Source organism: Prionailurus bengalensis, chromosome D1, assembly GCF_016509475.1.
Source record: "Prionailurus bengalensis isolate Pbe53 chromosome D1, Fcat_Pben_1.1_paternal_pri, whole genome shotgun sequence".
Classification (NCBI taxonomy): Eukaryota; Metazoa; Chordata; class Mammalia; order Carnivora; family Felidae; genus Prionailurus; species Prionailurus bengalensis.
Window position 1 is genome coordinate 75227425 of NC_057346.1, and position 119074 is coordinate 75346498.

The 119074-nt window shown below is 42.7% G+C and overlaps 2 protein-coding genes across 3 annotated transcripts; one reads left to right on the forward strand and one right to left on the reverse strand.

The window, feature by feature from the left end:
- Window positions 1-28303: 28303 nt before the first annotated feature.
- Window positions 28304-80174, forward strand: ZDHHC13 (zinc finger DHHC-type palmitoyltransferase 13). Of its 2 annotated transcripts, none has more exons than XM_043580784.1 (17): window positions 28304-28421; window positions 42591-42736; window positions 46000-46122; window positions 47566-47643; window positions 49541-49685; window positions 51109-51173; window positions 52574-52736; window positions 53006-53131; window positions 56690-56823; window positions 60216-60316; window positions 65307-65431; window positions 66277-66339; window positions 67039-67132; window positions 68722-68805; window positions 73087-73244; window positions 76371-76468; window positions 78903-80174. In XM_043580784.1, exons 1-17 carry the CDS (start codon window positions 28395-28397, stop codon window positions 79039-79041), a joined length of 1869 nt encoding a protein of 622 aa, XP_043436719.1. In that variant the 5' UTR covers window positions 28304-28394; the 3' UTR covers window positions 79042-80174. The 2 variants fall into 2 exon arrangements, with proteins under 2 accessions (XP_043436719.1, XP_043436720.1); XM_043580785.1 differs by having other exon boundaries at window positions 42596-42736.
- A 7984-nt stretch (window positions 80175-88158) lies between these two features.
- On the reverse strand, window positions 88159-107462 carry CSRP3 (cysteine and glycine rich protein 3). The gene is made up of 6 exons (XM_043580786.1): window positions 107362-107462; window positions 97736-97885; window positions 93389-93557; window positions 91320-91452; window positions 90063-90156; window positions 88159-88479 (listed from the first exon to the last, which is right to left on the reverse strand). The coding sequence occupies exons 2-6, from the start codon at window positions 97845-97847 to the stop codon at window positions 88403-88405; spliced, it is 585 nt and encodes a 194-aa protein (XP_043436721.1). The 5' UTR covers window positions 97848-97885; window positions 107362-107462; the 3' UTR covers window positions 88159-88402.
- Window positions 107463-119074: the final 11612 nt, after the last annotated feature.

Sequence of the window (119074 nt, forward strand, 5' to 3'; positions counted from 1 at the left end):
TCATATGCCCATTTGGCGAGTGATATTGTGAACCATATCCTAGGTTCACATCCATCCATTATCCCTTAATCTGTCACCCATCCATCCTCTACCCATCTATCCATCCATCATCATCCGCCAGTGCATCCATCCATCCATCCATCCATCAATTCGATACACATATATTTAATGAATAAGGCAGTTGCACAATGCATTTTTATGAATTAGCACATGGCTAATTTGTCACGATGTATTTGATGACAAAGACACATCCACCTCCCTTTAATCCTAGTGGAGATTGGTCAACAAAGTGCAAACCAAGTTCTGAATTGAGAACTTGGAATTCAGTCAGGGACTCAGTCCCCCAAGGCAATGCTGAGTTTCATCAGTGTCATCAGCACACCGCCAGACGTGACCCTCCTTCTGCTAAACGTGATTCAGTCATGCCGGTGCCACAGACCAAACAAGAAAGTCCAGAACGTCACTGACAAGCATGTGGGTTTTCCTGTTGGAGCTGATGGCAATATTTTGAGCTCTGTGATGTCAGTGTGAATTACCTGCTCTAGTCTCACTTTTGTTCCTTGTACCACAGAGGCCACGTTGAGTACAGAGCTGCCCAAGAACCACGAAGACAAGTGCCAGCTCTTTAAGGATGCCTCTGTAACACTCAAGAGTTGGGACACATAGAAGGAAATCAATTTCTATCTTGAACTCCTGTTTTCCAAGGAAAACTGCAACTCAGAGAAGAGGAAATGTGCTCAAAGAACAAGGGCACATAAGAAATTACAAGGAGAGAGACTAGGTCCAAACTCATGACTCCCAATCTGGTGCTTTTCCTCCTATGCCACTCTCCCTCCTTGGTCTACATTCCAAAGCAGGTGGAATTCGTCTCAAAAGGCTCACTTCCTCTTTGATCAGTTACCGGTATTAGTAGGTCAGGAAATACTGCAAACACTAGACCACATTTCAAAGCCTTTTTCACACCGTCTGCTATCACCTGCTTGTGGGCCATGTGGCACAAGAAGAATGGATGGAAATGGTGATCACAGAATTGGGAAAGGATCTTAAAAGACCAGTTGCCCAGCCCCCTTCAGATGTTTGGATTCCCTCTATAGTACCTGGTGATCCACCTGTCAGATTGGCAGGTGGCAGAGTTGGGGAGAAAGAGCTGTGCTCTCAGTCCCCTCTACCGACTCCTCCAGGACACCAATCCATCGATGGCCTCCTCTACCCCTCTCTAAAACCTTCAGTCTCTTTCTCTCCCACCCCTTCCCCTTGGTTAACAAATATTTTGGATCTCCTTCTCTTAAAGTAACAAAACTAATAAACAAGCAATTATTCATCTTTCAGTGTTGCCAGATGTCTTGAGATCTTCTTGTTTTTCTCTGTTCTTCCACCAAATTTCTTGACTCATTTATGTTTGCTGTCCGTACTTCATGATCCACCCACTTCTTTAAATTTTTGTTAAAGGTTTATTCATTTTTCAGAGACAGAGAGACACAGCATGAACAGGGGAGGGGCAGAGAGAGAGGGAGACACAGAATCCAAAACAGGCTCCGAGCTGTCGGCACAGAGCCCAAAGCGGGGCCCAAACTCATGGACGGTGAGATCAAGACCTGAGCCAAAGTCGCATGCTCAACTGACTGAGCCACCCAGGCACCCCCACTTCTTAACTTTTGGCAGTCTGACTTCTTTCAGAGGTTACCAATGATGTCTTAATTATGAAATCTGGTGTGTTTTTTTAACCTTAAATTTTTATTTTTATTTATTTATTTTTTTAATTTTTTTTTCAACGTTTATTTATTTTTGGGACAGAGAGAGACAGAGCATGAACGGGGGAGGGGCAGAGAGAGAGGGAGACACAGAATCGGAAACAGGCTCCAGGCTCTGAGCCATCAGCCCAGAGCCTGACGCGGGGCTCGAACTCCCGGACCGCGAGATCGTGACCTGGCTGAAGTCGGACGCTTAACCGACTGTGCCACCCAGGCGCCCCAACCTTAAATTTTTAAATATCCTTTGTATTATTGGAGATGTTGGTCACCCAGTATTCAATCTCCCTTGATACAATATTGCCCTGATTCTCTTTTTTCCCTTTGCACATTCTTCTGATTCTTCTGATTGTATCTCTGTTTTCACTTCCTTGGCTCATTTGTTTTATGTTTCTCCCCCAGCAACCTTGTCCATCCATTGGTAGCTCTGTCCTTTCAACAAATAATTGAGTGCAAGGTGCTGGAAATGGAGATTCAGAGATGGATCACAATCCTTCTTGATCTCAGTGAGCTTACTTTCTATTGATAGAGACAGGTACATTCATCTTCACACCAGGTGATGACAAATGCTGGACCAGTTACTTCACAGATTCAAGGAAATGGAGCACCCAGAGCAGAAAAGGACCTTGGAGATCACCTTGTCAATGCTTGCATTTTACAGAAGAGGAAACTGGTTTCAGAAGAGGAGACATTGGGAGAGGAAATCAGTTGCCTTAGGTTCTACAGAGAGCTGGCAGAATAGCTTAGACCTGAAGTCCTTTAAAATGTATCCTTGTCAGAGAATGGCCAAAGGTGACTTTTCTGGTGAGGTGGGAAGGTATTAGGATACAGAAAGGTATTTGGAGTTTGCTCTGAGATATGAATGCATTTCACCGAGATTTTTCTGCAACTGAAGACCCATCATTGGAACCTACATCTTCTTTCAAATACTCCAGCAAGAAGCCGTATAGTAGGGATCCCAGAATTGGAGTTTCTTTATGGAAAGGAAGAAAAATGATACTTACTGAACACTTAATATGAGCCACAAAACTAAGGTCCAGAACTGACTCAGATCAATTTTGAAGTAAAACCAGGACTGCAGCTCAGATTTCCTGTCCCTCGCCTATTGTTCTTTTCATGAAGCTAACAGCCATAAGCCGACTGCCACAGCTAGAATGTTAGGCTATCACCTGCCCAGGAAAGAGAGGGAAATGAATGGCTGTGGGCATTCTGAATGTGGGAACCCCTTGCAAGCCCACTGCATGCATTTGGGTAAGAACCTGCCCCCATCATTGTCTTCAGACAGAGATCGTGGGCATCCAACCTGTGCTTAGAAGGGCCCCATGTTTGATTTAATGTTGCCACTTGAATTTCTTAATAATCTGTAAGCAATGGAGTCCCACATGTGGGTCTCACTCATACAAATAGCTCACTGTTCTCTCTGTCCTTATCCCCCTAGGAGGGACCATTGGAAAGACTGCCTGAAGGTCAGCTAAAACTATGCCAGCTAGGTGTTTCTCTGCATTCCATGGACCACTCCTGGAAAGGGTTTTATCCTTCCAGACATCATGAAGCTCTGCCTTCCTGGGTCACAGCAGAGTGTGGATTCATCTGTCTAGCTTTGTCAGGTCAGAAAGCAAAGTAACAACCACTTCAATCATTTCCTTCTCTGGTTCGAGAGCCCTTGGCAGCTCCCAGCGTAGAGGAGACCCCAGTTCTCTATAGCTGGCATCCCAATATGGCTCCAACTTACCTTTGCAGCATTTTCTCTCAGTGCTCACATATATAGAGTCTCGGCTTAGCCCACAGTATCTACTTTTCTTCCCCCAGGTCCACCTTAGACCCTTTGGCCTCTACCTTGTTTCTCCTTTTCCATTCTAGGGCACTGCCTTATTCTCATCAGCTGATTTTTGTCTCCCATTCTTCAAGGCCCAGCTGTGGCCCCATCTCCTCTGTCAAAGGTCTTCTCTGGCTGCCCATTCTATATCCTCTCTCCTAACAAAGCTACATGGTTTCTGAAGACAGAGCCAGTGTCCCACATCTGTTTTCTTCACCAAGCCACACACCCAACAGTGGTCAGTGAATTGTCGCTGGTGCCTTGATTCTGAAGAGAGGAGAAAAGGAAGGAAATCCGTTTCCAGGTGAGGCTGGGTCATGTGCTCTCAGACTCAGTTTGCCTGCTATGGGAGGTGAGCCAGCCAAGCCCTCATTAAGCTGTTTCCCTGACTGGGGCTCTGGGCCCAGGCCTGACCCAGTGCCCAGGTTTACCACAGACCTCACTGGGTGATAGAGGCTCAAATGTTCAAGGAAGGGAGGCAACGTTCTCAACAAGGGCAGAAGTGTGTGGGGATGTCAGGGTAGAATGACCACGCTCCAGAAGGTGATGCTGACTGTCTTCTGGCTGACCAGACTCTGTATCCAGAGTTTGGGCACCTCATGATTAAATAAAAGGCGGGAGGTGGAAGGACTACCGGAAAGAAGAGGGGTCGAGAACCCTTGCCAAATGGGAAGTGGTTGTAGGAACTAGGCACGAGGAAGTGGGAGAAAAGAGAGTTTGAGAGGGGGCATCTGGATGGCTCCTTCCGTTAAGAGTCTCACTCTTGGGGCGCCTGGGTGGCGCAGTCGGTTAAGCGTCCGACTTCAGCCAGGTCACGATCTTGCGGTCCGTGAGTTCGAGCCCCGTGTCGGGCTCTGGGCTCATGGCTCAGAGCCTGGAGCCTGTTTCCGATTCTGTGTCTCCCTCTCTCTCTGCCCTTCCCCCGTTCATGCTCTGTCTCTCTCTGTCCCAAAAATAAATAAATGTTGAAAAAAAAATTAAAAAAAAAAAAAAGAAAAGAGTCTCACTCTTGATTTCGGGTCAGGTCATGACCTCATGGTTTGTGAGATGGGAGCCCCCTCATCAGGCTCCACACTGTGTGGGATTCTCTCTCTCTTTCCTCTCCTCCCCCCCCCCCCCCCCCCCCCCGCCAAATGGCATGCTTGCTCTCTCTCTCTCTCTCTCTCTCCCCCTCTCTGTCTCTCAGAAATAAACTTTAAAGCAAACAAACAAACAAAACAAAAGAAAGCTTGAGAGAATGTGACCCACGTCTTTAAAACGGTCAAAGAGGGGGTGCCTGGGTGGCTCAGTCAGTTAAGCATATGACTCTTCATTTCTCCTCAGGTTATGACCTCACAGACTGTGAGTTGGGCCCCAGTTGGGCTCTGCGCTGACAGGGTGGAGCCTGCTTGGGATTCTCTCTCTCTCTCTGCCCCTCCCCTGCACTCTAAATATATACATACATACATACATACATACATAAAATGGTCAAAGGGCTGCCATATAGACTCTCAGAGATGGACTCGTTCTGTGTGGCCCCTCAGGGCTGAAGTTGGACCAGGACAGAAAAGTTACAGGGAAGTAGAGGTCTGCTCAAGCAGGACTATCAAACATGGGAGGGTCTCAAGGGGGAGGGAATACTGAGTTGGCTTTCCTGGCTGGGAGTGTCCACACAAAGTTTCCTCCTCAACCCGTCCTCAACTCAGCCACTTACTTCTTGTGCTTCTCCGTACAACTCTTTTCCCTCAACTTTCGAAGTGATCTTTCAAACCTCATCTTCAGTCCTTAAGCCTCAGATCCCACTTTGATGTAAATGCACCGCCCCTATTCTGGTCTTAGCATCTCTTGCAACAGTTGCCTAAAAATTGCCCCAGCCAGCCGCCTGCTTCCATGTTGCCAACTGAGACTTCTAAAAGACAAACGTGCGTCCATTACACTCCTGTTATACTCTTTTCTGTGGATTTCTGGTATCCTCATGAAATGGGTGGATCCCTTACTGGGACTTTCAAGGCCCTGCATGGTCTGACCAGGGCAGCTTCTTCCCTTGTGCCTTACACACTGACAACACTGATGCATTAGATCCGTACCCTACCACACTCACTCCCACCCCTGGGCCTTTGCACATGCTGTCCCCCTTCGCCTGGAAGACTCTTCTTTCTTACTACCACGCCCATCCCACCAATTCCATTCTACCTGCTGCTCATTTCTTAGGTCTCAAATTCAGCATCACTTCTTCCAGGAAGCACTGTCGGTCTCCCCAAGTCTAGGTTAGATGTCCCTGTCACATATTACCTCTGCATCATTTCACTAGCTTTTAGCATACAGTATTGTGCGTGTATATATAATTACCTACACTCCACTCCCCTCCCCCCCCCAAAGGGCGGGGACCCATCTGTTTTGTTCACTCTGCATCTTTATTGCCTAGTTCCTAACACATAGTAGCTACTCCATCTACATTTGTTGAATGAATGATTGTCCTTTCCGAGAGGCCATAGGAGGAATTTCCTACTTTGGGCCCTTTCCACCTCTGGGACCATGCTTCTAGAAGACATACTTTTCCTGCTCTTACACATAATATGCTATCATGTACAACAGGAATTTCCAATGTTTATTTCCTCCTTCAAACAAAAGTATGTTCTAGGCTGTGATGCCAAGTGTAGCAGGACTCTCCTCAGGGATCCAGTATGAACGGTATTTGGTTGCACAACACAGTTTCAGAAGACTCAATGGTGGAATGTTTGGTTTCCATAGGATCAAGCTCCCTGGCCACACATGGGAGGTGATTAATTTCCTGTAAGGGATTGTGTTCCGACATCCCACCTCTATGGGTATCATCTTACTTTTGTGACTCCTGTCAAACCTGGTGCTATTTCACTTGGCAGAAACAAATAGAACATCAATAGCCAATAAAATGAACCTGGGCCTACACCTCACGTGTCATACAAAAATAAACTCAGAATGGATCATAGATCTAAATGTAAAATGTAAAACCATAACACTCTTAGAAGAGACCACAGGGAACAAACCTTCACCAGCTAATAGGAGAAGAGCTGAGATGTGGTACCAAAAACAAAATCCATAAAAGAAAAGAAACTAACTGGACTTGGTTAAAATGAAAAACTTATGCTCTGTGAAAGACTCAGTTGACAGATGAGATAATAAGCATGAACTCGGAGAAAATATTTGCAAATCACGCATCTGACAAAAGACTAGTTTTCCGCTTAAAGATCATTCTAAACAATTCATTTAGAAAATGAGCCAAAGGATTTGGACACTTCACTAAAGAAGACCTACAGATGGCTCATAAACACATGAAAAGATTTCAACATCACAGATTATTTGGGAAATGCATAAAGTTAAAACCACAGTGAGGGGCGCCTGGGTGGCTCAGTCTGTTAAGCATCCTACTCTTGGTCTCAGGGTCATTAGGCACCCATTGGGCTCCACGCAGAGTGTAAAGTCTAATTAAGAACTCCCCCCCCATACACAATGAGATACCACTAGATACTCATTAGAATGGCTAAAATAAAATTTAAAAAAAACTCATAAAACAAATAGTGACAAGGATGCATAGAAAGTGGATCTTGCAAATGTTCTTGGTGGGCACGGAAAATGGTACGGCCATTCGGGAAACCTGGCAATTTCATTGAAAGTTTAACATATACTTGCTATAGGCCCCACGAATCTCAATCCTGGACATTTGTTTCAGAGAAATTAAAAACTTATGTTCACACAAAACGTTCATAGTGCCCTTTTTCCCCACACAAACTCATTTCACATAGAATATTTGCAGAACACGTTCACACACAATGTCTTATCCACAAATGTTCGTAGCAGCTTTATCGTACAGCTTTATCTGTAGTAGCCCCAAACTGGAAATAATCCGGATGTCCTTTGATGGGTGAAGGCTGAACAATCTGTGGTATGTCCACACCATGGAACACTCCCAGGGCAGAAAAAGGGAACAATTCTCAACACATGCAGCCGCCTGGGTGTCTCTTAAGGGTATTATACCGAGTGAAAAAAGCTGATCTTAAAAGGTTAGATATTATATCATTTCATTTACAAAACATTTCTCCAATTGACAAAATTACAGGGATGAAGAAGAGATAAGTGATTGCAGGGGCTTGGGAGGGGGCAGGCGAGAAGCAGCTTGACTGTAAAGGGGAAAGCACCCCTGCTTTGTGGTGATGGGCAGTTCTGTGCCTTGCCTGTGGCAGCTGTTACAGATTGTTATACAAATTACACAATGCAAAGATGTACTAGAAAAAGGTGCACGCAGAAACTGGTGATGCTATTATGCCAATCAATTGATAATACATTACAGGCATGTAAAAAGTCGCCATGGCAGGTAGCTGGGTGATGGGCACAGGAGACCTCTCTATACTATTTTTGCAACGTCTTGCGAGTCTATACCTATTTCAAAACAAAAAGGATGAAAAACAGGCTGGGAAGGAAGAGGCAAAGGAACCTCATGCTTATTAAACATCTAGCTTGTGCTGAGTGGCTTCAGCTTGTTCATTTATTTGATGCATTCTGTACACCAATACAAAAGTAAACAAATGGTTATTGCCTTTTTGATATTTATAGTCTAGCTCAGGAAGATTAAGTGACTTGCCCAAGATCACATACTGGTAAGTGATGGAATTGGGGTTGAATCTATGGCCCTTGACCTCAAAGCCAGGGCTGCCTCCAAAATTTTTTAAGTACCATGTGGCCATCATGTGTTTACTGGTTTTGTCATTTACCAATGACAAAACAAAACAAAACAAAACAAAAACTGTCTGCAAAGCATTTATATTGGGAAGTGATTATTAATCAAAACTCTAGAGAGTGTTTTTACTCAGAGGGTTTGTTACAAAAGACATTTGAGTCATGGAGAAATTAATCTGTTTCATCTTTTTTTGTTGTTAAGGACTCAATAGCAAACACAGAGAAAGAAGGGGAGTTAAAAAAAGAAAAGAAAGGTAAATTTCCCTTTCTTCTCCCAGGGATTTCCCTCAGGTGTTCTGTTCTCAATTCTGGGCTCCTTAACTTGGATGGCTGTGGGGAGGCGATGGCTTTTCTATTTCAGCTCCAAGATGTAGGGGGAAGGTAGATGGGTCCATAAGAGAGGGGCTAGAGGCTTTGAGGGAGCAAAAGTAAGGAGTGTGGCCCAGCCTGGAGGAGCTGGACGACAGGATTGGGATAAGAAGGAGCACTAGAAGCCCCTGAACCCCTCTTCCCACCTCCCCGGGGGTAGCAGGATTTCTGAGAGGTGAGGAGGACTATGGGGCTGCCTGTGTACTAAACACAAAGCACTATGCCCTTGGAGCCACGTGATGGCCCGGTGGCCAAGTGTGCCTGAGATGGCATGGGTGCCACCAGCGGAGACACCACCTTGAAACGGATTGTTCACATGCTGGCTTGGCCATCAGCGTCCGCATGGCCCCGTGAGAATCTAGGTACTTCCTCTGCTTTCCTGGACTGTGCAAGGTCAAAATTCACGCACAGTCACAAGAGACAGGGCACAACCTTCCAAATGACCAAGGTCCTATCTCCTGACTCTGCCAACCAGGCAGGTGGGACCTGAGCAAGATTTGAGTTGACTTAGAAAAATTTAAAAGGTGATGCTTCTCCTGTTTGGGTCTTACGGGTTACACTGATGGTGTGTGTGTGTGATTAGGAGAGAAAGGGGGGCGTGTGTCACGCATTTAAGTCAGCACTTGCTCCGCTGGGATGTATCAATTACATAAAATGACGGATCGCCCGATGTGTTGACTGAATTTTAGCACAAGTGCCCTTTAAGTTGAATTGGTTTAAACATCCGTGTTCAAGAACCCTCATGTGGTGGAGCCAGGATGTGAATTCGGGTCTAGCCGATTTCAAAGCCCGTTCTTCCGCCTTAGATAAAGTTAACTCAGCAAATAGTGCCTGGAATGGGATTGTCATTGGGGCTCTAAACCCACATGGAGAGATGCCTGCCGCTTCTCCTGACAGTGGACCGGAAGCATAGGTGTTACCCAGCCTCACCTCTGCTCCTCTGCATGTCCCTGTGTCAGCCACAGCTGGACTGAATGAGATGACAACTCTGATTTGCTTTCGTCCATGACCCCGCCTTGACCGTCCATTCCAAAAGAGCCTGAATGTTTTCTCTTTGTGGCGCATCTAACTTCCATCTCCCCAGAATGTCCTCGCACAATTAAGAATCCTATTGCCAAGGGCAGGACAGCAAACCTGCCAGGTTTTCTTGTCTGTCCCCTGGTCCCAGCCTCTCCAGCACTGGAGTAGAGTGTATCACGCAAAGGTGTTGAAATGAGAACCAATTTTTGTTTCCATTTGGTCGTTGTTGTTTTTTACACACAAGACGTTGAACAACTTTACTCTAATTTTAAGATAAGTTATTGCTAAAAAACAGAATTCAGCCTAGTAAACTTAAAGAGTTAATTGGCTTTATTAAACAATTCATGAACTGGGAAGCCTCCCATCCAGCAAGTAGAGGGGAGCTCCAAAGGTCTGCAGAAAGGGAAAGGTTTTTAAAAGTAGGACAAGGAAGTCGTAAACAGAAAAAAGAGTATTTCAGGTGGGGTCACCTTCATCTGGGGACATAAGGGTCTTCGTAGGCCTTCCTTTCAGGGATAGAGAGGTCTCACATGACAACAAGATTACCTTGTTGGTACTGGACAGAAAATTCCTGACTGACCAGTTGAGACTACATTTCTGGGGAAGGTTACAAGTGCGATTAATTTAGGTATGAAGCCTCGGTTTGGTGACTTGGCCCAAGAAACACCGTTTTGGGCCTATGATTTTCTTTTTAACGTTATAGTCAGAAGTTGGTTTTCAACAATTATTTCTGTAAGTCAAGAATGAAGAATTATTTAAAAGTGTCTATGGAAAGAACATCATATTTATAAAACAATGAAGATTGTGGGTTTTTCTTTTTTACATAAGGAAGTCGAGCCCATCTTCGTGCAAGGCTGTATCTGTTAGTGGATGACCTTTAGCAACTTACAGTAACCTCTGTGAGTGACAGTAACGCGAGGTGCTCCGAACTGTTGCCCTCTGTTTTGCACCCTGATTCTGATCTGGCTTATTCAGGGCCCCTCAGCTTGTGTCATCTGGGAGTGTCCATCCCTCCTCCCCAGACCTGCTCTGCCTGAGTCCCTGTGCCCCCTTGCCATGTCAGTTAAGTGTATTGAGATGTCTGGGTGTTAATGTCGACCTGACCCTCAGGATAGGGTGAAACCAGGAAGTCAAACTCGTGATCACCATTATGCTTTGTAACAAAATAATTCTACCCGCTCCAGTCATTAGAAGAACAGACAAGGTCTCTCCAGGGCACCCTACAAGCATCAGCATTGTTCCCTCATCCTGAAGTTTCTCTTTCTGTTTTCCTTTCTCCAAAGAAGTGACGGCTTTATGGTATTTTCTGTTTTTAAAACAATAGACACTTTATCTCTAACAGCGTAGAAAGGCACAGGGAGTAAACATAACCTTAATCTCACTATAATCTTCCAGATATATCATTATATCCTTCCTTTTTCTAGACCTATGTAGCACAAGCCTATTTATCTGATATTATTGGGACTGTACTTAGTGGGTTAAGAAAAAAAGTTAGTTGAAATAATGAATGACAATGGCCATAAAATATACACACACTTCAACTCTTTTAACTTAAAATGTATCAATTGTTTTTGAAGAGAGAGAGAGAGAGAGAGAGAGAGAGAGAGAGAGAGAGAGAGAGAAGGGCTGGGGAGGAGAGGGGCGGAGGAAGAGAGGGAGAGAATCTTAAGCAGGCTCCAGGCTCAGCGTGGAGGTTGACTCGGACTTGATCCCATGACCCTGAGATCATGACCTGAGCCGAAATCAAGAGCCCAATGCTCAACCGGCTGAGCTACCCAGGTGCCCCAAAATGTATCAGTATTTTAATATAGTCTTTTCTGTTACTATCACTCTGCTGAAGGGAGTTTATCTTTGTCTTTCTTATATAGACACCATCATAGTTTGTCTCAAAGTTCTTGGTTTGGCTTCTTTGAGGAAGAAAGCATTCCAAGAGCAGAATCTTGAATTTTTACGAAACAAGCTCCCCCCACCCAACTATTGTAACTATGTTACTACTACGTTAGTATTTCAAAGCATTCAACTTCATTTTTAAAAGTAGCTTTTTTTCTGTTTTCACTCATTTTTTTCAATTTACATAATATTTAACTATGAAATTATAATAACAAAGACATTGGAATAAAGAGGCGAGAGAACTGTAAAATTGGTAACTGCTAACCACGTGAGCTATCTGGTGGGTGCAAAAGTAGGGACTAAAAAGGTACAGCTTTCCTCTTCCTTCCAGAACCTTCGGTGAATCGGAGTGTCAGCCCTAGGGGTTTTCAGGTGGAAGGGGAGGGTTGACTCAACTGAGGAGTCAGCCATGTGGTTGGATGCCAATCAGGAGAGATCACGCCATATACACGCACAACATATAATTTATTTACAAAAGATGAGATCATATTACACGTATGGCCTATGTTTTGGTTTATCATGTTGTTTATTTACATAACAATAAATACGGTCCAACATCATCCCTTTGAATGATTGCATAGTATTTCACTGTATGGATATACTACCTTTACCTTATCCCTTACTATGGCCTTCTGATTTTGTTTCATTTTTCTTTTTTTTTTTTGCACTTGTTTGATTTTTATATATTTATTTGATTATTTCCTCAGGATAAATTTCTACTAGCAGAATTGCTGCATCAAAGCATATTCATAGCATTAAGACTTTTGGTACACATTGCTACCAACTCTTTAGAAAACACAAACTAATTTAAACACCTCCAGCAATGTAACCCCCTAATTTTCCTATTGGCCCCATAACTGCTCCCCTCCTCATTCAGCCTCCTGGTGAGCAGTAAGGACTCTCAGGAGGAAAAGGTTTAAAGGGTGAGGTGAGGCTCCCCCACAGAAGTGTCACTGAACAGTGATACAAAAGCGGTAAGTTCACTAGAGACAGAAAATGTGTGGGGAAGGGAGAAAGTGGGGTGGGTCCCTTTCTTTCGTGGGACTTCAGGATAGCATCACGTGGCAGAGAGAGCCAATAATGGGACCCCCAAAGACCTGGATATGATGGCTAGCTCTGTTACTTAAAGGTTGTGTGACCTTTAGGCAGGTCATTTAACCTCTCCGAGTCTCCGTTTCTTCATCTGTAAAATAACATTATCTTCTGTGAGAGCATCTGTCTCTCGGAAACATACAGGTAGACATGTTGCAGGCTGACTTTCACCAGGGAATGGCTGCATTAGTGCAGGGAAGGGGTTGGCCTTGGACTTCTGTGTGTATAACCGGGGTCGTATTTAGCTCCCAAGAACAAGTCTTTGCTTACTACCCAATTAGGGTCTTCACCTTGTATTTGATAACCATGCTGCACATACTCCCCATTTCTATCAAGCTGGGTCCAGATACAGCTGGAGACCTGAGTGGAGGGTAAGGGGAACAGGAAAAGTTGTGAGTGTCTAGGACAATTCCATCAGGTGTGTCTTTGGTTACCATTAGGATTACTTCAACACAACCTACCTGACCTTGAACTTCAGACTGAAGATTCCCGTGCCAAGCATTATACATGTATTGTTCTCACTATGGTCCTAGAAGGTAGGCATTCCCATTTTATAGGTGAAAAAACTGGCTCGACGAGGTTTAGCAACTTTCCCAAGGTCACACAGCTAGAATGGAAATGAGCTGGGATGTGAACCAGTCTGTATGCAACAAAGCCTGGGCTCTTAGTCTTTGCCAACAACGCTGGGAAGCGGTGGGGCGGGGGTGGGGGGGGTGGGGGGGTGGGGAGCGTCCAACACCCTTCTCGTTTTACAGAGCAGCAGGCTGAGCCTCAGAGCTTGTCAAGAGCACACACAGCTGGTCTGTAGCAGAAAGAAGCCTAGAACCAGATCTCGGGGGAAGCAGGTCAGCTTGAGCTAGCTGGACCTAAAGGGGTCACCAAAATGTTTAGAGGTAGTTTTCTGACTCCAAATGTGGGAAGGAAGAAGAGACACTTTGATGTCTTGGATGGGGATTTGGCGGTCTTCACTTAAAGGCTTTTTGGGAAGAGCTGTGAAACACCTGTGCAGACAAGCCTGATTAGTCCCTTTCTTGATCTAAGGCAACCTTGAAATGCATACGCAGAGTGACAAACAATGTGTATGGAGTTGCCGGATAGGACCTTCTGTCATATCAGGGAAGACTTCCTGGAGGGGTGCATTTTCAATAGTCCCTGAAGGGTTGATACAATTCGAACAGAGCTGGTGACACCTGGATGGCTAGTAAGTATACATGGCTACTGTAAGCCAAGCAAACCCTAGTGTAACATTTACATGCTTGGTGATGTTATTTTAAAACCATCCTTACTGAATGCGTAGGCTGTGTTTGCTTGTGTTATTTTATTGAATGAAAAAGCAGAATGATCACCTATGTCGTAGGCCCATCCTCACTACCTCTGAACCTGACCTTCATAATCTCCTTGCACTGAGACCCCTCTACCTTTCTAGGCAAGGCTGTCCTCGACGGTCTCCCTACGAGTTCCTGTTGAGGACGTATCTTCTTTGGTCACCTACTTTAAGCACTTACAACTGCTTTCCCATCCATTACGTCATTTTATCCTGACACTGTCCTTAGAAAGTAGAGGTGCAGAGAGTATTCCCATTTTCCACATGAGAAAACCAAGGGTTCAAGGTAGGGGTAGCAGATACGTGTCAATTCACTTTGACTCTCTACAACATTGTATTGAGGGTTCTGAGGTCCAGTCCAGGTGGTTAGCAAAAACTAGTGCTGTGATCAATTAGCAATGTCTGCCCCGGGCACCAAAATGGAATCAAGTCACCTGTGCCGGTGAGTTAAAGAACTCAGGTTTCCCGATTCCTAGCCCCAGGACTTCCCCCTGTTGCGTGTTCCTTATAGAGGGCTTGTGGAAGGAGATGCAGGTATTCAGATACAGGTAGGGGATGGTACAGAGTAAATGGCCCTCCAAAAGATATCCATGTCCTTGTCCCTAGAACCTGTGAATGTGACCTCATATGACAAAACAACAGTGGGAGATGGTCTTTGTAGATGTGATTAAGTTAAGGATCTTGAGGTGAGGAAGATGATTCTGCATTATCCAAGCAGGCCCTGGATGCAATAATGTGTACACTTAAAAGAGGGAGGAAAGACAAGTTTTGCACACAGAGAAGAAGGTGATGTGAAATAGAGCTTAGACGGATTTGGAGATGGGTCCACTAGCCCAGGAATGCTGACAGCCACCAGGAGTTGGAGGCAACAAGAAATGGATTCTTCCCTAGAGGCTTGGGGGGTAGTGGGGCTGGGCACGGAGCTCTGCCAGCACCTTGGCTTGGGCTCAGCGATACTGATTTTGAATCTCTGGGCTCCAGAACTGTCAGAGAAAACACTCCTGTTGTTTTAAGCCACCAAGTTTGGGATAACTTGTTACGGCAGCCACAGGATACTAATATACTCAGTAAGTATTAATTTTACTTCTCTTCAAAGACTTCCTGAGCTCTGGAAAATACATTTGCACGTGTTATTTCATAATAAATAACATGGATTCCCATACAGATTCCATTGCCAGGAAGAAAGACCTCCATTATGAGTAAATATGTTCAAGGCAGAATCTAATGCCTATTAGGATCATGCTTAGATGTCTCCTGCCCAAGGATGTTTACTCTACATGGATACCACTTAAGAAGTAATCTTAATTTTGATCCATTTCCTGCCAGAACAGTTATTTGTCTGAGGTTTTTTTCCATCCATCTTCAAAGGCCCACGGATGGGAGAATAGCATTCTGAACAAACGTAAGCCTTGGCTCCAAGGGCAAGTTGTGCCTCTACCTTCTGGGGGTGTTTTCGTGTATTTGTTCTGAAGGTATTAGGGGATTCAGTTCTTACTCCTTTGGGAAGAAGCTGGTAAGGAAGCAGAAGTTCAGCCTGCCGTAAAATTAGTACACAGGCGGAATTAGTATCCAAGGCCAGCTAACTGGAAGCAATAAATCATGTCATCAATTAAATCTCATTCAGGGATGGATGTGTGTCGGGGAGGTTATGAAAGATGACTTGGGAGAGGTTTGGAATGTTAATATCTGAGGATTCAGAAGATGACTGCCATAGATAATTGCAATGCAAACATTAAAATGTGAATCACCATGATGCTTTTTTTTTTTTTTTTTTTTTTTTTTTTTTAATATTCTACACACGCCACACTCGGGAGAAAACACCTGCCTCCAGAAGACACAGAAGAGCCATCAGGAAAATCATCGTCAAAAGAGCCTCAGGGAAGATTTTTACCAGGCTGGACATCCTGATAGCTGGCTAATAGTTCTGGGTGCTCTCCGGGGCTGAATGTACTTAATCTAGCCCCTCCACCCCATTTCACCGATAAGAAGCCTGAGGCTTGGAGAACCTAAGTTCAGTGGTCTACAGTCAGCGAGTGTGTGGTAGAAACCTTACTCCTAGGCCTGTGCCCCTTCCTAGTGTCTGCACTGCCTCCCAAGGCTGCTTGGCTTGTCAATGTCAACGTGGGCCTCATCTCCAGCCTTCCGCATACACCTACATAATCAGGTTAATCTCTAACAGGAATTTGTTGGGTACGATGAAGAAACTGGCCACTTCTTATTTGACTGGGTAAGAAAAAAATACCACTTAGAGTGTGCTGATCTGGTTCATTAAGGGCCTCTACCGGTTACTCTTGGGAAACAAGGTTCAAATTGTGTTGAGGCACCAGCACAGCTGGGAATGAGCAGGACTTCAGTAGCCCTTTAGTTAAGCCAGATCTTCTCTGGCCTAACATAGCCTCAGATCAGTGCTGCCTTTGTATACAGAAACCCTAAAGGCACCTCATTTCAGCTGCCCTCCTGGGAAAATCAGGGAAGCTTCCAGAAGTGCTATTTACCTGGTAGTGGCCAAGAGTAGAGATGTGGACGGTGTAAGTAGGGAAACAGGGTTGAGCAGAACTTTTTACTGTCCTGGCTAGATCTCTGCTATATCCAGGAGGTAAAGTTCAAAGACAGCAAGCACTTTTTTGTTTTGTTTTGTTTTGTTTTTAAGATCACATGGTGAGTTAGCCAAGCTGGAACCTGAAATTAGACCATCTAAGTTCTTTTTTTTTTTTTTAACGTTTATTTATTTTTGAGACAGAGAGGAACAGAGCATGAATGGGGGAGGGGCAGAGAGAGAGGGAGACACAGAATCCGAAGCAGGCTCCAGGCTCTGAGCTGTCAGCACAGAGCCCGACGCGGGGCTTGAACTCACGGACTGTGAGATCATGACCCGAGCAGAAGCCGGACGCCCAACCAACTGAGCCACCCAGGCGCCCCCAGACCTTCTAAGTTCTTAAGTCAAGCCCTATGTCCCACATGTCCCACAGGGAGCTTTCTAATTAAAGAAATCCCTTTTAGTTTGCCAATGGATGGTGGAGGAATAGCACATCATTCCTCCCAGGAGTCTCTGTTACCCTCTGGAATTAAAATACCATGACCTTAACAAGTAGAGAAAAGAAATTCCCAAGAGTTGAAGTATGTGTGTGACTTGCAACCACAACCGTCTCTGAAGGGTCGCCTGGGGACTGACTGATGCAGATGCCCAAAGCCCAACTCCTTTGTCTTGAGGCAGGGCAACCTCTGTGTTGCGATTTATATTCTGGAGCTCCCCATGACATCAGGAGGAGACCGGACTTTGCCAAAATCATATCCTTGCTCTGCTCCTCTTCCTCTCCTGTGCTTAATTAATCAGAGTTCTTCAGAGAAACAAAACCCAGAAAGAGAGGAGCAGAGATTTTAAGAATTGGCTTGTATGTGATGGTCAGAGCTCTCACTCTGAAATCTGTAGGGCAAGTGAGCAGGATGGAGATTCAGGTAGGAGTCGAGGTTGCAGGCTTGTGTCTGAGGGCTAGAATTTCTCTGTTGCAGTCTAGAGGCAGAATATCCTCTTCAGGAAACTCAGTCTTTCCTCCTGAGACCTTCAACTGATTAGATGAGGCCCACCCATGCTATATAGAACGATCTGCTTCACTTAAACTCAATTGATGACAAACGTTAATCACATCTAAACATATATCTTTATAGCAACATCTAAGCTTCTGTTTGACCAAACAACTGGTCGCCAGTCTAGACAAGGTGACACATGAAATTAGGCATCATGTCCCCTCACCTTAACAGGCGTTACTGAGAGCACGCCCTTAATAAATCACTTTCACGTTAATCCTCATCTTATACTCAGCTTCCAGGGAACCTGCACTAAGAGCAACTGATGCTTTGTGTCCTGCTGCACTACCTGGTTTGTTTTAGGCTTGCTTTTGTATTGTCCACCCTTCCCCTCTAGAAGTAAGTTCCTAGAGAGCGGGTTTTTTTCTGTCTTGCTTACTGCTATAGCCCCGGTCCCTAGAACAAGACTTAGCACACAACTGATTGGCTGGTCTTTTGCCGGCTTGCTCTCAGCCTCCGTTTCTACTCTGCTTTGTTCTGCTCTGGACCTTAGGGAGGCTTGGACCCTGTAACTGCATTTTCCAGACTTTCCCGCCAAGAGGCTCTCAGATAGGCTCTATCAATTAGGCAATGGTGGGAGATTGGCAGACGGGAGGAGACAGGAGGCTCTTTTCCTGCTTTGGACTTGCATTAACATCTCCCCAGCAGGCATGGAGAGCAATAGGTAATTTTTGGCACTTCTGGAATTTGCATGTGAAGCTTCTTTCTCAGAGTCTGAGTAGCTCTCCAACATGGTCCTGGCACCGGCCTGCAGTGTATCCCCATTGGGGTCTTAGTTCAGGCCACCTTTGGGAAACCTCTAGGGCTCAAAGCACCAGCTCACCTCTCCCCTCCCACGTTCTGGACTCTGGTAGCACCACCTCTACCCTGCTCTTCTCCCATTCTTAGGGATGGCAGCTTCTTCCTGTATCACTAAGCTCTGGATTCACTCAAAGTTCGTCTTTTGCCTCCTCAGCCCTTCCAACGCTATATAGTCACTTTCCTATATTCAATTCCTTCTGTTTAAAATATCCAGAGGAAAAAAATAATAAAATACAATAAAATATCCAGACAGGTATGTGTCCCATGACTGGATCCTCTCAACCCTGACTGATATGTTGATCATCAATAAATACTTGTTGAGAGAATAAATTGTATTGCCATACTAATGTTCTGATGGCTTGTAATTCAAAAGAAAGAAACATCTTTTCCGGCATCCAAAATCAAATTGCATGGAAGGACTCTGGCTGGGCCACATGCTCCTCCGTGCCTTGGACCAATCTCTCTGGGAGAAGGGCTGGAGCGAGCTCCCTGATTGGTTAGGCCTGGCTCACGAACTTGGGCCTGTAGCTCACAGCAGGCATACTGACATTGACTGTCCCATCTGAACCACTTGCAGTGAGGGAGAGGCACTTCCCCAGTGAAACAGGGAACTGGACAGAAAACAACCCCAACATTTTACCACTATGGTAACTTTACAATCTTCAGGGGGGAAATAGACATGTTGGCAAATTATTATCATATGATGAAGTGAAGCACAAGTATTCTAGGAGCACAGAGGAGCATTTACTCTACAAAACATGTCCACATACACAACATAAGTCGTTCCTTAAGAGGCCAGCCACCGAGAAGAAGGTATTTTCATCTTCATGTTACAGAATCTTCTTTGGCCTCTGTGACTGGTCTGTTGTCTCCTTTTTTATCCAAAGCCTTGTCTGCCCAGCTCCCTTGGCCAGGCCACATCAGCCTTTGCTTTCTTTCTACTTCTAAACATCTCAGTTCCATTCTTTTTTTAAGTAAAATCGTCCTGAAGGAGAAGTGATTGCAAGCAAGTTTTCCCTGGTCCCATGACAGCCATGGCATGGACCATTGTACAAAACACCCACCACGGGACACACCACCCCAGATAGTCAACACACATTCCCTCATTTAGTCTTCTTCAAACCTTACCAACTACCAGTGGTGTCCCAGAAATATTGGGTGACTTGGCCCAGGTCTGTAGCAACTTTAAAATTTTTTTTTTCAACGTTTATTTATTTTTGGGACAGAGAGAGACAAAGCATGAATGGGGGAGGGGCAGAGAGAGAGGGAGACACAGAATCGGAAACAGGCTCCAGGCTCCAAGCCATCAGCCCAGAGCCCGACGCGGGGCTCGAACTCACGGACCGGGAGATCGTGACCTGGCTGAAGTCGGACGCTTAACCGACTGCGCCACCCAGGCGCCCCTGTAGCAACTTTAAAAGAGTCAGGACATAAAGCTACCTCAGTCTGGCCCCCCAAACAGCAGCATTTCTCCTACTTTGTCTTCACGTCAATGGAGGAACGGTCGAGAGAACTGGGGATGTTTAACCAAGAGGTCAACACACATGGGGGTGTCATTATTCATTCAAATATCCAATGGGCTACGAGGTAGAAGAGAGAACTCACTGATTTTTTGTGGCTCCGAGAGCCAGAAACAGTGCCAACTATGTAAGTTACAGTAAGGTTAAGTTCTGCTCAATATAATCAAAATGGTAGAAGGTAGAGTGGGTGTTCAAGGAGATGGTGATGGGGTGCGCCTTTTGAGGGATGTGGGAGAATGAGAAAATCCTGATTCAGAGCAGTTGAAGACCCTACAACTGTGAAACCACTCCTTGCTTTCTGCTCACCCCATTTCCTGAAGTTACAATTCTTGCAAGGGGTACCCAAGACTCTGGGTCAACTCCAGATGGTAAATCGATTTAAAAAACCAAATAAGTAAAGATAACACATTGGTTGTTAAAAAAAAAACCCAAAAACCCACAAAAATGAGACCGTGTATTGATAATATAGACACACCACAGGGACGTTTTGCACACTTTCATGCAACTCTGAGCATTTTAGGCTGCCTCAGACTTCTCTAGACTTTTAAATTTCATTTTATCATTTAAGAAGTACTCCATGCCTACCCAGTTAAGACTATACTGCTTGTTTGAAAAAAAAGTACTGATTTCAATATTCTGCCTCATACTCTACGTGAATTGCCAAAGAGAAGGACCCAGATGGGGCTGAGATGGGCAGAGGAGGTGGGGTGAAGCTGACAAGAGGGCAGGGTGGGAGTGTCTAGTTTGTGTCCTGTCTGGGAGGCATCTCGTGAGCTTCCTTCTGTCTCCCTCTGCCCTCTGCCCCTGGGTCCATGACCCCACATGTGCGCTGAAGTAGTGATGTGGTACTATTTCTCCTGTGGCAGGAGTCCATCTTGTCCTTCACCACGAGGAGACACCTGTAAGTGTCCATGCTCCCATGTTTGGGACTGGGATCAAACTAACTTGGCCTTGGAACTCAAGACCCCCTTCTTTCTTGTCTGCAACATATGGCAAACTATGCAGATATTTCCATGGCGGATACTTTTAAGTGCTATGCAGGTATGCTGTGGCCAAAGTTCCATTCGCAGGTGAGGAAACTAAGACCTATAGAGTTCAATGTCTCGCCAATAACTGGCCATGTGAGGACTTGAAAGCTGACCCTCTCGACTCCTAGCCTGGCTCCTTGCACTACCTCATACATCTCCTTCACAGGCTGCTTAGTGGCATGGTTGACGGAGGAGGAAGCTGAGCTAGGGAAAGGCAGGGCTCTTGCTTCAGGATTTCTGTGCCTCTGTGACCCAGCTCTGATCACAGCTGGAGGCCTGGCCTCTGGTGCCCTGTGTTCAAGTCACCAGGCTTGATTCTCCTTTCTGATCTGTCCACCCTCTCGCCTCCCGGAGTATATTCCAGCCTCGAGAGCTCTTCCTGGTCAGTGACAAGCAGGTAGCAGGTGCTGGGCCTGTAAGATCTTGTAGAGTCAGGGCTGGAGTCAATGTCACGTATAAGTAGAAGTTGTGGGAAAGCAGAAATTGTGAGTACCGAGAGGGCCCCACGCTACAGTGAGAGCAGGACAGATGTCCAGAGCCGCAGAGACAAGAGAGAGAAACTAGTGACCATGGCTACCTTGGTTCTTGAGGGCACCTTGGTGTTCAACTCCAGTTCCACAAAGGATTTTGCCTCAGGCAATAGGGAGCCACAGAAGTTTCAAGGGAATGGTAGAATTTCACGTAATCATTTTATTCAATGTTCTGCCTCTCCTACCATCTCACCCATTGCCCTTGCTGATAACCCATACCTCCAGTGGTCAGATTCATCAGGAAGTCAGTGGGTTTGGGAATGACCTCAGTGCCTTCCAGCTTGGGAAATCCAGATTTCGTCTGGACTCACCATCTATCCAAAGCACAGTGTGGAATTCTTTCATTCAGAAACTGAGATGACAGTTAACCAATTAGGCCTTCCCTGGTCCCTTCTATATCCTTGAACAACTTGCACCACAGCAGGCCAGCTTGGCCGGTTACCATGGACACCACCGTTGCTATAATTGGAGCCCGCTGGGCAGCAGCTAACAGCAGATTTTACCAGTTTCTTGTCTTCTAGTGAAGGCAGAGCCAATGGGAATGCAGCTCTCCTCATCAACGCAAAGAGTTTAGTGTGTAGGGTAGGGTGGTGGTGGAAAGAGAAGAACAATTACTCCTATAAAATGTCACAAACCAATGTCCTTGCTGAAACAAGGAATAAATTTTGACCAGTAGAACCGTGGCCATTATATTTCCGGTAGTCATGAAAATATTGGAGTGGGATCATAATCAATGTTAGGGCTGAGTTTTCCCTAAGATCTCAGCTTTTCTCTGTTGTCTTAGTATCTAATAACGGCCAACATTTACAGAGCACTTACTGTATGTACATTACATACATTCTTCCATTTAATCCAGACAACTAGTCTATGAAGAAAGTTCTCTCACTATTCCCATTTTATAGACGAGAGCATGTAGGCTCAAAGTGGTAAGGTCTCTTGCTAAGAGCACGCAAAAAGTGAGCCTCTAAAACTCATGTCCCAACTTGATTCTTCCAAGTAGGTGGGAAGTTTGAAAATACTTTTGAAAAAATACCTGTGGGAGGTTTTTAAAGGTCCTAGGCCCCAAACTTAATTCTTATCAGTGACTGTATTGGCAAGGCCACAGCCTTGTCCCACAGGAGACAGCCCTGCCCCTGTTACCTGAAGTTCTGGGCCTGGGCTCTTCTAAAGTCTCTAGCCTGACACCCTGGGGAAATTGCTTAAGCTTACTGAATTACAGTCTATAAAGTGGAGTGCTAATCCCCACTCTGCTTACATCACAGGGATGTTATGCCTCAATCTAAGTAAAAGCAAAAGTGTTTTGCAAACTGTATAAAACCATAGATGGGATTCTTCAACTCAAGCCAACATTTTTTGAGCACTTAGCCCGGGTTGGGAAATGTGCTAGGTGCCAGGGATATAAATAAAAATTAATAATTTTTATGCGCGGGGCGTTTGCGTGGCTCAGTCGGTTGGGCGTCCGACTTCGGCTCAGGTCATGATCTCACACTCCGTGAGTTCGAGCCCCGCGTCGGGCTCTGTGCTGACAGCTCAGAGCCTGGAGCCTGCTTCAGATTCCGTGTCTCCCCCTCTCTCTGCCCCTCCCCTCCTCATGCTCTCTCTCTGTCTCAAAAATCAATAAAAACATTAAAAACATTTAAAAAAATTAATAATATAGGATTGTTTGTTCACTCAACAACTGGGTATGGAGCTGAGTTCCCATGGACCAGGTACTGTGCTAAGCATCGGGAATGCATCTATGTCTGAATCAGGGCCGGGTTCTAGGCTCCCAGAACTGCTCATGATGTGCAGAGGAGATGTTCAAAAAGTTCAACAATGTTCCATGGGTGCTGTTAGAAGAACTCCGGGTGCTATGGGGGCATCTAGCAGGGAGTCCTAACCTGATCTAGGAGTCCAGGCCTTCCCGAGGAAGTGATATTTAAGTGTCCTCTGGGAGCACAGAGACTAAGCAGGGACTGGGTATATAAACCAATAAATACAGAGCTATGATACATGGACACAGAAGGTAGAGAGGCAAGTCTTGCCACACCTGTATTAATCATACACACACACACACACACACACACACACACTAATCTGGTTAATCTGGCAAATAAAATATAAGCTGTACACCATAGTCTCCTAATTCAGACCATATTAACTTTAGAGTATCTCATTGCCAGATCTTGACGACTTGTATATAAAATGAAGGGAAAGAGTCACTTTCACTTTTTAACCATGAAGCTTTTCATACATAGAACACAAGAGACCGAGAAAGACTTGTAAGCAATCCCTGTCCCATCCCGCAACCCCCAGCCCTGAGAGTCCGGGAGGTTGTTTTACAGTTAGAAACGGAGGCTACTTGACGGTTGGCGAGGTAGCCTTGGAGCGCGGCCAGAAGAGTTGTCCTAATCTTATCTTCTCCGCTAACTTGTCGAAATGGTCTTAGACAGGTCCCTCCCTCCTCAAGCCTCAGTTTTCCCAGCTGTACATAGAGGAAGTTGGGAAAGTCCTTTTGAGCTAGTTTTATGCGTTTTTGAAAAGGACTTTTTGCCCTATCTCCCCAGGCTAATGTGGGTCCCTTGGTAGACTTATCATTGTCTGTACTTCTTTTCTTAAAAAAAGAAAAAATCTGTTTATCTATTTCTACCGGTATTTGCCCTCTCCTGAAGACCTGACCTTCAGAAGAACAGAGACTCTGCTGTTTGCGACTGTACTCATATGTTTTAGCCTGTACCTGGCACATAGTAGGAGCTCAATAAATATTTGTGGCCCCAATGTTCCCGACAAGCACTCATCCCTACCCCAGCCCTGCTGGCTTGATACCAAAAAGCATTGGGCTGACAGATGTGCAGAGCTTTTTGACATTACAAAGGGTCATTCCAGGGCCTTTGACATCATTACAAACACAAAGCCCTGTTACAACAAACACTCCTTTCCTTTCCAAGGCTGTGGAAGAAATGAAGCCAGAATCACAAGTTCAGTCAGAATGAAGTCAGTTACCACCCATAGTGTGACAGTAGGGATTAGCAAACCCTATTATGGAATTTTTCTCCAAAGCCAAGAATTGTTAAACGTTGCGAAATCGGTGCTGCTTAGAGTGATTTATGGAGGTGAACCACATTTGATTTCCTTGTGTCAACCCTTACTTTGACTGTATTCATTCATTTGTTCATTTGTTCGGATAGCACTTCTTTTTAGGCTTTACTGTGTGCCGACTTTGAGCAGAACATGGTGAGATGTGTGCCAAGAGCCCATGGAGGGAAGTGCATCTACCCAAGAACTGCAAGGCTCATCTAAGATGTTAGTATCTGGGAACCCATTTGACTAAGGTCTGTCTCTTGCTGGGGTGCCTGGGTGGCTCAGTGGGTTAGGCATCCGATTTCAGCTCAGATCATGATCTCATAGTTTGTGAGTTCAAGCCCTGCGTTGGGCTCTGTGCTGACAGCTCAGAGCCTGGAGCCTGCTTTGGATTCTGTGTCTCCCCTCTCTGTCTGCCCCTCCCCTGCTCATGATCTGTCTCTGTCTCTTCTCTAAAAAAATAAATAAACATTAAAAAAAATTTTTTTTAAAAGTCTCTTTCTACTAAACAGTAAGCCTCAGGGAAACAGGGACTATTTTTTTTTTTTTTTTGTCTTGCTCAATAGTGAACAGTACTTGGTACACAGTAGGAACTCAATATATAGTTGCAGAATGAGGGAAACAGTATCATCTAAAAGAGATCCAAAAGTGCTATGGGGATTGGAAGGTAGAGCTTAGTCTCCGCTAGGGAAATTATATGATCAAAACTGAGTGCTTAGTGCTTAGTGCTTCCTGCAGCTGTTCTCAGCCCTATTTGACAATGGGGAAACTGCCACAGAGAGAGAAAATGATTTGTCTGGGGTCACACCGTGTTATGGGCTGAATTTTGTCCTCCTCCCATTCATATGTTGAAGTCTTATCACCTAGTACCTCAGAATGTGACAGTATCTGGAAGGAGGGTCTTTAAAGAGGCAAATAATTTAAAAATGCAGTCATAGGGGTGGGTCTTAATCTATATGACTAGTGCCCTTAAAGAAGAGGGGATTAGGACACAGACACCTATGAAGGGAAGAACCTTGCGAAGACACAGGGAGAAGATGGTTATCCATAGGCCAAGGAGAGAGGCCTCAGAAGAATCAACCCTGTTAGTATAACACCATGATCTGCTGTCCTCTAGAACTGTGAGAAAATAAACTTCTGTTGTTTAAGCCCCTCAGTGTGTGGTACTTGGGGAGGGCAGCCCTAAGCGAACTAATATGCTCAATAAGTGATGGCAGAGTTAGGATGAGAAGTCAGGTCTGCTGAATCTCTCTCTTAAGCTCTCTACACGGCCCCACCCGGCTGGTCCAGTCAATGCTCCCCAACACCTGCTCCTGGTGAGGGCGAGATCGATGATGCTAACAGCTAACCCATATATAGTGCTTATCATGTACCAGGCACCCTTCTACGTACTTTACATACATTGGTTCATCTAATTCTCTCAACATGCTTGGGAAGTAAGTACTATGATTGTTCCATTTTTACACATGAGGAAACCGAAGAACAAATTGAGCAAACAGATTGAGCAACTCGCCCAAAACGCCCCAAAGCAGCCAGCTACTCAGTGCTCCAGGGGCTGAGAGCCGCTCCAGGGCCTGCTCCTACCCTCCTACTGTTCTACCATGGTTTGTCTACATACCAAAGTAGTTTTTAAACACGCGAGGTAATGGTGGCACTTCGGGCCTCACTGGGTTTGCTTTTATATAGCCATCCGTTGTGGCCATACTTACCCCGATCTGAAGCGGTTCAAAGGAGGCATAAAACAAATGAGCGGAGGGGAGCTGGAGTCTTGCTAAAGAGTAGAGTGTTAGGATTTGTTTGTTCCAGAATCTTCCCATGTGTTAGGATATCAATCAGAAGCACTGAAGGAACGGATTTCAAGCATCCTGCAAGTTCAAAAACATCTTCTAATTCAGTTCTTGAAAGTGAAACAACCAAACGACTCCAGTCAAAGCCGCTTTGCAGTAAGAGACCTGGGTTTAAGTCCTCTCTTGACCACTAACCAGCTGTGTGACTTGGGTTTATATGCTTAGTTGGAGCTTCAGTTTTCTCTTTTGGGAGATGGGGGAACTAACACTCCTTTCGTGGATTAGACATAATATATACAAAAACACTGCCACGGTGCCAGTACATAGTAAGTGATGAATAAACACTGCTCTTATTAGCTAAGCAAAATGACCACACCCAAAGGCTTTCTCCTCCATGAAGCCTTTCCCGATGTCTCATCCTAGCCTGTCCAAATTAATTGCTCACAGCTCTGGCTCTCCCAGGAAGTTGCTTACACTTCTATTGTCCTTCATTGTATCATAGAAGTTGATGACACGCCAATCATTCTGTCCATCCACTCAGTAAAATTATACTAATCATTTTCCGCATCCCAGTGCTGTGCTGGGCACTGGGAGTTCAGAGATGGGTGCCTGGACACTCGCTTTTGCCCCTATCCAGCCCTGTTTTAGCTCTTGTTACCACATCCTTGCAGACTCCTTCAAAAAACTGAGGCTGTTAGTTTAGGCTGGGGAAAGGTGGATGGAAAGAGAGATATGTGCTAGCTATCTGCAAAATCCCAAAGGACATCACCCTGTGGAGGAGATATTACCAGAAGACAGATGTAGTTCCAGAGAACAGAATGGGCCGGTGGGGGACATTTCAGGAGATAACAGGAGGGCATTCCAAGAGAAAAAGATTTTTGTCAATTTTGCTTATAGCTCAAAGAGTTTGGGCTTTGGGGCAACTCAGGGCTATTGAGACCCTGTACTCAATAGGCAGGGTCGTAATAATAATAATGACAACAACAAAGATTAAAGGTTTTTTTTTTATACAATTACATTGTATTATAGTATTTATTATAGGAACCCCCATCACTTTGTTGGGTTTCTAGACACTTCTTTTATCATTAAAACTATTTTTACAGAATAACGTTTTCAGTTCCTTTCCAGTTTAATTTATAAAGGTCTCAATCTGGTTCAGTTTGGCAACAGATATATTAAAGAATAATTAGAAAGGCTGTGTTAAGTGCTGGGCTAGAAGACTCCAGTGTTTTCTGGGGTCTGAGGTAAGAGAACCCCAATGCCCCCGTGGAGCTACCAAAGGGTGGGAACCAAGCCTTATCCTAGCTTCATAACTGTCCTTCAAGCTGAACAGAGTTTAGATGACAGCTTCTTCAATGCAGTCCACAAAAGGGCATGGAGAACGCGGGGTGGGGGGTGGAGGGCTCTTGCCCAATCTTCCCCCAGTCTGGGCAGTGAAACTCACATATTTTCTGTTTTGTATTAAAAAAAAAAACAAAACAAAAGAGGCCCAGATGGTGGAAGTGACTTACTCAAGATCAAAAAGTGGAGAGTGGCAAATGTTTTAATAGTTAACACTTACTGATTCTTTATTATATGTCGAACATTGGCTAAGGGGCTTTGCAGTTTTCTCTCATTTAATCCTCTGACAAGCTGTCAAGTAGTTACCCTTATTTTTCCCCATTTCACAGATGAGGAAATGAGGTAAAATAAGACATTTTCACAAGGTTATCTAGCTATTAAGTAGCCAAGTCTGCATTTGCTCTCAATAGGTGGTGGGTTGACTTTGGAATAACAGCCTGACCCTGGACGTGTGTTGGGGGGGCAGGATGAGGCGCGAGGGACAGGTGGACGCCTACCTGGGCGTGCACTGCACAATCTTGGCCTGGGGCTGGAAGCACAAGGGGGGCGGGTTAGGGGTGGGGCCTCCGAATCGCGGTTCCCCACTAGCTTCCCCGGCAGAGGAAAAGTCCCGCCCCCCACTTAAGAAAGGGCAGGGATTGGCTCTTCCGAGGGAGATTGGCAGCACAAAGCACGAAGGGGGCCGCGGCGGAGGCGGGGCCGCAAGCAGGAAGTGGGAGTGAAGGTGGCTCGAGGGGGTGGCCCGCGAGCTGCTGCCACCACTTCGCCTGGTCGCGGCCGCCAGGGGCGAGATGGAGGGCCCGGGGCTGGGCTCGCAGGTGAGTGCGACCGGACGCTGGCGGTCTTGGGGCCGGGAGAGCGGCGGCGGCCATGGGGAGAGGGAAGGGCGTAGGTGTGAGGCGGCTCCTAACAGGGGCCTCCGGGGGCGGAGGGGCCTGGGCCGGGGAGGAGGAAGCATGGAGACGCCGAGAATGATGCCGGGAATTCTCTCGGAGGCGACCGGAAAGAAAAGGCGAGGACACATGGGTGAGTGCCCTCCCGGCCCTCCAGCCTGCACGGTGGGCCAGGATACCCCCGGGACCGGTACCCCCGTGCCCGGCAGGGACCTCAGGGGCCTGGGAGTGGAGTGTGGCCGTTCCTGGGAGAGGTGTCGGGTGACACACCTGAGTTGGACCAGCCTGTCTTGACCTTGGCCTGGAATCCGTGCGGTTCTCTTGATCTCTTTTTTCCGTGGAGTTGCCTGGGCACCTGCCTTCGCCCCACCCAGCCCTGTTCTAGCTTTTGTTCCCACATCCTTGCCGACTCTTTCAAAGAACTGAGGCTGTTGGCTTCTGCTGGGGGAAAGGTGGGTGGAAAGAGAGGTAGGTACCTGATAGCGATTTGCAGACCCCTCCCGTTCCCCCCCCCCCCCCAAAAAAAGAGGATGCTATTCTGTGGAGGAGAACCTACCAGAAGCCAGATGTAATTCCAGAGAACAGAACGGGCCAGTGGGGGACGTTACAGGAGATAACAGGAGGGCGTTCCGAGAGAACAAGATTTTTTGTCCTTTTTGCTTATGGCCCTTTCCCAGTGCCTAAAGTGCCGACTGACATGTTGTAGCTGTTCACTTAATGTTGGATAAATGAAGAATATCCAGATTCTGCCAACATTTAGTGAGTGCTTAGCATATACCAGAAGCTTTTATTTCAACGTTTATTTATTTTTGGGACAGAGAGAGACAGAGCATGAACGGGGGAGGGGCAGAGAGAGAGGGAGACACAGAATCGGAAGCAGGCTCCAGGCTCCGAGCCATCAGCCCAGAGCCCGACGCGGGGCTCGAACTCACGGACCGCGAGATCGTGACCTGGCTGAAGTCGGACGCTTAACCGACTGTGCCACCCAGGCGCCCCTATACCAGAAGCTTTGATATGCATTATTTTATTCTGGAATTGAAGCATCGTGAAGAACATGATATTGTCTCCTTTTTTACTGAGGAGAAAACTGAAGCTGCCTCCAGTTGGAGTGAGCTACATCGCAGATTTTCGGCCCTTAATGGGACCCAAGCAGTTTGAGATGACTGGATTAGTTGGCCTCTAAAAAAAGAAGTGTTTACAATCCTTACAGTGTTTCTCATGCTTCCTCATTCCTGTCCTTCTTTAAGCAGCCTGATGTGGGTTTAAGAGAAAGAATAAAACATGTTTAAGAGAAAGGATAAAACAAGAGAATTTGTTAAGTTGTTCTTATCGTATTAGGTGTTCTTGCATTTTGACAGTGGGGAAAAAAAGGTTCGCAAGCCTGCTGGATTTTACAAAAGGGGGCAAGAGGGGGTATAGTTTCACCTGGAAGCTATGTCTCATTTTATTTCTCAGAGAATCTCAAGGAAAAGTTGGGAGAATTACCTGTCTTATCTTAATTACTGCCACTCATTGACAAAAGCCTTCAAGTGCTTAAAGTCCACTCCCTCGTGCTAAGGGAAAGATAGCCCTGCCCCAGTTTCATGACAGGTGGAGGAAAAGAATGATTCAGAGGTCGAAATTAATGGGGCATGGTAGAGTGGTCATTGTTAATAATTGTTGTTGTTAATAATACCATAATAATAATAATAATAATTGTTTTTCAGTAATAAAGATTTCACCTGTATATGGTGCTCTACAGTTTGCAAAATATTTCCCCATGCTTGATCACTCTGACCCTATGAGGTGGGGAGGGATTGTTATTCTAGTTTTAAAGATTAGAACTGACACTGAGAATATCAGAGGCATTTGTTAAAAGTCAAATAGCTGCCAAGTGACAGAGTGAAGACTTCATTCTTTCTACTACGTGCCAGGCACTGGTATAGGTGCTGGAGATAAATCAGTGAACAAAACAGGCAGAAACATTCCTGTTCTTGTTGGATTTGGTTCTACTGATTCCAATTTCAGTGTTGTTGGTTTTTTGTTTTTGTTTTTGCCAGAATTTGCTTATGCCATTTGGCCCCCAGTTTCCTCTCTGACCTCTTTTTCTTTTTTACTACTTTCTTGCTTGCTTAATCAACCCTAGCCACACTGGCCTCAAGACCTTTGTACTTTCTCCTCACTCTGGCTGGTGTACTCTTTCCTCCTATGCCCACATGGCTTATTCCCCCACCACTTTAAGGTTTTTGTCTTTTTTTTTTTTTTTTTTAATAAAGAGTGTTGCATTTTTTGAAGGTTTATTTATTTATTTATATATTTTTTTTTTATTTATTTTTGGGACAGAGAGAGACAGAGCATGAACGGGGGAGGGGCAGAGAGAGAGGGAGACACAGAATCGGAAGCAGGCTCCAGGCTCCGAGCCATCAGCCCAGAGCCTGACGCGGGGCTCGAACTCATGGACCGTGAGATCGTGACCTGGCTGAAGTCGGCCGCTTAACCGACTGCGCCACCCAGGCGCCCCTATTTATTTATTTTGAGAGAGAGAGCACAGCGGAGCCCGATGCATACTTTGTCTTGTTTGTTGTCTCTTTCCTTCCATTGAATGTAAGTTCTATGAGGGCAGTGATTTTTATCTGTTATGTTCGCTGCTGTGTGCCTAGCATCTAGAACAGTGCCTAGGATTGATGGGTACTCTGTAAACAAATGTCCAATGAATGAACTTAGAAGCAACTCTGTACTTCTGTTTAATGTCATGGGAAGTTTTTTTTTTTTTTTTTTTTTTTTTTATAATTTTTTTTCAAAGTTAATTTATTTTTGGGACAGAGAGAGGCAGAGCATGAACGGGGGAGGGGCAGAGAGAGAGGGAGACACAGAATCGGAAACAGGCTCCAGGCTCCGAGCCATCAGCCCAGAGCCTGATGCGGGGCTCGAACTCACAGACCGCGAGATCGTGACCTGGCTGAAGTCGGACGCTCAACCGACTGCGCCACCCAGGCGCCCCTGTCATGGGAAGTTTTAATGGTTATCTATTAGGTTTCTCTTTGTTTTATTTGATAATCTGGCAGGAATAATCTCATCAGAGTTTGAATATGATTTTTTAGATCTTGGGTTTCTTTTCAATTAATGCCCAGAGTAACTTTAATAGTACTTATTTACTATTTAGAAAAAAAATAATATGATTCATGATATCTCCATGTGAAAAATATATGATCCCTTATATCTTATATCTTATATTGTTATATCTTAAAATTGTTCTAGTTTTCTATTGCTATGTAATAAACCACCCTAAAACATAGTGGTGTAAAACAACCCTTGTCATGCTCATGGACCGTGTGTCAGGAATTTGGACAGGGCATAGCAGAGATGGTTTGTTTCTGCTCTACTGCTAGAAAGCTTTTGCTAGAAAGACTCATAATCTGGAATACTTAGTAGCTGGGGTTGGTATCATCTGGTGGTGTCTTTACTCACATATCTGGCAGTTTATGTTGACTTTCAGCAGGAACACCTACATGTGGCCTGGGCTTCTGCACAGCATGGTGGCTGGGTTCTAAGAGTGAGCATCTCAAGAGACAGAGAGAGGAAGCTGACAGCTTCTAAGACCTGGGCCTGCAAACTGGTGAAGCATCACTTTTGTGGTATTTGATTAGTGAGGCAGTCACAGAGCTGAGATTTGAGAGGAAGGGACACAGACCCTCTCCTCTTGATGGAGAGGTATCAAAGAATTTAGGGACTTTGTTGTAAAAATCACCACAGGTGTATCCATATCTCTGTTACATAATTTTCATAATGGCTTGTTCTTCCCTGTGAGGGAGATTATTCAGCCAGCTACCTGTTTCTTGGTATCCTTTGTACTTTTTAAAAAAATTAAGTGTATTTACTTAATTTTAGAGAAACAGAGATAGCCCAAGTGGGAGAAAGGGGGGGGGGGGAGAGAGAGAGAGAGAGAGAGAGAGAGAGAGAGAGAGAGAATGAATCCCAGGTAGGCTCTTTGCTGCCAGTATAGAGCCCTATGTGGGGTTTGAACGCGTGAAACCATGTTGATCATGACCTGAGCCAAAATCAAGAGTGGGATGCTTAACTGACTGAGCCACCCAGGTGCCCCATCCTTTTTACTTTTTTTGAATCTTGCCTGTTGTGTTCACTGCCATATCCGTGTGTCTAGAAAAATGCCTGGCACATATAGGGCGTTCAGTAAACATCTGATGAGTAAATGAATGGATTGCAGCTGGAATTGTCTTATTCCCTAATTACCTAATACAGATCTTCCTCCAGTTACAAAGGGGTTACATCCAATAAACCCATCATAAGTTGAAAGCGCATTTATTACATCTAACCTACTGAACATCATAACTTCGCTTGACCCACCTAAATGTGTTCAGAACACTTCCATTAGCCTGCAGTCGGGCAAAATCATCTAACACAAAGCCTATTTTATAATAAAGTGTTGAATATGCATGTAATTTATTGAATGCAGTATTGAAAGTTAAAAACAGAATGGTTATATTGGGTACACTACGGTTGAAAGCGTATCGGTTATTCACACTTGTGATCGCATGGCTGAGTGGGAGCCATGCCCAGCATCACAAGCATCCTACCATGTATCACTAGCCCTGGGAAAGATCAAAATTCAAAGTACAGTTCCTGCTGAATGCATATTATTTTCACATCATCATGAAGCTGAAAAATCCTAAGTTGAACAGTTGTAGGTTGGGGACCATCTGTATTGGGATTGGTACCTAGCAGGTGTTCTTTACATTTCTCTGAATGAATGGTTAATGAGAACTCTTAGGAGTTTGCTGCCATCATGAGAATTTGCCTAGTCTCTTCTGTTACCTTAACATTGTAGGTAGCCAGATAGCAGTGGAGCTTTCACTGCTGTAAAGTGTGTTTGTTTATGTGAAAAGTCTTTGTCAGTGCACATTTCAGTAATGACTGTTGTAACAGCTCCACTTAGATCCATACGGCATGGATGTGGAAGAAACTTTATAGCTACGCTGATCAGTTCTTTGCCTTTTACAAATGTAAACACTGAAGCCAAAAATAACCAGCATTCGCCAACATTCACCAACATGAAATCTGAGACTTTGGCCTTGTTCTCAAGGGGTTTACATTTCAACAAGGTAAAAATGAAATCAGAGAATACTTACACATTTTTTTTTTTTTTTGATAACTAGGGGGTAATTTCTAAGAAGGATTTATTATCTTGCTTTAGTCTTGGTGATAGGAATGTATGGTTGCTTTCCGTAAACAGTTTTATGTGACTGCCCCCAAAGTTGACCTCCCCCAAAGCAGATCATTCCCTTTCTCAATGGAAGCTCTTGTAAAATTTTGGGGGTGTGTGATGTCCAAAGCAAAGGAGACCTTTAAGCTGCTTTGACCATGCATTCTTATCAGTAAAACAGTTTTGAGCTTGTACCCCCAGAGTAAAACCCTACCATAATGTGAAAAGCGGAATCCCACATTTTCATTTTTGTAAAACATCATGTGCTGTGAAATTAATGGAATGATAAATGAAGCCTGCACTGCACGCTGCACGGTCCACATCATCCAGGTACTGACTGCAGTTTGTTAGTCACTTGTTGGGAATTGATCACTCTAACTTACACATTGATGGCACAGTTCTGTGTTATGTGGTCGGTCAGCTGGGACTTAAAAAGTTCAGCTTCCCTCTGTTTGATGTACATGGGGGCTGGGGACAGGAACCCATTGCTGAATTCGTATCGTCACAGGGCATGCTATTGTAAGATCTGACAGTATGTTTCTAAATTATATTCGTTGACTGACAGACAGCTCTGTTATATACCTATGGTAAGGTTTTGAACTAAAAATAATAAATATAAACCTGTTTCAAAGTAGTCCTTTTGATTAATTTTTTTTTTTTTTTTTTGGTAGGGAGACTGGCTTTTTGTTAGATCAGATTAGATTGTCTTTGCTTTTACTTTAGGTTATACTGAAGGTACTATGAATAAAAGTATCAGCTCTGCTATTTTCTTGTTTGCTTGTACTTATGCTTATTATTACCCTACTTCATGGCTTCTTTGTAGGAATCAATTTAAGCCACTTGCTTATTTCCGGAGGAGTAAGTTAAAATGAGATAATGTAACTTGAAAATGAACTTAATCTGATAGATACTGCAGTATGCTGAAGGTCCCACTGTCAGCCCCTCCGGGTGGTGGAACTTCTACTCTGGCCCGCCCTGCCCCCCCCCCCCCCCTTTGTAAATAGGCTGTAAAAGAGTGACTAGCTTGACACTTGAATCAAAAGAGGCTGGCAGCGCTAAAATTAGTAAAGCTTAAAGAACCGGATTTGTAAATTTTTGTGGTTTTCCCTTTTTAAAAAAAAAAAAAGATAAAAATCATTATAATAGAAGCTTTAACATGTTCTCCCATTACCCAGTGGGTCACTGCATATGTGGCCTTGATTGGCCTTGCCTGACTTTGGAGATCACTGACTTTGAAAACAGGCTTTGAATTTATGTGATCATTTTTTAGGTTTACTCTGACCTCGATTTTGGCAAAAAATGATGATGTGAACAGAAGGTAGCTTCTGTTCTTTAGGCTTTACCACCCATTTTTGCCACTTAATCACATGTTGCCTTGCATTATCACTTTACTCTGTTTGTCTCTATTAGACTCTATTAGACTAAACTCCTGGAGGATAGATACCCGTGTCTTCTGTGCCCCTAGCATAATGCTTTGTATGCCATAAATACGCAGTAATTAATTGTTGAAAAAAATAAATGCTCTTAATTGTGGATATTCTTTACATTGAAATGTGTAATCCTCCTCAACTTTCTACATGAAAAATGAAGCTGATGTTAAGGCATTAAGAGAAGCAAAAAAATTTGTATCTGTGGAATGATGAGTACATTTCTGCGTTGAAAAATCTGTGTCTAAACAAAAGGTTAATCTTCCTAGCATACAAATGGGGAAAGATACACAATCTGCTAGAAAAACAGTAGACTATGAAAAGGGAGTCCACGAAAGAAAAAATAGGAAAGCCAGTAAACATAACACAGATTCATTAGCAACTAGGGGCATACAAATGAAAAACAAGAGGCTGTTTTTAGCTATCGGATTGGAAAGATAGTAAAATGATTGATAATGTTCAGTTATGGGGAGGTTTGTAGGGAAAAAAGAATACTCACATACTTGCTGCAGAGTGCGAAATGGGGAGAGTAGTTGCTCAGTATCTATTTATGTTTCAGCATATATTTTCTGGCCCAGCAGTCCTACTTTGGGAAATCAATGCTGTAAAATGTATAGGGTGTTCTTTGTAGGGTTCTTTATAGAAGCGAAGGCTGAAATTAGTCTGCATCTGTGAGTAGCACCGAGTTTAGGGGTGCCAACCCCCACACAGTAAAAAAAAAATCCACGTGTAACTTTTGACGCCCTAAAAACTCAAGTACTAATAGCTTGCTTTTGAAGCCTTACTGATAAGATGAATCGTTGATTAACACATATTTTGTATGTTATATGTATTATATGGTGTATTCTTACAATAAAGGAAGATAGAGAAAAAATGTTAATAAGAAAGTCATAAGGAAGAGAGAATACATTTCAGTAGTATACTGTGTTTATATAAAAAAAAAATCTGTGTGTAATTGGGCCTTTGTAGTTCAAACCCGAATTATTCAAGGGTCAGCTATATACATAATGAGGAAGGATACACCAAACTGCTAATAATATTTTTTGGGGGGCTGCAAGATTAGAGGGAAAATAGTCCAGATTGTTTACCCTTTGTTCACTTTTATATTGCTAGATTTTTTAGATGAATATGAATCATTTTGTAATTTAAAAAATTAATGTTGATGTAAAAAGTAGACTGACTACTCTGTCAACTTTAACTACATTTGCTATTTACTGACACACTAATAATTCTGAGCATAGTTCAACTCTTTCCTCAACAGCTTGTCTTCCAATTGGATATCATTACAATTGCTGTGATGTGATGAAAAGAATCCTAAAGTAATATTCTTATTTATGTTTTGATCTCACTACCTATATGTTTATTTTTAGCTGTGTATGAGTATGCTTGTGTGTAGAGTGTCAGGTAGTGAGGCTGAATCCCCAGCTAAAGCAGAACTTACCTATTGAAAGAGCATTCGTGGCTGTGGTTCTGGGTAAGGTGGGATACGTGCGCTCCGCCCTGCCAATCCCACTGAACGCACCGGGCACAATGTAAGTAGCAGCCGTTTAAGGATTCGGAGAAGTAAATTGTAACAGGTAGATTGCAGGGAAGGGTCAGAATTCAAAAAAATCACTGAACCAGGAGCGAATTTACATTTTTTTTTCCCATTGGGGGTTCTCTCCCCTGTTCCCCCCCCCCCCCCATGCTTGAACTTGAACCATGGAGATGAGCATCAGTGCAGACAGAATGCTCTGTGAGAAGCCTTCTAGTTCAGGTTCAAGGAGCAAGAAGAAGGTCTCTTGGCAGCACGAGCACCTGAAACTCTGTGGGAGGAAAACTTCCTCTTTGAACAGAGGAGTTGTGGTCCCAAGATAGCTCTTCTTAGAAGTGACACCAAAAGCATGGTACATGAAAGAAAAAAATTGATAAATGGGACTTCATCAAAATTAAAAGTTTTTGCTGTATAAAAGATTTTTAAGAAGTGGGAAAATAAACTACAGACTGGGAGAAAATATTTGCAAATCTCGTATCTAGCAAAGAACTTGTGTCTAGAATGTATAATGTGAAGAACTCTCAAAACTTAACAGTAAGAAGACAAACAGCCCAGTTAATAAATGAGTAAAAGACAATTCACCAAAGAAAGTAAACAGATGACAATAACCACATGAAAAGATACTCAACTTCAGCCATTAAGGGATATGCAAATTAAGACCATGACTACGTATTGCTACAGATCTATTACACTGACCATACCTGGCGCCCGTGGGCATGTAGAGCAGTGGGCACTCTCATACATTGTTAGTGGCCATGCAAAGTGGTATAGCCACTCTGGAAAATAATTTGATGATTTCTTATAAATTTAATGTATACTTACCAGATGGCCAAGCAGTCTCACTCTTAGAAGCAAAAACATATGTTCATACAAAAGCTTTGTTGGATGAATGGTTATAGCTGCTCTATTTATAATTGCCAAAAGCTGGAAACAGCTCACATGGGTTGTCTGAAAGGATAAACTGATATATTCATATAATGGAATACTATACAGCAAGGAAAGAACTGTTAATAACATAAAACCACTTGGATGAGTCTTAAAACTATTATGTTAACTGAAAGAAGCCAGTCTCAGAAGATTATGTACTATATAATTCCATATGACATTCTGGGAAATATGAAACTAGTGATGAAGAACATATCAGTAATTCCCAGGAGTTGAGATTGGAGGGGAGGGTATGACAACAAAGGAATATCCCAGTGGAGTTTTTTGAGGTGTTGGAACTGTGTTGTATCTTGATTTTGGTGGTGGGTTACACAACTCTATATACATAATGTGTTAAAATTCATAGAACTACATACCAAAAAAGTCAATTTTATTGTAAGTTAACTTAAAAAAAGACAAGGCTGTTTCCTCTTTTAGTAAACCCATTGAGGGGTTATAGACTTAGTAAAACTATCATTTCTTAAACCTTTTTTGGAACTGTTGGAGAATTGACTTAGGCATATTATTTTAAATGTCTTCAGTTTTTCTATTCCTAATGTGTATTTATCCCTTGAGAAGAGTGGGTTTTTTGTTTTTGTTTTTGTTTTTGGTGGGGGGCTGTTTGTAAACAGTGAAAAGTTCAGAGAGATAGGTCTGATGAATAAGGTGGGTGAAGGCTGGATAACCTTATGGTAAAGCACAAGAAGGAATGATGAAATAATTAGCCAGTTTCAATTTCTAGGAATGGTTTGCTAGATACTTGATGTGAACCTCCCCCTTGAATGTAATTAAAAATGCTGGATATGATAGAAAATGATCTTAAGTATTTTATATTTTTGATGCTATTTAAATTTTATAAAGATTGCTTAGATCTCCTACGTATATGATCCTGTTGTCTGCAGATAAAGATAGACTTGTTTCTTTTCTAATCTGTATGCATTTTATTTCTTTTCCTTACTCTATTATTCTGTCTAGGACTTCAGTACAATGTTGATTAAAATTGGGGTGCCTGGCTGGCTCCGTTGGTGGAGCAAGCGACTCTTGATCTTGGGGTTGTGAGTTCAAGCCCCATGTTGGGCGTAGAGCCTAGTTTAAAAAAAAAAAAAAGAAGAAGAAGAAGTGGTGATAGCAGACATCCTTGCTCTTTCAGTCTTCAGAGTTAAAGTATGCAGTCTTTTGCCACAAAGTGTGTGTTAGCTGTTGATTTCTCATCCTGTACCTCTTTATCGGGTTAAGGAAGTTCCGTTCTTCCCCTGCTGTGCCAGGAATTTTTATTCAAGAGTTTTTATCATGCATGGGTGTTGAATTTTGTCAACTGCTTTTTTTCTACTGGAATGAATGTATTTTTTTCCTTTATTCTGTTAATATGGTGAGTCACATCGATTCGTTTTAAAATGTTTAAGCTTGGCTATAATCTATATTATTCTTTTTACATATTACTGGGTACGCTTTGCTTAATGTCTTGTTTAAAGATCTTTGTATCTGTGCTTTTAAAGGATATTGGATCTGTAGTTATTTTTTGCTTTGTTTTTTATTTTATTTTGTTTTTTACTTGTAACATCTCTTGATTTTAGTATCAGGGTAATGTTGCTTCCTAAAATGAGCTGGGAAGCATTCCCTATCATTTCTGAAGGAGTTGGTATCATTTCTTCCTTAAGTATTTTGATAGAGTTCATCAGTTAAAAGTTATATAGACCTGGGGTTGGTAATTTTTTTTTTTTTAAATGGGAAGATTGATTGATTTTTTAGGGAGCGAGAGAGAGCATGTGTGTCTGTGCACACAAGTGAGTAAGAGAGGCAGAAGGAGAGAGAGAGAGAGGGAGAGAGAGAATCTTAAGCAGGGTCTATGCTCAGGGTTGAGTCTGATAGGGGACTCGATCCTGTGACTCCGGGTCATGACCTGAGTCGAAATCAAGAGTTGGATGCTCAACCAACTGAGCTACCCAGGCACCCCTAATGGGAAGTTTTAAAATTATGAATTCAATTTCTTTAATAGCTAGAGTGCTACTCATTTCTTTTTAAGCCCATTTTGATAACTTGTGTCTTTTGAGGTATTTGCATTCCATCTAAGTTGTTGAATTTATTGACATAAAGATGTTCTCAGTATTGCCTTACTCCCTTTTTAATTTTTTTTAATGTGTACTTATTTTTGAGAGAGAGAGAGAGAGAGAGAGAGACAGAATGTGAATGGGGGAAGGGGCAGAGAGAGGCACAGAATTCGAAGCAGGCTCCAAGCTCCATGTTGTCAGCACAGAGCTGGACACGGGGCTCGAACTCACAAACTGAGATCGTGACCTGAGCCGAAGTTGAGCGATTAACCAACTGAGCCCTGCCTTATTACCTTTTTAACGTTCATAGAATCTTGTATTGATGTCTCCTTTTTAAGCCTGTTTGTCATTGACATCTTCTTTTTTCTTGATCCATTTGACTAGAGGTTTATTAATTTTTATTAATTTATTCCTTCCAAAGAATGAGTTTTTTTTCAGTGATTTTCTGCATTGTTTTCCATATTGTATGGGTTTCTTCTGCCTGTTTTCTTCATTCTGTCTACTTTGAGTTTAATTTTCTGTCTCCTGATTCTTAAGGTGAAAACTTAGATGATTTATTTTAGACTCTTTTTGCCTGTTTGGCCTTTAAAGCTAGAAATTCACTCTGAACACTGCTTAGGCTGCATGCCACATATTTTGCTATGGTTTCTTTTCCATTCAGTTCAAAATATTTTCCACTTATTCTTTGTTTTCTTCTGTGACCTATAGGTTATTTAGAAATGTGTTGTTCAGTTTCCAAATATTTGAGAATTTTCCACATACCCTTTGGTTATTGATTTCTACTTTAATTCTGTTGTAGTGAGAGAACATACTCTGTATGCGTTCAGTCCTTTTGACTTTGTTGAGACATGTTTTATATTGTCTGTCTTGGTATTCTGTGTGCACTTGAAAAAAAAATCTGTTCTACTGTTGTTGGGTTGAGCTTTATGAAAATGTATTGGATCACGTCGGTGGATAGTGTTAAGTCTTCTCTATCCTTTTCTCTATCCAACAGGATTTTCTGTTTACTCCTTCATAGTTATCGAAAGAAGTGTTGAAATATCCAAATGTAATTGTGAAAATTTCTATTTTTTTCCAGTTCCATCAGTTTTTGCTTCGTGAACTTTAAAGTTTTTTATAGGTGGGCACACATTTAGGATTGTTATGTCTTCTTGATGAATTGACTTCTTTCTTTAATATTATGAAATGTCCTCCTTATCTCTGGTAATATTTCTTGTGCTAATGTCTACTTTGTCTTATATAAATGTAGCAACTACCTTCCTTACGCTTAATGTTTCTGCATAGCATGTCTTTTTCTGTTGTTTTGCTTTTAACCTGTGTATATTTTTATATTTAAAGTGGATTTCTTGTAGACAGCTTATAGTTGTAGTATTTTTGTTTGTCTTAAAATCCAATCTAACAATCTCTGTCATTTATTTATTTATTTATTTATGACCATTTGCACTTAACATGATTATCAATATGGTGGTTAGGTATAAAAATATCATCTTGTATGTTTTTCCTCTCTGGTTCTGTATTCATTTTTTTCTACTTTTCTTGCCTTTTTAAAAATATTAATTTGGTGTCTTTTATATATTTTATTTTATCTCTGCTCTTGGCTTATTACTTAGACCTCTTCATTTAAAGGTTGCTCTTGGGTTAGCATTATATGCTTGAAGTTATCACTACCTACCTGCAAATACTACTATAGTATCTCTTATAACCAGTATAACATCTTTTAGAAGTATACTTATAAGGATACTTTCGTTTCTCTACTATCATCAAGAAATTAAAAAATGAGAAAAAATCTGTTATGTTTACCCATAACATAACTTATACATATTTACCCATGTGGTCTGGCATTCTGTTCTTTTGTATTGATTCAGATTGCCATCTGGTATTATTTTCATTTAAGCCTGAAGAACTTCCTTTATCATTTCTTGGAATATAAGTTTGCTGGCAATTTTCTCTTCTTTTGTTTGTCTGAAAAAGTATGTATTTCACCCCCATTTTTGAAGAATATTTTTGCTGTTGCTTCAGGTTTGTAATTCTTTCATTCAGCTCTTGAAAACCGTTGTGTTTGTGTTCTGGCTTGCACTTACTGATAAGAGGTCTGAATTTATTCGTATCTTTGATTTTGTTAACACAGTGTATCTTTTATCCTTAGGCTGCCCTTGAGATTATCTCTTTAACATTGGTTTTTGGGGATTTGATTATGATATACCTTTGTGTACAGTTTTTTTTTTTTTTTAGTGGTTATTCATTTTTTGAGAGATAGAGCATGAGTGGGGGAGGGACAGAGATAGAGGGAGACACAGAATCCCATGCAGGCTCCAGGCTCTGCACTGATAGCACAGAGCCCGACGTGGGGCTCAAACTCACGGGCCATGAGATCTTGACCTGAGCTGAAGTCGGCCACTTAACCGACTGAGCCACCCAGGATCCCCGCTTTGTGTACAGTTTTGAGGTTTATCCTTCTTGGGTTTGTTGAGCTTTTAGAGTTGTGAGTTTATAATTTCACCAAATTTGGAAGGCTTTGGGGTATTTAGTCAAATATTTAAAAATATTTTCTCCTCCTCTCCTGAGACTCCAATTATACCTATTCAAGAACTTGTTTTATTGGGAGGTTCGGGTGTGTCCTTAGGGTGTTTGCTACAACTCCCCAAAGCAGAGAGCTGGTGACCTTCCTACTATGTCGGTAGCTGTAACCCTCCAGCTACTACAGGTCAGAAGGTCCATTGGTGCCTTTGTAGATGACTTTTGTTTAATGACAAAATCTATAATGGGGAATTTTCTGATGGTCATCTCACTCAGTGAATAGGATTAAGATGAAAATCTTCCCTAGGATATACCTGGAAGACTCAAAGTAATTCTAATTTGATAATATATATACACTGTTGATAGTAGCAGCTGGTTCGTTATGTAATTGAATGTGACATTAATTCTCCTCCTATGCTTTGTCACATTTCTCTTATGCTTCAGTGCAGGAATCACAGCCACGGCCCCCACCCTCCAGGATTTGGTCGACATGGAGTCTGTGCATATGAAAGCAAAGAACTTGCCAAGGCGAGAGAAGCTCTTCCTCTTATAGAGGACTCTAGTAACTGTGACATTGTAAAAGCTACTCAGTAAGTCTCCCCAGTGCTTCACCTGATCATTTCTGCGTTCTGTGGAATCGTAATAATGTTTGTGCAGTTTGTGGCACCTTCCTCACCTCATACTCTAGCGGCTAGTATTTGTCCTATGGGCATCAGAGCACTTAATACAGTGCACCTTAGCAGTTTACTACCGGTCTCTGCCATTAGATCATGAGCAGCTTAGGAGCGAAAGCAGGTCATTTTCATCCTTGTCACCCCAGTGCTTTTGCATACTTCTTATGTTTGCTGCCAAATAAATGTTCGTTGAGTGAATTAATGATTATAAATGACAGTAAAACTAGACTCTGAGTTTGAAACAAATTGGAGTTTTTAAAAATGTGCTACAACCTAAATAAGTCAATGGGATAGAAAAATATCAGCTCGGACACTTAATGGATATTTTAAACGATTATTTATCAAGTACTTTCTTTCTTTTTTTAAAAATGTTTATTTATGTTGAGAGAGAGAGAGAGAGCGCAGCAGGAGGAGCGGGGGAAAGAGAGTCCCAAGCAGTCTCCGCACTGTCAGCGCAGACCCTGATGTGGGACTTGATCTCACGAAGCTGGAGATCATGACCTGAGCCGAAATCGAGAGTTGGATGCTTAATCAACTGAACCGCCCAGGCGCCCCTCAAATACTTTCTATGTACCCATTGTACTGGGTGCCCTGGAAAAATGTCAGTAAAATAGAAATAGGTATTCTGGCCACTTGAAACATATAGTGGGTTATTTGCTTGCACTGTAAATGAAAGTGTGTTTTGAAAGTTTCCCCTTGAGATTTCCATATGTGGGTATTTGTATTAAATCATTTCTAACATTTTCCCCCTCAGGGATCTCACTGGTTATTAACATCCACCCCACCTCTTGCCATTGAACATGTTTCAAAATATTTTGTCTTTTAGATTACATTAATTAGGAATCATTTTCTTAGTGATCAAATGTAAATCTGCCCATCAGAGCTTCTAATCAGCATGTAAGGAACTAATGTTACCACACTAACTTGATATAATTTCTCTCAAAAGCAAAGATGTTTGGTGACTGATTAGTCTGTTAGGCCTTAACAAAAACTAATCTATTATTTATGTTAAAAAATAATCAACTTGTGGTGCCTGGGTAGCTCAGTTGGTTAAGCGTCTGACTTCAGCTCAGGTCATGATCTTGCAGTTCGTAAGTTTGCCCCACGTCGGGTTCTGTGCTGACAGCTCAGAGCCTGGAACCTGCTTCGGATTCTGTGTCTTCTCCCTCTCTCTGCCCCTCCCCTGCTTGTGCTCTGTCTCTCAAAAATAAATAAATGTTAAAAAAAGAAATCAATAATTATTTGAGTATTCTAATTACTAATGCATATGAACTGGAAAAGCCCTTGGAACTGCTACTTTAGGTGAGTCTTTTTTGATATTACTTGTATTATTATATTGATGTGAAGGTAAGAGTGTTCTTAAGGTAATTATTTGCTTTAATTAGCATAGAAGCATTTAAATGTTTCTCTGCTGCCAGTAGAGCTCTGTTATGATAAATAAAAGAAATTAGGCTATGTTCACAGAGAATTCCAGTAAAAACTCACGTTTTATATCTTTCTTAAAATTTACTTTAGGTCTTAGACCTCCTTAAGTGGTTGTGGGAATATCATTAGGTGGTGTTTGGAAAAGGCAAAGAGAGCTAGGATATGTATGTTCTCTAAATCACCAAAATCCTAATTAATGTGTACTCTTACTGTATTTCTCACATAAAGTGAGTATTTCTTTTTCAGTAAAATGTTAAAGCTGACATTTAAAACATGGAGAATATAAATAAACGTATCTTTATTAACAGTTCACTCTCTTATTACTATTTTCACTTAGCATTGTCAACAAGTATCTCTGCCTTTTAAAAAGTACCATAAAGACAGCCTGATCAGCACACACATTTTGGTGAGGTATATTTTATTTAATTTAACATTGTGATTTTCACCCTTGAGGGCCTGTTGAAACAGTTGGCTCCCTCTAAATAGAAATAAGTATCGGGGCACCTGGGTGGCTCAGTCAGTTAAGCATCCGACTTGATTTCGGCTCAAGTCGTGATCTCACACAGTTCGTAGGTTCGAGCCCCACGTCGGGCTCTGTGCTGACAATATGGAGCCTGCTTGGGATTCTCTCCTTCTCCCTCTCTTTCTGCTCCTTCCCAACTCGTGCGCACGCATGTGTGCTCTTTCTCTCAAATAAACTTAAAAAAAAAAAACACACATAAAAAATAAGTCTCAAAGAAAGTGCTAAATGGTCTGTTGGGGACTTAATAGTTTCTATTAGAAAGAAATAAAGCTAATGAATGATTTAAAAAATTTTTGTAGTATTCAAAAGATATTTTTTATTCTGATAGTCACTTAAATAACCATCTTAAATATCCCTCAAGTCCATTCCTCCTTTTCCATTCTTATTGCCTCTCTTAGTTCAGGTTCTCATTACCTCCCACCTATTTTTATGTACAAGAGTCACGCTCTTCTGATTAGCCTCCATACCACCACAAATGGGATCTTTCTTAGAACTCAGAGTGGGTATGATTTCCTTTTTAAAATCTTCAGCAGCTTCCCTTCAAACTGTCAAGTCTGAAGCTGCATAGCATGGCATAGAGGCCCATGCAGCCTTTGCCTGCCTCTTTTAGCCTGATCTCTTGCCACTCCCTTTTTTTATGCTTTTATGTTTCTGCTGTGCTAAATTGCTTATATTTCTCTGAACATCCATGCAGTTTCACGTCTCTGGTTTTTATACATGCTCTTTTCTCTGCCTGAAATGCCCTTCCTTCAGCCTATAAAACAGCTTATATATCATGCTTTATCTCCTTCAGGAAGGGCTAATCATCCCTTTCTTTGCTATAATTACACCACGCCCACATCGTATTGTCGAATTTATCCCATTCCAAGTTTGCTGTTAGTCTGTCTCTCTCATTCAGGGATAGGATTGTAGTTAGGGACGAGCATCATACATTCCTGGCATATAGGAAATGATAAAATGAAATTTATTGAGGGAGGGCAAATGTGAATGTTGAAGTTTAGTTAAGAAAATCAAGTTCAACTCCACGTGTATCTGTCTGATCAGTTAGTAAATAAAGTTTACTTTTATTGTTTGGCTTAAGAATACATCCTCTGTATTTTTATCCTTGTTAATTATTGTATCTGTGTTGGCTGAGAGATTAGATAAAGACATGGTACACGGAATAAATTTTGGTATTTGAAATTATTTTAATGGTATCATTCTACCTTTTTTTTTCCCCCTCTTATTTCAGGTACGGGATTTTTGAACGTTGTAAAGAGTTGGTAGAAGCAGGATATGATGTCAGGCAACCAGACAAAGAAAATGTGTCGCTTCTTCATTGGGCTGCTATTAACAACAGGCTGGATCTTGTAAAGTAAGATGGGCTGTGTGTGTGTTATTAAGTATGTATTTTTTATTCTAGACCTCTTTTCAGTTGTCTTTTTCTTTCAGTACAAGTATGAATGCTGTACCATCTATAATCTTTTATTGTGAATGAATACCTGAAATTTTGTGCTGCATGCATCAGTTATTATCGTGTTGAAAAGGGCTTTATTGACCATCTAGTTCAGGACTCTCACTGGCCCAAAAAGGAAAATTAAAGATAAAGCCATGGGACCCATTGTAAAGATAAAGTTCAGGCAATGAAATGGAATACTGTTGTTTTTGTTTTTTTCTTTTCTAAGTAGCCTCTAGGCCCCACGTGGGGCTTGAACTCACAACCCCAAGATCAAGAGTTGCATGCTTTACTGACTGAGCCAGCCAGGTGCCCTGAACATTTTTTGAAAAGGAAAAACATAACATAAACTGTCTCAGGATAGAACAGAAAGTTTCGTCTAGTTTAGAAAAAACGTGGAAATATTTTACTTTGTTAAAATCCCAGGAGGTATGGATGGGTAGGAGAATGATTTAACCATTTTTTAGATTAAATATGGAATACATTTTTAGGTAGACATGTTTGGATTATATGAAATATTTCCCCTTCATAGAGCACTACTTCCCCATTGTGTGGGTTTTGTTTGTTTCTTTATTTTATACCTTAGCATGTAAATTAAATGTGTGTATGTGAATGTGTATGTATTTTGTATTATATATATTTAAAATCCTTGGGATTTAAGAAAATAAAAATGTACTAAAGTTTAAAATACACTTAAAAAACCACACTTTATAGTCACAGGCAAACACCTTTTCTGTGGAAATAAACTAGTATATTATTTAGATAATATGATATATGAAGTACAACTTTAGCATAATGAGACCACTTCCTGTAAACCACAGAAGAAGATAAGTCTCTTCATCTTACAGGTTCACTTGATACAGTGTATCACCTCTGCGACCCCAAAATAGGAAGCCAAATACTCAGAATATCTAACTTTTCTGAAAGGATTTTGAATTAAGTTTTTACTACTTACTTTTAGAATTCAATTCCACATAGTAATTTTACAAGTGACATTATTCCACCTTTCTTCTTGTGGGTTAAGGAGAATATCTGTGTGATCCTAAGTGTTTTGAGTATAAACCATTTTAAGAGTGCTGGGTAATTAGAATATATGGTGAGAGTAGCTATCATGCGTTTGGTATGTAAGTTATGATGGAAAGCTTATGACAGCAGGAGTAATTACTGATATGCTAAGACTATTTCACCAGGGATCTGTTTGATGCCTTTGTGTGAATCTCTGTAGGTCTGAGTGTTCCGGGGGAGGGTTATTATTATAATTTCTGTTGTCGTATATTTATTACTAAGAAAAATTGATGTTTTCTTTCTCAGTATGTATTTTAAGTTTTAAATCTTATTTTCATTTATGTCTGCTTTTAATAGGTTTTATATTTCAAAAGGTGCTGTAGTAGATCAGTTGGGTGGAGATTTAAATTCGACACCTCTTCACTGGGCCATCAGGTAAAGATTTCTTGAAACACTGAAATTGCTGTTCAGAGTCACGGTGACTTAAGTTCATTTTCTGAATCTTGTAGACTAGCACTTTCTGGCAGAACTTTCTGTGACGATGGAAATGTTCTATTTTGTGCCATCGAGTATTGTGGCTACTAGCCACATAGGAAATGTGAAATGTGGCTAATGCAACTAAGGAAATGAATTTTTAATTTTATTTAATTTTAACTAATTTGAATTTAAATAGCCAATGTGCCTAGTAACTATCATATCGGGAAACTGCTGTTGTGGGCCATAAGAAAGGCTTTCTTTCCCTTTTTTCCCTTTCATTAAAAAAAGAAAATTATAGTTTTGGGACAGTATATTTTTTTTGTTTAATTTAGGGTCCCACTATGATGCTAAAACTGAAATATGTGTATTATACTTTCTTATAATCAAAATAAGTATCTTTTATAGCTGATCACATGGATAAAGTGATAAGTCAGTGAACTGTAAACTTACTTAGTGTTTTTCTCTGGAATATATTGGCCATTTGAAGCTGAAATTAATATGTGCCTGTCTTGATACTTAACAGTTTCTTCATCTGTCATTTCTTTTTAAAGTTTTATTTATTTTGTGAGAGAGAGATTGGGGGAGGGGCAGAGGGAGAGATGGAATTGGTGCTTACAGTTCCAAGCCCCATGCCGGGCCCGAACTCAAAAACCCCAAGATCATTACCTGAGCTGAAGTCGAGAGTCTAGTGCTTAACCAGCCGAGCCAACCAGATGCTCCTCTTCATCTGTCATTTTATTTCCAGTCTCTGGTTGGTGGGGTTGACGTGAACCTAGAACTAAAATGAGTACTTGTTTATTTAAGACAGGAGTGGAATCTTTTTCCCACTGCCCAGAATTTTGAAGAATCTAAGGTTAACCAACTCATCCCTTTTGAGCAAGTGGGGTGCAATGCTTTACATGGAAAATGAGCCATATTCAAATGTAGAAGTCTGTAGTTCCTAAGAATAATATTATCATAGTATATACCTGCAATCTGAATGTTATACCTCAATTCTCATGATTATTTCTTGGTTTTAAAATAACAACAGTGAAGTATACGTGGTTTTGAAGTTTTCATTTTCAGGGGCACCTGGGTGGTTCAGTCAGTTAAGTGTCTGACTTTGGCTCAGGTCCTGATCTCATGGTTTGTGAGTTGGAGCCCTGAGTTGGGCTCTGTGCTGACAGCTCGGAGCCTGCAGCCTGCTTCGGATTCTGTGTTTCCCTCTCTCTCTGTCCCTCCCCTGCTCGCACTCTGTCTCTCTCAAAAATAAATAAACGTTAAAAAATTTTTTTTAAGTTTTTATTTTTAGCATTAGTCATGTATAATAATTATTATTATACATGTATTATTTATACGTTATAGCAACACAAGGTTTGATAATAGATTGGAAGGTTATTAAGTGTATTACCTGCATTCAAGAAGGACTGTCCAGATAGCCCTAAGTTTGGAGTGTCAAAGTGAAATACATTTGGACAGTCTCCAGTGTTTTGAAAGTCTGTTCGGAAATACTCTTTGTATCGAACCAAAATCTCTCATGTTTTAAAGTTGTTGTTTTTTTTTTAATATTTATTTATTTTTGAAAGAGAGAGAGCGAGAGAGAGAATATGAATAAGCAGGGGAGGGGCAGACAGACAGGGAGACACAGAATCCGAAGCAGGCTCCAGGCTCCGAGCTGTCAGCACAGAGCCCGATGTGGGGCTCGAACCCACGAACCACGAGCTCATGACCTGAACTGAGGTCGGACACTTAACCGACTGAGCCACCCAGGTGCCCCCCGAATCTCTCATGTCTTAGGGATACCAGTTTCTTCCTGAAATTTTTTCTTTTACTGCATGCTGTAGAAAACGGTGTAATTTTTACTCTCTATTTGCAGACAAGGACATTTGCCTATGGTCATATTATTACTCCAGTATGGAGCCGACCCCACTCTCATTGATGGGGAGGGATTCAGCAGCATCCACCTGGCAGTATTATTTCAACACATGCCTATTATAGCATATCTCATCTCAAAAGGACAGGTATGTTTAGAAACATATCTTATACTCCAGCTGCTGTGAATCTGAAGAGATTGGGAGGATGATTAGTAGTAGGTCTGCCCTCAGTTTTAGAGTATATGTTATGGGTATCAAATATTCAAATATTAGTCCCAGTAAGTCTAGGTATTGAATGCTGCTTTTCCAGCTTCATTGGAGCAAAAAGGACAGGTCATTTAGCTCAGTAACATGTAATAGATGTTTTTGAAACTTGTAAGCCTATAATAGATTTTCTTATGATCCCAGTAATTTGCAGAGTTTTTCAAAAACATGACTTCAAAAGCCTGTATTTTTCTTCTGGTTGAATGTAGAAATGGTAGTCAGATCACTAAATGAACCCATCATTTGCTTTCATTATTTGAGTGCAAATAGGAGACCAATTTGAATGTGTGCTTCTTATTGTTCTCTAAAGTAATTCCATGAAAAATGACTTGCCTTAAGAGGCATCCATTTATGGCACAGGTTAAATTATAGGGTATTGGCAGTGGGAGTCTCCCTGTCAGCCATACTTGCCTGGGATATGCTTTCTGGTAGCAGAGTGGTTTCTGTATCAGCAGACTCGCCTATAGCAGGCGTGGAAACATGTTTGCACAAATGCTGTTGGAATGATTGTGTTCCTTTTAAATAAGCACTTTCTCTCAGACTTAGCCCACTGAAGTAGAATAATTATAACCTCCTGGGTCTCATTTTGGGAAGACGTTTGAGGAGGAGCCCTGTTTGCTTCTCCTTGGGCTCTTTCCCAAGTTGTATTCCTCCAAGGCCCAAGAGACACTTCGGTAACTGAAACTCTTTCCTTGACTTGGTTAGAACTATTATTGTGCACCTCAAACACGGGCCCATTTTATTAAAAGGAGCATATCCTTATGGAGATATGGTTTCCTTCCCCACCCCCACCCCCATATTATAAAAAATAGAAAAGAACTTTTCATGTTTTAGCCTTTGACACATAAGTCCAAAATTACAATGAGTTGCCTCAGAAAAGATAGAGGTTTCATTGTCACTGGAAGTGTTTACATGGAGACTGGGTGGCTTTGCGTAAGACATGATAATTTGAATTACTGTGTCAGGTAAGGTCTAAACTAGATGACTCCTAAGGTCTCTTATATCTGATGGTGATTGTCAGCATTTTCCTCTTTCCCTTCGCTTTCTTCCATTCACATCGTGCAACACTTAGAAGCGTATATTCAGATTTTTCCTTTATGAGTATTTTGTAGAAATCAATGGATTTTCACCCTTTAGGTGAGAAGCAGAACACTGTTTTGTTCAAATGATATCAGAACGCTTCTTGTAAAAGCAATGGTGATGTTGAATGTATTAAAGAGATACTTCTATTAAAGAGATAATTCTATTAAAGAGAGAATTTTGACTGTGTTTACAGTTAGGCTGATTGACTCTTCTTTTCGAACAGAGTGTGAATATGACAGATTTAAATGGGCAGACACCTCTCATGTTATCAGCTCACAAAGTCCTTGGGTAAGTAAGTCTAACTGACTTGCCTTTTTCTGATTCTTGGTTCTAACAATTTCTTTTCTGTGTGTATAATTTTAAGTAGCCTAGTCTATGTTGAGATGATACTACATTCTGAAGATTTTCTACCCTGTGACTGTGGTGTGAACGTTTAATATAGTTACAGCTAGAAAAGCACCACTGAAATGAAATTTCTCTTCTGATAGCTTTGGGGAACAATTTGAAAACTGCTAATAAGAAAAAAATTTCCTTATAGAGCAGGTAGAGATTTTATAGCATATGCTGTGAAACATGGCTTATATTTCTCAGTTTGCATTTTTTAAAAAAATGACTACAGGTTTAAATGTTCTCAAAGTTTGAAATCGAGATGATAAAATCTTTCCAGACAACAGTATGTTTTAAGGTTCTCTGACATTGTTGACTGCTCTGAAAATAGCAGATTTTGAATATCTATGAATATGAATATGGTCTGTTTATATGTTTCTATCAGGTACTTACATGTTTAAGTTTTTCTGTTTGTTTATAAACACATATGATTAATGACCACCATGTAGTCTAACTTCTGGTATTCTTCTGTTCAAATACTTGCTACAGTTTTGCCTTTATGAATTTGTGTTGTGCTTAATTTCTGATTCTACTTTTACTTAGGATTTCTCTCCTAGGATCCAAGGTAGTTGTGATGCCATTTCCTTTTGATCATGGAGTGCTGGGGCTGAGGGTTGAATTTTGTTAAAAAGCATTTTGTCTTTTTCGCTGACAACTCTGAGGTCAGATAATAGTGTTTAAAGATGTTGATAGAATACATAAAATAGAATACTGCTTTATTAAAAGAATCTCTTGAGTAGTCATGAAGGAAGCGAAGGTATTTATGGTAAAGTAAAAATATTTTCTTGAACTCTGCCTTTTAGTCCATAGGTTTCTAAGATAAATGAATGTTTTAGGACATTATTTATGCCTGCTTTATTTAATAATTGGTTAAAGGAAGCATGGAAGTCAGCTTTTGGTTTATCTCCTCAAATATAGTGCTGTGTACATTTAGTTTTTAATTAGATAAATAACGTAGCATTGGCCCAAGTTAAATTCAGAATAAAAAAAAAAAAAGGTAAGCACTACAATAACTACATGAAAGTAAAAGTTTGAAAAACAAAAGCAGTTATTCCAGCATATTGATGTTGAAATTATCGTATTTGTATTGCCGACTATCACATAATAGATGTCTTTTTTTGGAGGTGCATCTCTCCTATTAGCCCCTGGAATAGGACTCTGCACAAAGAAGTTTCTCGATCTTCAGAATACTTAACTGAGTGGTTAATTTATATGTTAGCTTAAAAGATTCATTATTTGCATTTACCTTTCAAATCATTCATCTCTCTAATACTCCTTGGTATTTTATTGTTTTGAGACAGGCCAGAACCAACTGGATTTCTTTTAAAGTTTAATCCTTCTCTCAGTGTGGTTGATAAAATACACCAAAACACTCCACTCCACTGGGCAGTTGCAGCGGGAAATGTTAATGCTGTAGATAAACTTTTGGAAGCCGGTTCTAGCCTGGACATCCGAAATGTTAAGGTATGACCAGGTATTTATCTCCTTTAGTTTATTATATATTCAGTTAGAAAATTAGTACATCAACATAAACATAAGCTATACACATATTTTTCAATTACCACAAGATAAATAACCAACGACAGTAACTGACTACTTCCAGAATGAATACACTGAGTCTATGATTCTGCTGATTTCTTGTACAATGTTTAACACCCATACTCTATCAAAAATATAATTGAACTTTCTCTCTCTCTCTCTCTCTTTCTCTCTCTCTCTCTTTTTTTTTTAAGGGCGAAACACCTCTTGATATGGCTCTACAAAACAAAAATAGGCTCATTATTCACATGCTAAAAACAGAAGCCAAAATGAGAGCTAACAAAAAGTTCAGACTCTGGAGGTGGCTGCAGAAATGCGAGGTATTTTCATATGGGTCCTGTTCTGTGGGCCGTAAGAACCGTTTTATTCATTTGTCTTTCTGTTTTTAAGGCAAATCAGGGGGGAAACCAGGATGAAACCAGGGAGTTGGCTTAGGGCTGCATTATATCCACTGGTCACATCTGCCCCATGTGTCCCATAGCCCAGAGTTGGAAGTGTGGCACTTTCATTGGCAATTTACTATTGGTCCTCAGCTAGATGGCTCTAAAGCTACATGTTATCTTGCGAATATCATAGCAGACTTCCACATTTACTTAATGAATGAATTGAAACAGATGATTTAAATTCTTAGAGTAGCAAGAGGAAAATTTGTTTTTACTGAAAATCTTTTTCAAGGGGCAAACAGTAGCATTCAATGTTTTGTTAGAATCATGAGGAGTTAGCAGACTCCACAAAATGAAAACATCTAGAATTTCAAGAGATGACCCCCAGTTTTATGCTTTGTTCAACTTGGCAGTTCTTCTGAGTGATGTCTTCCTGAACTTAACAGTTAAACTGATGGGGAAAGTTAAGAAGTTCAGCTTATTCTCATAAAAATCTAGCCCTAGTAGTGTCGTATTAGTCATAATTCAAATTGTTAAAATGGGGTGTTGAACTGATTCTGTTTTTAATGTTTTCAGATATGAAAGACGGCATCATCTTTTCTAATGATGATTAGTAATTATACTCTCAGAACGATTCTAAATTCACAGAGCCCAGATTTCTCTGCAGAGGTTCATTATGAATACTGCATCTATTTTGCATTCAGGCGTGTAGAGGGAGAGAGGAAGAAGTAACTGCTACTCCTCAGTATCCTTTGCCAGCTCCTCTGCTTCTCCCCTACCCTTATTGGTAGGGTGACCCAAGATTTTGTTCTTGGGCCTCTTTTTTTATCCATTCATTCCCTTGGTGATCTCATGCACCTCCATGGCGTTAAATGCCGTGTGTGTATTGACAGCTCCCAAAGTTATCTTCAGTCCAGATCTTTCCAGACTCCTATATCGAATTACCTACTTGATTTATCCAGTTCAATGTCTTATAGATATCTCCAATATACATATCCAAAACTGAACTCCGGATCTTTTTCCCACCCCGCCCCAACCACTCCACCTACAGCCTGTCCCTTCTCAGTAGGTGGCAACTCCAGTCTTCAGTCATTTTTGTCTTTTCTCTGTCATGCCATGTATCCAGTCCGTTAGGAAAACACATTGGCTAATTCTGCCCTCAGTATATATCCAGAATCTGACCTCTTCTCACTGTTCCACCAATGGCATTTTGGTCCAGCCGCCAGTGTCTTTCCTGCGGCTTACTGCAGTTGTCTGTCATCCCCCTGCTCCCACTCACCTCTAGTCCATTCCCAGCTGAGCAGCCAGGTGAATCTTTTTTTTTTTTAACTTATTTTTGAGGCAGGGGAAGGGGCAGAGAGAGAGGGAGAGAGAGGATCTGAAGTGGGCTCTGTGCTGACAGCAGAGGCCCCGATGCAGTGTAAACTGTGAGATCATGGCCTGAACTGAAGTTGGATGCTCAACTGACTGAGCCACCCAGGCGTCCACTGATGAATCTTTTAAAATGTAGGTCAGATCCTGTCATTCATCTGCTCAGAATCCTGTGATGTCTCCCCCTTTCTCCTAGAATAAAAGCCCAAGTCCTTTTCAGTGACTTACGAGGCCCTGTGTGATCCAGCTGTTTATATGGTATTAAACCACTTAATACATTTGGCTGTCATCTTCTGCTAGAATTTAAGCTCCATGAGAGAAAAACCTTAAATTCATGATGTGTCCCAAGTGCTTAGAACAGTGCTCCAGCATATAGCATACAATGGAATATTTATTGAGTGAGTAAATAGTGTGGCTCATTTATGAGTGTTATATCTGGGATTGAACTTTGAGATCCAGGGGCTCCTGGGTGGCTCAGTTGGTTGAGCGTCTGACACTTCATTTCAGCTTAGGTCATGATCCCAGGGTCATGGGATCAAGCCCTGTGTTGGGCTCTGCAGTGGGCATGGATCCTGCTTGGGATTCTCTCTCTCTCCCTTTGCCCTTCTTCCCCACTTGTGCTCGCTCTCTCTCTCTCTCTCTCTCTCTCTTTCTCAAATTAAAAAGAAAGAAAAAATTTGAAATCCATATTTAATTCTTATTTCTGTTCTGAGATTATGTTGCTCATAGATTCTAAGTTTACTACCTTTAAAAAAAATCTAAATTTGATTACCTCGCAAATTAGATTTAGGATTTTATTTTTTTTAATTTTTATATATTTTTTTAAAGTTTATTTATTTTGAGGGAGACAGAGACATCATGAGCCGGGGTGAGAGGGGTCATAGAGAGAGGGGTAGAGAGAATCCCAAACAGGCTCCGCACCATCCGCCCAGAGCCCGACACGGGGCTCAAACTCATGAACTGTGAGATCATGACCTGAGCTGAAACCAAGAGTCAGACATTTAACTGATATAGGACTTTAAAAGATTTGATAGCATTTGAAAGTATTCATCCTCAGAACACTTAGAGAAGTAAAAGTGGAAGAAAATAGGGCAGAATATATTTTTTCCCTTTGCCGTTGCAAAAGCCTTACTGACTTCCAAGGTCATGTATATCGCAGTTAAGGGACTGCATTGCAGAAATATGGTGCCTGGCTTCAGTACAGACAGTCACACTGTTGGTTCTTAGACATTTCATTCTTTTCACTTTGCCGGCATAAACCTAAATGATTAGCATCCCAAGGATATGTTTCAGTCTTTGGCCTCCGTGTGACATTTGACAACTGAGAATTACTCCTTTCTCGAAACTTGAATCTTCCTTGGCTTTGCTGGGACCTTTCTCCTGTGTTCGCATCCTGCCTTTCTGGTCACACCAGTCACTCTTCGTTACCTTTGACAACTTAGCTTTTTTCCCCTTCAGCATTTGTGTTGGCAAAGATTCTGCCCCTCTCTACCTTGCACACAGTCCTTGGGATGTTACTGGTTCATGGCTTTCCAGATTATATACTGACGAATACAAAGTTTTCTCCTGGGTGGTCGACCGCTTTTCTGACTGCCTCCTGGCTATCTCCCCATAGGCATCTGAAATTCCACATGCCTCCAACTGTCGTCTTTTCTGCGGACTTGTTCCCTCTGACCTTTATTAAGGGATGGCACCATCTGGTGTCCAGGCTGGAACTGTTGCACTCTCCACCTTGAGCCTTGGGTGTCCTGATTTTTGTGTGGTCCCTTTGTTTTGCTTTGTGCTTTCTGACCTACGATACTGTTTGAAAGAAATTATTTTTAAAAATGTCAGCTCTCATTAGCACTCCTCTGAAAGACCCCTGTTTCTTGGAGGGGAAGAAAGCATAAGAAAACATGTTTAGGCAATATTTTATAAAATCTAAGGTTTTTAAAGGATTGTTTCCAAGACTGGTAATTTTCTCAGACTTCACATTTACTAATCAGCAATTTTGAAGAACAACTGTGTTCTGCTGTTGTATTAATAGTTATATATTTCAGAAGAAGTTCTTCTGTGGTACTAATCATTATTAGATACTTAGGAGGTGAAATCCATAAGGTTCTAAAATTCTGAATCTCTTAATAGCTCTTCCTGCTGCTGATGCTTTCTGTGATTACCATGTGGGCTGTTGGATACATACTGGACTTCAATTCAGATTCTTGGCTTTTAAAAGGATGTCTTCTAATAACATTGTTTTTTCTGACATCTTTGCTTCCAAGGTGTGTATATTAGTCATTGCAAGGCTGGTTATTGCATTTCCGTGTGATTGTTTATTTCTGTTAATTAGCTGAAATCGCAGTTTTTACTGAGCTCTGAATGTTATTTACCACATAGAAACGTCTTCAGGGGTGGTGGGAGGGAAGGGCTTTGGTAGCATACGATTTGGCTAAAAGCAGATTGGTCAACCCAGTAGTTTGATTGAATTGGCAACTGGTAGGAAATAAAGACCCTAGCTCATTTTTTGAATGGTTGATTTTGGTAAATAATGAGATTTTTGTAAGTGTTTTGCATCTTGAAGCACTTTTGCCCACTTTTCAGAAATTGTGTTTTTTCCTTGATCTGAATTCATTTTAAGCTCGTAATTTTTGCTTTTAAGGTTTTTTAGTTGAAACGGCCTAACTGAAATGTAGGAAATTATAAAATGGTAACTGTGGGATGGCTCTATTTTTAGGAAAATATACACGATTGTATTTAGTCATGGTTAAGGGTCAAGTTGCCTGGATTCAAGTCAGGCTTTACCACACAGCAGTCTGACCTTTAGCAAGTTGCTTTACCTCTCTGTGCCTCACTTTTTTCATCTATAAAAATGAGGATAACAGTTGTGACAATGCCTGCTTTATCGTTAAGACATGTACAATGGCTGGAACCATGGCTGACACACAGTACCCAGCAGTCATACCACACCCCAGTCTCTTCCTTCTTTCAGTAAAATGGCATCCAGTTCCCCGTGTGAATAACGACTGTCATCCTTGGATTACTGTTGTGTTCCATTCTTCCCTTCCCACATCCAGCTCATCACCACGTCCTTCCTGTTCTTTCTCCAGTTGGTCGGCTCTTATCCCTGATTTATAGTTCATCCCCACTTAGCAATCAGGGTGGTCTTTTTAAAAGGCAAACAGTTTCCTTTTTTTCTCTCTGCTTAATGGCTTCCACTGACTTTTCTGCGTCTTCAAAATAAAATCCAAACTCCTTGCCTGTGAGGTGTCATGTGATTCGATCTCTCCCTTTGGACTTCATCTCTTTCCTCTCTTCCCTTCTCTGCTCTTCTGCCCCCTTTCTGTTTCTAAAGCACATTGAGCTCATGCCTCTCCTGGGCCTTGACTCTTGCTTAGGTCTTTGTCTGAAGTGTTCTGATACCATATCGTTTTAGAGCAGGAGACACAGCCATTCAGGCCTCAGGACCAGTGTCACCTCCTTAGGCCATCCCTGAATAACTCTGCATCACCCTGTTTGATTTTCTTCATGGCACTTACTCACCGTTTCCTGGAGTGTTAAGGCCCATGCAAGCAGGAAATGTTTCTCTTTTCAATTTTCAGTAAATGTAAACTTTCATTTACTGAATGAAAGAAAAATGTAAAGTATGATGATGATCCATAGAAAAGGATCTAAAAGGATCTCTCTTCAGGGTGTGATGTTGAGTATTCCTATGCCTTTTTTTGCTTGCCAGCATTTTCTGGAATAAGCATGAGCTGCTTGGGTAATAAGGAAAAACAAAATATTAGAGGAATCTTACCTCTTGGTCACTCAAGAGCAAGACGGTTGGAAATGAATTAGAATATAAGTGTAAAGTAAAAACTTATATTTCTGAAAAATAACAAAATGCCTAAAATTGTCTGCTGTACAGAAAACTTATAACTTAGAGATATTTATACATTTTCCACTAAGTAGATTGTGAGTTGGTTGCCAAAGAAATTTTAAGCCAAATCACCAGAAATCGCATTGATCACTTTCGGGTTTTTGTGTTTTCTCTTTCAGAGAGAAAGCAAGAGCTGACAGTATCTACTCACCTAGGATAGGAGCATTTGAGATTTTGTTTGTTTCAGTAGAAACCAACATTGTACAAAAGTTTATAGGAAACTTTTATTTTTGCTGACAGTGAGTGGAGGGCTTTGTATGCTAGACTTGGCATATGGACACGATTCACATGGGACACAAATGCATATGGCAGCTTTATCCATACTGCTTTTATTTCATACCCTTCTGTAGAGACCTCGTCTCATGGAGGTAGGCAGCTGCAAACTTCTACTCTTCTTTAAGCTCCAGGCGCAGTTGCCTATTGATCCAGGCTGCTACGTGATGCCTGTTCGAAGCACACAGGTCGTGGTAGCAGACGCTTACAAATTAGGTAGTTCACTGCACTGCTTAATTCATTCAGACACATCTGCGCTGCCTAATCTCAGGCAGGTCATGCTGTGGACGTTACGTGGGGTCTATTTGGCCTGTTCTGGTCACGTATTATGTGCCCGAGGCTTGGAACCTTCAGTTTTTCTCAAATATTTTATCATAATTACACTTCTGATCTTGATAGCTTTTAAAGAATCCTTTTCTTACCCATCATCAACCATTATTTTTTCCTGGTATAAATTTTAAAATAGATCCAGGTAAACCATATTCCTGCATGGATTTGCTCTATTGAGTATTTAACATGAAAGACAGATTTTTTTTTCTTTTGAAGCTACAGTATTAACATTTGAGTAAGTTCTGTGCGGACTTTCACGTTGCTCGTTACCCAAGCGAGAGGGTTAGTGTTTGATGACTAAGGCCACTTTCAGCCTTTATTTCTTCTTTTTATGTTCAGTGTCCGCTTCTCAAGCTGGTTGTGGGATAAAGCTGCTTAAGGTCGTGTGCATCTGTTATGGTTTAAAAGTATACTGCTAGCCTCCAGAAGAAAGCTTGTTAAATGTGAAGGTGAATCTCTGAAGTATTTAAAATTTTTGCATTTTGGAATATTTGAAAATATGATATGCCAAAAAGAGAACTACAAATGTGATATTTTTCAATAGAAATAAAGATTCACTGCAAATAGAAAGTTATTGGGAATGAAATAACGTAGAAGTTAGTTTTAAGGACTGGAACATGCATTTCTTGAGTGCTTTACTTTTCTCATGGGTACAGTGGGGTTGAGATGGTGGCGAACTCTTTTTTTTTTAATACTTTTTTTAATGTTTATTTATTTTGAGAGAGAAAGAGCTTGAGTGGGGGAGGGCAAGCGAGAGAGAGAGAGAGATTGAGAGAGAGAGAGAGAGAGAGAGAGAGAGAGAATCCCAAGTAGGCTCTGTGCTGCCAGTGCAAAGCCCAATGTGGGGCTCGATCTCACGAACTTTGACATCATGGCCTGAGCTGAAATCAAGAGTTGGTAGCAGGTCGTGGTAGCATTAACCATGCTTATCCATTTGAGCTTCACCATTTGAGCCACTCAGGTGTCCCACAAACTCTTAATTACTATGTGGAAAGTGGCACATTGGAAGCACTCGGTACTGAAAGCTGTTATTGTTGTTACTTAAGGGAATCGTTATTATTACTGTTATTATTTAAGGGGATTTAGAGTTAAAATTAATATGAACCATACCTGTTTTTACTAATACCATATGTTTATCCTTTTTTCTTTTAGGTTCTTGGTCGGGTATAAGAGTCTCATCTACTTACCAACAGTCTTCCTGCTAAGTTCCATTTTTTGGATATTTGTAACGTGGTTCATCTTATTCTTTCCTCATATCCTTCCAGCTGAAATTTAAATACACATCCCATTTTTCCTTTAAACAATAGTAATGCCATAGTTAGAAATGTAGATATGAGAAGAGATCCAGGGACTATAACTCATATTTGTATGCATTTTAATTATTTTGGTTGAAGACGTTGCATGTTGAAAATCTGCTAAATTCTGGAAATAATCTCCAAACACACCATGGAAGCAGTAGTGTCTAGTATTTATTACTCAGAGGATAGAAACAATAGAGTGAATTATTGTTTTACTTGGACCCGTGAAAATTTGTCGTATTGCCTTGAGATACTCTCCTCAAGGTCAGCAGGTTCTTTTAACTTGGTCGGCAGTTACAGTTGATTAATAAATCTTCTGGGTGCCAAGATGGTCTATAGGGGAGGGATGTTCAGAGAAATGTGTCCTCCTCAGCAGTGGCCAGTGCAGTGTTCCTGTCCAGAGCAATGGATTCTCAGTCTACAGTAAAAATACATTTACATTGCCACCCAGACCAAATGTGAAACAGAAAACGATACTCCTAACGTGTGCTTTACTGTAAAATTCTGTAATTTTATCCTATGCTATTTCGTTTTTTAAAAATGCTGATCACACACAGCCCACTTAATTCTTCTATGAACTGCTAATGGATGGCAACACATGGTTTCAAATAAAAAAAACTCATCCAAGAGATAGGTTTATCACTCGAAGAGCTGGGCTCAGGCCACGGCCAGCTTAAGCGTGTGTTGTGCTCTTCGAGGAGAGTTCTTGGTTTATAGCTAAAGCTGCCATTAGGAGGGAGGCATTTTCTCTAACTTTTTATCTTCCCACCTCTTTCCAAGTTCCCTTTTCCCCTTCCAGAGACTCTAGGAAGCCATTATAACCTTGTTTTCTTTACAGGGTAGGAGAAGAAAGAATGTGGTGGATAGAAATGTACCTGTAAACATATTCCTTTAACTTCTGTGTTAATGTGTCCTTCTGGTAATGGCATTTTTAAAAAGAAAGATGGTGTTTGTGGGAGAAATGCATACAATCAATTCAGGAATATTCTTTTCGTAGAAATCAATGTGAAGTGAAGAAGCATATGAGTTCTCAGAGGGCATATATCTCCTTTCATTATAGCATGTTTATACTTTAATGATATTTGTTTCTGAGCATTTTCTCTAATATTTTTCAAATTCCTTTAATGTAAATGAATGGGGTAGCATACCATGGAGTTCATTTGACTTTTATCAAAAGATGTTATTACACAAAGCCTTTGTCTCATGATTAATGATTTGGGGCAGCTTTTTAAGCACTAGTCTTACTGCCACTAGTTATTGAAGGCTTGCATGATATTATGTGTTATAAAAATACTTTATAAGTAACCACAAGTGTATAAAACAACAGGACAATATACACCCCAAATTATTTGCGGAAATCTCAAGCCTGATAAATTCTAGGATAAGTGACATGATTCTGAGAAGGGATGGCTAATATTTTTGTTGACCAACCCATGTGGCAGGGGAGTAAACACAGTTTTAGATTTGTGTTCCCTGATGATTTTTTTGCAGAATCTATATCAACAAAAAAGTAACTCCACTGTAGTTTTGCAAGCCTCGATCACAGAACCGCATATTCAGTTGAGTTTAATTGCAAGCGGCTTACCATTTGCGAAGATGCTATTACCTCAGAAGAACTGATTTCCAAAGCTAGACAGACTCTTATGTCGGAGTTGATGAGATGGGATCTTTTACTTGCGTGTACAGCAGAAAGCCCTTTGATCTAGGCAGCCATATGCACCTGCTACGGGTGAGTGCATGTCAGTCAGCAGGTGGCACACTTTGCCATCAGATCAGTGTCTTCCAAGCTGAACGGTAAATGTCGTGTGGACTGCCCCGGGTGTGACCGGAGGTGCTGCGCTCAGTTCTGAGTAGACGAATCTTGTCCCAGGTTTTGCCAAGTCTGGGCTTCCCCTCTCACGGTCCTTTATGGGAAAAGTGTCTGGGGCACTGTGGAAAGAGTACTATCTTTGGCATCAGAGTGAGTTTGACTTTGGCTCTCTTTCTTAGGTACCACTGGGCACATTATTGAATTTCACCGAGTCTCAGTTTTTCTGGTAAAAACAACAACAACAAGAAAAGAAAAAAAAAACCCGAGGGATAACAGTACCAAATTTGTGGGATGGCTGCAAGGAATGCTATGATGTCTGTAAAATGCTGACCACGGTCCTCATTGCATAATGGACATTTTGTAAATAATACCTATTCTGTTATTATTCACTCTCCTGAATAAACTCTGTGTAGAAGGCTGCATGTTGAAATTAATTTTAAGGGAGACTCTGGACTGGTTCCTCAGATGATCCCTTCCTTTTGGTGCTTTTTTATATGTTCAGCAAGTAATGTATCTGGCTTTTATGAGGCAGGATCAGGTGGAAGAGATAGGACCTTACCGATGAGTTTGGAGATGAGATGAAGACTCAGGAAAGAAATGGTGAAGCACGGAACGCTACATCTGTGATTCTGGCATGTTCCAGATCAGGTGCAAAAGAGCAAGAGCTTTAAAGCCTGGTGTGGGGAGTGACACAGGTGTCAAGGGGCCACTGTATTCCCCAGTAGTACAAGGATTTGAGTCCACACAAAGGACAACAGCCATCTCACTGTCCCCAGCACTGGTCAGTACAACCCCGCAGTGTGCTTGTTCTGTTTTGAATTCTGTTGTTTTAAGAGAAACATTGACAGACGGGAGCACAGGTGGAGGAGCATGACCAGGAAACTGTGCTGTACAAGGAACAATGTTGCTGCTTATCCTGGAGGTGTGAGCACTGCCTTCCAATGTCAAGTGTTTGGAAGTCCATCATTTGTAAGCCAACGTATTGTATGGAATGGACGTTCGATAAAAATTTATCGAACAAATGAGGAATAAGCTTCTATAGGGTAGATCTAAGGACAGCTATAGTGTAGATCTTTAGCATAGAGCTAAAGGATCTAAAGAAGGAAAACCGGTTAGTCCAAGTTCCAGGAAGGCAGATTTCACTTGAAGAGCTGGGCTCCATATTGAGAGACTTGAACTGCAAAGAGTCACAAGCTAACTGGAGAGGCTGAGCGGTCTATAAATAACTATAAGGTCTAAGTGCCACAGAACAGGCATTTTAGACTCAGGGAAAGGAAAGAATCCTTTCTCTGTAGGGAATCGGGAAAGACCTGCAAGGGGAGGGAGAATAAAGTTAGGCTTGGATGTCCTAAAAGTGTGTTTCTGGAAGTATATGGGGGCAGTGGGGAGCATTTGAGGTTAATGAACCACACAAAGCAAGGGCATGGAAGCAAGGAACATTTGGCTTTCCTATGAGGGGTTAGATGCATTCATTTTACTTAGAGAGGATCCAGTGATTCTCCTGGGATTTGTTTTGAAAGTTATTCAGAACAGGAGGCCAAAGTTCAGTCACTTCAATATGCAGAATCATCATGTGATTCAACTGAATGTATTTTTGAGAATGTGTTGTGTTTTGATCAAGATTTTGTGGAAAGAAAATGGGATGTGATTCTTTAAAGGCCTTGACCTATGTGCTCTTTATCAGTGTTCTTAATCCAATCTAAGTAAGCTTCATTTGTTAGAATTTCATTTCACACAACCGTTCTAGATCCTATGTATTTCTTAAAGCCAGGCCCTTCTGCAGACAAAGTGATAACCTAACTTTTTTTTTTTCCTCTAAATGTTTATTTATTTATTTTGAGAGACAGAGAAAGAACAAGCAGGGGAGGGGTAGAGAGAGAGGGGAGAGAGAATTTCAATCAGGCTCCTTGTTGTCAGTGCCACGCCTGATGTGGGGCTTGAACTCATGAACCGTGAAGTCATGGCCTGAGCCAAAATCAAGAGTTGGGCACTCAACTCACTGAGCCGCCCAGGTGCTCCCAAACTGATAAACTAATAAACCAACAAGATTTGTTCCTGCCTCCCTGAACCAGATGTGGTTGTGCTAGTTTTTGTGGGTCACAGCAGTGCTTCTTAAACTCTGTTGTGCATGTGGATCCCCTGAGGATCTTGTTAAAATCCAGAGTCTGGTTCTGCAGGTCTGGGGTGAAGTCTGAAGTGACGCCTTTCTCGCAAACTCCCAGGTAAAGCCATTGCTGTGAGTCTATGGACCACACTTTGAATAGCAAGGGTTTAGAGTCTATTTTATGGCTGCCTTTTCCACTCCAAAGTTTGGCACAAGACAGCCTGATAATACCTTGGAAGGCAGATGTGGTTACTGTGTTGGTAATGACTTAAACTGGGCAAGGAGAATTGGTTTACTACTGGTATACTGGCTTATTACTTACTGCACCTTCATTTGTCTTTCCCTGGAGCAAAGTTTTACTTTTTATACAAAGAATTTGTACTGCTTCAAAAACATTTCCAAGTGGGCAATATTTATCCTTGAAATACTTTTTATCTTAATGTGTCTATAGTACCTTCCTTTCCCAAAATAGTACTCGATTTGTAATTAATTTGCAAAGAGCAGTTTTTTAATTTCTAAATCGCTACAGCCTAATACAGTGACAGGCATTAATTAAACTTGCCATTACTAAATTTTTGCAAGCATTTATCTACTGTATAAGGAAATATTTTTAATTGGAATCTCTGAATCAAATGGTTTGTTTCTTTGAATGATTTTGTTAAAATGACTGATAATTATTCTTTTAGATGCTTACAGGAGAGCCATGGTAACACCATTAGAGATGAACTTATTTGGATCTTGAATGTTTTTCAGTTCTCAGGATGTTCCTTATATATTGCAACCATTCCTGTCAATAATTTTTGTATGAGTTTCAGCTAATTAGAAGGGATTAATTATTAGCCAATTATGAGCAAATCCCTGTGGGATTAGAACATAGGGTGGGGTCAGGTTTGGGGGCAGGGATGTGTATACATAATGGAACGTGAGGTTAGAATGCAGAGAGATTCTTAGGCACCGATGATGAAATTTGCTTATGTCATAATTATGCTATTCTTAGTGGAAGTTGATACATTCCTTAACGTGGTCTTCACATCTAGCAGGCACCCCTTTCTATTTTGCTTTCATTCTCAGCCTAATAGGCTTCCTCTACTTTTTCTACAAGACTTGGGCAACTGATCCAGGCTTCACTAAAGCTTCTGAAGAAGAAAGGAAAACGGTGAGCTTTCTTTGTAATGTTACTTTTTTTTTTTTTTTTTTTTTTTAATAGGAAGGTTGTAGCAATGTTCATGTTTCTCATGGCTGCATCTCCGGGGCCTTGGCACGTAATAGATGCAGCATAAATCAACAAAGTTGAGATTTCTCCACTGTCATTCCTTTTCATTTATTTATGGAAAAGTTTTAAAAAGTATTTTGTATTTCCTCTTAAAGTCAGACCCAAGACTTTTCAAATGTAATTTCTGTTAGCGAACATGATCTGGATTTCTTTATAGGAACACTTAGATAATGATCATTTAGCTTAAATTCCCCCATTTGATACATGGCGAGTAACCAGGCAGGGGCCAGGGGGAGCCCTCCTTATTGCCAAGAGATGCTCCTTCTCTTCCTAAGATGTGAAGGTGTCAGAGGACATGCGTGTCTTCTTTCACTTTGAATATTTAGAATTGTCGTTGTCGGTGTTACCTATAGGCAATTCCTGGAAGACTGAGCCTGTGGTGCTTATCACCATCAGTTACAACGTATACTGATGGGTTTTGTTTGCTTTTTATGAATGTATCCGTGTATGTTTAGTTTTCTCTAGCAGATTATAACTAGATGATTGCCATTCATGGAGAGAATGGGGAGGTGTAATATGTGTGCCTTCTAATTTATTGGCTGTGGTTGAAAATGCAGCCTTGAAAAGTCACATTATTTTCAGGCACAGAATGATGTGGTGGCAGGTATTCCAGATTGCTTTCCTGGCCACCTCAGTTTGGAGAGAGAGCTGTGACAATGGTGTATAACCGTGCATTTGTCCGTTCCCCAATAAAACATAATTGTAAGGTCAAATTTCGTGCCTTTCAGAATATCATCACCCTTGCAGAGACTGGCTGTCTGGACTTCAGAACATTTTGTACCTCATGCCTTGTGAGTCTTTTTTTTTTTTTTTTTCAAATAATTTTATCCCGTAGTGAGAAAGCATATTCTTGGTAACATTTCTCACGTAAACATTTGTTAAATCTCCCTGGTATATTTGCACACCTTCATTTTTACCAGTTTCTAATTTTGTATTACTATCAGAATAGTTTTCTGCCTTGAGCATATGAAGGAATGATGTTTACAGTTTCTCCAAGATGTCTGTGGTTAGATCTCTCTGTGAATGATCCATAGTGTGTTTTGATTGCTTTTTCCTGCCGTGAAGGATATATTAGAACTAACTTCAAGTCAGAGGCTCATGATGACCCTAGAAACCACTTAGTGAAACCTCTCATTGCAATTGAGGAATCAAAGCCTAGAGGGAAGAAGTAACTTCCCCCAAATTATTGGCAGAGCCAGAAATGTAACTCGGGTTTCCTTTTCCCTTTTTCTTAATGGTGCTGCCTTATTTCCCTTTCATCAGTGTGAATAGGTTCTGGAATTCAAAACCCCTTTAGTGTTGGCCTACTCAAAATATATATGTGGAAGTAAATATTAATAAGGCATTCCAGAGCCTCTCTGTCAATTGATGACCTATTTAGGATTATTTGTACCCATGCCTTTATGATTTAGGAGTAAGAGTTTGCTTGTGGTTTGTTACCACTTTAAGACACTGAGTTTTGCTTAGACATGTCTTCATTGCCCACTTAGATAAGGAAGCCATTAAGGTCACTTCATTGCCACGTGTGTAACTCCTGTGTCGCTCGATACGATCAGCATTGTCTGTGGACTGGACGGTGCATAGGTGAGAGATTGAATTTCTTAGTTAACACTATGAAGTTAAGTATATATTTGGCTATATGTGTGATTAATAGAAAAAATAGAAGGGCATCTCAGGGGTCCGTTTTGTAGTTCTTCTTTGTCAGAGAATCCTCTCTACGGTGTTCACACGTTTGGAAAACTTGATGTTGATAATAATTAATGTCGTTTGTATAGTATTTTAGAGTTTATAAAGCAGTTTTGAATATAGTTTCCTGTCTGATCATCAGGGCACACCAATGAGGTTGGCATTACTGTCTCCATTTTAGAGGTGAAAAAATATGAAAGGCAAATTATTTGCTTGAGGTTACTTTAGTAGTATTGGTCTTCTACACCAAATAACCAGGTTCTTACCACATTTTGTGGCTTCTCTCTCTCATGTACTTCTCCACTTGGCTCCTTCAAAGCTCAGGTAGGAGCTTGAACCAGAGATGGTATGGAGTATTCCTTGTCCTCGTCGGTAGCCCTGAGTTTCCTCTGAGTGGTCACTGTAAAAGCCAGGGGATTATTATGAGGAACTTCAGAGGAACTATGGTTATTTGTCCCCAGGAGAGGATATGCTTTTATAATCTTGAACAAAAGGCTGCCTCAGTGAGTCAGGTTTCTTTAGTGCATTTTGATGTTCTCTACTGTTCCTAGAGAACAGCGAAGAGACAATTCCTAGGGTCCCAAGCTTCATGGACCCCATCCCACCGTAAAGATGGGATGATTAGCATTAAGGCAGGCAGCTGTGAATGGAAGTGGGAAAGCAACAGTAGTGAGCCCCTGTATTTTTATTATGCTGCATTTAACGTAGTGGATCATCTTGTTTGGCTGCCAGGCCTATGAAGCAGACAGAAGAGAGATTATCTCCATATTAAAAGCAAGAACACCGGATCAGAGAGGTTAAATGACTTCCCTGTAGTCACACAACTAGTCACCCGTGGACCTAGGTCTCCTCATTGCACTGGGCATTGCTCCTGCTGCTGGGCTTTGCTGTCTTCGGAGAAAGTGGGGACATGGTGGTACTTTGGTGCCATTAGCATCAGAGTGCTCACAACTCCAGTGTCAAGAGAGCAGCAGAAACAAGCAGCATAGGCGAGAGAGGCTGCAGGCTGCCCCTCTTTTTCTGTGTGTGGGCGCCTGCAGCACATCTATTTAGTGCTGCTCTTCAGATTCATTTTCTCTGTTCCCCTGATCAAGTGAATCCCTGATGTTCAGAAATTGTACTTCGTAAACTTGTTACGTGCAAGGAGTATAGGGTATGATTTGCCTAAAGTCCTGCCTGTTCCCCTCCCTCCAGTGCAGTATAGGCCACCCTAGAGCTGCATATGCTTAGTAAATCTTGCTCTGTTCAAAAAAGGTATCTTCTCTTAGGTAAGCAGCAGATAAATATTAGTTCATTTAACATGGACAGTTGACCATGACATATCAGAGCTGTTTGGTTTTGGTTTAATGGTATTTAAATGCAAAGTACTAGCTTATTTACTTTTTTACTTTGGTGGAAGCTTTTGACAGGAAAGTGGTTAGTAAGGTCTTGATCTGGAAAATCATTGTAAGCAAAAGTATTACATGTGTTTTTTCTTTTTGCTGTAGGTTTCGGCAACCATCATTATTACATATTCTTCTTACTTTTCCTTTCCATTGTTTGTGATTGGATTATATATGAATCTTTCATCTGTAAGTATAAATTTTTCTTACAGCAAGCTCATGCACCCATACTCACACATACTTTTCTTGGTAAATTCTTGAATGGCACATTCTGGCTGGGTGACTATGAACCACACCCCTACTAAAAACGAAACGGCTGCCTCTAAGACTCTCAGCATTGGGAAAGCTGCAAGGAAGACTTGAAGAGGTTAGTTGTCAGCACCTGGGAAGAGATTGTATTCTAAAGCGACCTTGATAAATTTGAGAAGCGGTCAAAATATAAAGTCATGTAAGGCAGGTGCAGATTTATCACCCAGTGAAGTGAGGAAAAATCAGCGGCTCAGGCACAAAGCGAGGGAAGTGATAAGTAAATAAAATAGGAAAAAGAAAAGGTTGGTGCTGGACAGGTTGAAGGAAGGCGGAGGTGGTCACCATAGTGAAGGAACACAACTCTTGATAAATGTCAAGTCACAGCTTAGAGCTAATGGGAGAGCGAATAGTCATTGAAAGTTTGGGAATAATGACCTGGAAGGGAACATTAGGCCACTTATTCTGCATGCCTGAGACAGAAAAATAACTTCTCAGTAGCTGTGTGAACAGGCGTGTGGGGGACTTGAGGACGGAGTGACACCCAGCTGTTCCAAGCTGATGGACTAAGAAGAACGGGGTTTACATTGAAGCAGGAAGGATTTGGGTTAGCTCTTAACAGTTGCACGGCTGTGCTTCTCAAACCTGGGAGTGGTTTACCTAACCGGGAAAACGTATAGTGCTTGTAGTTTATTTATTTTGGCTTTCCTTGTTTCGCTGTTTATTGTTTATTTTGAAGACTTTGGGAGAATGTGGCTTCACTATAAATCCATTTCCTCCCACCTTCCTGTTACGTTCATGCTCAGGTCTTAGATTCCAACAGTGGAATACTAGTTTGTTGCTTGTGCTAAAATGCAGAATGATCCAGGAAGATGTTAGCAACATTTTTTTCCACTTTAGTTTCTTTTTCCCTTGGCATCCTAAGCACCCCCTCTCCCTGCCTTCCCTCGGCCTCTGCTCCAGCTTTTTTTAGTTTAAATTTTGCTTAGTTTTTGAAAAAGAATTCCTTCTACTCTGTCCCCTAGCCTCCCAGTTACCCTCCCCAGAAACATCAAGTTTTGGGTTGTTTGACATTTCATTTTTAATTATTTATTTATTAATTTTAATTTTTTTTTTTCAGCGTTTATTTATTTTTGGGACAGAGAGAGACAGAGCATGAACGGGGGAGGGGCAGAGAGAGAGGGAGACACAGAATCGGAAACAGGCTCCAGGCTCCGAGCCATCAGCCCAGAGCCTGACGCGGGGCTCGAACTCACGGACCGCGAGATCGTGACCTGGCTGAAGTCGGACGCTTAACCGACTGCGCCACCCAGGCGCCCCTGGCATTTCATTTTTAGAGATTATTAATTAATGTCTGTGTGACATGTTGTGTTTTGGGTTTTTTTGCCCTGCCCTAGGCATGGAGAGGGCTTCAGTTAGTTACCTTGTCAGCCCCTTTCTCGTCTGACACCTTGGGTGTCTGTGATCAGTAGGGAAAGCTTCTGTAGTTCAGTGTAAGTGCCACCCTCTCAAATGGACCTAATAGTCGGAAGGTTGTGATCCCTGGTACCATTTCTTGTCAAAGGCCATAAATAATCCTGAGCATTGAAATTTAAAAAACCTCTTAGGTTATGTCCTGTGGTGTAAGAAGTAAAAGATTTCTTGGCAGTGCATCTTTCTACTGAAAGAACTGCCCTTTTAATGCCTAACAATAAAGCATGTTCCTGGAAGACCTTTTTAGGCTGGCCCGTGGACCAACTTGTCCCTTGGACGTGATCCTATTGGGAGAGAAGCCAGGTTTTACACCACTCTGTCTCTCCTGCTTCTCTCTTCACTAAAAATAGTCCCCTTTGTTTGGTGTCTGTGTCCAGCATAAGACTGTATTGATAAGGACAGAAGTAATTTTCCATCACTTTCCTTCTCTCCACTTTGCTTTCGTATTCTGTGCATTGGCTCTTCCCTCTTTGTTTCTATTCTCTGGCTCTGAACCAATTTTTGTATTATGTTTTGTCTGTTAGAAATGGTCCACTTTATATTCACCTGCGACCATGTAGACTAGTCAACGTATTTTGCTAGTTTTATCCCATTTATATTCTGGCACCGAATGAGGACATCATGTCATTTATCATTACTTCACAGACAGGAAAAATGAACTTGTGCCTCATTTTTCTAACAAGGCCTCCCCGCCATCCCACCTTCTTTGTTTGGCATTAACACTCCTGATGCGACGGCCCTGATGCACACGAGCCTCGCGTGAGCCAGTTACAGCTACTTCTGGCTCTGTGTAGCCTCCATCCGTTCTGTCCTTTGTGAGGTCTGTTTTCAGGATGGACACTCAGAAAGGGTCAGCATCCTGCAAGTTACAGGGAGAAAGATTTTAGATCATGGTTAGAAAGAACACTGTAGCTGGCAGAGCTATCTAAAAATGAAAATAATCGGCTTGGTACAGTATGAGTCCCCTATCATTAGCCAGTGACCACCTGATAAGAATGTATTATTAGCACATATTAAAGTTGTATATCACAGAAGATAATGTATGTGGCCATTTGTGGCCATTATCTTTGACATTAAATCTGTAATCAGTCCTATGAAAATTCTAGTTGGGGGTCATGCCGTGTGATCAAAAAATTTCCCAGAAGAGAGCAGTAGAAATCTGTAACCTGGAAGAAAGTAGCTATTCTTTCCCACTCAGCATCTGTTTCCTGTACCTGCCGTTGGGAATTATAGTCTTTTTTGTCATATCAGGTGCACGAGAGGCATCTTTGTCTGCCGTCCTAATGAGAAGCTCTCAAGAGAGTGTAATTTGCCTTAACTTGTTGCCTTGATGGTTACTCTGTGGTGATTACTCTTAGATTGCTTCTGACGTATAGTCATGAAAGATGGTTGGGAATCAAATAAGGCTCAAAATGGGGGAAAAAAAGACTTTTTTCTTTTAAGACTAAAATGGACAGACAGGTGATAGTAAAGTCAGGGACTCATTTTCTTGCTGTCCCAGGAGCTCTTAAGTGCTGCTTTGGGAAACTGTCTGAAATTACTTATCAAATTGTCAGAGGCATTTATGAAACCTCAAGGTGAAAATTTACAGAATTCTTATTTCAAAAATAATTTGCCCTTTATAAACTGTCGTGAGGCCTACAGAAGCCATTGGCTTCGCAAGACCTTGAGGATTTGTTCCCTTGTTTCTGCTGCTTCCTACCTTCATTCTCCTTCGTGCTGCTCTTAGCTGCATAGCTTAGGGAGGTCACAAAGGCCATAGTGAAGTCCTCCCTTTTAATTGGCGTATAAATAGGTGTTCCTGGAGAGAAATTGAGCCGTGCCTTTATGAATCTTTTTCCCTCCTATATGAATCTTTTTCCCTTTACTCTTTTCCTAGGGGTGTCTGTCTCATGAATTCCCTTACCTGGACTTTCTCCCTCTCTACAGGATAAATTATGGTGCCGGTGCAGAAGTACACCCAATAACTGCATGCTGTTAGGTTGTGTTCCCATGGTTATCTGGGCGCTTACAGGATTTCTTGCGCCTACAACAGCCAAGTGATCTGAACCCTTAATAAGAGTTTATTCAGTGCTATAATAGACTCCTGTGTATCATGGACAAAATAAAGAATTTTCTAAGACAGACATTTATTAAATCCAGTCATTCTCTGTCATCAAGTCCTTAAACAATTAACTTTGGGCTGGTTCATTTTATGCCGAAAATGGTGGTTTTAGTGGTGGTCTTATGGACCTTTTTTGCTTTTATTCCTTTACTGCCAGCTACCAATGCAGTGTTATCATATAGCTTTAATGAGTAATGAGGTGCCAGTTTTTCACCTTGGCTAGTTAAGTTGGCACTTGGAAGAAAAATTCTTTTTTTCACCATGTTTTAGATTTTTAAATTATTTTTAATTTTTTTTTAAAGTTTATTTGTTTATTTTCAGAGAGAGCATGAGCAGGGGTGGGGCAGAGAGAGAGGGAGAGAGAATCCCAAGCAGGCTCTGCAGTGTCACCGTGGAGCTCGACGCAGGGCCCAACCCACGAACCATGAGATTATGGACTGAGCCAAAAGCAAGAGTCGGATGCTTAACCGACTGAGCCATCCAAGTGCCCCCGGAAGATAAATCCTTAAAGCTGGGTTCTATTCTGTGCTCTCATGTCTTACCGTCTCTTCTCCCTGAAAAGAAGTACAGCGATTTTATCTTCTTGTACAATAATCACTGGTTTGTTGCCTTTTTAAATAATGAGTTTCTTTTTTGTGAATCCACAGATTGGTCAAATCATTGTGCCACGACATTCAGAGAAGATGGACTGTGGACCTACCTCAATCAGATTGTGGCCTGTTCCCCTTGGGTTTTATATATCTTCATGCTAGCAACTTTCCACTTCTCGTGGTCAACATTTTTATTATTAAATCAGCTCTTTCAGGTATTAATTGCTCTTCTGTAAAGCCTTTGAGTAAAATTTCCAGTACACTGTAATAAGGTAGAAAGACTTGAATTTTAAATCAGAAGGCTTTTGGGTCCTGGTTCCACCTCTGTCGCTTACTCTCTGGGTCTAGGCATGTCCTTTGACTCTTGGATTTCCAGTTCCTTGTCTGCAAAATGGGGTTGATAATGCTACTCTCACAGGATCCTTTAAAGGTTAGAATAATGAGTTGTTAACTTGTCCGTAGGGATGATCTAATCTGATCTTTTTACTTTACGGATAGAGTTACAGAGAGCTGACTTGCTCAAGGTCACCACCCAGTAAGTGGCAAAATCAGAACCAGAAACTTAGGTCCACTGACCGTCCTGTTCAAAGGCTTTTTTCATCATACAGTTAAATCATACAGTATGTGAAAACATGATATAAAATATAAAAGCATTGTGCAGGTGTGAGATGATTGTCTTCTCTCACCTTTTCCAACCCTGTTTGTTGTCCTGATTATTATGCAGCACTTAAATGGGTAGAAGTGGGGAGGAAATGCAAGATCCCACACTAACCAGCGTAACCATGGTAATTACACTTCTAGGGAAGGTCATGGCCATTAGAAAGTTCACTCTCCAGGGCAGTAGTAGCCACATTGAGCTTCCGAAGAAGCTACTGTCCCTTCCCTGCTGCCTTCCTTCCCCTATGAGCATAACCTAATTCTCATTGTTGCTGTGGCCCATGCTTGTGGAATGGACGGCCATGGTCAGTCTGAGCCAATTACTGTGCGACCGCACATAATTAGAGCATTACTCCTCAAAAGTGCATTCCACGGGGCGCCTGGGTGGCTCAGTCGGTTGAGCGTCCGACTTCAGCCAGGTCATGATCTCGCGGTTCGGGAGTTCGAGCCCCGCGTCGGGCTCTGGACTGATGGCTCAGAGCCTGGAGCCTGCTTCGGATTCTTTGTCTCCCTCTGTCTCTGCCCCTCCCCCGTTTGTGCTCTGTCTCTCTCTGTCTCAAAAATAAATAAATGTTAAAAAAAAAAATTAAAAAAAAAGTGCATTCCACTTTAACAGGGAAGTAACCAGTTCTACAATAATAGTAACAAAGTGATAAAGACAGACAAAGGAAAAAAGTGCCAAGGAAAGGAATTAAGCCGGTAACACCGACTGAACGGAGGCTTCTGAACATTCATCTTAATCTTCTGCCCCTCTGGCATCTATAGACTCAGGCAGTAAGAATGAGTATTAGCATCAGTGATTATTAATATTAACTACTATCTCGTATGATACCTAGTATTTATCTGTATCTTACATATTCCAGAGCACTTTCCTATCTATTCCCCAACAGACGTTTGAGGTATAGATTGTGCCAAAGTAGTGTCTCCATTCTAAAGGTGAGAAAACTAAGCCTATGAGATGTCGAGTGCCCAGTTTTGTCCATAAGGGTGGTGAGAGGTGGAAGCAGATGTAGAACCTAAGGTTTGAGACATGGATTCTAATTCTCTTTCTTCTTTTCTGGAGGCTTAGGACAAGGACAGTATATGTAAGACTATAATATCAATTTTTTAAAGAAACCTTAGTTTTGTTAATACTTTCTAAGGCAAGGAAAATGAACTCAAAGTTTTTGGGTAGTTTTCAAATACAGCAATTTAATGTTGTTTTCTTAAAAAAAAAATTTTTTTTTCATGACCTGAGCTGAAGTCGGACTTAACCAACTGAGTCACACAGGCGCCCCCTAGTAATGTTGTTTTCTTAATAAACAAACCAATTCTCTTGTTCGAAGCCTTTCATTTGATGACTGCTCTGGTGAGTCATGGGTTTGACTATAGCAAGTCAAACTGAGCATGTAGTTTGTGGTAAGGACCATGAACTTTATTCTCACACTGACTGAGGTATCTGTCTCAGTTCTGCCACTCTCTAAGCTGTGTGACTTTGGACCAGTTACTTTACCTCCAGGAGCCTCTGCACTGGGTATTTTAAATATATGATGTCAAGTCCTTAAGCATCTGATGAGGGACGATGGTGTGATAATCTCTGTTTTACAGATAAGGAGCTTGATGTTTGAGTTATTTTCAGGATTAAATGGGGGTAACTCAGTAATAGTTGTTTTAATGATTTGGGAGGGTCTTTTTTTTTTAATGTTTATTTTGAGAGAGAGTGTGTGAGTGGGGGAGGGGTAGAATCTGCTCTCAAGCAGAACCCAATGTGGGGCTCGATCCCACAAACCATGAGATCATGACCTGAGCTGAAGGCCGCTTAACCAGCTGAGCCACCCAGGCACCCGGATGATTTGGGAGGTTTTTTTTTTTCTTTTTTTAGTTTATTCATTTATTTTGAGGCAGAGAGTGTGAGTAGAGTAGGGACAGAAGACAGGGAGAGGGAGAATCTCAAGCAGACTTCACGCTGTCACTGCAGAGCTCCTGTGGGGCTCAAATTCACGAAACCATGAGATTATGACCTGAGCTGAAATCAGGAATCAGACACAACCGACTGAGCCACCCAGGTGCTCCATATTTGGGAGTATTTAAGTTACCTGAATTCTTACCTTTCCCCAAATTGTGGATTTAAATGTTCTTCACTTCAGTACATTTAAATGTTCTTTAACTTTTTCATTTGGCCCTTTCTAAAGAACTACTAAGAAACATACACAAAGTGAGAATTGCAGTAATGCTGATCACATATTGTTTTATTCATCTAAAAGTTGCTTGCTGAACGTGTTGAGAACCTAAACAAGGTGGTAAGCCCTGGCTTAAATCACTAAAACAATTATTTCATGACTCTGCTTTTTTGAAGGTTAATAAAAATCAATCAAAAGGATAAATGCTCAGGGGTGCCTGGCTGGCTCAGTCAGCAGAGTGTGTGACTCATAATTTCGGGGTCATGAGTTTGAGCCCCGCATTGGGTGTAGAGATTACTTAAAAATAAATAAATAAACAACTGCTCAGCTCCTAGATTTACATAGGAGAGTCTCATTTAGAGCTGCTGAGCTGTTGTTATCCTCACCATGATCCTTGCTTAGAGGGCGAGGTGACACTGTATTTGGGGGAGTACTGAATGTTTACCTCTGTCCTGTGATTCACGGAGAGAAACGGAACCTTGACATAGCGGTATTTTTCATGTACCTTCCAAACTTCTTTTGCAGATTGCTTTCCTGGGCCTGACTTCCCACGAGAAAACCAGCCTGTTGAAGCAGAGCAGGCATATGAAACAGACATTGTCCCTCAGGAGGACCCCATACAAGTAAGTCCCATCTGTTTTGACCACTGAGTCCTGTGGAGGATGCTAGCCTAACCATTGGTTTCCCAGTCTGCTGCCACCACTCAGGCCATGCTGCACTCTAACTTGCTATCTGATGGAGTTGAACCTCTTATTTCTTGGAAGCCTTAGTGACTGACGGGAGGTGAGTGGTGAGGTCATGAGCCCCAAGGTGGTAAGAATTTGGGACTTAGTCTGCTGGACTTGGCACAAATAGCTAAGTGACTTTGAAGTTTTGCCAACATGGGGAATCTCTTTAGTCAAGCCACATGGTCACAGGATTGCATGTTGCTGGCGTGAAATCAGTGTGAGATAACCGAGCACGTGGCTGAGAATTCCAGCCACCAGGCTGTCTGCAGAAAGCATTAGATTGTGAACTTTGCCAAGATTTTCAACCTACCTTTCTATCACCAGTGATTCTTTTAGCCCTGTGTTTAATGTGCCCATCCGCATCAGGGAGAAACTAGTGTTTCAGGTTTGGGGTATGTTTTCCCAAGAGCATCGGTTGTATAAAACCTGTCCTCAGTAGAAAATGAGAGTGTTTGTAGGAAGCCTGTCATCTTACGATATGAACAGTCAGGCTTTGAAGCTTATCTCCCTGTCATATATATCGGGGTCTTGGAAGCTGGGAGTGCTGCAGAGGTGACCCTGAGCCCTCTGGGGATTTAACGCCCACTGCATATCTCATGAGCAGTCTATTTTAAAGCACACTTGTGGTACGAGATGAAACTGTTAGGCTGTGAGAAAAGGAAATCAGAGCCTGGGATATGACTATGATCTGTGTTTAGAGAGGAGAGCAGTTGACTAAATTGAGAAGAGACGGCTTCGGTGGTGGAAGGTGGACAGTAGTGTTAGGCTTGTGACGATTGTCTCAGACTGGCAATGATCGTAAAGTCCTTTCTCAGGAGTTTAACCAGAGAGATAAATATTTACTCCACTGAAGAATGGAAGCCTTTGTGACAGAGGTGGAATTTTCAGCTGAGCCTTGAAAGATGTGTGGTGGGGCATGATGGAGAAGGACAGAAGGGCATTTCAAGCCCCAGAGAAGAGTCTGGAAGAAGGGCCTGAGATGAGAGAGCTGGGCGTGTTTGCAACTGCTGAGTGATGGCAATGTGGGCTGGAGGACCTAACGGCAAAGCCTTAGAGCCACTGTGAATCTAGCTTCCAAAAACCTGCCCAGATTGAAAATTTGTCTTGTCTGTCTTACCCTGAGTTGCTTTCCCTCACCAACTAGCTCTGGAGCTGGTCTTCTAGGAGTGGAGATGGTCCTGTCCTGATCACTGTCACAGCAGCGGCAGATGCACAGCCATCCTCAGGCACAGATGTGTTTTAGTGTATAGGGTTTGGGTTTTGGCAAGGTTTTTGGAAGACCACACCATGTCCAATAGGTAAGATTAATTGGAAGGAGCTCCCTCCCTTTGGTTGGAACTGCCATCTTTGAGTAATTCGCCAAAATGACCAGCAACAAGGGAAGGAGGGGAGGCCCCCGCTGCATTCTCTCTAGGCCTTTTAGATAACACGGAGTTGCTGTTCTGGCCACATGCTTGTGAATCTGTCAGAAAGGTGATATTGTGGACATCAAGGGAACGGGCTGCAAAGGTTCCCAAGGCACAACCGCAGGAGTCTACGGTGTCACCCGGCATGCTGTTGGCAGTGTCATAAACCCAGAAGTTGAGGGAAGATTCTTGCCAAGAGAACTAACGTATGTAGTGAGCATATCAAGCATTCTAAGAGCCGAGGCAGCTCGTGTGAAGCATGTGCAGGAAAATGATCAGAAGAAGGAAGCCAAGGAGAAAGGTTCTTGAATTCAGTGGAAACGCCAGCCTGCCCCACCCAGAGAAGCACACTTAGTGAGAACCAGTGGAAAGGAGCCCGAGCTCCTCAGAGTTCATGGGATGATAGGTATAAAAAAGGACAAAAGACTTCTGGACTATTTAAAAAAAAAAAAAAAAAAAAAAAAAAAAGATTAATTGGAAAGAACTGAGACAGGGCCAGGGCCATATTTAACTTAGAAAGTTTAAGGAAAAAAAAACACACAAACATCTGTTGACTGTACTGTTGCCGGCCTGCTTGGCCTCTGAAATAATCAAAATCTGAATCAGGGCAGTGCAAATGGAAAGAAGGAAACTTCTTGATGGCAGCCATCATTCCAGTGAGTGGGGCACTCAGAAGGAAATTAAGTTGCTGGGCAGGAGTCAGAGAATCTCACAATAGGGATTCAGGTCCAGAGATGGAACTGGGCATCAATTTTAATGTCCTGTAAGCCAGGGAACGGTCTGATTCACCTCTGGATTCCTGCAGGATCTTCAAAGGATGTCGTATATTGTAAATTCTCAGTGAATATTTATGGTCTGGATGAATGTTTGTCAAAAGGTAAACAGGAAAAGTAGTAAGATGTGTTCTCTTCCTTCCTTGGCAGCCTTGGGTTCACGCAGAACCTTGCAGATTTCTTTCAGTGTGGCTGCTTTGGCTTGGTGAAGCCCTGTGCCGTAGATTGGACGTCCCAATACAGCATGGTCTTCCACCCGGCTAAGGAGAAAGTCCTTCGCTCAGTATGAAGAAAAGCGACCCCAGACTCTCACTCTGATCTGTGTTCATGTTGATGCCCTGTGGTCTGCAAGTGAAGTGAAGATTAGGAGTTCACCGAAGCCCAAAGGAAAACACAGGTGGTCTGTAAAGCTATTTAGTAAAAACACAAGTTCTCCAGAAAGGCACTACGCTTTTAGATTTAGCAAGATGGACTGTTCCTGAACAATCTTGGCAGACATCTAAAAACGCTTTTATATGTTTCACAAGAAAATACAACTTACTTTTTTTTTTTTGACATAATATTCACCAATTATGGATAAAATGTAGTATTTTCGAATACTTTATTGGTTGTTTCAAAATAGTACTATTCTTTAAGCTTGTAATTTTTGATAAATTATTTGTTTGTTTTATCTATAAATATGTAAAAAATATCTAAATAGAAGTACCTGTTTTGCTTTCACACTTAATAAATTTTTTTTTTTTTTTTGTAGTTGAGACTTCATTTCTGACACTTAACTTTCAGAATCTTAAATTGAGAAAAGGTGTATGTAGGGCATAAAGAAACTGATTCACAATTCCAGGACCAAGTTGAGCTCCCTGTTAACACCAGTAAGCAAGATTTAATTTTCCATCTTACTTAGAAAATGGAACAGATGAGGTTTTCAAGATTAATTACTGTTTTTACTTAGTACCCTCAAAATATTGGACTGATGTGATTGTAAGTGCTAATTTCCCTTGTTCTGGAGGAAAAACTAATTCCACTTTAACTCTTGGTATTGTATATAAATGCCCCTGGACATGGCACCTTCCTACTGAAAACCCTTCCTTAAGGCTCCCCTTGCTCTTGGGGTAAAGGCTTTATAAACTTCTCATCATGACCTATGAGGCCTTGAATAATATAACCTTATTTTGTTTCCCAGTCTCACTCTGGACCATGCTTTGTACTCTAGCCACATTGACCTTTCAATTTTTCAAGGATCCTTTCTCCTTTCTTCTACAGAGCACCGAGCCTTTGCAGATAAGGAAACTAAAGCCTAAAGAAGTTTGTATCTTCTCCAAGGTCACTTAGATACCAAGTGGGGTAGCCACTCTAGAGCCTAGAGTCACCTTGAATATTGTCAGACACGTTGTGTGTGTTCAATAAATGTTTCAATTTATTGAATGAAGGGTTTTTAAGCAGGGTATGATGTGATCATAATTGTTTGATCTGATTCTCAGTTGGGGGACAGAAGGACTTTCTCAAGCTATAGCCTTTCCCTTTCTCTTCAAACCCTACCAAGTATATATTCTCAAATTGTGGCCCACACACCATTTAACCAGAATTCTAGGGATGGAGCAGGGGCTTACTTGTTTAAAATTCAAATTCCTCGCCTCACACCTTCCAAACCACTATATGCCAGTGCTTCTAAGTGATACATGGCATGGAAAGCACATTTCATTAATTTTTAAATTATTCCACAGGTATTGATTGAGCACCATGATAGGTCTTTCAGGCCATAAAACATTTAATTGGGCATACTAATCACAGAGCTTGCAATCTAGAGGGAAAGCTAAGATGAATGAAACTATAGGATAACATAGAAGATATTAAAAGCCATAAGAAAGGTACAAATAAAATATTGTTAGAGTTTAGAGGTTGGAGAGAGCCCCAGTAGATGTGATAAGGGAGGTGTCTATGGACGATAAGGCATTGCAAAGGGCCTTTCAATGGTACTTAGTTTGGAAATCCGGAGTTGGAAGTGAAAGGCATTCTCATGTAGAGAACCCTCCGAATGCAGATAATGGGAGAGTCTGAAGTATAGTTAGAACCATGGCAGCTGGGTCTATAGGGTGTTTCAAATGGGGCACTCGGTTAGTAAATCGAAGTGGTTGATTGGGACGAGGTCACCAGGGGCCTTGAATGTTAAGCCAAGGAGCTGTAAGGTTTAAGTGAGCAACAGGAGCTGTTTCCTTACCTCGTCAATAAAAAGTCCTTGAAAATGTTGTGGCTGGCTGGTATCTTCAATTCCTGTCTCCCCTTCCTCCTCTTAACCCACTTAAGCAGTCAGGCTTTCACCCCTGCCCTCCATGGGAACTGCTTAGCAGCATTTGACGGTGGCCAGTCCGTCTTCCCAAATATACTTTCCTCACGCGGCCTCCACGAGACAGTGCCCCTGAGTTTCCTTTTAACCCCACTGGTTGCTCTCGAGATCCTCCAGTCTCCTTTGCTGTTTTCCTTCCCCTAGCATTGAATGTTGGAATGTCTCAGTGTCTAATTCTTGAACTTCTTGTCCTTCATCTAAACTTACTTCTCCTTCCTTGACAATCTCGTCCAGTTGTGTGATTGTGTATACGGTCTATGTACCAAAATGCCCCAGACTTTTAACTCTGGTTCAGACTTCTTCTCCAACTCTATCCACTTAAATAAATGTTTAATAGACATCCTAACATGTCCAAAATTGAAATTGAACTTCTAATCTCCACTCTATCCTCACCCTCACAAATAAAAAGTAAAGAATTAAATAAAACATAGTAAATTTAAAGATAAAATAGGGAAGCCCAGATGGCTCATTTGCTTAGGCGTCCAACTTTGACTCAGGTCATGATCTCACAGTTCATGGGTTCAAGCCCCATGTCAGGCTCTGTGCTGACAGCTCAGAGCCTGGAGCCTGCTTTAGATTCTGTGTCTCCCTCTCTCTCTCTGCCCCTCCCCAGCTCATCCCCTCTCTCTCTCTCTCAATCTCTCTCTCTCTCTCTCTCAGAAACAAACATTAAAAAATTTTTTTTGAAGATAAAATAAATAAAAAGTAAACAACCCTGTTCCCTACCCCTTAGTCTTCCCTATATCAGCTGTTTGGAAACTCCATCCTTTCAATTACTCAACATCAAAACTTTAGAATCTTTTCTTGATGATTCTTTTTCTCTCGTGATATGCCAGATTGAGATTTCTTTGAGAAATCCTGCAGACTCCATCTCGAAAATACATCCAGAATTGAGTGCCTCTGACCACCATTGCTGCTGTCGTTCTGAGTTACCATCACCTCTTGCCTGGGTTATTGCAGCCTTCTTATTTGGTCTCCCTGCTTCCACCTTACCCTGCCATAAGCAGCCAGAGTGATCCTTATAAAAGACCGACTGAATCCTATTGCTTCTCTGCCTAGAACCTTCTAGTGACTCTTGAGCTCACCAGAGGAAGAGCCAAAGCCCTGACAGTGGCCTGCAAAGCCCGACAGGATCTGACCACTTGTGCTTTCCCTCTTGCTGATGCCTGTACACCTGCTAGGCATGCTTCCGCCTCAAGCCTTTCCTTGCTGTGCCCTGCCTGGAATGCTCTTTCCCCAGATATCCACGGGGTGAAATGCCTTTCCTCTGAGCTTTTTTCCAGATGTCAACTTCTCGATGAGGCCCATGCTCACCAACATCTAGAAAGTTGGAATAGGGGCGCCTGGGTGGCGCAGTCGGCTAAGCGTCCGACTTCAGCCAGGTCACGATCTCGCGGTCCGTGAGTTCGAGCCCCGCGTCGGGCTCTGGGCTGATGGCTCGGAGCCTGCAGCCTGTTTCCGATTCTGTGTCTCCCTCTCTCTCTGCCCCTCCCCCGTTCATGCTCTGTCTCTCTCTGTCCCAAAAATAAATAAAAAACGTTGAAAAAAAATTTTTAAAAAAAAGAAAAAAAAAAAAGAAAAAAAAAAGAAAGTTGGAATAGTCTTTCCTTGAACTATTCATCCTCTTTACCCTACTCTGCATTTTTGACCTAGCACTTACTGCCTTTTAACATACTATGTAATTTAATATGTCTGTTGCATTACGGTCTCCTTCCCCAACCCAATAGGATAGCAGGTCCCTGAGGGATTTTTGTTTTGTTCACTGATGTATCCCAGGTACCTAGAATATTGCCTACTACATAGTATGTATTCAGTAACTACTTGAATTAATCTGTCACATGAGCTTGTCACATGAATTGAAGGGATTTTAAGCAGGACATGATGTGATCGGAGTTGTGTTTGAGGACTGAATCTCAACTGGGGGACAGAAGGATATTTTTAAGTTCTGTCTTCCTGTCTGTTCTCACCAACCCCTGCCAAGTAAGTATTCTTAAATTGTGGTCCACAGACCATTTGCATCAGAGTAACGGGCCTGTGGTGATGGGAGTGGTGTCCAGGGATCACTTGTTTAAAATTCAAATTCCTCTTCTCAGACCCTCCAGAGTCTGACCCCCTACCTCCAGAGTCAGACCCTACCCTCAGTTTTCTGAGGAGTGAGTCTTAGAATCTGAATTTGTAACACGTTCCCCAAATGATTCTTACGTGCACATGCTACAGTTTGAGAATCATTTGCTTAAGGCCTCTTACCCCTAACGTCTGATTGTGACTTTTTCCTCAGCTACATATTGGTGTGAAAGTTTAGAAAAATAAAAAGTTTGAGAGTCAGTGTTTTATAGCTAGGCACCCCGGGTTTGAATCCTGGATATGCCAACTGTAAGTGACTTTTGCCTCTGAACAAATGACTTCCCTATATAATGCTTCTGTTTCCTCGTTTGTATCATGTGGATAACAATAGTATATACTCCCAAATGTTGTTAAGAGGATTAAATGTCTTAATAACATATAAAGCGCTCAGAATTATACTTGGCTCAATAAATGCTAATAATTTAGAAATATTTGGGAAATTGGTTAGAGGTAAGGAAATGTGCCAAATTCACCTTTCTATACTGTGTTGTGTGTTCTGGGACTAGCATTCTAAAAACTACAATTTCCTTGTCAGCTGATTTTCCATTAAGTTCTGCAGATAGGGGAGGAGGAAGGGAGAAGAGACTTAACTCCACTTTTCTTGCCAGCTGTTCCTCTCAGTGTTGTCCCTACAATGGCCTTGAACCCTGATGAAGACAGTTGGAATCCGTGTCTAGCTTTTCTCCCGCACTTCCCCAACCACCTCCATCGTCTTCCCATAGAAGCCCCAGCAGGAACCAGGCAGGGCTCTCTGCTCAGAGGTCTGACTCCTAACCCTGGGAAACCTGTCCTCGAGGGATCTAAATTAGGGCGCCCCCATCTCTTCTCTTTGTTTTCCCCAGCCCCACACTTCATGGCTGCTTCCTGCAGTTATCATCTCTCTGCTAAGTCAGGGTGCTCCTCTTTACTTTCTGAAAAAGGTTAGCACCTGCTTAATCAATTCCCTGAACACACTATTTTTCCGTGTTTCTGACTGGACTCCGACGGATATAGAATGTTAGAGATAAGCTTTTGATAATGGTCCAGGCAAGATGTAATGAAGGCCCAGATTACTGATTGAATGTGAGGGGAAGAGAAGGGAGAGTCAAAGATGACTTTGAACCCAGTGAATGAGAGGGTGACAGTGTTCTTCTGAGAAGTAAGGAAAACTGTGTGGGGAGACTAGGTGATGAGTTCGGTGGGTGGGGCCTATTGAGTTTAAGGTATTGCAGGCTATGCAGCAGAAGAGTCTAGAAGGCAGCTGTAAAGAGACCAGGGCATGAATGAGGGTCATGAGCACGGATGGATGAGGTTGTCACAGGAGAGAGGTAGAAAATTGAGATGAAAATGGAAAGGGGAGTTGCCCTCCTGAAATGGGAAGATCGGTTCTAAAAAGAGACCAAAGATGACAACCAACGCGAACAAACAAAATGTGAGGGAGAGAGAGACAGAGAGAGACAGAGAAACCTGTCCTCGAGGCATCTAAATTAGGGGACCCATCTCTTTGTCTCCCCAGCCCCACACATGGCTGCTTCCTGCATTTATCACCTCTGTGCTAAGGGCAGGAACACAGTCTTCCAGACCATGGATTTAGGGAGCTGGAGAAGAGGAGGAGGGCATGGGGAGGAGGCTGGGTATAGGAGGATAATCACGATAGCACAGTGGCATAGAATTCAAGAAGAATTCATTTCGGAGAGGGAGGAGTCACTTGTCGGGAGCTGAGGAGAGGTTGAGAAGAACAACTGAGGGAAGACGGGGTTTGTGGTCTGGAGGTTATCGGTGGGCTCGGTGGAGTAGTGGCAGCCGGCAGTGGGGTGGGCAGCAAGGAGGGCACCTGGGAGTCAGCTGCTCAGGCCGTAAGACTAAATGGAACGGAGTCTTACAGTTTGGCTTTGAAAGGAGAAGGGAGAAGGCAGGTTTGGGCTTGTTTTATTTGTCGGGACCACGGGGACATGACTATTATGCTGTGATGCCCTAACTTCATTCCTCTTTCCAAATATCTGTATAGTCACATCGGAGACAGTGCATTTGAATCATTGCCACAACTGCTACACAAAATCCTGATGATGCTCCCTGTGACTTAACAGTCTGTCTGGACACTGAACAGTGAGAAGTGGAATATCTTGGCTATAGCACATCCAGTATCATAGCTGGGAGTATTATAGTCACGGGAGTTAATGGGATAATAACCACCCCCGCCCCCGCCAATATCTCACTGGCTTAACACCACATAAGGTTTATTTCCCCCTCTTGTTACAGTCCATTTAGCTGTTCGAAGATACTCTTCCATGCAGGGACCCGAGCTCCCTCCCAGCTAGTGTTTCCACTGTTTCCTAGGGCCTCGGCGTCCACTGGACCTTCTGCATCCACAGGTGTGGAAAGAGACTGGAGACTCTCCTGGATGTCGTGGGGGCCAGGCCTTCATTGGCCAAACTCAGTCCCGTGTCCCAGTCAATGGTAGGTGAGCCTGGAAAATGTAGTAGAACAGTGCCCAGGAAGCAGAGGGGAAACACAAAGACTGCTAAGCCACAATAAGGCCCTTTCTTTGTTTTGCTTGGGTTTTTCATTTCTAAACTTCACTCCACATATAATAATCTCTTCTTTTATAGTCTAGCAGAATTTTGCATTTAGTCCAGCCTACACTCTCTCCCACTTCACTCACTCAACAAATGTTTAGTGCGTGCCTACTATTTGTCGAGCACTGTGAATACAAGCGTGTCACATTCTAAAGAGGAAGCAGATGGGAATTCAAAATTTCAAGGGAATGACAGCAGTGCTATGTCAAGTATTGGCTGTGGGAACACAGAGGTGGATTAGTTCTGCTCAGGAAGTTCAGGAAAGATTTTGCAGAGGAGACGGCATTTGACCTGTGACTCGATTATAGGAGTTTGCCAGGCTAAGAAGTTGGTTAGGTTGTGAAGACGGAGGGCGTTCCATCTTCTAGATGTTCTAGGCAAAATGAGCAGCATTAGCAAAACATGATGAGGTGGGGTACTTGGCAAATTTGGCAAGCTTCAAGTCTTGGAGTGTAGCTGGAGCTCCTCTGGAAGAGATGGCTGAAGCTAAGTTGAAGGGTAAGTCCAAGGCCAACTTGTGAAAGCCCTTGTATTGACCTACTGTTATGGGCCGAACCGTGGCTGTCCTCCTTGCCCCCACATTTGTATGTTGAAGTCGTAACCCCCACAACCTCAATACATTATTGTATTTGGAGATGGGGTCTTAACAAAGGTAATTCAGTTAAAATGGGGCTTTTCGGGGTCTCTAATCCAACATGACCAGTGTCCTTATAAGAAGAGGAAGACATTAGGACACAGACATGCACAGAGAGAGGGCCATGTGATGACGGAGAAGGCGGCCACTTACCAGCCAGGAGAGAGGCCTCCGAAACTAACTCTGCTGACCCCTTAATCTCAGACTACCAGCCACCGGAAGTGTGAAAATGTAATTTCCATTGTTTGAGCCACTGGTCCATGGTTCTTTGTTACGGAAGCCCTAGCCGACTAATACATATACCAAAGGGTAGGAATGGAGGGGGTGTACTCTAGAGACATAGAGAAGTCAGAATCCAGGAGGCCTGGGGAGTGAGGCAAGGGAGGGGGAGGGGGAGGGCAAAGCCAAGGAAGACAAGATTCTAGCTCCGTCTCCAGGGCGGCTGGCTGGGTGGTGGGGCTAGTAACCGTGAGTTGTGGTAGAGGAGCAGGTCATCCTGTCCGGTGCTCATTTTCACATGTTGTGTGTCTTACCCCTCTGTCAGCCTGGAGGTCTCTAGCGTAGGGGACTTCCTAGCCAAGGCCAAGGTGCTATATTGCTCTTAAAGCCTGTGCAGGTTAAAGGGGACTTGATGTAGTTAATTCAGTTTATCCCTGGTGTTATTATTAATCGTTGGACTGACGTCGATGGGATCTCACACACCTCTGGCCAGAAGCTGACAGATGAAAAATAAATCGCCCTGTGCTCCCTTCCCCCGAGAATGTAAAATGTGCAATAGTTCCACCCTCGGGTCATTTTGGTGGAACTCGGTGGCCGAATCACCCCCCGCAAGGGTCTCTGGACAAATAAAACATCTACATTTTCTCTTTGAAAGTGGGATGGGGCACAACCTCTGCCAGCCCTTGTTTTTCTCTCTGGGCCCTTCTGTTAATGCCAAGCAAATAGAGAAAATGATGAGATGTAATTGCATCCGAAGCATCAAAAAGCCAGTAAATAAATAATGAAGTCAGTGCGGGGCTTTGTCCATGACGGTGCGTAAGCAACCCTGAACACGTGCTCTTTTTAACGGAAGCCTTCTTGGGACTTGGTGTGTAGAAAAACCATGGTTTAGTCTAGCTTTTCCTTTGCTTTCATTTCCTCCAAATAATTCAGAATTGCACGGTGGTGGGAGAAACGCGGTGGTTGTTAGAAGCGGAGGCCCGAGGAAATACGCACACTCAGGCCGCTGAGAACATGCTGAGGAAGCACAGGGATATTTTTAATTGGCTGCATTTCATTGGTGAGGCTGGCGATTTGACGTAGGAGAGATTTTAAGAAAATTGCTAAGCCCTAGGGAATTGTCCCAGAATCAAAGAAAATCATCCTGCTGTTGTTTGTAACACGGAAGCAAACTCCACATTTTGTTGCCATTTCTGGGTTTTTCACAAAATGGGCGAAATTGCAAAGCCCCTGATAGGACAAAAGGACCGACTCTTCAGCAGTTTTATTAGTTTTGATTTTCCTTCCAGAATTTGCTCTCATGTTGTCTTGCTTCCTCTGGAACCCCGTTTCCTTCTCTGTCGGTAACGAGAAAGAAGCTCAGTGGACAGATTCTGGAAGCCTGCTTTCCTTTGCCTCTTGTTCCTCCTCCTCACGCCTTCCCCAGTTGGGATCAAGATTCATTACATCGTTTGCAGCGCGTTTTTAGAAACACCTCTCTATTTTTTGAAAATCTCCCTCCATTCGAAAGAAAAGATCCAGAGACACGCCAGGTGCCGCTAAAACATTTATTTATTGCCTCCCCCGCCCTGGGTGTCAGAAATAACAACGCATTTGTTACAGGCTAAACTTGTAATACTTTTCTTCCGAAGGTGTCTTCTAACTTTGGGTAAAGCCTACGATCGCTTCTGAAGAGAAATACTGCCCGATCCCCAGCGAGAGGATGTTCGGGGGAGGGTTGCCGCCTGGCAGGATCACGTGGCAAATGCTGGAGGCCCACGGAAGTATGTCACACTCTTCACTCTTTCTTCTCCACTTGATGTGTTAGGCCTCCAAACCCAATACCCGTAGGGCCAAAATTTTTGGCATAGCAAACTGAACGAGAGGGAGGAAAGGGGAGAGAGAACGGGTTGGTTAGACCGTGTTTGCACTTCCTTGCTCCTAGGCACAGTCCTTTCATCTGTGAGAGATGTCCTTGTGATCACTGTATTCATAAGTTCACTTTTAAGCATATCGAGCTGCATTTATTTTAGATCTGATCGAAATTGTTCATACTTTGGGGCACTTGGGTCTAAGTGTTCACAGACGTTTTCTCACCTGAGTCAACACGATCGGGGCCATGATTGCCTGCCCAGGCTCATCCCCTCCTGCCTTTGCCTCCCTCCCGATACTGCAGGCACACGGAACCACTCGTGGACCCTGGAATGCCCCCACCAAAACCCACATTCATCCTTCAAGACCCACAGGGGGCTTGTCTTCTAAGAAGCCTTCCCTAACACCCCAAGCTGGTCACTTGCCTGTTTATGTGCTACTACCGGAGTTTTTTTTCACTTGGTGATGCAATTATGCTATTATTTGTCTACGCGTTCATCTCTCTGCTGGCCGTGGCAACATTTTAGCGTTTTGGGGCCTGTGAATGCGGAGGACCCTCTGTGTCCTCCACTGGCGGGAGGAGGCACCCCCTCTTGGATAGGGCGTTCGTTTGCATTCTGTCTCACCGAGGGGGCAAAGTTTGGGCACCTTGCAGTCCTGATTAGTAATGTCCTCCCTCTTGCCTTCTCCCGTTGCTCCCCTCCATTCCAACACAGACACCTGGAGACCTTGAGACACCATCATCACGTGAAAGGGTGGGAGGACCCCACTGAGAAACGATAGGCCTAGGGGAGGCTCCGAGGTGGAGAACACATTGCCTTGGCCCTGATTCATCCCTTCCTTTTCATAGCATCAGAGAAGAGCTAACCCCTACTGCCTTTCCACAAGACAAAGGGATCGTGGAGGCATCTGGGAGCAGAACTGTGAGGACCAGAAGGAAAATTAGTTGTCAGTTCTGTCCCTGCGATCACTAGGTGATAATGCAGTGTTAGAAACAAATGTTGGGAAGGAAGGAGGGAGAGAGGCAAGACGTGAGGGAGGGAGGAGGGAAGGAGAGAGAAGGGAGGAAAGAGAGGAGGGAAGGAAGGAAGGAAATAGATATGTGTCGATAAACTAAGGAGAGGTCAAACTCTCTGAACTAATAAACTATTCATTTAATCTCATAAACTAAACAGAGTTCATCCTTCCCCAGTCGCCCCTAACCACCATTCAGGTAGACAGAGGGTATTTGGATTTTCAGAAGGGAATGTGATACTGTTTATCCAGGCCCGTGGCCTCTTCTGAGTCAGGACACTGTTTTCTCCTCGTCCTCTCTGTCCCCAGGCGCCCAGCTGCCCTGGACCACTGAGTATCTTCAAGCATCCGGTCCCCCCACATGCTCCAACGGAGAGGACCAGAGCTGGGTCGGGGGGGGGGGGAGATTTCTTCCCCTTAGGTGGCTTTGCTCCCCATCCTGAGAGCCCAGACTCTGCTCAGGCTGAGCAGCCATGCCTCCTGGCAGACATGAGCCTCTTGGCTGGACACAGCTTACCCTCCAAGGACCCTCCTTGGGAAAACATCTTCAGAGAGTCCCCAGAAGCGCTCACCTTTGCAGTAAAGTTCCCCATCTTTGTCAGTGACGTTCGTGGACTCTAGACTCTTCCCACAGATGGCGCAGCGAAAACAGGTCTTGTGCCAAGGCTGAGGGGCGCAGGAGAGCAGGAGAGTCACATTAGCGGGGTGGGCTGGGCAGCATATTCTGTGTCCATGTTAAATCCCCTGACCAGCAGCGTATAAGGGAGTGCCACTGTCTAAACCGTTCGCGTATGTAGTAGGCCCCAGACCAGTTTTCCCGGGGATTTGGAGAAAATGAGATGCTATGGAATTGGCCAGCAAGTCTCAGAACCCCTAAAAATAAATTTACCAGAACTATTACCGTATGTATTCCTTCAGAACAGACTAGAAAAGGGCTTCCCCCTTCTAGAAGATCGAGGAATAAAGTGGGGGCCGTGGGTAACATTTACATTGAATATAAAGTTAAAGAAGACGTGAAGAAATGAGGCGATTAGCCAGGTAATTCAATTTTGCTTGAACTCTGTGTCTTTCTGCCAGAAGAGAGTTGCGTGGCTTGGATCATTGGAAGACGGCCTTCTTCTGCACACCTGTACGTCCACCAGGCATGGCCTAGGCGTTCTCCATCTTCAAGTGGCCAGTCTTGGGGGTGGAGAATGCCCTCATATTCGACGTCAGACCCTCCCCATGGCCCTTCTTTCCACCCACCCCGCTCCGCTTTAGTATAAACAGTTTTGGGTTTTTTTCCCTTCCGTCGGGCCCCAACCCTTTGGTGAATACCCTGAAACCGGAACTTGCAGAGCAAGTGTGCATAACGGTCTCGGACATTGGATGACTCCTCTGATTGCCAAGACGCTTGTGAGTAAGGATGTTCCTTGCTGCTATCAGGTGTCTGCACTATCCGCTGGTGGTGATGCCAGTGGCAGATGGAATGACACAGTGGTGATGGCCTCACAGGGCTCATAGCTTTCTGGAAGCATTGTGGACTCTGCAGGGTAAGGGGCTTGTGCGCTTTGTATCTCCAGCACTTCCAGCCGGATGCCTGTCACCTAGTGGGCTTAGGCCTGTTGCATCGAATTTCACCAGCTCTAGATTTCCAGGGCTCTGCAGAGTGACACTCACAGCCAGGAAAGCGGGTGAGGGCGGGTGGCTCCTAACGCGGCTCCTGGGAGCAAAGGAGAACGAAGGGCCTGGCTCCCACCCGCTCACAGTTCCTACTTTCCTCTCTTAGCCCTCCCGCCCCGTGTGGTGCAGATGAGCAAGCCCCACTTGGCTCACATGGCCGTCCTTACCTTGCCACCTCCCATCACCTTCTCAGCAGCATAGACCGACTTGCCGCATCGAGGGCACTTCTCAGACTCTCCGAACTTCGCAGTGAACTTGGAAGGGTTGCTGGTGGTGGCTGAGCGTGCCGGCTTTGGAGACCTGGTCGACACAGACAAATGGATGAAACCCATAGAGCTTGTTGGAAAAGAGTACTTTAAGCGAGTTACTAAACTTGTCTGTGCCTCAGACTCCTCATCTGGGAAATGGGGCTCATCATGGTGCCTTCCTCAGGGTAGCCGAAACGGTTTAATGAGGGGACCTGAGTAAAGCACTTAGAAGTGTGTGTGTCTCCTGGCATTTACTGAGGACTAACAAACCTAGTTATTTTTAAAAAAATTTTTTTAACGTTTATTTATTTTTGAGACAGCATGAATGGGGGAGGGTCAGAGAGAGAGGGAGACACAGAATGTGAAACAGGCTCCAGGCTCTGAGCTGTCAGCACAGAGCCCGATGCGGGGCTCGAACTCACAGACCGCGAGATCATGACCTGAGCCGAAGTCGGATGCTTAACCAACTGAGCCACCCAGGCGCCCAAACAAACCTAGTTCTAATGGGCTTAAATCTTTCCTTTCTGTGGTGAAACACTTAGCTAGTGTTCCATGTGTGTTCGCTTGTGTTGTTGTGTTATTATTGCTGCTAGCGTTTACATTTTTCTATACCGTCTTGGAGCCTACTGGTCTGCTTCATGGAGTGAGTTGTGGAAACATTCTAGAGCAAGATGGGATCTTGACAATTGATAGCAAACAAACCATGGTCCAATAAACTGATGCACTCCCTGTCACAGGTCAGGTTGCCATCCTGCACCCAAAGGTCACCTGTTCCCGGGTGAGCATCGTCCAAGATGGAAGCACAGTAAACCACCCCTTGCTTCTGTATCTGTTGGCACTTCCTTGTGCGTTTATCACTGGTGTCTCGCCATAACCTCTAGGTTAGGCAGGGCTAGTCGGAAGAGAGCGAGGGCATGAGGGGCAACTGCCCAAGGTTAGGCAGCTCATAATCAGAGCTGGGATGAAACCCAGGTGTGCGGATTCTTGTTTCTCTCGGTGCAGTGTTACAACCAAGCCCTAGCGGAGGAGAGTGAGCTTTGGGCAATGTGTGGCAGGGAATGCGGTTGGTGTCCTCTTGCCTCATTAAATGGTGTCCAGTTGGGATTAAGTGATCAGAAACATGTAAGTGACGACTCCTACATTCCTACATTTTCCCAGGCTCTACCACGGGCTATATAAGGGGCCAGATGACTCTTCAGATGGTCTAACTGCTGCTTTCTGGGGGAGGCCTCCATGGGCCACTGCCTCAGTGGGGCTAGGCCTTTCTGTCTAGTCCCACTGCAGAGCTGAGTCCGGATACCAGCTGGCCAGACCCCAGCTGCCCGCGGGTGGCTGTCAGTCTGTACTCAGTTCCAGGGAGGAACTCAGCGCGAGCAGCAAGACAGTCGAACAGCCTGGTAGATGGAGGTTGTGCAGGGTGATATCCCAGCTTCCTCTGATAGTGTTGAGGGGGAAACCTCAGCGCTGCATTGTCAACAGGCAACTAGGGAGACCCACAGAACAGTCATAATTGATTGTTTACTCCTGAGGCACAGAGCCCTCCCTGCAGACCCACCCGCCCTGTGATGTGGGTATTAGTCATCTTACAACCCTAAGGGAAGAACTGAGTGACAAGGACGCAGAGAATGGCCATTGCTTCCCTGCCATATTTATGTGATTTACACAGAAACGCTCCAAGGGGAAGAAAAGGGACTCCGTGCAGTTTAGCAAAGGTCAAACAATGGAACATCTGTACTTTCTGGGTTTTCTCTTGACGTGCAGACCAAGAGCCATGGTGTAAAAGTAATTGCCCTTTAGAAAGGCAGATAATTTGAAGAGCGTCTTGGGAGAGATGATACATTGTTAAAACTTGGTCAGAGTATTCTTATTGTCAGCCAGTCAACAATAGAGTCCATTCTCCCACTTCCAGAAAATGTTGCTATGGGAACAAAATGAACTGTCCTGATAGCTAGGGCTCTACTGGGCTGGGAGAAGCGGTGGTGACTCACTGTTGGAACTGGAGGCCCAGATGCTCGCCCGTGTCCGTGCTGAGGCAGCCCGCGCCTTGTCCGTACCCGATCCCCTTGGGGCCATATCTGCGCCCGTAGCAGATCTTACAGTAGATCTCCGACTCATGAGCTGCGACTGTGGTGCTGTCGAGAGCCTTCCTGCAGGCCACTGCGGAGGAAGGGACAGTCAGGGGGTTGGGGCCGAGGCTCTTCCCCCTTTCCCCGAAGCCCTAATGCCATGCTCAGGGCCAAGAGCCCCAGCAAGAGGGGCCCTCTGGCCGAAAGCACAACTTTGATCCCTGAGCGGAGCACCTTGAGCCATGGGTTCCAAAGCAGCCCTGATTTCACAGGTGAGGAAACTGGGGAACAGAGAAGGGACATAATGTGTTCAGTGGAACCCAGCTAGAAAGAAGGGGAGGCCAGGATCGGAACCAGGTGTGTGGTCTTGGGCTAGTTAAGAATATTGTTCCCGAATCCGAACAACCTGAATTCCCGAGTGTCTAACCTCACGTGACATCAGGGAAGCGCGTGTGTATGCTTGTGGGGTGAGGAGGGGATAAGGCACTGAGGCAGGGGATGAATTTATTTCTTTTTCTTGGTAATACCAGAATCGGGACCGAGCGGTTTCTGTACTTACCGTGGCCTTTGAAGAGCACTCTGATATTCAAGGAGACAACTACCACTGAGGCTACTTTTGATCCAGGTCTGGAAGCAGGAGGCGGTGTAGAGGTAGACCTGTCTCACAGACCCTGAGGCTTTAACTGGGGGAAATCCCCAGTCACTGTATATTACCTAATATAAAGTGTCCCCCGGAACGTGAAGTATACAAGGCAAGCCCCCATTTTTCCCAAAAAGAAGATAGATACATTACAATAAGTGAGTGTGGGTTTTTGTTTTTGTTTTTTTTTTTTGCCAATTTGAAAAAAGAAAAAAACTTTTAAGGATGTAAACGAAAGTGTTAACTACCTACTTATAATATTTAATTTAATAATAGAGATCAAAAATGTATTGATTTGGAGAGGTGACTTTTTTCTCACCTCACACAAACTCAGGGACAAAAAATTTCACCGTCAGCACCTCCCTATCACCAGGGTTTTCCTCAGGCAGCGACTCTGCTCTCCAAGACTTACCACTTCTGTGTGCATCTTTGAGGTCTGGTGGTACCTGAGTAGGAGGCTGTCCCCTGGAATTTGTATCTCAACCAGGAGTTCCTATTAGCATAGCATTTGGGCGGCTTTAAAAAAATATGTAGGATCTCCCCCACTTGATAACTTGCTGTGTTGCTCTGTAGAGGTTGATCCTGAAAGGTTGTTTATGGTGGTTCTCACTGCTTATAACAGTGAGGTCGTAGCCCCAAGAAAAATAAGACATGCACATTCAATTTATTGGCCTCCTCATTTTTGTTTTTGTTCAAGTGACCTCTGTAAGCAATCGACCATCGAATGAAGTTGTTTCAGAGTAATATGCTTTCCTCAAATAGTATTTTACTTAAAAACATCATATAATTGAATATGAGAGTGGGGGAAGACAAGGTTGTAGATGAGGGGTTGGTGGTTGTGTGGATGGGAAAAGAAGCGTATGGAAATACATTAAACAAGTCAACGTTGTGTGTGTTAAAAACTCTCTTTAAAAAAAAAAAAAGTTGAGAGACTGTCCTATAGTGTAAGATACTTTATGAGGCTTTGAACACAGGGCAAATCCTTTTTGTGAGGAATAATTTTTGGAGAAAAATACCTTCTATTTGGGCATATAACATACACACACGTCTCCACCCTTCTTGTTGCTATCAGCTTCTAGCCTCCAGGAAAACGTCTCAAACATTCATTGATGTTCTAGACTCTGAGTTCCTTGAGGGCAACACTTTAATTTTTACTATCCTCAGAACATGGTATGGGGCCTAGCCTGAAGTGAGTCCTCATTAAACATTTGTTGAATGAATGAATGGATGAGTAAGTGAATGCAGGCACGCAGGCACGGGTCAATGATGGTCAGTGACTTGTCCACGATTAGACAGCAGTTAAGTTGCAGAGCCATGACTGGCCTCAGGTCCTCTCACCCCTGCTCCATTTCTTATCCCCATCCCTCTAGGGCTGTGTTACTCCCCGTCATGCCTGGGCCCTTTCTGTCGCCACTCCCTGGCTTCTGACCAGCTTGCACACCCAGGCAGAGCCGAGCTGTGTTGGCCACTGCTGCGGCCACTCACCACCGTGTATGTTATGTGTTCTGAGTGCAAAACGCACACCGATTTCAAACACTTAGTACACACAAAAAAGAATGTAAAGTATCCCATTAACAATTTATGTATTGATTACATGTAGAAATACGATTTTTAGGCACATTAGTTTAAATGAAATGTTTTAAAATTAATTTCACTTCTTTATACCTTTCTAGAAATATGCCTACTAGAAAAGCTATATTTATATCTGTGGCTTACGTTATATTTCTTTTGGACAGCCCTGATAAGGAGGATTAAGATTTGTCTAGGAGTTTGGAGAACACTGGCCAGGGGACAAGCTAAGGTAGGCTCTGTCTTTTTGAAGCCTATTTACAACAACTACAGGTTGGCCTGTAGACAAGCAAGTTCGGGGATGGAAATCTAGAAAAGCGTGCTCCTCTGCGGGACCCTTCTGTCCACTCCTACGGAAACGTGTACTGCTCGGACCCTCAGCCCACCCATGAGTTCAAAGGGTTAAAAGGGACACACCAGCAAATGCTCAAATCCCTTCTACCGTGGCTCCATTGAACAGGGTATCTGCCTGCTACCTAAGGACAACAAGACACCCCGACCATGGAAAGCTTCCCTCCCACGTCCTGTTCTCACTCAGACATTGAAGTCGATCAGAGGAGAATAGAGGCCTGATCCAGGACCCCGGTTTCCATCTTGTGACAGCCTGTGTGGTGGGTACTGTCATCTCCATTTTATGGATGGGGGAATTGAGGCTCGCAAAGGTGAAATCACTTGCCCAAGGTCACGCAGTTAGTCCACGGCAGAGCCCAAACTGAAACCCTAGTCATTTTTAGTCTAATTCTAGTATCTTTCCATTATTCCCAATGCCTGCTCTTTTTAAAAGCACTGGCTTTTTTTTTTTTTTTTTTTTGAGCAAAAGCCAGAAGGCTATGGAAGGAACTCTTGAACAATGACTTCTAGATGATTGTAAGAATGATGATGAATCTGATGGATATGTATGATGACTTAAAAATAATTACCCATCACTAGAGCCCAAAGCTTATTAGTAAGTCCACCAACCCAATCACTCAGAGCCATGCTTCTCCCTGCTCTTCGATGACAATTCTGTTTGCCATGGAAGGTGAGAGATAATGGAAACTCTGGCAGCAGATAAAACATTACTATTTTCGGCAGCTTAAGGATGAAGTGCCTTCATGCTTTAACAGATGGAGCCCGATCCTTGAAGTTCCATTTGAAACAGTTCGGGGCAGTGTGACACCTTGTGGCCACTGGGCTAAATCATGGGGTGGTGTGGGGGAACATGTGGGGAGGGAGTCTGCCAAATGTCTAGCAAAACTAGCCCTTAAGCCAGACCTACTGGAGGGAGGCAAGGAAGGTAAGCGGGTCAAAAGAGACTGTTCTCCTAGAACTGGACTGGCCAGTGGAAACTCTAGAATGATGTCATGTTGAAGGGACTGGACTGGGGGTCTGAAGGTATGGGTTCTACTCCTGGTTCCGCTGTGGGTTCTTGTGACCCAGGCTTAGAGATGAGAAATGATGTGTCCAAAGTCACGGGTCAGGCAAAGCCAGACTCCCAGAGGGACCCCAGGGTTTGTATTCCCCCAGCTGTGACACTGTGCATCTGTGTCCAGCAGGTGATGCTAAAGGTTCCCTTTGTGACACTACTGGTGTCCATGCCCCAAACTCTTCCTGTTTGGACTATTACAGAATGGGCAGATGTTGTCCCTCACCTGACACAGGTTCTTTCTTAGGAAAGACCAGTCGCAGCTGGCTTCAGTAATACTGGCCAGTGGGAACAACACAGAGCCAATGCATCCGGGCTCCAGATAAGCGATGGCTTCCTTTCTTTGCCAAGTCACACTTTGCAAATGTTGCCACTGGGTCAAGGTTCTTGCCACAATGGCAGCAGTAGGCCAGCTTGTTCTGACTTTGGCAAGAACTGGGCAAGTTGTTGGCGAGAGGGTCCTCAGGAGAACACAACACCATCCCTTTAGGTGGGGCCCCAGGGTGATATTTCTATAAGTTCCCAGGGGATGCTGTTGCTGCTGGTCCCGGGACCAGACCCTGAGGACCACCTTTATGCAGCATCTGTGGCTAAATGTGAGCTTTGAAATGCCCTCCGGATGCTGAGGGGCCCCCATGGTGTTCACCCAACTCACTGCAGTGGAAGCAGGTCTTGTGGAAACTCCTTCCGTTGCACTGGATTTCTTCCGCGTGGTAGACCGTCTTTTCGCAGGCACCACATTTCGCTCCTCCGCCCCAGTTCGGCATCTCGAAGACCTTCTGACCAAGGTCAAGTCTAACAGGATCTAAAACAAATACCCTAAATGTTGGCAAACTCAGGAGTGAACGAGTGCCCCGTAGTACCGTGTTCTCAAGGCCAGGATCCAGCTCCGGTGTGTTTGGTGGTTCATTCATCCATTCATTCATCCATCCACACATTCATTCAGCAAATAGTCACTTGTGTGCATATCACTGAATAAGCTCAGACACTCAGATGGCCCTGAGCAAGTCACTTTACTGCTTTAAGACTCAGTTTCCTCTTCTGTTAAATTTCAGTTAGCACCTGCCCCTAGGGTTCTTGGAAGGGATAGATGAGCTAATTTTACGTACATAAGATTATAGACAAATATTAAGTATAATTATTTCATCTAAGGTTTTAAATACGATTCCATCAGTCGTGGGAATAATCTATGAAAATGGTGTTATCTTCTTATTTAGCTCAGTGCTTCTCGAATCACGTCAGCTTTTGCTACTGTGCGGATGCTGGTTTGGTAGATGTGGGAGAAGCAGGCAGTTCTGTATTTCTTTTTTTTTTAATTTTTTTTAATTTTTTTTTTATTTTTGGGACAGAGAGAGACAGAGCATGAACGGGGGAGGGGCAGAGAGAGAGGGAGACACAGAATCGGAAACAGGCTCCAGGCTCTGAGCCATCAGCCCAGAGCCCGACGCGGGGCTCGAACTCACGGACCCCGCGAGATCGTGACCTGGCTGAAGTCGGACGCTTAACCGACTGCGCCACCCAGGCGCCCCCAGTTCTGTATTTCTAATAGTCTCCAGGCAGTGCCGATGCTATCAGTAGGGACCATGCCTTGGGCAGCAAAAGCCTTAGCTAATCTTTTTTTTTTTTTTTTTAAGTTTTTAAAACAACTTTAATGTTCATTTATTTTTGAGAGAGAGAGAGAGAGAGAGAGCACAAGCAAGGGAGGGGCAGAGAGAGAGGGAGACACAGAGTCTGAAGCAGGCTCCAGGCTCTGAGCTGTCTGCACAGAGCCCCACGCGGGGCTTGAACCCATGAACTGTGAGATCATGACCTGGGCTGAATTCAGTGGCTTAACCGACTGAGCCACCCAGGCGCCCCAAGCCATAGCCAGTCTCGCCGATAAAAATCCATGATCTATAAAATGTCCCATTCAGATTTATCCCTCCTATCTCTTAGACCCAAGCAGTAAGCTATGGTGGCCCTATACTAGCTCAGTGGTCTGGAAACCTGCCTTCTGCTTTCAGGGCTAGCACACCTGGCCATGTGCAGGGAGACGAATTGCACGGCTTCTCTTACATCTGCCTTCCCACCTATACTATAGAGAGAGTCACTCTTTCCCCTCGCTGCCTCGCAGTGTTGTTTGGAGACCCGAATGACACGATGTGCAGGAAGGCGGATGGCAGAACTCACAGTGCCAGGTGTGATCACAGGAGCCAAGCGATGATGCTGCTGCTGCGTGTCCTCCCACACCCTTCCAGGATGTTCTGCCGCAAACAGTGGCTGAGAGTCCCAGCCCCGGGCCATCATTGTCTCCTCCCTATGGCATTTGTGTAAGAAATACCGGACAAGTAGCGGCATCAAAAAACAACTTTCCCTTTCTTTCTGTGTCTGTGTGTAAGTATGAATCCAGTTTTCAGCTTCCCCAGAGCAGAACTGAAGTCAGCCATCAGTAGTGAAATTTCTGAGATCCGGCCAGCTCCAGGGGGCCAAATTTTCGCTGAGATCCTTTGGTTTCTAAGAAGACTGGTATGCCATCTTGTCATTGACACCAAGCACTATCAGCCCATTCTGAGTGGCTGCTTCTGACCTTCTCTTTCCCTTCTGGGAAGCCAGTCACCTTCTTATAATAGTTGGCGATTAACACTAAGTTCTCCTGGGTCAACTGGTCTGGACTGTGCCTTCCAGCCTCATAACAAAGACAGGTTTTGCTAAGAAACAGAAGGTAAATAGCAAACAGACCACTGAACCTGATACCAGGACCAAAGGGAACATCTCTACCTAATTGTCCCTGTAAACAGCTTTCCCACTTAAAAAATAGCGTGAGGTTAGCCAGGAACACCCAATCCTTCCTCTCATAGAAGCAGGCTGTTCTTTTTATTCAGTAAATTTAGAAAATGCACTTAAAACATTTTTTTTAAAGGAAACATAGGGGCACCTAGATGGCTCAGTCGTCTGAGGGTCCGACTCTTGGTTTTGGCTCAGATCATGATCCCAGGGGCATGGGATTGAGCCCTGCATCGGGCTCGACGTTGAGCATGAAGACTGCTTAAGATTCTCTCTCTCTTCCCCTCTCCCCAGCTCGTGCTTTCTCTAAATATAAAAAAAAAAAATTTTTTTTTAAAAAATTTTTTTTTTTCAACGTTTTATTTTATTTTTGGGACAGAGAGAGACAGAGCATGAACGGGGGAGGGGCAGAGAGAGAGGGAGACACAGAATCGGAAACAGGCTCCAGGCTCTGAGCCATCAGCCCAGAGCCCGACGCGGGGCTCGAACTCACAGACCGCGAGATCGTGACCTGGCTGAAGTCGGACGCTTAACCGACTGCGCCAGCCAGGCGCCCCCAAAAAAAAATTTTTTTAAGGAAACATTTAGTGCTTCTATTTCTGTATTTCAGGTTGTTTAGTATAGAGGAAGGAATAATGCATCTTGAAATGAAAGGCTTGGGATCAAGTCTGCATTCATTCACTCATGCATTTACTACCTACCTACCTGTCATGTGTCAAGCACTGTATTAGGTACTTGGCAGGGGATCAAGGGGAGGAAAACTTATAAGAACGAGTAATTTGTGTTGCCTGTAATGAGAAGTCCACATTCTAGTGAGGAAGAGAAGCAGGAACCAGATACTGGGTACCAGAGAAAAGTCTTACAAGAGTACCATGCAAACTCAAAGGAGAGTATGGCTACCCACATTTAGACTAGGGATGAAACCAGTGAGTTGCTGGAGGATCACAGATGTCACATCCAAATGGGTGAATAAGAGTTCTCCAGAGAGCAAAAAGGGAGAAGGACATTTCAGGCAGAGTAAAGAATACACAGGGCATGTCTTAATATCCCCTGAAAGAACCCAAAATTGTTTATTTTTTACTTTTTTTAAATGTTTAGGTCTCTAGAGTTGGAATAGATTTTTAAGAGTGACCAACCTCCTCATTTACAAACAAGGTAAGACAAAAGAAGGAAAACGTTTGGGAGATTTTCTTAGGCAATTTCTTTTTCTAAGATCCATCCTTCTGTGACTAAAGATGATACATTCTCTGGGAAAGAGTAGAATCACATAATTTTGATCATGTTCATTTTGATCCTGGGTTGTAACATAATATAAAATAGAAGAGAAATGTCATATATATCCAGGAATAAGACAGTGACACTTGCGAAATTAATGAGATGGAAATTTTCAATGAAAACAACCCTAGGTCACATTTCTTATTTCAGATCTTTGGTGGAGATCTAATTGGCGTGTCTTGCGAGTTAATGGTAGACAGAGATGCCCCCTGGGAAGATGTGTGCCTATGCACTCGGCAGTTGCCTCCACATGATTCTTCTCAAAGTGAGGATAAGATTACAGATAATACCTTCTTCACAAGGTAATGGATCCTAGCACAGGTTATTTCTTAAGTGATCATAAATATCTGACGTATGTATATTAGGACTTGAAACCCAGAATAGAAATCCGTAGGCGTTTTATTAAACAGGTGCCGAGTTCCATTTTTAAAATTGGAAATGTAGCTACGAAGGCTAAACACAGAAGACGTCTCTGATTTCTTCTTCCAATGCTCCAAGGCCAAAAGGCAGAGCATGTTGTAAAGCATCCTGAATTGGAAGACACAGGTTCTAATCTTGACCTTGTCACGTTGAACTTGAGTGAAATATGATGGAATTTAAAGCAGTATTGAGGAGCTATTCTAAGGCAAGTCCTTGTCTTCCCCCCTCCCCCCTTTATTTCAGGTTATTCAAGTAGCACGCATCTGCTAATTAAGTCACTGTGATTTGAAAGCACATTTAAGTCCTGGCTCAAGTACATAACCTTTTCGGCCTCCGGCATTGCTTTGGAATTCCTGTGTCTCAACACTCCTCTAGCCAGTCCCAGAATGTGAGTTTATGCTGGCAAGATACCAAGGGATGGGCCATTTGTTTATCAGCGTTGCCTGGCACAGGCAAGGGTCATTGAAGGTAGGATGCCAAATATAGGTTCGCCCGTCACTCAGCCCCATTTGCCACCTGGGTCACAGTCTCCATCACATCACCTGGCATTACTCCCCGGGCCAGTCCTGGAGATGGCCATGTTGTCACTGATGAAGTCGAGGGTCACAATTGAAATGGGGGACAGTCTGGGGTTTCTGAAGAGGATAGAGAATGTGAGCTTTGCTACATTGGTTAGGCGGAGGGTGAACTCCAGACTTTTGGATACCCAGTTCCCAGTGAGAGACTACCTGTGTCGATTTCTTCACGAATAATGCTGTGGAAACAGTTATACTGGGAACGTGCGATAGTGGGTACTGGGAAAAGCATCGGATCAGATGCAAGAAGCCAGAGTTCTAGTTCCGCCTTGCCTCTTCAGAGCTGTGTGATCTGGGAAAACCAGTGAAGCTCTCTGAACTTCGGTATCCTCTCTCTAAAACGGGCATAATGTCCCATCTGTTCCACTCTTGCTGGGAGGATTGTGGCAGTTGAGGTACATCGTATCACTTTGTAAGCTGTGGAGTATTATAAAATGTGCGAACTAATTAGATCTGCAATAACTCTAGATTGTCACATATCAATCTGACCCTTCAGAAGAATAACCATGCTGTGTATTTGGGCACCTCCTTCCTACTCCAACACTCACTGTTTGGTGCTTATCAAGCTTATCAACTATGGAGCTGAAAGGTGACACCTTAGGGCAAAAATGGGTGGGGGAGGCAAAATGGACACTCAGTGACTCAGTTTCTTCTTTGTAGGCGTCCCTTAAAGACTGTGGGAGGGAATCTTAGGCCACGACTTTGAGCAGACTGTTAGTGACGATGCCATTTTCAGCTCAGTGTTGGTTCATGTGGTCATCCTATTAGATGCCTGATTCTCCATGGTGAGTCAAATTGTCTACACTGGCTGAGGCCAAGATTTTGTATCATAGGAGCGTATGTCCGGAATGTAAGGGATAATCATTACCAACATAATAATGTTATTATTGAAGCTAAAGTGTGTGAAGTCCCTTTGGCCCGGCTCTGTGGTGTGTATCATTCCGTGCCCATAGCCACCCTTCAAGGCAGGCACTATTAAAAAAGGTACCTTTTGTAACTTTGGGCGAAATGGAATCTTAGGGAAATTACATTACTCAAGGTCACATGGCTACATTGGAATTTAGGGCTCTGACTCCAAAGCTGTGTTCTTATATTAACATTAGCTACTCTTTATTGTTTACTCTGTGTCGGTTGCTTTATACGTACTATCTTTAGAACAGCCGCCCCACAGAGCAAATGGTTTTATGTCCACTTTGCAGATGAGGAAACTGAGACTCAGAGAACTGGAGTGACTTGTCTGGGATCACACAGCTAGTAAGTGGCAGAGCTGTGATTCAAACCCGAGTGAAGCTGGTTCTATATCCCAGGTCTCTGCCTATAACACGCTAGAGAGGGGACAAGGGTCTCCATTAACCAAACTTCCCAGTTGATGGGAACTGGGATCTGTTTGACCCCATTGTCTCCCCATGGGACAGAGAGTACTCATGGGTGGAAATAGCAGGGAGCCTGAATTTAGCAGGGAGCCTGAATTTAATTCAGTAAATAAAAGCCTCTCTGAGAGTCACTGCTATTCAGACACAAAAAGAGCTCCTTTGGAGCTCGAGAGTTCCCTCTCACTATTGACTTTAGCTCAGCTGGGGATGGTTGTTCACATGGCTGCGATGTTGTGAAGTCCCTTCAAGGACCCTTCAAGCCCTGAGACAGGTAGAGGGATCTGAACAGTGACTGGAGCCTCACCTTGCAGAAAGCTTGCCCAGTGGCATCTGCTCTCAAACACTGCCTCTTCTCTACTCTTCTAATCCAGGGAGGAGAGGTGATGTAGCATGGTGGAAGACCACGAGCTTTGGAAAGAACCAGCCAGGGTTCAAAAAACCCTCTGTGTTGGACCTTGGGCAGAATGCTCAAAATCGCGAGCCCAGTGTTCTCGCGCGTGTAAAGACAGACGAGAAGGGTTGTCTTCAAAGGTTTCCAGGTTAGATAAGATCACCATGATAGCTAAGGTACTGGGTATACAAATGCGTAATACATGGCAGGTGTCTAATAAGTTTAGCTGCTCTCCTTATTGCCACTGTTATTATTTTATCTTTAGCTTCTAAGTCCCATTGTCTTAAGACAAGCAGATCTTTCCTTGCTTCTTCCCCGTGGCCCCTTTGGCTCAGACTGTGAACCAGCTCTATTTCTCAGCCTTTGGACTATGCTGCACCCAGGAGCAGATGCAGCCAGGCCAGGGAGAGAGCTCCCTGGGGGGAGCAGGGGGCCTGGTGCCAGAGATGACATGTCAGGCAGAGTCCTAAGCCTGTGCCCCAGGACAGCTGCTTCCTCACTTTGGCAGCCCTGGTGCCTAACACCAGCTGACCTCACTGGCGATGTGGACAAGGAAGCAGCAAGCCCAAGCGGAGTCCCTGGGGCCCAGGGAAACCATGCCCTTGAACTCACCCGTGTAGGATACTCAAGGTCAGTGGCTTCCTCCCAGGCTTCGGAACAGAGAAATGAAGTCCCCTACCCGGAGGCCCTTTCACCAAGCCTGGGAAGCCTAGGTTGCTTATTCCCAGCACAGAAATAACCCCGAGCGTTGGCTCTCATCCCTTCAAAACTTACGGTAGACACACTTGCCCGTTAAACTGCGGCCGGAACACCGGGGTTACGTTATACCTTTCCTGAAATTCTCTCTGAAGTGTGGCCGAATTTTACTTTCAGAAACTGACTCTGTTCCATTTTGGCCTTTATAACGTGTTCGTAAAGACCGTGTTGCACCCTGGTTTATATCCTGGCCCTGCCACGTTCTAGCCACATGACCCTGAGCCACATGACTTTGCTTCTTTGAACTTTCTTCCATTTCTTCCTCTGAAGAATGACTTCTCACAGGACTTTTGTAACAGTCAAATAAGTGAATATTGATCCACGCCTGCACCGGGCAGCAACCAACCAACAGACGCATGCTCGAGCCTTTCCCACGATGAGGTCTATACCCCGCGGCCCTCACAATCATTGTGTCCCCTCCCACTTTTCTTCACTGTGCTAACTGCGGCTTTTCACATCTGAAGCCATCACATTTCTCCTTGGCCGTGAAGCCCAACCCTGGCTACAGTATTCCCAGACATCTGAGCAGTGCGCTTATAATTGGAAGCCCGCCTGCCTCAGGAGTTGTGTTTCCTGTGTATTAGATTCCCTGTCTGTGTCCTTCCTCCTATAAAGCAAACTAATCATCATCTAACTCCTGGGCACCTTGTTATCCACTCTGACCTCTGGACTTTTATCATCACACTTGTACTTAGCAGGAAATCCTCCTGCAGCCTGCCGGGTTTGGCCCTGTGTCTTTTCTCAAAGGTCCCGCATATTTGGACCGTTTTATTCAGCTTTACAAAGTACTTCCTATACTTTATATCATTTGATTCTAACAAATCCCTTTGGGATAGGTGGCCTTAGCTTAATTTTATTGCTCGGAAAATGGAAACTCAGAGAAGTTAAAGTGATGTCCAGAGCTGGCTTTTGAACGGTCTCAATGACAGATGCCGTTTTCTCCTATTTCCTTGTTCAGATTCCCAGGATTTCTGAGTTTGTGTTCTCCCAGGGTTCTGTCTCTCCCGCTTTCAAGAGAATGATGACTATTTGCCTGCCGAGTGACGCTGCTCACTCTTTCCTTCTCTTTCTCTCTGTATCTGTCTCTGTTTCTCGATCTGTCCCCTGCCCCTACCCCCTGGTCTCCCTCCCGTATCTCTAATGGATGGCTCGTGTGCCTGAGCTGTGGAGCACCTGTCTGCCTGGCCAGCAAGAGCACCAGACCCTGGGGCTAAATTGCACTCTGTGCCAACAGCCGGGCTCATTTTAATGACTGACTTGTTCAGAAAGGAACCAAAGCCAAGCCAGAAGACTCCCTTACATTTTCCGGGTCATAAAACCATCTTACACACTTTGTGATGAGTTGGATGTACCCAGCATTGACATTTCGGTCCCAAAAGTAAACTGAGGAGACAGGCTCTCCCTATTTCCCCATCCTCCCCTGCATCAGTGCTGCCTCTTCCCCCAACCCCAGCCTCGACACACAAGACGGTCAATACAAGCTCATTGAGTTGCTTTGAATTGTACCGCAGAAAGACAGAGTTCCTCAGACCTGTCACCCATCTCCTCCTTCTCGGAGATGTCACTGCCCCAGCTCAGGGATGGGAACAGAAATTAAGAGTGGCAACTTTGATCTTTGGACAGCATCTCCACTCAGACCATTGCTTAAAACCACTTCCCATTCTCGGGGCACTTGGGTGGCACAGTTGGTTAAACGTCTGACTTCCGTTCAGGTCATGATCTCGCGGTTTGTGAGTTCGAGCCCCACGTCGGGCTCTGTGCTGACAGCTCAGGGCCTGGAGCCTGCTTCGGATTCTGTGTCTCCCTCTCTCTCTGCCCCTCCCCCCGCTCACGCTCTGTCTCTGTCTCTCTCTCAAAAATGAATAAACTTAAAAAAAAAAAACAACACTTCTCATTCTCTGTCACACTCATGCCTGTCATTCAAATCCTTAACTGAAACCTGGAGGAAACACTGGGAATCACCCCTCACCCTCCGCGGGGAACATCCTCCTATTCAACAGAGCTTTTGATGGGTTTCTAAGTGTAGCAATGTCTTTTTTGGGGTCCTGTTTTGATTAATTTTAAATTATTAGATGCAAACCTGTTGCCGAACATCCTTGGGACATGAAATCTATTTTAAACCAGCAAACTTCATTGAGCATTTCCCACGTGTGGGGCAGGGTATGGTGAACTATAGAGATCTCAGTCATTTGCCCGCACCTTCTGAATAGCACAGTTCCTCGTGTTCTGAGCATTGGAAGGCTGGCTTCTGCTGTATTGTATCTATAACAACCACTTTGCAACTGTGCAGCACTTTACAGTTAGAAAAATATCACCACGTCCACTCTGAGGCTCACAGAGGAGACCAGGGCCCTGAGGTCAGGAAGTTTTCCACAGTCACACATCCAGTCATTATGTCATAGTTCCAGGACTGGGTTCGTGTCTTTTGACTAAGACGATAGGAGGCATTCCACCGTGAAAATAGTTTTATGCCAAATATAGTCCCTTACTCATTTCTCTGTGAGGCTCCCTTGAACCCCCAAATACTAATCCCACTTTTAGAAATTTTTTTAACCCACTGCTGGGTCCACACCAGAATCGCGCATAGCTTGAGCCTCCTACACAGAAGCAGAGTGGACACTGGTCACTGGGACATGAAACGCACTCATACTCTATGGACCCTTCATAGTCCCAACCAGCCACCAAGCCAGGCCACCCCCAGCCCAAATGTCTGCTTTGCTCCACGTACCTGCCTGCGTGGTCTCTGTCGGCTCAACTGAGTAAGGGGGGCTCTCGTCCTCTTTAAATACGTGGAGGCCGTCCCTAGCATTGGCCTGCAGAGGGAAGGGCGGGAGGGAGGCCGAGGGGAGAGGGTGAATGAGACATGAGTAACACAACTGCTATCAGAGGCTGAAAATAGCCTGTGACCAAAGCCCCGAGTTTTGTTCCCCCCACACCAGCTGTGAGGCCCTCAGAGAACAATATTGCACAGGTTCTGTTTTAATTGCCAATTGCCTGTGGCACTAAAGGATCGATCTGCGGAGCGTAGATTTCTGATCAAGTGGTTGGAACAGAAATAGGAGCAAAGAAGGATTTTATATCTAAAATCATTTTTCCAAGCTCCTACTCCCCTGTCCTTCCTGGAAATCAATGCAAGGTACCTGCAAATGAATCATGAGCCATATCTGGGAGCCCTCTGGAACTCTGAGACACAGGTCACGACACTCGTGAAGAGAACTCACAGCTAAAAATAAGAGTGATGGGTGCATGAAATGATACTTAGATAATCTCTACAAAGAAGCTTGGGGGCGGGGGGAAAGGTCAGCTAATCACCAGGGTTCTGGCACTCCATGGCTCGCCATCCTATGAAGAAAAGTTTTCTCTCAATAGTTTTGAATTACTGTGTTCATCATCTTTTTCTACTTAAGAATTTAATATGGCAGCATGTCATATTTACGACAAATCTTGATAAGCCTCTACGAAACCACATTTTCTTTGGAGGCCTAGTTTCTCTTTGCCTAATATGTACATATTTTTGGCTTTGATCAAGCATCAAGGACACATATGAATTATAGAATTTGATAGGTGACAAGAAGTTCAGAGATTTAATAGACTAATTCTTCACGTTGTCGCTGAGGAAATTGAGGCACCTAACTTGCTCAGGCCAGGTTCCAGGCAGGTGAGCAGGTTCCGGAGTGAAATTCAGGTCATCCGTTTCTCAGACAAAGGCACTTTCCCCTAGTGTTGACCTGGAGGTTGAGGTCAACAGGAAGGAAGCATACGAAATCCAAACAGGAAGCATATGAAATCCAGCCTTTCAAATCAGCCATTTTAGCCCTTTGGTTACATGCCCACAAAGCAATTGGTTGAGTGATTAAATATTTCATGGTAAAGAAGATTGGGGTAATTTCATAAATATGGCCATGGCACAACCTCATATAGGATGTCCTCAATCTATATTTCGATGCAAAAGTATTCATCAGGTAAATGGGGAAGGGGCAAGTACTTTAGTAAAGTTAGAAGGGACTTTAGAAGTCTTCTAAGATAGCAGCTTGGAAACATTTGTGGGTTTTGTTTTTGTTTTTGTTTTTGTTTTTAGAATAATAATACTTTTCAGGGCACCTGGGTGGCTCAGTCAGTTCAATGTTGGACTCGCAGTTTTGGTTCTGGTCATGATCTCATGGTTTCATGAGTTCGAGCCCTGTGTCCAGCTCTGCACTGACAGTGTGGAGACTGCTTGGGATTCTCTCTCTCCCTCTCTCTCTGCCCCTTCCCTGCTTGCATTGTCTCTGTCTCTCTCAAAATAAATAAACTTTAAAAAATACTTTTTTCTATAGATAATCTTAAATGAAACATCAATACATAAAACAGATAAAAGAAGAACTTCACAGCTTGAAACAAGTAGGTGGTCTTAGAATCTTGCTCATCACCTTTCCCTGAATTTCCCAATGTGGCTTCTAAAATACTTCTTTGGGACAGAATGTACAAGTCACAAGTGTGGTCCGCCATATTCATTTTTTAGATACAGATATTAAGGTCCAGAGAAGGGATCTGACTTGCTCAAGGGGAAATGCAGTGAATATAGTCGAATTATTTCCAGAGCCAGAAAATCTGTGGTTGGGTCAAATGCTTCTGACCCTTAAATAAAATATTTTTTAACTGTACAAATAACACAGGAATCCATTTTTATTGTGAAGACTAAACAAGATAGATGTATTTAGGGTAAAATGTAAAAGTGCCCTCCCCCCACAGTCATATTCTTTTTTCCAGAGTTAATAACTGACAATATTTTGAGTTTGACCCAATTTGAGTCATCTACTAAAAGGAGACTTTAGCCCATTCACATTTATTGTGATTTTGGATATATATGGATTTATTCCCTTTATCTTATTTTAAGTTTTATTTTTATAATGTTTTTTTTTGCCTTTTATTGAATTTAATAGTTTTCTTTGTGCTGTGTTTTTCTCTGATGATCTAGAAATGACACCCCCCCTAATTTAAAAAACAAGTACCACAATAATATATAATATTGTAACTATATATATATATATATATAGAGAGAGAGAGAGAGAGAGAGAGAAACCTAGATATAATTGGTAGCTCGAGTCCATTTTTCCCCAGAGGTGAGAAACTTCAAAGAACCTCAGCACACTTTGACTATCACCACTTTGCCCTCTTCCTTCACACTGACCTTGTACTCACACGTCTGCCCACCACATCCCGTGTGTAAATCATTTGGGATTTTACTTCCAGGTTGTAATTAGTTTTGTTCATTATACATCAGTAGTTGTTCAAACTTAATTATAAATATTACTGCTTTCTTCATTCAACTACTCTTTCTTGCCTATTTTTTGTATTTTCCCTTTTTAATTCTGTGTGTGTGTGTGTGTGTGTGTGTGTGTGTGTGTGTGTGTGATAGAATGCATCCTTGATGAATTCATTGAGGAAATCTGTTGTAAATGAAGTAAATTCTCACATAATTGGAAAGCTCTTTGTAATAGATTGCTAGAACTGCTTTAACAAATATCCTACCCTGGAAGGCTTAAACAACAGAAATGTGTTGTTTCACAGTCCTGGAGGCTTGAAGTCCAAGATCAAGTCAGCAGGGTTGCTTTCTTCTGAGGTCTCTCTCTTTGGAGTGTAGATGGTCATACTCTCCACATGTTCACGTGGTCTTCCCCCATGCGTGTCTGAGTGTTCATCTCCTCTTCTTATAAGGACACCAGACTTATTCGATTCGAGCCCACTCATATAATCTCATTTTAGTTTTAGAGACTCTGCCTTCAAATACAGTCACATCCTAAGGTACTGGAGGTTGGGACTCCAATGTATGAATTTGGAGGAGACAGAATTCATCCCATAACAGTCTTTAGTTTGCCTTATACTTGAATGCTGGTTCAGCAATCTCTAGAGTTGTACTGAAAAATATAGTAGCCAATAGTCACATGAAATTATTCAATTGAAATTATTTAAAATTAACTAAAATTAAAAGTTGAGTTCCTCATCACAGTATCCATATATTCCAAGGGCTCAATACCCATATGTGGCTGATGCTTGTGCATTGGCAGCATAGATATCACGTTTCCATCCTTGCAGAAGTTCTATTGGATAACAGTGCTCTAGACCTTCTACATCTGAAAGATGAAACACATTTTCTTTTGGATTCTATGAATAGATAATATTAAGCATGAGTTGGACTCGTAGCAGGTGCTCAGTCAATAGTAGCACAATGTTAACTCAGCAGTAAATGAATGGTAGTATTAGGACTAGGATCCACTGTTCCTGCCCCCTTGTTCCCCCAGAATAACTATAAATGAGTAAGCCATTGTGAAACATAGGACATGAAGAAGACCAGGCAAGAGAGGTGAGACAATGGGTTCAATCTTTAACACACGCTTTAAAACACCACCTTTATACCCCAATTCAGAATCAACATTATTCTATTTAATCCTCTCAATAACTTTGTAAAGAAGGTATTATTATACCCATTGTCTGAATAAGGAATGAAGTAAATGGCAGCTCATGAAAGCTAATTCCTCCGAGGCCACACCGTTAAGCCAACAGTGAGTCAAGGGCCCTGTCAGGACTAGAATCTACCGCATTCTGCTCTTCTTTTCTCTAGAATAACCAAAAGCTGGTGAGTCATCGGGAAACGCAGATCACTAAGGTGACAGGGAGATTTAAAGCCAGATCTAACTCCAAAACCCTTCTCCAAAGGTGGTTCCCAAATTTGTTTGATCGTGGTCCCTCAGTAAACATGTTTGAGCATTACACGCACACATGTACACATACGCAATTTGTGTGTGTATGTATATGTATTTGTAATGTGTACTTACATAATGATATGAACTTATGAAACATATTCAAAACTACAGCCTCAAAAAGATGATAATGTAATAAAAGTTCTGATTCCTGTTCTCATACTCCAGTATCATTTCACATGTTCCCTGGCCTGTCTTCCATTTTGGGAACCACCGCTCTGAACCATGCCACACAAAAAGAGAATATGCTATAGAAGAAATTATAGGCCTGGGAGTCTCAGCTTTCACCTGCCCACCCAAACTACTTTGAAAAGACACACAATTGGGCCATAATGTATTCAGTGTCAGCCACATTCTTGGAGTAACTAAGGCTTTTCACTGTTTCTATGCACCAGTGGTCTGACATTTGTCGTTGGCTCTTATTTCAAAGAGAGAATTAATTTTAAACTACCATTCAAAGGTTGCTCCTGGCCATATGTCCCATCCAGGAAAGGCAAAGAAATGGGCAAAGCAACACTTGAGTGCATCAGGATGGTTCTTTTTTCTCAAGAGAGGGAAAAGAACCCCAAATGTTATCATCTTCACTGAAGTGAAGTGAGACTTGGTGAAACAAATACACGAGTTACTTACATCACACAGATTTTTTTTTTTTTATTCGTCTTCTCATGTTTGTGGCCATTCATCACTTGCTGGTTGTAGTAGCAACAGTGTTCCCTACATAATGCTTTTCAGCTTAAAAGCACTGGCTCAACTAGTACTTTTCAGCCTTACCATGTGTTTAATTCTCTCGGGTGTGATCTCTCTCCTCTCCCTGTCCCTTTCTCTCTGTTTCTGTCTCTCTCTCAAGCAGCAGAAGGATTGAGGTATTCTTATCCCCCTTTCCAGATAAAGAACCTGGCTCGAAGGGTTAGGTCCCACAGATAGTATGTGGCAAAGTCAGGACCGGAACTAGGTTCTCCACTCTAGAGCCAATGCTCTGAGGGGAATTTTAACTAATTTGGTTGGCTTTATGTAGTTAGAAGACAGGACACCGTAGGGCCTGAGAATCACCGCAGGTCTGAGCACCTCCACAGCCCAAGTACCAGTTCAACTTCATCCTGCACTGAGAGATGAGCAGGGCTTTACATCAGCGGTCCCTTGGGTTCTGTAGATGCCGTTCCTACATTTGTTCTTCAGCGAGTACAAAGCCCGAAGCCGTACAAGCCCCTGAAGTGGCGATCACAGGGCCAGCAAATTGACAAATGTGAATGAACTCACGGAGATTCAACAGTGGATCAATGGGATTGTCTGCTTAGGAGATATTTCCATGGGTTGAGTAGAGTCTATGACTGTTCACTTGCATCAACAACAGATATTTAAACAATGCTTTTGAATCCAGCCCTTCTTTTTATCCCTGCTCCACTTATTGCCCAGATGTCCTGCCTAGACTTGTTTTTCAGAAGCCTCTCAATCATGTAGATTTCCCCACCTCTTTTCCATCTCTCACACTGCCCACATCTGATGATGCCCCCTTTCAGCCTGAAGACCGCCTTGAGCATCCTGTCACTGCACGATCATGCTAAACAATTTTGACCTGGCATCCAAGTTTCTTCATCTTGCCCCAAATTAACTTTCCACTTCTTTCTCCCACCACCCCCATTTTCCTTTATCCTATCTTGCAGCCTCTCCAGTCTAATCACTGTTCTCCAAAAATAGCCTGCACTTTCATGCCTCTCTGCTTTGCTCATGTTCTGTCCTCTGCCTGGAATGTCCTCCACCTCCTTAACCTGCCCCCTGCCGGTGGGATCTTCCTCATCCTTCCGTAAGCAGGTCAAATGCTGTCTCTTCAGTGCAGGCCTCCACACCCAGCCTTTTCCAGGTGGGATGTGCCACTCTCCGTGCTGGGACCCACGCACACTTCACACTTCTCATAACAAGGAACCTCGGCTGGCTGTTCACGTGTCATTTTGACTCATTAGATGGTGGACTCCTTCCGGGGAGCAGAGAGCATCTTATTCATTTTTGTGTCCTTGCTGTTGGCACCCAGTAGGCACTTGAAAATTTTGGGTTGAATTTATTCATATAACTGAGTGGTTTTGAGAGCCTCACAAAGGCTAAATTTCTATCAGATCTGGAACAAGCAGCGAAAGAGAAAGCACAAATTCAGCAAGAAGAAATTACTTATTTGAGCAATAGCCGCTCCATCTAAAATGTAAAAATAAGGATTGGAGGCATTTTTAGAATAGTTGGAAGCTTTTTTTTTTTTAAATCAACTTTCCCAAAGTGTTCACGCTGTGCCTAAAGTGGAAATAGTGACGAGTTGGAATGGACAGATAAGGGTTTCTTTCCAGTCTCAGCTCTGCTATTAACTGCCGTGTGCCCTTTGACAAGTCAGTTCCCCTTTCTGATTTCTTTATTTACAAAATGTTCATGGTGAACAAAATGACTTTCAAAGCATCTTCTAATTCTAAAATTCGACGATTCTCATTTTCTAGCTAGGAAAACCAAGTCTTTACTTCCCTTGGAGTGTGATGATTCCTTAGTAATAAGAGGAGACATTCTATATTGTCACAAAACACCTTTGTTCTAATGTGGCCCCCTTACATAAAATTCGGAGGTTAGAAATCATTCAAAATATTTTATGATATTTTATAATATTTTTAAATTATTAAAAAGAATTCAAAATAGTTCAAAATAATTCAAAATATTAGAAATAATTCAAAATATTTTAATTCAAAATATTTCCTGACACAGGAGAAAAAAACAAAACTAAAAGCAAAAACAACTAATAAGAAAAAACTCCTTCCTGCCAAAGCATCAGGTTTCTACCTCTTTAGAGTTGAAAGACTGTGCATCAGACGAAGAAAAAGACCTCGGAAAGATGAGTTGATCTAATCTTGGGTTGATAAAGATGGAGGAGAGAATAAAATGGTCCAGTCATACATGAAAATGGTTTGCAGACGAAGGAGAAGGTACTTGGATGTTGAATTTTAAACGCAAGCCTTTAGGGAAGGCAGTCTATAATATGTCACCGTTACAAAGAGAATTGGAAGTCCTAAGATGGTGAGCGCAGCTGTATCCCTGGCTCCTGCTAGATGCTGTGACAGGTTCCTTTTGTACAACAAGAAACCTGAGAGCCCAAATATTCTGAAATGCTGTTCTACCCATTTTTCAAAAAGAGGCTTTATTTTTTTAAAATCCACTTTAGGTTCTGAGCAAAACTGATCAGATGGTACAGAGAGTTCCCATGTACCCCCTCCCCCGCACATGCACAGCCTCCCCCAATATCAGTGTCCTGTCCCAGAGGGGTACATGTGTTACAATCAATGAACCTACACTGACACATCATTATCAACCAAATTCCATAGTTTACCTTAGGGTTCACCGTTGGTGTCTTACATCCTCTGAGTTTTGACAGATGTATCATGACCCGTATCCACCATCAAAGTATCATACAGAGTAGGTTCAAGGGCCTAAAAATTCTCTGCGCTCTGTCTGTTCATCCCCCCTTGTCTCTTAACCTCTGGAAACCGCTGATTTTTTTTTTTTTTTATTGTCCTCACAGTTTTGCCTCTTGCGGAGTGTCATACAGTTAGAATCGTACGGTATGTAGCCTTTCATGATTGCCTTCTTTCACTGAGTAAGATGCAGTTCAGTTTCCTCCAGTTCTTTTCATAGCTTGATAGCTCATTTCTTTTTAGCATCTGACACTACTAATTGAATTATTCATTGTCTTATTGTTTTACGAGTTCTTTGTACATTTTGGACAACAGTCCTTTATCAGATGCCTTTTGCAAATATTTTCTCCCCGTCTGTGGTTCCTCTTCCCATTCTCTCAGGGTCTTTCACAGAACTGTTATTCTCATTTTGAATAGACACACTCAAACAAAATTCGACTTCTACATTGTTTTAGCAGAAATTTCTTTATAACCTAGAGAAATAGGCTTTGTTTTACTTGCATTTCCTTAGGAATTAATAGAAATAGAAGTTAGAAAAACCATCCGCGATCAAATTTGAGTTATAACTTGCAACATGTGTTTCAAATATCCATCGAGGGGATGTCTTGGGGTTGGCAGACTTTAACCCGATTTCTTAACTCAGTTTTTGCCACATCTGGGGTCATAGACCAAAAGATTTCAGTGACTATTCCATAAACCCACAGGAGATAAAATTCATTTCTTACTGAGTATACGTAAATGTTATAGCAATGTCTGTCCCCTGGAAGTAGTGGGTGAGATGTCCCCTGGAGTAGTGTGTGAGTGAGCAGGAGTAGTGGGTGAGGAACAATTTCCTGAGAAGATCTGCTGGAACCTAAGAAAGGTCTCCTATTTCCTGGAAGATGGGAGGATGTGGCCTCAGGAGCATTCGAAAGAATGTGGTCAGGGCAATAAGGATCTCTAGTCACAGAATGACATAGTGCTCAAGGGGGCCAAGTATACGGTATGACAACTGTAGATCTTTTTATAGATGTGGATCCTTTTATAGATGCTGAGATATGGTGTTGGTGGTTGTGTTGTAGTTATTGTTGACTGGTTTGGTGATATTTTAAGTCTATGAATTCCTTCTAGTGGGTTGTCCCCAAACACTAGAATTTGAAAGTGCTCCAAGAACTCTCAGAGGGTATAGAGGCAGTTCAGTTAGACCACAGAAACGGACGAGCATGAGAGCCTGTAATATTTTCAGTCTTCAAAGAAAGCTTGAATTATGTGTTCACTGTTGGATATGTGAAGGCAGAAATCATGGGACCCATTTCAACAAAAATGTTTTCTTTGTAGATCCTGTGCTAGCTGAAAATTAAATATAATGTTCTATTCTGGAGATTGGGAAGAAATATTGAACGTAAAAATCATGTTTCATAAAAAAAAATCTTAAAAACATGCCATGTGAGGAACAGTTCAAGGAACCAGACACATTTTCGGGGAAGAGTTGGTGATGGTGGGATGATGAATATGGATAGCAACTCTTCAAATATCTGATGAACAGTCATATATATAAAGAAGGAATAAATTTGTCCTGAGAAAGGGAAAAACTAGGACCAATAAATGTAGACATTGCAGATAGGCTGATATTGTTTCAATGTATTAGAAAATCTTTGAGTTATCTAATAACATAGTGCGTCCTTTTTCACTTTATGGCAATAATAGAAAATGAAAGAATCTCACAGCCCCACTATGGATAAGAGCAGTCAGATGACTACTGATGCCCAAGGGTGAGATATTTAATATCTTTGAATCTCTAACCCATTCACAGCAGAGTGGATGGGAGGCTTTGTCATAATAGCATTAGTGGTCTCTGAAAAGAGTAAATTCCTCACCGCCGGAAATCTTCAAGTAGAGTTTGGAAATAACTCAGATGGGGTGTTATAATGGCAAATTAAAAAAAAAATCTCTAAAATCTATAAACTTTTTATTATACAGTTTTACGAATTCTGGAAAATGCATAGACTCACATAACCACTACCACAATGAAGACACAGAATTCTTTTGTACTTCCCCTTTGTAGTCAAGCCCACCTCCATCGCTAACCGCTGGCAATCACTCATCTGTTCTCTATCACTATAGTTTTGCCTATTTGAGTATATCATATAAATGGAATTACCACATGCAGCTTTTTTTTAAAAGAAAGTATCCAGCTTTTTAAATTAAGTTTCCTTCACTTTGCAGAGTGTATTTGAGATTCATCCATGTTGTTGACTCATCCATGGTTTGTTCTTTTTTGTTGCCGAATAACATTCCATTGTATAGATTTAGCATAGTGTCCATCCATTCATGAGCTGAAGAATATTGGAGGGACTTCTGGTTTCTAGTACAGCATGTAAGGAGTTTGGAAATCATCACTTCATTCTAATGACAAGTAAAAAGCTAAACAAACTGACAATCAACATCTTTTCTTAGATCTATTAGGGAATCAAGATCACAGGACAAACTTGCTGCCCCCCCCAAATTGGAGAGACTGTCAAGTGGATACAGAGAATCACAATTTACTGGAATAGAAATGTCCATGTAAACCAGTACTGGGTTTCCTTTACCCAGTATATCACATTCAGCTTTAAACAAAAAGTTAGAAGACACATCAATAGGCAAAAAAGAGAGTTTGGGGGCACCTGGGTGGCTCAGGTTGGTTGGGCAGCCAACTCTTGATTTCAGCTCAGGTCATGATCTCACAGTTGTGAGATCAAACCCTGCATAGGGTCTTTGCTGAGCATGAAGCCTGCTTGGGATTCTCTTTCTCCTTCTCTCTCTGCCCTTCCCTGCTTCTGTTCTCTCTCTCTCTCTCTCTCTCTCTCAAAAAAAAATAAACTTTAAAAAAATTATTTAAAAAATGAGAGATTTTATTTTTTTTTTTCAACGTTTATTTATTTTTGGGACAGAGAGAGACAGAGCATGAACGGGGGAGGGGCAGAGAGAGAGGGACACACAGAATCGGAAACAGGCTCCAGGCTCTGAGCCATCAGCCCAGAGCCCGACGCGGGGCTCGAACCCACAGACCGCGAGATCGTGACCTGGCTGAAGTCGGACGCTTAACCGACTGCGCCACCCAGGCGCCCCCCAAAAATGAGAGATTTTAAAGAGTCATATATGGCAGGATATTGGAATGATCTGTCCAGGAATTTAAAATAATTATGGCAAATATGCTAAGAGCTTTAATGGAAAAAGTAAACAATATGCAAGAACAGATAGATAATGAAAGCAGAGAGATGGAAATTCTAAGAAAAAATGAAGAAGAAATCAAATATACTATAATAGAAATAAAGAATGCCTTTGGTGGGTTCATTAGTAGACTGGACACAACTGGGGAAAGAATCAGTGAACATGAGGATATGTCAAGAGAAATTTCCAAAACTGAGAAGTTTTTTTCACTTAGCATAGTGTACTCTAGGTCCACCTACATTTCATTCTTTTTGAGCACTGAGTAATATTCCACTGTGTGTGTGTGTGTGTGTGTGTGTGTGTGCACATGAACGCGTATGTGTGTGTGTATCACATCTTCTTTATCCATTCATCAGTCAGTGGACATTTAGGCTCTTTCCATAATGTGACTATTGTTGATAATGCTGTGATAAACATTGGGGTGTGTGTGCCCGTTCAATACAGCATTTTTGTATCCTTTGGATAAATACCTAGTAGTGTAATTGCTGAATCGTAGGGTAGTTCTAGTTTTAATTTTTTGAAGAGCCTACCTACTGTTTTTCAGAGTAGTTGCACCAGTTTGCATTTCCACCAACAGTGCAAAAGTGTTCTCCTTTCTCCACATCTACCACAACATCTGTTATTGCTTGAGTTAATTTTAGCCATTCTGACAAGTGTGAGGTGGTATCTCATTGTGGTTTTGAATTGTATTTCCCTGCTGATGAACAATGTTGAGCATCTTTCCATGTGTCTGTTAGCCATCTGGATGATTTCTTTGGAAAAGCATCTATTCATGTCTTCTGCCCATTTCTTCACTGGATTATTTGTTTTTGGGTGTTGAGTTTGAGAAGTTCTTTATAGATTTTGGATATTAACCCTTTATCCGATATGTCATTTGCAAGTATCTTCTCCCATTTTGTCGGTTGCCTTTTAGTTATGTTGTTTCCTTCACTGTACAGAAGCTTTTTATCTTGATGAGGTCCCAATAGTTCATTTTTGCTTTTGTTTCCCTTGCCTCCAGAGACATGTCTAGTAAGAAGTTGCTATGGCTCAGGTCAAAGATGTTGCTGCCTGTTTTCTCTAGGATTTTGAT

Bases quoted from the DNA above. Each gene is read 5' to 3' on its own strand.
- ZDHHC13 (XM_043580784.1), top strand. From the start codon at position 28,395: ATGGAGGGCCCGGGGCTGGGCTCGCAG. The intron at 49,686-51,108 runs GTATGTTTAGAA...CTTTTCGAACAG, and splicing joins ATCTCATCTCAAAAGGACAG to AGTGTGAATATGACAGATTT. The intron at 53,132-56,689 runs GTATTTTCATAT...ATCTCTTAATAG, and splicing joins GGTGGCTGCAGAAATGCGAG to CTCTTCCTGCTGCTGATGCT.
- CSRP3 (XM_043580786.1), bottom strand. From the start codon at position 97,847: ATGCCGAACTGGGGCGGAGGAGCGAAATGTGGTGCCTGCGAAAAGACG. The intron at 93,558-97,735 runs GTGAGTTGGGTG...CTTCCTCCGCAG, and splicing joins CAAGACCTGCTTCCACTGCA to TGGCCTGCAGGAAGGCTCTC. The intron at 88,480-90,062 runs GTGAGCGCTTCT...CCTCTCGTTCAG, and splicing joins TGGGGAACTTTACTGCAAAG to TTTGCTATGCCAAAAATTTT.